Source organism: Thalassophryne amazonica, chromosome 3 (assembly GCF_902500255.1).
Source record: "Thalassophryne amazonica chromosome 3, fThaAma1.1, whole genome shotgun sequence".
Lineage (NCBI taxonomy): Eukaryota > Metazoa > Chordata > Actinopteri > Batrachoidiformes > Batrachoididae > Thalassophryne > Thalassophryne amazonica.
Window position 1 is genome coordinate 113,736,215 of NC_047105.1, and position 144,179 is coordinate 113,880,393.

The window sequence follows — 144,179 nt, forward strand, 5'->3', positions numbered from 1 at the left end:
AAGAGCTTCGCTCATCATGTCCGCGACATATACATACACCCTGCTCAGAGTGCCGCTCTCACTGGACCGACATCTCTGCTATTTTGGCATTGTGGGATAGCTCGCCCACAGATTTTAGGGAGGTGGTGGCGTAACAGCTTGCACGTTGGACTGGGATCGCCAGCGATTCCGGTTCGCTTCCCGATCGCAGCCATGCTCCCGACTGGCACTCTTAACATCGGTGCTGGGGAGGAGGGAGAGACACGTGCCACGGGCCCTTCTGGAAACAAGTTTCGTGCTTTTGTTGGTTACCCACGTTAAATATGATCCTCTTTCTTCTACTTTATGCACAGGAATTCATCAAGCACGTCAGCCTCAGGCGTGTACTAACACAGAATACCCAGAAACTGGACAGATGTTTGGCCATAACGAGAGCGTCCACTTTTAGCATGCCATAAGCTAAGGTAGTGGCGCTAGTGAGAGTGCGGGAAAGATGCTGAAGAGCTTCGCTCATCATGTCCGCGACATATACATACACCCTGCTCAGAGTGCCGCTCTCACTGGACCGACATCTCTGCTATTTCAGTATTGTAGGATAGCTCACGCACAGATTTATGGAGCTAAATCCAAGCCAAAAGTTTTGTAATCTGAAAATAAAAAAGATTGAAAAAATAAATTTTGAAATTGAAAATTCAATGTGTGTTCTTGAATTTTATAATAATTTAAAAAGTATTATTAAAATAAAAATGTGTAAGATATATATTTTTCAGTTTAAATAAATTTTTGATTCAGCTCTGTAATCATTTTGATCAAATAATTTATTTTCATTCATATTTCTTTTTTTCGCCTTCAGATCTTTTTTCACTTTCAGATCTTATTTTTTCAGTTTCAAACGTTTGGCCCCGTTCTGGCATGGGAGGGCGTGGCTTCGATTGAGAGGGGCGTGGAATTGTGAGTGACAGCAGAGCAATCAGTCCTCACATGATGTTGCTTTCAGGAAACTAGCTAGTTGCGCTCGTGAGAGTGTGATATATATATTAATAGGGGGCGGTGGCTGTGACGTAGAGTGTCAGCTTCCTGTTTACTTTACTGTTTGCTGTTTCTTAGGTGTTCGTACAGTGACACGTATAGTTAGAGTGCTGATCCGGATTTATTGTTTAAATCACGGGTCTGGTTACTGTGTAATTTTAATCAGTTTGCAGTCGTAGTCACACTTACCGTGGAGACCTGGAGACGTGACATGAGGAAACGTGAGCAGGCCGGGAAGGATCCCGGGACTTTCCTGACTGCAGCTGGCCGGAGCTCTGCGGGCTGCTGACGGACTCACGGCGCTCCGTCGTTTGGAACAAACGCACAAAACAAAACGGCGGTAATGCGGAGAAGGACGGCCGAAGTGTGAAATCGTTTCCAGTGTTTTCATTTCGCGAAAACCAAAGGTTTGGTTGTATAGCAGCTAGCCTGCTAGCCGCGGTGTGACTGGCTGGTCCTACCGGCTGGTTCACGGCTTGTGTCGGGAGAGTGGAGCATCTCGCCGGTGCCCTGAATTCAAGAAGGCTCCCCGGCTCCGGCCCCCTCAAGCGGGCAGTCAGGAAGAAATTGGTCGGGAAGGGATGGCCTGGTCGCTCTTCCCGTTCCAAAGGACAAAGCGCTGCGGTGTTTGAAGGAAGTCGGGTCTGGATAGAACCCACCGCCCCGGCTCCTGGCGGGATGATGGCCGCGGCGCACTCCGCCACCGGCGGCTTCTCGGCCTCCGGACTGCCGCTCAGAAAGAGTGAGGAGATAGCGGATTTGATAGATCTGTTTTCCAAGACGCAGTACAGAGCAAAAGAAGTTACTCCTCGGGTAAGACTCAGGGCATCCTTTGGAATGTTTGAGCTTCTTCACTGACGTTTGTGTGGTAATATGACGAACTGTCTTTTGGAAAGTGCCGATTTAATTTGAACTCGCAATTCTATAGCGACACGGAGAATTTCGCTGTTATTTAAACATTTTAATAGCAATTAAAATCGATTCTTCACTTCGGCTGCTAAGCCTAATTTATTTTCTATCCATTTAAGATTTTAAACTGCGCACCCTTTCTTCATTTCGTTTGCATCAAGATTGCGGATAACACCTAGTTTATACCAAGACCGTATATTAAGTTCTGGTTGAAGTTTAATCGTGTTGGCTTTTTTTTTTTTTTTACTATTTGAATTTTTGAAATTGAAGGTAGAGTTAAAGGCTTCCGAGTCTTAATGTATATCCCGCGTGCTGTGCACACCACGATTTAAATAAACATGTCTGTAATTATTATATTGACTGTATAACTTCATCACATGAATTCTGTGTGACTTCATGATGAAGTCACACTCTATTCATTCCTTCACTTTCTCCACTGAAATCCCAGAGGTCAGTGGGCAAGAGGTGGGGTACAACCTGGACAGGATGTTGCAGTGACATATAGACAAACATTTACACTCACACCTGTCATTATACTAATCAGTCACAAATACTTTTCTGATCAGTGTATATGATTCAGATCATCCTTCTAGGCTTCCTGGTTGTTGAGATATACAGGAAAAAGTTTTTTTTTTTTTTTTTTTTTTTTTTCAGGCAATGGTTTCCTTGACCATGATCATCTTTTGACAACTAAACACTTCTAATTGCCTCTAAATATCTATCCAAGTAATTTTACCACAACATTTGATCCATCTAGGCTTCTTGATTGTTAAAAAGTAGAAGTCCTATATCTATATATTCCCTGAGGCCTGTTGGTGCCAGTGTTTATTTCTGGATTCCACAGCATCAAGCTATGAAAGTCTACGACCCCCATGGGACTGGATGCCAGTCTGTTGGGGTTACTTCCCCAACCGAGGCCGGTACTCATTTACAGATGGGTGGACTGAGACTTACGTAGATTCTGTGTCTTGTTCACCTTTCAAGGACACAGACAGGAAGCATCAGCAGAAATCAACCCAGGGCCCCATTGCATGAAAGGAGGATAAGAGATTAAGATGAGATTTTGTGGTTATCCTGGCTCAATTTATCCGTGATCTGGTTGCACAAAAGCAGGAGAGTGAAAACTGTGATATGTTATGGCATAAAACACCATGGAAATTTATTCTGTAGAGTTAGCCTGCTCAAGACCAGACTAAGTGCCAGGATCTATTTAATCTTGTTAATCCTCAAAATGTTCAGACGCAAATTGTGAATAATCCACAAACCATGAATAGCAGAACATGAATACTGAAAAATATCTCCTGAAACGTGAATGCACATTTCGCAAAATGTGAATTTTTATTGCGCCACCGGCCTTCGCGCCACCCCTCAACTCACGCGCATTACCGTTTGACAGGTGTTCCGCCCCAGTCAAACTCCCCACCTCTCACTGTTCCTGGAGCGGGTCACGCCCAGTGGGGCTGGGCATTTGACTCCAGAAGCGTGAGCCGCTTGGCGCTCCTCTCCCCACCTCACCCGGTGTAGTGACCCCCCCCCCCCCCCCCCCCCCCCAAAAAGGTTAAATATTGTTTCGGAAATAGGTTTTGCGGTCAAGATTTCATGAAGTAAGTTTCAAAGTATACGGCATTCACAACAAACAGCTACGGAGATGTCCGAAAACAAAGTACTTGTGATTCCTCGGGTGTTTACAACAAGTGACATCACCACTAGAAGCGTCCCAGCATGCGCTTCAATGGAATTTAGCTGCTGACATTAAGAACTGAGGCACAGATTAATTCCATAGTTGTCATAAGTGTGATTTCGTGTTATGATGACTCATTTTTAAGTGATAACTGTTAATTTTGATGTAGTCACAGTAAAAGCTGCGTCTCCAAGAAGACTGATATGCACCTGCATGGCCACAAGTCATCAACACAGCCTGTCAGTAACAGTCTCTACTGCAGAATCAGTTTTGTGCACGATTAATTATGAGTGTTGTTATCAATAAAATCTAAAAAAAAAATACATGTGCTGTCGGGGGAAAACAAGCTTCCCGTCAGCTGCACAGCTCGCGCATGTGTGCACACACACAAACACACAGCGAGCTTCGCAGCACACACACATTCCAGCTCCAAATTCACTCTCTCAAAGTAAAAAGAAATAGAAATCTAGCCACAAAACACAAAAGGGGTAAAATCTTGAACATGCCAGACACACTGCCATGTTATGGATCAAAGGTGCGTGCGCGTGAGATTGCCGGCTGCAGGTCTGCCTCAATTGTGGCACATACATCCATTAATTCCTGGAAATAATGTATTCTGACTTTTTCCAGTGTAACAAATCCATCTCTGCGTCCAGGCAGTCTGTTTAAAAACAGTGTCAGATGTCCCAATGTCCACGTCCACATCAGCTTCAGTAACCAGCATCCACACACACAGCGCGTCACCACACTTTAGGCTCCAAAATCCGACACTCTGAAAAAGCTAAGAGTTTCGGGGTGAAGTGTGTCGTATCCTCTCTGTAAATCTGAGCCATCGCCAGCTCAGAAGCTTCATTTTTGGATGGAGCATGTTCATTTCCCTTTGTCTGTCAGTCATTGGGGTGTTTCTGTTTTGCTAATAAGTACGTCACACACTGAAGAATGCAGAGAATTACAGAGCGAGGCGTTTTCCGGAAATGCACCTGCTAATGCTCAGAGTGAGAGGAATAAAACACATCAGTGATCACTAATTATTAGCATGTGTGCAGAAACACTTACAATCATTAGTACTTTTATGTTGTCTTACTAACTGGGATGTAAAAAAACGCTAGACGTCCTTTAAGTCAGTGAGCTTCTCTATTCAAAGATTTATACAATTTGATGGAGTTACATTTACACAATTTCATTTACAGTTTCAACTGATTCATATTCAGGGTACAACTATGTTTTCGGTGATGTTAATGAACTATTTTGATTGTAATTGCTATACTTTCAGCGGAGCAGTGAGTGTGTGTATTTGTGCACTACTTATGCATTCAGGCGGTCTGCAATATTTTGCCACGCTTTCTGCCATTTTATAACTGTGGCGGTGTTACCTTTCTTTTTTATTTGGTCGTTTACACCCTCCTCAGCCTCTATGAGGACTTCCGCCTCCTGCTGGGGAGAGGTACGCAGCTCTGGTTGCCATGGTTCATCGGTGAATCTGTGATCAATGGCGGGGTGTGTTTGAGGAATCTGTGGGCGTACATTTATCTAGTATTGTGTCACCTGGCTTGTAGTATCCCTGTCTGCTCATCCTGGCCTGGTCTCCGTGCACCCGATTGAACCTGAATGCTCCTGTTTTGGATACGATGAACCCAACTCAGTCATTTATCCTGGATGTCTGAATCCTACGTTTCGTGCAATGGCCCAGGTCTGTATCTTGGCAGATGAGCTCCTTATGCCTAGGTCCCACCGAATAATGAAGGCTGAAGAAGGAGCCACGCATGGGTGTGCGGTGATTATTTGAAGAATGACCCACATTTTCATCATCACGTATCCACTATGAAGGTGCCACTATGTGCCTCTCTGTACCCCGCATGTGCCGCGTAGCAGCCTCTAGTGAGCCACAACCGACCTGTGATTACAGCCTCGAATGGCTTGCATCAGCCACACTAAGCCACGTAGTGCCATGATAGCGCCATGATAACGCCATGTTGGCGCACGTTTAGGCATGAGTTTGGTCCAAACCTCCAGCCCTCCCACACCTGGTCCCTTTAAAGTGTGGGTTTTCAATTCACAGATTCACAGCAGCATTTAAAGATGTCCCTTCTTTTTTTTTTTTTTTTTTTTTTATAAAACGCAGTCCAAAAATAGACACTTCATCACAGTTCCGCAGTTGTGCACTGTGCGCCAGGCTGCAGTCCACCTGTAATGCACCAGACCAGCTAGACCCGAACCACGGGTTCCTGGAGAGCCGCATCTGTGCTCCTCGCTGGCTCCACGGCTCTCTGGCTTTTTTTTTTTTGTGGCTTTAAACATACAAAACTTTATGTTTGTCCGTTTATTTCTGCAAAATCGCTCTTTTGCGCACGCGCTGCTGTTGTCCTTTCATGGACAGCCGCCTCTCTGCTCTTTCTGGCTTCCGTTCCATCCGTGGTTTGCTGGCTTTATTTTTTCCCTGGCTTTAAGCACAATAATTTTTACAACGTGATTCCACTTTTGACTTTGTGTTCGTCTGTTTATTTCTGCAAAAGCGCTCTTTTGCGCACTGTGCCGTTCTGCATACAGAATGAGGTGGCCGTTTTATTATATACACCTGTGGATCATTTTCAATATGTATATATATTTCTTTATTTCTTCCGCAGCTTACAAGTCACCATGATACAACTTTTAACTTTGTGTTATGTCTTCAAAATCGGTCTTTTGCGCGCTCTCCACCTGTGTTGCCGCACAGCTCCTGCTCTTAGCTGCTCCACTGGAGTTATTATCTTCCATGGCTTTAAACACACATCCACTTTCCCGCAGTCACCCAAATTTTAACTTTGTGTTCGTCCAATATTGACTGAAATATCACTCTTTTGTGAGCTGGCGTTCTGCCTAAATGCGTGATGATGAGTCGCTGCCTCAGTGCGCACACACAGCGGAGCTCATGTGATACATTAATTCCAGAAGTGATTACAGGTATTTTCGGCATCCAAGGTTTGACAGAAAATGATTAATCCGCTACAAAATAATTATTTTATATAGAGTCCAGTGCACAGAGCAGGTGGAATTTGGTGTGCAAAGGAGCAGAGCCGCTCCAAAAATAGCCTCTCAGGTCCTGCCTCAGTGCGCACACACAATGATCCATTAACAAGATATTAGATCAACATACTTTGACATACAACAGACATCAACATACAGACATACTTTTACAGCAAGGAACTGTTTTATCGAGCTATAAAAAACATTAAAAATAATTACCTTAAGCTGTTCAAAATACATCCCACATGGAGCAGGAAAGAGAGGGGAAAAAAATGTCCAGATGAAACAGTCCTCTGTGATGCCAGAAGTGATTAGAAGTGTTTTCAACATCCAAGGTTTGGCAGAAAATGATTAATCCACTACACAGCGCACAGAGCAGGTGCAATTGTGTGCGCAAGAGGAGGAGCCGCTCCAAAAATAGCCTCTCAGGTCCTGTGAAGGTGCCAGGCGCACGGATAATGGACTTTTTGCAGACTCGTAAGCACCACGCAAATGCCTCTAAGCCGTCGAAGTAACTCGAACACAAACTGCGCCACGCTGTTGTTGCTAAATTTTGAACATCTTGAAATTAGCGCCACGCTCAGAGAGGAGCTTCGTTAACTGAAGATAATGCCTCTAAGAGCCACTCTGAGCCACTATAATGCCACGATAGCTCACGAAACAAAAAAAAAAAACAGGGTGCGTGGCTCCTTCTTCACTCCTTCACTCGGTGGAACTGAGGCTTTAGCTACATGCTGTACATTAAGATGTGCACAAATGGTGTTTTTGGACCATGCTTTACTTGACCTTTTGACCAAACTACTCCAAAATCTTATCACCTCGAGATACATGATAAATGGTATTCACACCGAGTTTGAAGAAATCTTGTCCAGTTTTCGTTTCTTTTTTTTTTTTTTTTTTTTTTTTTTTTTGGTGAGTTATCTTGTCCTCAAACACAAACCAGTGAAAGCAGTACCTTGCTATTTCCACTTCACTGATGCGCAGAGCAATTCTGCATATTCAGAGTAACTCTCAACACATATTATCATCAATTAAAAACAATCACTGATTTTGAATTTGTTCACTGGAAGGTATAGTAAATGGTTGTGCACTTTTATAACACTTTGTCAGACATTTATGGAATCAGGCTTTATTACACACCAGTTATACAGCACAAATAGAAAATATGTCCAAATTGCTGAACAGCAACAAGAAAAAAAGATTTCATGTAGCACAGGGAAAAAAAAAATCCAGGCATAAAATGTACATGTGACGCTTATCCTGAAAGACTCTTCTCGGTTCTTGTGTTACTCTGAAGTCACATGGTGTTATTGTACCATTTCCCATTTTTGTGTAAGCAGTTCCTTTTTTTGTTTATTTTGAAAAAGGAATGAGTTTCAGAGTGACTATTTCATGCACTCTTTCATTCAGGATGTACATTTATTTCGTTTTATTTATTTATATATATACATATACGCTAGGGTTATGACAAATCTCAAATTTATTAGCCTGGGATTATAAATGATGAACTTTTAACTAAAACTCACAAAAATGACTTTGGTTTTGCCAGACCTTGAAAAAAACCTCCCGCACCTAAGACAGTTTCATATTTCACATTAAAACACCTAGCGGCTCAAACACTCTTTATTATAACATGTCACTTTTACATACAATACACAAGGAATACATGAAAATGAGTACATATAGCATTTGTAGTATTTTTAATAGTGTTTCAGATTTGTGTATTAGTGTTAATAAATTTGCTGTTAAGATATTTATCTGTTTTGCAATTAGAACAAACTTCCTCCATCAACTTTACAGCCGTCTCAGCTACTATGTTGGAGCGAGGCACATCAAGCACTGATAGTTCCTTTTTCCAGTGAGTAGAGAAGCATTTCACATCTTTAGGACACTTAAGTTTGGATATTGCTAACAGCAGGTCTTCATAATCTATCTCTTAATGGTGTTGGTTAGAAAACCAGGCCTGCGACCATGTAGTTGCAATGAAATCACAAGTTACCCTCAGCTGTTCTCACCAATTTGGAAGAAGGAAAAATGCAATAAGTGCAAAAATTCCTCATGATTTCAACCTGGCACTGTGAAGTGTTGGCAGCTTGTGCCATTTGATGCAAGGCCATTTTTCCTCCGTTTTGTAAAACTTGTATGCTTCACAAAGCTCAAAAGGAAATTTAAAATCATCTCTCCAGCCAAGGTTCTCATACTCTGGTATCACTTCTATGCCCATGTATGCATTTTGCAAATCATCATACTGTTCCAAAATCTCATCAATAAACTCATAACTAATGTTAGTTGACTGTGACCGTATAGGAAAAAAGAAGTCCAACACATGTCGCAGAACAAGATCAAGAATGTGGTGTTGGCAGCCGATGTATTGAGGTTCATCGAATCCCTTGTCTCGAAATGTTCTCTGAAGCCTGGCTACAACACCATTTTTGCAACCAGTATTGACTGCTGTTGTGTCAGAGATGATCATCTGAATACTGTTATATTTTATCTATCAATTTAATCTATTTTACCTTTATTTTTTATTTCTTTTAATTATTGTTTATTAATATATTTTAGCAATATTTATTTGTATATATTTTCTTGTTATTTCTTGATACTTGCTAATTCTTTTCTTGTTACATTATTTTTAAATAGTATTGTGTAAACTCATGTATTTTTAAAAGTGATGCGGTGCTAGGTGTGGGAGGTTTTTTCATGATCCAATGAAATAAACTTCAAAAAAGTGATCTATGGGTAAAAGTTCATCAAATGCAACATCAGGAAAATAAAAGTTTTGAAAAAGGTTTTGTAGTCATAACTCTAATATACGCATACGGTGCATCTGGAAAGTATTCACAGCACTTCACTTTTTCCACAATTTGTCATGTTACAACCTAGGGATGCACCGATCTACATTTTTTTCACTTCTGATCCTGATATCTGAAGTTGGATATCTGCCAGTACCGATACTATTCCGATACCCAGGTATACAGCTTCATGATGAAGTGGTATAGAGGAGGATTTTCTTAAAAAGAAGACCTGAAAGTTCAGCTACAGTTTGCTAGAAGTACATCTAAGATGCAAGCCTAGATCTGATGTTTTAGTGAAAGAATTAAGTACCTTTATTTATTTTTTGGTGGTTTCTTGTGGAATTTTGGAAATGCAGAAATGCACTCCTTAATCAAAACGGTACATGTTCTACACAATTTTTTGGGGCAACCCTGTGGAAAAAAAAATCAAATCAATCAAACCTTGATTGATGAGAAATGGCAGGTCTTGGGGGGGAAAAAAAGCAGAGAATTTATAAAGAAAAGAAAGTTCCCTTTCTCCAGGAAATTAGCTCTGTAGAATGCTGAAATGTGCAAATATAAAAGAACAAAATAAATATGATTAATGGTATACATGTTTATGTAAACATGTAAAACGGGGCCATTGTTGGGTCAGTGGCTGAAGTTTCATCTCTTGAACACTAGATGGCAGACCCGCCCAGACTACATTAGAGTTTTTTTGTTTTTAAAGAGTTTTTAGGATGAAGCACATTTCCGCATTTTCAAAATGCCACAACAAACCAAAACAAATAAATAAAAGTAGCCTACTTACCTTAAAGGAAGGGAGGGCTTCCCTCTGAAATTCTAAAGCCACCAATGATGATAATAGTGTGTATATGACAACATGAACCTAAACAATTTATAAATGCATTAAGACAGTAAATTAGCATTAAGACAGTAAATTAGCATTAAAAAAATATGCATTTAACAGAAAATAAAAGTAGAGTTTTTCTAAAAACTGTTGAGGCCTAAGGTTGAAGGTTCTTAAAATATTCTAGACTCACACCATTCCAACTCATTGTACAAGTTTTGCATAATTTATTACCACCCTTAAAAAATAGTAGGAAGTAGAGGGAAAAATGGTTCGATACAGCACAAGTATGTTAGTCATATGGAAGGGAAAACAAATGAGTCTTTAATTTGGACTTGAATGACTCCAGAGAATCTGTTTTATTTCAGCAGGCTGATTATTCCACAGAACATGTACACATTAAGAGAAAACTCTGTGGCCTGCCAACTTTTTAATCATAGGGACACAGTAATCCTGCCTTTTGAGAACACAGCACAGGCCTGTACATAAGGTTTAATTAGGTCTGCTAGATAGGGAGGTGCTAGCCCATGAAGGATTTTGTATGTTAATAGCAAAACCTTAAAATCTGACCTTGCAGGGACTGGAAGACAGTGAAGGGAGGCCAAAATTGGGGTAATATGATTGAAATTTCTGCTCCTAGTCAATGTTCCAGCAGTGTTTTGAACCAAATGGAGATGCCTAATGTTGGGCTGCGGTAAACCAGAGAATGCTAGGAAATTGTCATAATCCAATCTAGAAGAGACAATGGCCTGGGTCAGAGTCTCTGCATCAGCCATAGACAGGATAGGATGAGTCTTCACAATATTACTGAGGTGGTAAAAAGCAGTCCCAGTGATTTCTCTAATGTGTAGGTCAAAGGACAGTGTGAGATCGAAGATCACCCCTAGGTTTTCTCACTTTATCACTGTGACGTATACCGCATCAGTCTAAGGCAGGGGTGGGCAACTTGTTCCAGAAAAGGCCAAGAGGGCGCAGGTTTTCCTTGCAACCCCTGACTCCACCAGGTGATTTCACTGATTAATATCACTTTGAGCAGATGGAATCAGTTAATCAGTGAAATCACCTGGTGGAGTCAGTGGCTGCAAAGAAAACCTGCACCCTCTTGGCCTTTTCTGGAACAAGTTGCCCACCCCTGGTCTGAGGTCATGAAATTATTGCATAGGAATCAGAATCTTTCCACCGACTCTCATCCTAACAGACAAATCTGGCTCTACAGTACAGACGGTGATCAGTTTAATTCACACATTTCATCACAAAAGATTTACTACCACTGACTCACAATGCATGTAAGCAATTAGTACAGTAGAGCAGGGGTGTTATTTAGTAGTCTTGCTCACAAATCTCTAAGGTTTTAAAAAAAACTTTTAATGTACAATTACAGATAAATTGATGGATATTTGTGACTCTACACACTATGCCACAAAGCTGCAAAGTGTTTGGAGGGTTTTTGTGTCAAAGATTCTATTCATTTTGCAATGATCATCAGAATACTTTGTTTTTGTGCCTTCAGGTGGAGGCAATTGAGAATCGATGTCTGGAGTTGTTTGCCAGAGATTACAAGTACAGTGTCATCCAAAACTCCAATGGAGAAGTATGTGGACATTACCCCCGACAGATCGTTTACCTGGAGTATGAATGTAGAGATTTTGAAAGAGACAGGTACTTTTCCGCCACTCAACCAATCCATCATTTTCCAAATCCAAAGTTCAGACCACTGAGTTACCAATTACCCCTTTGTTTGTTTGTGTCACTCCACTCATCATGGATACCATACTGTGGTGCAGAGATCAAAGGTTGGTGTTTGTCTCAGCATTTGCGGTCACATTGAAGCCACAGAATGGTAACGTAAATGCAGTGTCATGAGCATAAGTGTAGCAGAAAATGGGAAGTGATTTACAGTGATTCAAGAAATCCTTGTTTCTCACTGCTCGTTGATACAGTGTCTGTGCATGTGACTATTACAGAAATAGAAGTTGTGCTTTAGTATTGGAGCAGAGCCAACATTTACTTGAATCTACATTTTAAGTGACACCCTTGTCTATGATTTGTTTGATGTGCCAACAAAACCTCACTCCCAGAAAAGTTCTCAATTGAGGGGTTTCTAAAGTCTGTCCACGCTTACAGCATTGGAGTTAATCAGCATACAGTCAAGGTTAGAATTACAAGTACCCCTGAATATGTAGTACACTGTTTATGATGATGAGTTGCCTTGGCATTCACCAGACCTAGGCTTTAGAAAATGTAAGAAACAGGAAAAGCAACCCAATTTCAAGCTAATAATTTCTATCATGTAGGCTATGTTGCTTTATTTTTCCTGCAAGAAGCCCAGACATGAAGAGGCAGTATTAAGGTCTATAGTATGTATTAGGCATGTGGAGATTAATCAATACAAATTGGTAACTAGATGCAAACATGCGCAGTGCGAGTGCATTGATTCAGTTGACGGGTGAAATCATGTTGCATCGCTTGCTGCCTGCTTGCATCAAATTTTTATTTATTTATTTATTTTTTCCAAGGCATATTGAATTGCACCGTGGGCGGTTCGGGACACCGGAGAGGCCGTTGTTTTTGAGGGTGTTTATCGGGAAAATGATTATTCCTCTATGTTGATTGCAGACTGCAGCGGGTCTGCTTGAAGCAGCAGTTTGACCCACTGTTTGCTGGTTCTCTGCTTCACTGGTTTTCAGAAGCGGCAAGTCCGCAATTTCTTCATTAACCCCTCTCAAAGCCATTTAAAGATGTCAATCGTGAGTCACCTTTTTATGAATTAAAGTCACTAACTGCGACTGTTGTCATGTTGCGGGGAAGAAACGGAAATGAGAATCGTCCTCCTTTCCACCCCAGAGTTTTACAGGATCGTTCTGACGTGAGCACCAGCCGGTGCATAAACTGAAGTTGTCCATCAGGTAAAGGAAATAATAATAATAATGATAATAATAATAGTAATAATATCCTCTCTGTTGTGGACTAAGTGCGCAGCTCCAAAAACCCGCGCAGATTTCGGTCAGAATTAAAGTAGACCTGCATTGAAATAAATGTGGTCAGATCTCAGAAAGAAATAGCTGATATGTATTTATAAGACCCTTATGAATGCAGTAAAGTAAATCTTTAAGCCCACATTTGTAATTCAGCGGAGTAATTTTCATTTAAAAATGACAACAGCTTGCAGCTAAAATTTAGCCCTCCGTGAAAACAGTTTGTACATCCGGGTCATTTCCATGACGTCGGGGAGAAGACGGAGCGCTTGCACCTTCAGTCCGGTCCCGCCCCCTCGTTGGATTTTCATTGTCTGGAAATGGCGGAATGAAAAGGACTTTTATTCCAACAGAATTTTTTCAGAAGCTGTTAGAGACTGGCACCTGGAAACCATTCGAAAAATTTATCTGGCTTTCGGTGAAAATTTTACAGGCTTCACAGAGAATAAGGTCTGTTCACACTTGTTCCTCCTCTCTCTCCTCTCCTCTCCTCCCTCGCTCCTCCTCTCTCTGTGAGGGAACGAGAGACTCGTCACTCTCGCACCGTATTTCAGCAAACTTTGGAAACATGAAGGCTTTCAACTGTAAAATAAAGCCTATAAATGAATTTCTGGAGCTATGCAGGCAGAAGGAGCTCTTTTTATTGGAAGACTTTGACAGAGTTTTTTTTTTTTCCACTGTGACACTCTGTGCTCTCTCTTTGAGCTGCAGTGCTGTTCTGCTTGGCTCTGCTGGCGGGGGAGGGGAGAGCAGGCAGTTCAGCACAAACAGCTTGACTGGATTTTGGAAAACTACCTGAGAGCGGAGAACAGTAGTATAACGGCGCTGTGATCACACTATAATGGCGTAACGGCGTTGTTCCATTGTCTGGGGAGAACCCTGATACATATAAGCATTTTATGCAAGTGTGCGAAACACACATACTCCACATGTGTTTGGGGGGGTGCAACATACACGCACTCGTGTGATACACGTGCACCACATGTGTTGCTTTTTACAACACCACACTCGTGGGGGCACTTAGACAAATTTCACATCCAGCTTGAAAGTGATTGTCTGCTCACTATTTTCGTGCTGACAGCGCGAATCACCACACATTTTCTAAGTGTCAGGCGAGTGGTGTTACATTTTCATGTGTGTTACCAGCGGTTTAATAGCTGCTGTTCACATCCACTGTACATGATAATAATTCATAATTATTATTATGATGAAGTGTGCCACATACATTTCAACAGTTCCTTTGCGCTCCGGGGTGGGGGTGGGGTGTTACATTATTATACGTGGCACGGGTCATACCCGCAGGCTTTGCGGTGCCAGATCTATCTTGAGGTTCCCTCGTATGCGCTCAAATCATTTTGGATCCTGTTTCCCGCCATCAGAATATGTAAATTGCAGTCAGATGGTCTTCAGTCTGTGCATGGATTGCCGTCGGATAGGTGTCCCATCTCAACGGCGCCTGGAGAGTTTTGAACATGTGCATCACACTGGGGTGGCCGGCCGATTTTGACCAAATGTGTCGACTTCCGCAGATGGCTGTCAGAATGTTTTGGAACTGAAATCCGACACCTTTCGGATGTGCGGCAATTCATAAGTTTGATGCCACTCTGCGTATTTCTGGCTATGTACGACGGGGGTATTAATTTTTGCTGTGATATTCAGATGTGGGGTGGTGTGGAAGGGGTCAAAATGTGCCCTAAACATCAGCAAATAAAAGCAGTTATATAGAGACAATGAGTTCTAACATGTCATGTATCATGACATTGCTAGTGATTATATGCAAGTACTTGATTGTAGTTTCACTGCACACGTCAAATCACAACCTTGAGACCTTTTGGAATAAGGAGTAGCGTATCCCACTTCAGATACCAAACTGGGCACCAAAACAAGAAGTGTGTGGAGAACTTTGTGAAGTCATAAGATGGGTCTTAAAAAAAGTGAGTCAGATCTGGATCACCACCAAAATTTTATCTACCCTTCTCTTTTCCAAGGCATATCTCTCCACATATTTTCAACAAAATGTATCTGTTGCTCTAGGTCAAATACAAAAACTGAGAAGTGGTAAGCTTGGATGAGGACGTTAAAATGATTAACACCATGTGATGGGTTTGTATGTGTGCTGTAGGTTTGAGAGCACCGTGCAGATCAGTAAGCTGCAGGATCTGGTGAACCGGAGTAAGCTGGCTCGTTGCCGAGGGAGGTTCGTCTGTCCTGTCATCCTCTACAAAGGCAAGGTACTGCTGTTTGACCTGGAAACTCAACACCAGTGGTCTCAAACCATGAAGTAGAAACATTTTGCAGGTTTTCTTTCTGCCTACAACCTCCACCAGCTGATTTCACTGATCATTGGGACTTTGAGTAAAGTTCATCATTAAAACTATCTTTTGATTTGATTACAAGGAATTAAATATATAGCACTGTTGGCTCTTTATGGAATCAGACTCAGATCACTGATTTAACGCCTGTTCTCAGGGTTTTGATATCAATTTATCGTCTGTCTGTTCTTCAGTGTTGTTTGTACTGTACAGTTTTAAACCCCTCTGCATGTCACGTTATTTTGATTATTCAAAAATCATGTTGTTACGGTTTGTTTTGTTTTTGAAATTAAAGTGTTTAATTCTAAAATGTTTTAATAAAACGTTTTGTTTTAAAAAAATGTTTTTTGTTAACTTTATGAAATGAAATATAAAATCCTACTAATTTGCCTGTAGATGTACGTGTACAAAGTTGTACACGTACGTACTATGTACCTACAACTGTACATAGTGTTAAAACAATATGCCAAGTTGCTATCATTGCCTGTTTCTGTTAATGTGTCTAAACCAAAGCACAGAATATGACAAGTGTGAATCCAGTTTAACTTTGTAATAATTTCGGTCATTCACGCAGTGAGAAATTGAAATAACTATGTTGGACTCCTTACGTAAGAAACTGACATAGTGCAGATGTAAATATTTAATATAAAGCTGTGCAGAGATGTGCTAAAAACATCTACAAACAATGAAAAGATGGTAAACTAATACTTTTAAAAATAAGTAAAATGTGACTATGAATGTGTATGAATGTTTCACCTTTTATATATTTATTCTGTTACATTTTCAAAAAGAATTTTGAACCTTGACAACATTAATTTCTTAACTGAATAAAAAAAATCTCCAGATTGATGTTTATCTATATTATAATAGCCAAGTGGCCTCTGTGTGCGTGGGTATGGCTTCGCTCATGGACATATTGGGGAGCAATGACATTTGCCTTTTGACATGCTTATGCATTTTGGGTCAAGGATGAACACTGTGAAAATGGAAAGTTGATAGGACTAATATTTTTGGAGAAATTAGCAAACAACACTGAACATTGAACGTTGTGCTGCAGTGCACCATGACACTTCAGGGTTTTGGGGTTGTAAATGTTGTTTTTGTGTTTCATGTTAGATTAAGAGTGTTGTTAGTGTTAATGATTTATTGTGTTGTAGTTCAAATAATTAGTCAGTTTAGTTAAGTGTCATGTTGCTGTTACCATAAGTGTGGAGTGTAGTGTAGTGTGTTTGATGTCTTCCACCACCGTCTCTCTTTGTGGTGTGTAAAAATGGAAGCACCTGCTTGCAGCAGAATGCAGAAAAGACAGAAAAGCTCTGCATGTTTTCATGTTTGTGTGTGCATAACTTCGATCATGGACAAACTGGAGAGAGCTGGCATTTACTGTTTAGTATGCTTGTGTAATAACAGTATGTATATGATAACAAGAACCTAAACAATTTTAAATACATTAAGACCATAAATTAACATAATGTAATTAACAGGAAATAAAAAGATTGATTTCTTCTAAAAAGTGTTGCGGTCGAAGGTTATAAAAACATTTTGAACTTGCATAACATTCCAGCTCATTAGGCCCCATTTACAAAAAAAAAAAAAAAAACACACATTATTTTGTTATCCTTGACATCATAAAAAAGTGATACCGGAGAGATGATTTTTATTTTTCGTCAAAACGGGTACATACAACGTCATTTCAAACCTGAATAACAACACATACAGCACCTGCATACCAAGTGAGGAACTGAAAATGTCAGCTATTTTTTAAATAACTTTTGTTTCCATGTTCAATACAGTCAGTGTACTGCATGCTAGTGGCATGATAAGCATGCATACTGTGTGAGTATGTGATAATTGAATATGTGGACATTTCAAATTTTTAAAATTTTGATTATTTCAAATCTGTAGACACACTGATCAAAAACAGTGGGATTTCTAATACCTTTGCACAGTACTAAAAAGAAACTAAAAACATTGGACCATGTGACACAATATGCTGAATTGGGGACAAACATTCAGCTTGTGATGGGGATAAAATAAGAAAATGTGCCACTGCATCACAGACTGGAAAGTGCTGGTTTGCTTTGGCCACAACTACTTGTTTCCGGTATTGCTAAATGAGTCAGGTAACTAGTGAGTTTTAATTATTGAACAGCTTGCTGATAATGACACTGACTAATCATTAGGGTCTGTTTATTTTTCAGCATATTTGCAGGTCGTCCACTCTGGCTGGCTGGGGGGAGCTCTATGGACGCACAGGGTACAACTACATCTTCTCTGGTACAACAAATGCACACGCAGAAATCAAACGCTCGCTTATACAGGGAAGTTATTTGACACTTTTTCCATCAGTGCTTTCAGCTCTGTGTGTACATGCTGATGTGATGAAGCGTGGCAGGCGCTCTTGGAGTCTCTTAACGACCATTAAAACCTTCTTTATTCTGATGTGATGCTTCATTAAAGGAAGGGGAGGGCTTCCTTCTGAAATTCTATGGTCACCAAGTGCAATAACTGCAACGCTTTGTACCTAAATTATCAGAAAAATAGCACTTGTATTGGGTCATGAATTTTATGCTGTACTGAAATACATTGAAACAAGGTAGAAAGACACTAGTTTGCCTTAATGCTGGGTGCATTGACATGAACACATTTTTTTGGTAAAGAAAGCAATATATACCAATACAATACCTTTAGCTTTCATTTGTGTTTATACATTTTGAAACACATTTCTTGGTGAAGGGGAAGTTCCAGTTAAATGTTGCTTGAATGTAGTTCTGTCAAACAGTCCAATAGTTGCACCTGTTTTTCGGTGTCCAGATGACTCTGTCGGTAAGGCGCCTTACACACAGGTGTGGTGTTTGTTGCTCTGCGAAAAGTAAGTCAACAACCTGACGCATTATTGCCTGTACTCTTGATGCCCTGTGCGTCCAGTAAATGTTGCTGTAGCGGCTCATGATCAAAAAGCAGCAAATGTACATAGCGATACGTTTCTACTATGATTGTACAATAGATGTAGTTTAACCCTCTGGGGTCCGAGGGGATTTTTTGAACAGTTCACTCACCTGGCATAAATGTTTTATTATTGCTGTTAACAGCTCTCCCTGCATCCCACAATCAAGTTTTATGTCTCTTTATGTCTCTTTTTTTTTTCAGGACAACCTGTACTTTCAGAATATATATGCTATAGTGATGTTTTGTAAGTGTAATAAAGGTTTACAATCAGAAATACGAATCGGAAAATAATTTTCCACACACATTTATTCAAAACACACAGCAAACTATAACAACTAAAACAACTGTTTTGACACTTTATAAAGGTAATTTGAGGTCTTGTGTGAAAGACTGTACAACAAAAAGGTTCAAACAATAAACACAAATGCACATTTTGAACAATATATACAAAATGGTCTTTGTGTTTTGTTTGTCTTCACCTCAAAGCAATTTCTGTCTACTATTACACAAAGGTCACATCACAAACTTATACTTCTATGAAGCTGACTGTGTGTTCTCTCCTGCATTGAAAAGCTTTCACACTTCGAGGCCCATTTACACTCTCAGGAGCGGCTCCTCCCCCTCGCTCCATTGATATGGTAAACAGTACGCTGGAGCGAGAGAACTTGCCACAGGCTTTTCCAAGAAAATTCACAGGCAAACTAGTGGAGCAATCCTGATACTCACAAACTCTGTTTGAGCACATGAAATTGTATGAGAGGCCCTCCGTCTGCTCACTTTCACTGATCGCTGTGCGTAATGGCGCAGGACGCATTGGAGCCAGCAACCAGGGGGCTACTCAGACGGGCCAACTAGTAACACATCATTCCTAAAAACAATCTTTGGTTTATCACGTGAGGTAAATCTGCACTACGATTGGATTTTCGAAAACCATGTGACGGTGAACCAATTCCGATTGGACACTTGCATTGCGCACGTCATCACACAGCTTCTGTCAGGAGTACAAAGATGGTGGATGGCTGGCTCGTAAGTTCGTGGAGTTAACTTTTCAGCAAAAAAAAAAATTAAGTTTCTATTATCATTAAAAAGTTATTTATAATTTAGTAAAACTTGGTCTTAGCCGTCATATACGACGGCGCCGGCCCCAGAGGGTTAAAACCTGGTATTGCTGGCTGGCTGGTTGACTTTTTATCTCGCTTTACTGCTCAGTTTTGGCTTCATTACACAAGTTCTGTTTTAAAAGTTGACCACTGGAATGACCAACAAACTGTACTTGAAGCCCCAGTCACACAGTAAAAATAGGACAGCAACCGCCTGTGATGAAGACACAGTGGTGGTCACTCAGTGATTGCAGTGAATTATGTTGCCACTGACCAAATGCCAGGAGTTGCAACAACCAGCTGGTCATGTGAAGGTTGAGTTTGTAGCACCCTCAGACTCCTGAACCATCTCTGGCAGCAGGGATAGAGTAGGTCGTACAAATTGGGTTGTCCATTCGGCTGCTCCCGTTTTTGTGTTTGTGGACGCCACAGCGGATACAACCAGATCCGCATTGATATTTGGCACAGGTTTTACGCCAGATGCCCTTCCTGACACAACTCCGGTGTTACCAGGAGAAACACACACAGCCGCTGGTGTTCCAAATAGGTCTCCCATCCAAGTACTAACCAGGTCCTGCACTGCTTAGCTTCTGAGATCTGACGGGATCAGGCTGACACAGAGCAGATCGGCTGCAGAGTACTTCAATACAAATCAGTGAATGGAAATCAGTGAAAGTAACAGCCCCTTCACACATAACATGAAAGACACAGAAACTGGATGAAAATCCGCAAACCAAGCACAAAATGGGGAACCAGGAAACATTCCACCTGTTGTCGTGAGGAACGCACGTTCACACAGGCGTGCATGACACACCGGTGATGGTTTCGTGCACGCTCGTCCGCATGCAAGAACACAGTGCACGCAGCTGGAATGTGTTGCCCCACAGCACGCTTCTGCTGTGGATAAAAAAAAAAAAAAATTAAAACCCACACACCATAAAAAACACCGCATTTTATTGAATCCCTCTTATCAAGCGGACGATACAAGTATGAACCGTCTGTTTCTCTGTATATGACCCATGGTCACAGACGTACAGTCATGAAATGACATGAATCGAGCAGTGCACTCTCATTATGTCCAGCCGGGTATATAAATAATTAATACAATCACCAGACACTGATAGATGAGATATGGTATATAATATAATATACCTACTTTCAATCTTAATATTGAACACTGAGAAGTTTTAGCACTTTTTGTTTGGACTCCACCTATGTTAAGTTCAATTGATTGGATAATATTTATTTAGTATAATGTTCTGAAAATTTGTGTTGACCGAAAAACCAAGTCATGAAGTCAAATAATTTAACTGTAGATCGACTGGATTATGTGTAAATACATCTGGGGAATGCCAGAAAAATTTTTTTTGCAGCACTGAAGGTTCCCAAGAGCACAGTGATGTCCATACCTCTAAACTAGAGTTGGGTTGGAACAACTGTTCCTTGAGCTAAAAGTGAGCAGTCAGGAAGAAGGGCTTTGAGAGAAGATACTAAGAACTTGATTGTCACTGTGGCAAAATGGAGCTTCAGAAAACCTGTGTGGAGATGGATTAAGGTTCAGAAGGACAGTCATCACTGTAACATTCACTTGAATTCAGCTTTATGGCAAAATGATCAGACATACGAGTACATACATTATTTTACCTCCTTGTGATTGTGAATTGATAGTACACTGGGAATAAATTCAAAATCTCTCTTTGTTTTTTTGTTTTTGTTTTTTTTTTTAGGGGGCAGTGATGACACATGGACGGAGACGGAGGAGGTTCCAGAGGATGAAAATGCTGTCAGGTAAAGAGTCATGTTTTCAGTGGGTTGAATCAGAATGTGATTCTAAACATTTGCAACAACAGCAGAGTCACTAAATTTCAGCAGTGGCTGACCTCAGTCAAGCATTTCAAATATTTTTCTTCTTAGGAACGGGGACTCTCAGCTCTTTGACAAGGTTCGAGGCCATGACATTAAGTTGCTACGTTACCTCTCGGTTCGGTACATCTGTGACCTGATGGTGGAGAACAAGAAGGTCAAGTTTGGCTTGAAGTAAGGAACAGTACACACATGTTCCTACACATGCCTGCTCTTCCTGCGGTCACTGATCTGTAGGGGTAAACCTCCGGACTGTTTATTTTAGTTAGATTTTTTTGCAGATGCTACAGTGAACTGAGTCAGGGAAGTGAGTACATGCAGTGTTTGGACTTTTTCATATTTGGCTTTATAGCCTTTTCTGTTGAAAGACTTGGCATTTTGTTCTTTTTTGCAATGGTGTATGAAATATTTTGTGAAACAAGACTCATTTTTATCACCAACATTGAATTTCAGAAAAGCAACTTTTACAAAGTATGCAAAGCACCATAAAACACTGAAGTTTTTAGGGTAATGCTGATGTAAGCATTTGAGACTTTATATCGCCTAAAAATTATTTTCTTTCTTTTTTCACACTTTGAATGATCCTGAAAGTCCATTTAACTCTTTTCCCCCTAGTTACAGGAAGTCGCTTGATATCCTAATACTGTATATACTAAAATATGAGTGCAGCAAAAAAGAAGAAATAAAAAAAAAAGAGCAGATGTACATTATTGTCCAAAGGTCATAAACACACTTCCCCTTTGCTGTGTTTCAATTTAAATTGGGCTTTTGACTGCACCCCCCCCCCCCCCCCCCCCAAAAAAAGTTGGTGTTTTCATAAAAGACCACACACGAAAAATTAAAAATGTGTGCCACCCAAATACATGTTATGGATAGTTATTGACACAACTTTATTTTCCATCTCTGAATTGCTCCTGTCGCTGCCTTAACAGTGTGACGTCTTCTGAGAAGGTGGACAAAGCCCAACGCTATGCAGACTTCACCTTGCTCTCTGTGCCTTATCCAGGTAAACTGCTGTATTTATGTTGTCACTATCACTAGCTGTTTTTTTTAAATGACTTTTCCAGTCTTCAGATTTCTAGCTTTTAAGTTCTGATCTTAGAAACCACCAAGACCCATAATAAAAAGATAAATTAGTGTTTTGTGTTTTGTTTATATGAGCGGGGCGCCAAGTAGCGGCGCGATACTCGCTGTATGGTAGACGGAGGCACAAACCGGAAATGGCACACAAAATCTCTGCAGTGGGGGGGTGGGGCCACTAACTGTTGTCGTAAAAAGCCATTAAAAGCCGCAAACCGATTGTTAGACGAAGGCACAAACCGGAAATGGCACAAAACATCTCCGAAGTGGGGAAAAAGCCACAAACCATTGTCATAAAATGCCACAAACCGACGGTAGACGAACATAGACATTATTAAGAAGAGTAGACGCTGCATTGGTTGCTGAGGCGCAAGAGATGCGGCCGCCATCTTGGAGCGGTTATCGTAGTGATTCTATCACAAGGCACAGTGAAGGTTTGATTTTATAATCTTACTTTCTTTTTATTCTTTCTAACATAATATGTGTGAAATACCAAGTGTTCCAATACTTTTTGAGGGCACTGTATCCTAAGCTTATGATGAGTGCCAAATGAGTGTGGTATGGGTTGCTGCGGACTTTACCCAAGCGCCCTCTGGTGGCCGTTTTTCGCTGGAAGTGACGTGGCTCTGCGGCAACCCATTATTACTGTTTTAAGAATGTTTTAATTTTCACTGTTTCTGCACTTTGTGTGAAATCATAGTCATATCTTATATTGATATGACAGTATTGCAATATGATAATTTGGCCATATTGTAGGCAAAAAAAGAAAAATGCTTGAAATAGTGGGGGGTCTGGAGGGTCGAGCTTCCCCAGAAGTTGAAAGGCAAAAAAAATAAAAAATAAAATAAAAGGCAGGGAAGCTGGAAGGTTTTAGCCATGCTCATGCTCCACTGAAGCATTTACTCCAAAAGTCTGAAGGACCTAAATGACATGGTGAGATGATGAAGAGCTTTGCTCGTCACGTCCGCGACCTATACATAGTTAGACCCATATGTCAGGGATATGTGGGAACTCAGTACTTTCTAGTATGTGGCAAAGTATAATGTGACAAAATAGAATTGTGGAAATGTTTATTAACTTGCCCAAAAGTCTATGTTTCTCGTACCTATTTCAATAGAGGTAGCAAAATCTCATCTCTCTTTGATTGTGTCCAGGGAGGATTCTTCAAGAGGTGTGGAAAATTAAATTGGTCTTCGATTTTGACTCTGACGCCTACTTTAAAAGAGGTGTGATCCTTTGATCTAGGTATAAACATGGGCTAATTTAACAACAACAATCAGTTGCACTTGGTTATGCAGTGCACACACATCTGCTGTCATACACTTTGAGTACATTTTATTTATTTTTTTTAGCTGTACAGCACTTTGGCCAACTGGTATTTTTAAATGTGCTTATGAATAAACTTAAGTTGACTTGACTGTATAGTGCTGTTATCATGTGATTACAATTTTTCAATTCGTGAGTATTTAAAAATCATACTGATAGTAAATGAGATTGGAATTTTAGTAACTGTTGCGATTGCTTTACTTCTATAAAAAAAAGTTGAATAAAACATTCTAAAACAAGTATTTAATTTTGCATGTTATTAATATTGTGCCAATTTGCTCCCTCCCTATAACCCAGTTTCTCTGTACTTTGCCACCAACCTAATATTGGAATATTATCTAAGGTTTTGCCACATTATAGACTGCCTGTAAACCATTCTGCAATTATCAAACATCAGGTATAGATGGTAGTACATCAAATAAGGTGAACACGGTGAGTATATGACATTTAAATGTAAGGTTATACCAGAACTTCATAGGTTTTAACTAAAGGTTTAATAGGTTTTTGTCAATTTTAGATGCTCTAAACTGTAGACACTGGTTTTTGGACAGGTTTTTGCCTGCATCCTGGCGAAAACAGGTTTTAGACATTCTATAACTCAACCCTGTTTGAGGGTATTGAAACACATTCTGATTTGAAACAAAACACCAATCTGGTGAGGAGTTTTGACTGAGTTTATGAGAGAAGCTCACGTTGCTTGTGGTTTTTCTTTCGAAAGGATGCGAGTTTTTTAAGGATTACAAAGACAGAGACTACACAGCTGAGGGACTGGTCTTCAACTGGAAACAGGTACAGTTTGTCAGACTGTTGTACTAACGTGGCTCTGCTGGTTGGTTATAATGCAGTGCTTATGTGTGTGTGTTGGCAGGACTATGTGGATGCTCCTTTGACAATCCCTGTTTGTTTTACCCAGAACTTGAACATTGACTGGAGTCAGTACCAGGTTGGCTCCTCGCTTCTCCAGTTTTCTTGTGATACTCCATTTAAGCATATGTCTTGAGTGCACTGTCCTGTCTTCAGTTCTATCATGTATTATTTGTAGTGTGGCAGTGCCATCTGTTGTTCAGCCTGTAAAATGCTTCAGTGTAGAATCATACACTTAAAGTGGTGTTGAAAACCAACACAGGGGAGTTGGTTGTTATTTTGCATCTACTGACTGTGTCTGTTCTTCTGTGTTGGTCAGTCATGGGACCTGGTGGAGCAGACCCAGAACTACCTGAAGCTGCTGCTGCACATCATCAACAGTGATGGTAGGTGATAATGATTGTTTGTTGGATGTTTTAGTTTTAGGGCTAAGTCTTCCTATGATGAGATCTTCTTCCCTCTGGTGGGCAGGAAGAAGTTGTTGTGTAAAGTCCAGTTGGTCTGTCTGTTGTCTGATTGCACAGCCAAAAAATACTTGCTTTAAATGAATTGGGAAATTGTTCCACAAACTAAGGTGTCGGTCTTCATCTAGTCTGGATTTGAACACAGTCTGCACAGTATTTACTCCAATAAATGCCCCGGAGGCCTGCAATTTTCGTGAAGGGGGAGCCTTCATTGACTATACACAGTACAGCTTTACAGTACATATGGACATGTGTACCGCATGCAAGAGAAGCTGAGCAAACTTGAAACGAAAAAATAAAATGCCTCTGTGCAAATGTTGTTACTTGGCAGCAATCAAGCTAAAAGTTGTGGAAGAGAAGGGGAGACACCATGCTGCTCAGATTATCCTAGTTGACAGGTAACATCATTTCTCCTAATGCTGCCGCTCTCTGCCAAGTAAAGTTGGAAAGATATTCAAAGATTTGACCTACCAGAATCAATAACCTCAAAGCGAATCACCGTTTTAAATTGATTGACAGCTCTTTCCAAAAATTGTAATAAAGACGGTAAACTATAAATTTTCTATTGCGTTCAGGTCTGGAGACTGGCACTTGAAATGCTTCTTATGAAACCACTCCTTAGTTGCCCTGGCTGTGTGTTCAGGTCATTGTCATGCTGGAAGACCCAGCCACGACCCATCTTCAGTGCTCTTACTGAGGTGAGCAGGTTGTTTACCAAAATCTCACGATACATTACCCCAGCCATCCTCCCTTCAATACGTTGCAGTCGTCCTGTCCCCTTTGCAGAAAAGCACCCCCAAAAATTATGTTTCTACCCCCCATGCTTCATGGTTAGGATGGTGTTCTTGGGGTTATTCTCATCCTTCAAACACGGCGAGTAGAGTTGATACCAAAAAGCTCTATTTTGGTCTCATCTGACCACATGACCTTCTCCCATGCCTCCTTTGGATCATCCAGATGGTCACTGGTGAACTTCAAACAGACCTGGACATGTGCTGGCTTGAGCAGGGGGACCTCGCTGCCCTGCAGGATTTTAAACCATGACGGCATGATGAGTTAGTAATGTAATCTTTGTGACTGTGGTCCCAGCTCTCTTCAGGTTATTGACCAGGTCCTCCTGTGTAGTTCTGGGCTTTCTCAGAATCATTCTTACCCCACAAGATGAGATCTTGCATGGAGCCCCAGACTGAGGAAGATTGACAGTCATCTTGTGTTTCTTCGATTTTCTAAGAATTACTCCAACAGTTGTTGTCTTCTCACCAAGATGCTTGCCTGTTGTCCTGTAGCCCATCGAGCCTTGTGCAGGTCTACAGTTTTGTCCCTGGTGTCCTTAGACAGCTCTTTGGTCTTAGCTATGGTGGACAGGTTGGAGTGTGATTGATTGAGTGTGTGAACAGGTGTCTTTTATACAGATAATGAGTTAAACAGGTGCAATTAATACAGGTAAAGAGCGCAGAATATGAGGGTTTCTTAAAGGAAAAACTAACAGGTCTGTGAGAGCCAGAATTTCTGCTGGTTGTTAGGTGATCAAATACTTATTTCATGCAATAAAATGCAAATTAATTATTTAAAAATCATACAATGTGATTTTTGGATTATTATTATTTTTTTTTTTTTAAGATTCTCTCACAGTTGAAGTGTACCTTCGATAAAACTTACAGACCTCTCCATTCTTTGTAGGTGGGAAAACTTGCAAAATCGACAGTGGATCAAATACTTATTTGCCTCACTGTATACAGCTTCATGATGAAGTGGTATAAAGGAGGATTTTCTTTCACCAAAACATCAAATCTAGGCTTGCATCTCAGATGTACCTTCTGGCAAACTGTAGCTGAACTTTCAGGTCTTTTTTAAAGCCTGTAACGTCTTCTGGGTTGTCTGGGTGTCTTGGTGGCTTTCCACACTCTTCTCTTTCTTGCAGACTCACTCAGGTTTTCAGAACTGTCTATGCAAATTTTCCATAGATTACAACCCCAATTCCAATGAAGTTGGTATGTTGTGTAAAATGTAAATTAAAACAGAATACAATGATTTACAAATCCTCTTCAGCCTATTCAGTTAAATACACCACAAAGACAAAATATTTAATGTTCAAATGTTCAAACTCATTTTGAAATGGATGCCTGCAACACGTTTAAAAAAAGTTTGGATGGGACAACACAAGACTGGGAAAGCTGATGAATGCTCAAAGAACACCTAATTGGAAACAGGTGAGTGTTATGATTGGGGTTAAAAGGAGCATCCCCAAAAGGCTCAGCCATTCACAAGCAAAGATGAGGCGAGGATCACCACTTTGTGAACAACTGCGTGAAAAAATAGTCTAACAGTTTAAGAACGTTTCTCAGTGTTCAATTGCAAGGAATTTAGGGATTCCATCATGTGCAGTCCATAATATAATCAGAAGATTCAAAGAATCTGGAGAACTTTCTACACATAAATCAAATCAATTTTATTTATATAGCGCCAAATCACAACAAACAGTTGCCCCAAGGCGCTTTATATTGTAAGGCAAGGCCATACAATAATTACGGAAAAACCCCAACGGTCAAAACGACCCCCTGTGAGCAAGCACTTGGCGATAGTGGGAAGGAAAAACTCCCTTTTAACAGGAAGAAACCTCCAGCAGAACCAGGCTCAGGGAGGGGCAGTCTTCTGCTGGGACTGGTTGGGGCTGAGGGAGAGAACCAGGAAAAAGACATGCTGTGGAGGGGAGCAGAGATCAATCACTAATGATTAAATGCAGAGTGGTGCATACAGAGCAAAAAGAGAAAGAAACACTCAGTGCATCATGGGAACCCCCCAGCAGTCAAAGTCTATAGCAGCATAACTAAGGGATGGTTCAGGGTCACCTGATCCAGACCTAACTATAAGCTTTAGCAAAAAGGAAAGTTTTAAGCCTAATCTTAAAAGTAGAGAGGGTGTCTGTCTCCCTGATCTGAATTGGGAGCTGGTTCCACAGGAGAGGAGCCTGAAAGCAGAAGGCTCTGCCTCCCATTCTACTCTTACAAACCCTAGGAACTACAAGTAAGCCTGCAGTCTGAGAGCGACGCGCTCTATTGGGGTGATATGGTACTATGAGGTCCCTAAGATAAGATGGGACCTGATTATTCAAAACCTTATAAGTAAGAAGAAGAATTTTAAATTCTATTCTAGAATTAACAGGAAGCCAATGAAGAGAGGCCAATATGGGTGAAATATGCTCTCTCCTTCTAGTCCCTGTCAGTACTCTAGCTGCAGCATTTTGAATTAACTGAAGGCTTTTCAGGGAACTTTTAGGACAACCTGATAATAATGAATTACAATAGTCCAGCCTAGAGGAAATAAATGCATGAATTAGTTTTTCAGCATCACTCTGAGACAAGACCTTTCTAATTTTAGAGATATTGCGCAAATACAAAAAAGCAGTCCTACATATTTGTTTAATATGTGCATTGAATGACATATCCTGATCAAAAATGACTCCAAGATTTCTCACAGTATTACTAGAGGTCAGGGTAATGCTATCCAGAGTAAGGATCTGGTTAGACACCATGTTTCTAAGATTTGTGGGGCCGAGTACAATAACTTCAGTTTTATCTGAGTTTAAAAGCAGGAAATTAGAGGTCATCCATGTCTTTGTGTCTGTAAGACAATCCTGCAGTTTAGCTAATTGGTGTGTGTCCTCTGGCTTCATGGATAGATAAAGCTGGGTATCATCTGCGTAATAATGAAAATTTAAGCAATGCTGTCTAATAATACTGCCTAAGGGAAACATGTATAAAGTGAATAAAATTTGTCCTAGCACAGAACCTTGTGGAACTCCATAATTAACCTTAGTCTGTGAAGAAGATTCCCCATTTACATGAACAAATTGTAATCTATTAGATAAATATGATTCAAACCAGCGCAGTGCCTTTAATACCTATGGCATGCTCTAATCTCTGTAATAAAATTTTCTAGTCAACAGTATCAAAAGCAGCACTGAGGTCTAACAGAACAAGCACAGAGATGAGTCCACTGTCTGAGGCCATAAGAAGATCATTTGTAACCTTCACTAATGCTGTTTCTGTACTATGATGAATTCTAAACCCTGACTGAAACTCTTCAAATAGACCATTCCTCTGCAGATGATCAGTTAGCTGTTTTACAACTACCCTTTCAAGAATTTTTGAGAGAAAAGGAAGGTTGGAGATTGGCCTATAATTAGCTAAGATAGCTGGGTCAAGTGATGGCTTTTTAAGTAATGGTTTAATTACTGCCACCTTAAAAGCCTGTGGTACATAGCCAACTAATAAAGATAGATTGATCATATTTAAGATTGAAACATTAATTAATGGTAGGGCTTCCTTGAGCAGCCTGGTAGGAATGGGGTCTAACAGACATGTTGATGGTTTGGAGGAAGTAACTAAATAAATTCACAGAGAAACTCACAGTAACGACCAGGTGGACGATAGATAATAACAAATAAAACTGGTTTTTGGGACTTCCAATTTGGATGGACAAGACTAAGAGTCAAGCTTTCAAATGAATTTAAGCTCTGTCTGGGTTTTGGATTAATTAATAAGCTGGAATGGAAGATTGCTGCTAATCCTCCGCCTCGGCCCGTGCTACGAGCGTTCTGGCAGTTAGTGTGACTTGGGGGTGTTGACTCATTTAAACTAACATATTCATCCTGCTGTAACCAGGTTTCTGTAAGTCAGAATAAATCAATATGTTGATCAATTATTATATCATTTACTAACAGGGACTTAGAAGAGAGAGACCTAATGTTTAATAGACCACATTTAACTGTTTTAGTCTGTGGTGCAGTTGAAGGTGCTATATTATTTTTTTCTTTTTGAATTTTTATGCTTAAATAGATTTTTACTGGTTATTGGTGGTCTGGGAGCAGGCACCGTCTCAACGGGGATGGGGTAATGAGGGGATGGCAGGGGGAGAGAAGCTGCAGAGAGGTGTGTAAGACTACAACTCTGCTTCCTAGTACCAACCCTGGATAGTCACGGTTTGGAGGATTTAAGAAAATTGGCCAGATTTCTAGAAATGAGAGCTGCTCCATCCAAAGTGGGATGGATGCCGTCTCTCCTAACAAGACCAGGTTTTCCCCAGAAGCTTTGCCAATTATCTATGAAGCCCACCTAATTTTTTGGACACCACTCAGACAGACAGCAATTCAAGGAGAACATGCGGCTAAACATGTCAGTCCGATTGGGGAGGGTCCCAGAGAAAACTACAGAGTCCGACATTGTTTTTGCAAAGTTACACATCGATTCAATGTTAATTTTAGTGACCTCCGATTGGCGTAACCGGGTGTCATTACTGCCGACGTGAATTACAATCTAACCAAATTTACGCTTAGCCTTAGCCAGCAGTTTCAAATTTCCTTCAGTGTTGCCTGCTCTGGCCCCCGGAAGACATTTGACTATGGTTGCTGGTGTCGCTAACTTCACATTTCTCAAAACAGAGTCACCAATAACCAGAGTTTGATCCTCGGCGGGTGTGTCGCCGAGTGGGGAAAAACGGTTAGAAATGTGAACGGGTTGGTTGTGTACACGGGGCTGAAGTCAAACATCAAGCAAGATTGGGAAAGAATTCTACTTACAAAGCTTCAACTATTAGTGTCCTCAGTTCCCAAATGCTTATTGAGTGTTGTTAGAAGGAAAGGTGATGTAACACAGTGGTAAACATACCACTGTCCCAGCTTTTTTGAAATGTGTTGCAGGCATCCATCTCAAAATGAGCAGATATTTGCTCAAAAACAAAGTTTTCAGTTTGAACATTAAATATGTTGTCTTTGTGGTGTATTCAATTGAATATAGGTTGAATAGGATTTGCCAATCGTTGTATTCTGTTTTTAATCTACATTTTACACAACGTCCCACAACTTCATTGGAATTGGGTTTGTACATATTCCATATTTCAACAATTTTTTGTGGTGTATAAGATGTCTTGTTTTTTTATGGCGTACAGTAGCTCTGCGGGAGCACCTCTAATTTCATTGTACCCCGCCCCCCCGTACAATGACAATAAAGACTATTCTGTTCAATTTGATATAATTAATCTTTAAAAGATGCCTAAAGATTTAGCTACTAATATTTCAGGTTTATTTAGTTATTTTTAAAACCAGTTCGCACTGTGGTTTAGTTGGATTTTTATTTTACTACTGCAGCACTGAATGTCTTGTCGCTGTCCTGTTTCATCAGAATTATTTTCTTTAGTTTTATTTTATTTGTCACAGTAAATTAAATGAAGAATTCTGTTGAAATATATTTGTTTATTAGGATTACAGTGTAATTAGTATGTGTTTATAGCACCTTAAAGATAACTGTAAAGTGTTGAGTCTTTTCTGCTGTTGCAGATGAGAGCGGCCTCCTTGTGCACTGCATATCCGGTTGGGATCGAACTCCCTTGTTTGTGTCCTTACTCAGACTCTCACTGTGGGCAGTAAGTTCAGAGTCTTTTCATATTTTTTTCCCCTTGGTCTTGCTTTTTAAGATTTCATTGTCTTTCCCACTGACTCCTCGCATGACATGGGCTCATCTTTCATTAGTGATTTTGATAAAACTACACTGAATCCCTTTGCCTTGGCTGTTTTTCCACAGAAATCAAACATACTATTTCAAACGTTCTTGTTAATTTACCTCTTCTGTCTTCACTGGCTTTATTCAGTTTATAGCCCACATGTGTATGACACATAAATCTGGTCTCTCATTACCATTATTTGAAAGGTGATTGGCTATGTTTGCGGTACAAAAACAAACTGGATACCCAAATCAGATATCTGTAGTACAACCCCTGAGCCAGATTGATCAAGAGTACTGTTTGTCACTCATTAAGTCCATGCCTCAGAGACTGCAAGCTGTTATAAAAGCCAGAGGTGGTGCAACAAAATACTAGTGATGTGTTGGAGCATTCTTTTGTTTTTCATGATTCCATAATTTTTTCCTCAGAATTGAGTGATTCCATATTTTTTTCCCTCTGCTTGGTCTAAAAAAGTAACCGTTACTAACTGCCACAATTTTTTTTCCTGATTTCTTATAGTGTTTCTTAAAGCCAGAAAATTGCCATTTGAAATGACTTTAGTTTAGTGTCATGTCTGTGATCTGCTTTTTTTCTACAAAATTAAACAACTGAATGAACATCCTCCGAGGCCGGTGATTCCATAATTTCTGCCAGGGGTTGTATTATCAGTATTTTTTAAATTTTATTATTACTTCTATACTGTAATTTGATTATTAAATGGACCACAGTGGAAATAAGTGTTTCTTGTATCATCCATGTATTTTTAACATATTTACAATTATATTATGTACTTACAATGAACTTACTAAATAAAATCATGCAGGCACGCTTTTAATATATAGATGATTTACCGCCCCCTGCTGGAATGGTGTATGAGTCCAGAATGTAGTTATCACATTGTTCAGTGTTGTTACCTAATAGGGATATGAATCGTACAGCAACTCACGATTCAATTTGATTCAGATTCTTGGGGTGACGATTTGATTCAGAATCGATTTTTGATTCAAAGAGCTCTGAGAAAAAGTTATATTACTTAAAAAATGTTTATGTTTAAGAAAAGACATCTTTACAAGGTTAATCAAGTGATTCTAGATGTAAATTTACTTATCTGCTTTGCTGGTTCAGAGTTGACTGGCAGTTTAGCGAAGCGCTGGTTGGTAGTCAGCAGATACCGCTGCTCCCCTCTTTTAGCTCCGGGTGATGGCGTAGCATGTGGGCTTGCGGATTTGATGTGTTTCTGAAGTACTTGACTTTCATTGCAGATTTTGCACACTGCATAAGTCATGTCAAGCTCCTTCTTACGCAGCAAATAATAAAATCCAAAATGCGCCCAAACATTTGCCTTCAGCAAAGACGGTGCTGGCTGAATTAGCTCTTCGTCTGCCATGTTAAGCTGCAGCTCACGAATGTTTGAAGCACGCTGGACAGCAGCCCCCCCCCTCGCAGGGACACTGTAGTACGGAAGCTGTTGCCTGACAAACAGTATACGCAGCATTAAGCAATAAAATGTAAAAAAAAATGCTTTTAAAAAATTGATTCTTGGACATTTTGGATCAATTCAGAATCGTAATAAATAAGAATCGCGATTCGGATGTGAATCGATTTTTTTCCGACACCCCTATTACCTAATATCCATAATTTCTCCAAAAATATTAGTCCTATCAACTTTCTGTTGTTGCAGCGTTCATCCTTGACCCAAAGTACATAAGCATACCAAACGGCAACAGTCAGCTCACCCCAGTTTCTTCATGATCGAAGCCATACATACGCATACACACACACAGAGGCCACTTGGCTATTATAATGTGGATCGTAGGACATGCTGTGATGTGTGCAGATAGGGTGCGGTATTTAGCTTAAATCAGAGTGACCACAGAGCAGAGAGTATGGATTTTGGCTCATGCATAGGGTGGCATATTTGAAGAAATTGGAGCATCAAGCCTGGATCATCTCTTGTTTCACTTTTGCATACCAGAGAATTACCTGACCCTCACACACCATACACCTTACTTTAATTTTACAGTTGGCTTTTTCCCCCTCTTATTTTGTTATCGCATCTTGAAATAAATCATTTTGCTTGAAGATAGGTTTGGTTGCAAAGTTAAAAATACCTTGCAGTTTATTTTCTATTTTGGAGCAAGCTGTGAGCGATTTCATTGGAACAGGGTTATGATCATGAGTGCAGTGGTTGTGCGCAGGGTGAGGAGAGGAGGGATACAGCTCCATGAGTGTGATCACATCACTTTGCTCATCCCTCTGGCAAAAATAGATGATGGCGAACATACGGGTAAAACATGCAGTGATACGGACCTACTGTTCTCTGGACAGAAGCCTGCTTCTGATTCTCCTCTGCAACATAAATCCAATGAAAAGGATGTCTCACTCTGCAATAGAAGACAGCCTTGAGATGTTAACAGATACATTTTAGCTTTGTGGAAAAGTGTTGTAATACCTGCGGGATACAGTATAGGCTTATGGAGTAGCTTTGTGCAGCGCATGCACACAATCACTCATGTTGTGGGACTCATTCACACTCGGGTGTAGTCAGCAATTATGTTAGGAAACTATTTTAATAAATCAGTGCTGATTTCCTCATTTTTGGAATCGAGACGCAAATTGGGGCCAAAAATCTTTAATAGGAGCCTGGTCAGAGAAGACATACCGGTAGGTTCTTGTTCCAGTCGAAGCAGCGCTTTTATAAATTAATCACAGTTTTGGTTTTTGATGTTGATCATGTGTGTGGTGCTACATGACGTCTTGGGGTGTTTTTTTTTATTTATTTTTTTATTGTGGAATATTTTGAGATGGTTGCCATGTATATTTCACAGGATGGAGCTGCACACGGGAGCCTGGAGCCAGCTGAGATCCTGTATCTGACCATCACTTATGACTGGTTCCTCTTCGGGTAAAAATAATCATTTTATATCATCCCAATCATTATTTTATGAGTTTATGCTGAGCCAATACTCGCAGCGCTTTAGTTGACATAAATAGTTTAGAGCTACATTTGCAACTTCCTCTGTACCATCTGGTTTAAGCTGCATTGTGTTTGTCTGAAATGCATAATTGAAAAGTGACTTGTTAATGAAGCAGTGGGAGCACTGGGAGAAAGAGGCCGGGACAACACAAGTAGTACCACTGTGACTTTGCTCTTCAACAGCTCGCTCTCTCTCTCTCTGTCTGTCTGTCTCTCTCTCTCTCTCTCTCTCTCTCTCTCTGTGTGTCACTCACACATTCCTGGGATTGTCCTTTCATAATTGCCATCACGATCTTTCCAATTTAAGCTCATCAGAGGCAGTCTAGCAGAAAGCCTTTTCACTGCCAACTCACTCGTGTAATTATACGGCCGCAGTCCAAGCCTTTGGAACACTGGCCAAGCAGAATATGTGGGCGTGTGAGTCTGTCTTACTGTGTGTGTGTGTGTGTGTGTGTGTGTGTGTGTGTGTGTGTGTGTGTGTGTGTGTGTGTGTGTGTGGGAAGAAGTTGTGGTGATAGATGACATCACGGCAGAATCATATTGGACTACAGGAGATTTGTGGCCTAATGAATTGATGTCTGCACTCGTACATGCCCACACGTACAGCAGTTGAAGTCGTTCAACAGATTTTTGCATCGTAGCTTGCAGATCTTCTGGAAAAAGGAATTCATCAAAAACAGCCCCGATGTGTTTTTGCAAACTTTTGACGTCATTTTCATGTGTTAAAAGGTGATGCCTGATCCAAATATACCATAAACGAGGCATCCACGTGATTGTAGTTCCTCACCAACATCATTGATGTTTGAGGTGTGATCTTTTTTTTTTTTTTTTTTTTTTTTGCATTGGGAGAGCAGATGTCTATGCAAAAATCAGTGTTTCCATATCTGAGCTAATTTTTGAGATATGGTCATTGACAATGACCAATGACTTATGAGCTTGACGTGACCTGTGTTGTGAGAGGATAGTCTATTGTTTTTGTGTAGGCTCTCAGTTGTCCAGGCGGTTTCCATAGTAGAGAAGCTTGAATCTTCGACTGGACTGCATTGCTTGACATGAGCAAGCAACCCAGTCCAGTCGAAGGATAGTCTATTGAGTTAATCGACCAAGTTTGATTGAAATTACTCTTTGTGTTTTGAAGATACCGTTGCGGACAAACAGACATAGCTGCCATCGCAACACTCAAGTACCGAGTACAAGTTCGGAATTTATCACTTTGATGTTGATTGGGACGGCTGTAAATAAAGGGTTGAATGTAGAGCAATCATTAAAACTACCTTATATTTAAAGCTGATTGTTTATTTACATCTGTAACATTTGTTAACAAAACTTTAAAAGGCCCATATTATTATTATTATTATTATTATTATCTGATTTTTGTTTATTTATTTTTGCTTGGCCTAACCCCTGAGTAATAGTGCACTTTTACCAGTTTAGGTCTTAGAGCATGCAGAAATGCCATATATTGCTACATCTACCACACTATGGATCTGTTTAAGGTCCCAGACCATCTGCTGTAGGCAGATAACTGCTCCATCAACACTTCTTTAAATTAACTGTCTACGGTTCATCCAGAAAGTAGTCACAGCGCTGCATGTTTTCCACATTTTCTTATGTTATGGCCTTATTCCAAAATGGATGAAATTAAATTTTTCCCTCAAAATTTTACACACAATACTCCACAATGACGATGTGAAAAACATTTTTTTATTAACACAACAAACAAACTAAGAAATCACATGTACATAAGTATTCACAGCCTTTGCCATGAAACTCAAAATTGAGCTCAGGTGCATCCTATTTCCACTCATTATCCAATTCAGTTTCAACTTATTTTTGTTGTATTGCACCAAATCACAACAAAGCTGCCAAAAGGCAGTTTACATGAGTAAGGTCTAACCTTTCCAACCTCCTGAGCAAGCACACGGGTGAGGAAGGAAAAAAAAACCTCTTCTGGTGATAATGAGAAAGAAACCTCAAGCAGACCAGACCCAGAGGGGTAACCCAATGCTTAGGCCAGTCTAACAGTTACAAGGTTTTTACAGATTGTACAAAAAAATGTTTACCAATAGACAAGCAACAAAAATAGAATCCTTAATTGAAAATAGAGTCCATCTTGGGTCTCTAATATATAATGTCCAGCACCTGTAGGCTGCATGCCAGGACCTCCGGTCAGTCGTGTAACAGGTGTGGCATCCCAAGGCCATACCTCGGCCAGGATCTGTCCATGGTGTTGTCAGTGCCTCGGACAGAGAGGAAAAAGAGCAGAATCAGTCGGCCCAAAAAACTTCACCAACAGTAAATTGACAGGGAAACAGAGAGAATATTAAAGTGATCAAGGTCAGAGGGAGTTTTTCCCTTACCACTGTCACCTGTGTGCTTGCTGTCAGGGTTGGTAAAGTTAGACCTTACTTGTGTGAAGTGCCTTCAGGCAACTTTGTTGTGATTTGGTGTTATATAAATGAAAAAAAAAATAAAAAAAATTGAGTGATCACCAGCAGCTAGACCTAAGCTTCACGAACATCCTTGAGATGTTTCTACAGTATAATTTGAGTCTACCTGGGGTAAATTCAGTTGATTGGACATGATTTGGAAAGGCAAGCACCTATCTGCGTATAAGGTCCCACAGTTGACAGTGCATGTTGGAGCACAAATCAGTCAAAAGAATTGTCTGTAGACCTCTGAGACAGGATTGTCACGAGGCACAAATCTAGGGAAGGGTACAGAAACATTTCTGATGCTTTGAAGGTCCCAATGAGCACAGTGACCTCCATCATCTGTAAATGGAAGGAGTTTGGCTCTACCAGGACTCTTCCGAGAGCTGGACGCATGTCTAAACTGAGTGATCAGGGGAGAGGGGCCTTAGACAGGGAGGTGACCAAGAACCTGATAGTCACTCTGTCAGAGCTCCAGCATTCCACTGTGGAGAGAGGAGAACCTTCCAAAAGGACAACCATCTCTGCAGCAATCCACCAATCAGGCTTGTATGGTAAAGTGCCCAGATGGAAGCCACTCCTTATTAAAAGGCACTTGAAAGACTCTTAGACCATGAGAAACAAAATTCTCTGATCTGATGAGACAAAGATTCGACTCTCTGGCGTGAATGCCATGCGTCATGTTTGGAGGAAATCAGGCACCATCCCTACAGTGAAGCATGGTGGTGGCAGCATCATGCTCTGGGGATGTTTTTCTGCAGCAGGAACTGGGAGACTAGTCAGGATTGAGGGAAAGATGGTTGTAGCAATGTACAGAGACATCCTGGATGAAAACCTGCTCCAGAGCACTCTTGACCTCAGACTAGGGTGACGGTTCATGTTTCAGCAGGACAATGACCCTAAGCACACAGCCAAGACAACTCTGTAAATGTTCTTAAGTGGCCCAGCCAGAGCCCATACCTAAATCCAATTGAACATTTCTGATAGATATGAAAATGGTTGTGGCCATTTTCAGATCTTCCCTGATGGAAAGAGGAATGTGCAAAACTGCCCAAAGATAGGTGTGCCAAGCTTGTGGTATCATATTCAAGAAAACATGAGGCTGTAATTGCTGCCAAAGGTGTATCAACAAAGTACTTAGCAAAGGGTGTGAATACTTATGTACGTATGATTTCTTAGCTTTTTTAATTTTTAATAAATTTGCAAAAATATGTAAAACTTTCTTCATGTTGTCATTATGGTGTGTTGTGAGTAGAATTTTGAGGGAAAAATGAATTTACTCAACTTTGAAATCAACCTGTAACATAACAAAATGTGGAAAAAGTGAAGCGCTGTGAATACTTTCCAGATGCACTGTACTCGTATTTAATGCAGTCAAGTAAAAGTTATGTGTCTCTTTGGTGCTGGAGTCCTCAACACTAAGGTACCTTCATGTTGGATCCTACCCAAGGAAAAACACCACATAGTTGAAATGTTGCAGTTGATGTTACCTCTGTCAAAGTGCTTTACAATGATTCCTCACCTTCAGTCCCCCACCCCCACCACACACACACTGATGTTAGCATGCTGCAATGTACAGCTCTCAACTGCATACTGTGAGCAGTTTTTGGGATTAAGTTCTTTGCCCATGGGACCAGTGATCCCCCCCCCAAATTTTGTTGGGGAATCATTCTGAGGATCCTCTGGTCTTGACGTTCCTCAGCAGAGTTTCCCGAAGTAACCATTATTTTGCCAAAAAGTCATTCCAGCAGGACCCAAGGACACTCTTAAGAAACCTTCTGCCAAAGGCATCCAGTCATCACCTTAGTTCGCTGGTTAGCATCAAAGTATTACAACCATACAGTAAGACACAAGGTACCTGGACCCTGAAGACTTGGACCTTCATTCTCCTGTAAAGATATTGCTGTTATCACCAGTGACCTCATAATTTCAATGACACCTTCCTGGGTGTCTTTCAGTGTCAGAAACATGAATGTCACGGCCGTATTAAGTGAATGTCTGTACAAATTCAACACTTTCACTGCATAAAGATAAACTTTTGATGGCCAAGCCCAGAAAGTCATTGAAAGTCTGGACATTAGTAGTCTTGATGCAGGACAACTAAAAACACAGAAACTCTGATTCCACCATCAGCTTCTTCTGTAATCACAGATCAATGGAATCTATGATTTTAAAACTGCCATACTGAGTGTTGGAAATTATTTGAATTTTTTTTTTGTTTTTTTTTTGCCAGAGTTTGGGTCTGTAAAGTGCAGGGGTGGTTGCCAAGTGGTTTGTGCGCTTGGTTGCAGTGCGGAAGGTTCCTGGTTCAAACCCCACCCCTGCCACATTTCTCCATATAATGTAGAGTTGCGTCAGGAAGGGCATCCGGTGTAAAACGTGTGTCAAATCAACATGCAGATCCTCACTGGATTTGCTGTGGTGACCCGGAGTGAAAAAACAAGGGAGCAGCTGAAGGGACTTACTACATTTTCGTTTGGGTCTAAAAATGCTCAACAATGAACACTGCATCTGTCTGTCTGTTTGGTTTTGTTGTGGTGTTATTAAATCCAAGTAGCCTAATGTGGTGAATTTGTCTCTTTTTTTGCAGTCACATGCTGCCAGATAGACTCTCCAAAGGGGAGGAGGTAAGGCTCTTTATGTGGTTGTATTTTTAAAAAACTCAATGAAGCAGATGTTTTGAATGGAGAAGATATCTTAAGTCTACAAACCAGTTTAACATTTCTTAGAGGGTAATGTTCTTAGAGGGTGATGTTCCATGGTCCCTTATTTATTGGTGTACTTCTTTTTATTATTCCTTCGCTTTCTATACCCGCTAATTCAAATTAAGGTTCATGGTGGAGCTGGAGCCTGTCCCAGCAGTCATTGGGCGAGAGGCGGGATACACACCCTGAACAGGCTGCCAGTCTATCACAGGGCCACATATAGATAGACAAACAAAAGCTATGTGCAACTTGGAGTCACCAGTTCACCTGACCTACATGTCTTTGGAAGTGGGAGGAAGCCAAGCACCCGGAGGGAACCCACACAAACACGGAGAGAACACGTAAAGTCCACACAGAGAGGACCGGCAGGAAGCAATCCCAGGACTTTCTTACTGTGAGGCTACAGTGCTAACCACTAAACCACCGTGCTGCCGCATAATGATACTACTACTAATAATGATAATGATGAGAATTAAAAAAAAATGTAGATTTTTAAAAATGGCTTTCTTCTGAATTTTGCTGTCATGGGATGTTTTCAGTGGAGCGCAGTAGAACCTGAGGAGTGAAGGAGACATTTGTAGTGAAGCAAATTTTCATATCATCAGGTATTCTTGTTCATCTTTTACTTCGAGTTGAGCTCATCAGACAACAGCACTAAATACCAGTTCCTGCACACACTCAGCAGAGTCAATCAAAATGCAGTTGCAAGATGTATTGTTACTGCCATAGTAACTGATTAATGATCGGTATTAATATGGATCTAATCTCAACTCTTTTGTAAATACTTACTTTATAAACTGCTAAATGAGGCCTGAAAGTGCTTCATCTTCTACCCCATCATTAGAAAACAAAACAAAGCAAAATGCAGGTGTAAATGAACCAGGATTCAAGTGCCACCTATCTCTGCTGTGATTGGCCTGCTCAAATTTGTGATGCAGTATTTGGAGATCAGCTATGTTCATAAGTAAGCCTGCCCACTTCAGGACAGTGTTATTTTACGTTGTTTAAAAAAGTACGGAGAAGGGTCACATCGTGGAGTCAAAAGCAAACATCCTGAGAGATAATCCTTTTTTTTTCTTAAATACTACATTATTGGACATATGGACATTGGCATCTTGATATCTTTGCATGCAAATACCTTTGTGGGACAATGATGGTCCACGTCTTCAGGTCCTGGTGCTTCATGCCTTACTTTATGGCTGTGAGACTTGGACACTGGAAGTCTTTTGTAGTCTGTGTCGTTGGAGGATCCTTGGGTCCTGCTGGAATTACTTTGTGTCAAATAAGCAGTTACTTGGGGTAAACTCAGATGATGAGCCTCACTCGCATGGTGAGGGAGCGTATAATGTGCTGTATTTCCACACACATTATACAGTACATAAGTTTCCTCAGTGTTGAGGATCCCATGTTTTATTTGACTGACAGATAGATGGTTACTTTTGAGAGGTGGTGATGGTGAGGATGTCTGTCTGCCTGTATGGTTGCCATCCAGGCCTCGTGGTTCCCTGGTGTGATGGATGTGGCAGCGCGGCACCAGCACATGCCCCCGTGCTTGACATGATTTGATTTGGACACATATGTACACAATCAGAAATTTCTAAAATAACTCGGCATCATTTCGCCTCCTAGTTCCATTGACTTGCCTGATGGAGGCGCTGTTCATAGGTTACTGTGGAAGCAGCCACTGTGGAGTAATGGAGACAGCCTGGCTTTTAGCAAATCCTCTAAGCTGTACTCTGGAGGGAAAAAGGTGACTTTCTTCTCATAGGTGTTATTTAGAATGGGTCTCTCTCTCTCTCTCTCTCTCTCCCCACAGATTTTCTTTTTTTGCTTCAATTTTTTGAAGCACATTGTATCAGATAAATTCTCTGCTGTCAGGAAACAGAGGTGAGTGTGTTCCTTTGTTAACCTGTCATAAGGTCCATGTCTGTCTGTGATCCCTGACATGAATCACCTGCTGTGTCACTTCATTTGATCATTTTCAACTTTTGCGTAATGGCTGTCTGGCTAAAGTTACCTGTTGGCACTTGTAAATAACTGCATTTTCTTCAACACTATAAAAATTCATTAACCTCTTTCAACTTGCTGTCTCTGACACACACACTGCATTTTGAGTTACTTTTTGTTTTTGTTTCAGAAGGAAAAACTCCCACATTAAAGATGGTGATTTCACTGTGGAAGACCTCTGCCAGTTAAGTACGTCTGTCGCTCTTATTCTCCATTCAGACTGTAGTGCACTGTCAGTTTTCTGATGACTGCAGGTCATTAAAAGCTTAACCATATTTATTTAATTTTTGTTAGTTTATTTTATTCATTTTTCCATGCCCTCTTATCCCAACTAAGTGGTGGTGGGGGGGTGGCACTATCCCAGCTGTTGTTGGGTGAGAGGGCGGGTACACCTTGGACTGGACAGGCCGCCGGTCTATCACAGGTCTTCCCATAAACCCACATCTTAAAATGTCTACTTTGGAGGAGAAATAAACATCTACAACCCCAATTCCAGTGAAGTTGGGACGTTGTGTGAAATGTAAATAAAAACAGAATACAATGATTTGGAAATACTTTTCAACCTACATTCAATTGAATACACCACAAAGACAAGATGTTTAATGTTCAAACTGATAAACTTTATTGTTTTTGTGCAAATATTTTCTCATTTTGAAATGGATGCCTGCAACACTTTTCAAAAAAGCTGGGACAGTGGTATGTTTATCACTGTGTTACATCACCTTTCCTTCTAACAACACTCAATAAGCATTTGGGAACTGAGGACACTAATTGTAAGTGTCATGATTGGGTATAAAAGGAGCATCCCCAAAAGTCTCAGCCATTCACAAGCAAAGATGAGGCAAGGATCATCCCTTTGTGAACAGCTGTGTGAAAAAAATAGTCCAACAGTTTAAGAACAATGTTTCCTCAATGTTCAATTGCAAGGAATTTAGGGATTCCATCATCTACAGTCCATAATATAATCAGAAGATTCAGAGAATCTGTAGAACGTTCTACACATAAGTGGCAAGGCCGAAAACCAACATTGAATGCCCGTGACCTTCGATCCCTCAGGCGGCACCGCATTAAAAACCAACATCACTGTGTAAAGGGTCGCACTGCATGGACTCAGGAACACTTCAGAAAACCATTGTCAGTTAACACAGTTCATCGCTACGTCTACAAGTGCAAGTTAAAACTCTACCATGCAAAGTGAAAGCCATACAGTAGTGTTCAGAATAATAGTAGTGCTATGTGACTAAAAAGATTAATCCAGGTTTTGAGTATATTTGTTATTGTTACATGGGAAACAAGGTACCAGTAGATTCTCACAAATCCACCAAGACCAAGCATTCATGATATGCACAATCTTAAGGCTATGAAATTGGGCTAATAGTAAAAAAAAAGTAGAAAAGGGGGTGTTCACAATAATAGTAGCATCTGCTGTTGACGCTACAAACTCAAAACTATTATGTTCAAACTGCTTTTTTAGCAATCCTGTGACTCACTAAACTAGTATTTAGTTGTATAACCACAGTTTTTCATGATTTCTTCACATCTGCGAGGCATTAATTTTGTTGGTTTGGAACCATGATTTTGCTCGGTTACTAGTGTGCTTGGGTCATTGTCTTGTTGAAACACCCATTTCAAGGGCATGTCCTCTTCAGCATAAGGCAACATGACCTCTTCAAGTATTTTGACATATCCATACTGATCCATGATACCTGGTATGCGATATATAGGCCCAACACCATAGTAGGAGAAACATGCCCATATCATGATGCTTGCACCACCATGCTTCACTGTCTTCACTGTGAACTGTGGCTTGAACTGCGGCTTGAGTTTGGGGGTCATCTCACAAACTGCCTGCGGCCCTTGGACCCAAAAAGAACAATTTTACTCTCATCAGTCCACAAAATATTCCTCCATTTGTCTTTAGGCCAGTTGATGTGTTCTTTGGCAAATTGTAACCTCTTCTGCACGTCTTTTATTTAACAGAGGGACTTTGTGGGGGATTCTTGCACATAAATTAGCTTCACACAGGCGTCTTCTAACTGTCACAGCACTTACAGGTAACTCCAGACTGTCTTTGATAATCCTGGAGCTGATCAATGGGTGAGCCTTTGCCATTCTGGTTATTCCTCTATCCATTTTGATGGTTGTTTTCCATTTTGTTCCACGTGTCTCTGGTTTTTTTTGTCCATTTTAAAGCATTAGAGATCATTATAGATGAACAGCCTATAATGTTTTGCACCTGCGTATAAGTTTTCCCCTCTCCAATCAACTTTTTAATCAAACTACGCTGTTCTTCTGAACAATGTCTTGAACGTCCCATTTTCCTCAGGCTTTCAAAGAGAACAGCATGTTCAACAGGTGCTGGCTTCATCCTTAAATAGGGGACACCTGATTCACACCTGTTTGTTCCACAAAATTGATGAACTCACTGACTGAATGCCACACTACTATTATTGTGAACACCCCCTTTTCTACTTTTTTTTTTTTTACTAATAGCCCAGTTACCAGTAACCCCTTAACGCCTATTGTCGCATATATGCTACAATATTTGACTCAAATATGCAGCATACCAAATTGACCAGTATGCCTGTTGTCGCATATTTGCAACATACCAGTATTATTATTATAACATAAATTATTACCAAAATATCAATTACTATTTATTTTTTGTGCAAAAGTGAAATTAATAATCTCAACATTATTTACCATCTACTTAAAGGCAAAAACACACACAAAACATTTTTTTATATATAGCTATATAAATTCAGGCATTAAGGGGTTAAGAGTTTGCATATCATGAATGCTTGGTCTTGTTGGGTTTGTGAGAATCTACTGTATCAACTGGTACCTTGTTTCCCATGTAACAATAAGAAATATACTCAAAACCTGGATTAATCTTTTTAGTCACATAGCACTACTATTAATCTGAACACTACTGTATTTCAGCAAGACAATGCCAAGCCACATTCTGCATGTGTTACAACAGTGTGGCTTTGTAGTAAAAGAGTGCGGGTACTAGACTGGCCTGCCTGCAGTCCAGACCTGTCGCCCATTGAAATGTGTGGCGCATTATAAAGTGCAAAATACTACAATGGAGACCCCGGACTATTGAACAACTGAAGTTGTACATTAAGCAAGAATGTGAAAGAATTCCACCTACAAAGCTTAAACAATTAGTGTCCTCAGTTCCCAAACACTTATTGAGTGTTGTTAGATGGAAAGGTGATGTAACACAGTGGTAAACATACCACTGTCCCAGCTTTTTTGAAACGTGTTGCAGGCATCCATTTCAAAATGAGCAAATATTTGCACAAAAACAATAAAGTTTCTCAGTTTGAACATTAAATATCTTGTGTTTGTGGTGTATTCAACTGAATATAGGTTGAAAAGGATTTGCAAATCGTATTCTGTTTTTATTTACATTTTACACAATGTCCCAACTTCATTTGAATTGGGGTTGTATACACCCTGGTACAAAATATTATTACAGATATCTAAAATGATGTGGCTCGCTGTGTGGGTGATTATATGAATGGTTCACTGAATTTTATTTGTATGTTAGCACCGTTAGCAGCAGGTAGGGTGTAATAAGATTAAAATTTGAAAATATTTCTTGTGAAGGTAAAAAGCTTTCTGCTGAATAGAACAGTATCTTCTTCTTTTTTATTTTAATTATTTTATTTTATTTTTCTGTCTGTTTTACTTATCAGAAACCACTGTGTTGTCACTCACTGCAGTGGCCTTGAGGCAGAGCAGAGCGTGCACACTCTGATGGACTAGTGACAAATCTGGCAACTTTTATTTTACATAAACCAGTCAGTTATGTGCATGTGCGTGCGCGAGAAAGAAAGATTTACTTGTGACAGTGAATACATCAGGGAGGGTGAGGATGAGGTACAACAGAAAAGAGGCAGATCATTTTGAGTGAGCAGAAAGAAAGTGTGGATTTTATTTATTTATTTATTTTTTAAGCAGTAAATACTGTGTGACATACGTTATTGGTCAGTAAAGGTTGCGGGTCCTTGTGCTGCTTTATGACTGCTCGAGTCAGCCTAAAACAGCCATTCAGTGAACTGCAAGATTTTCCAGACAGCTGGAGGTTGGAGTTTTACAAATAACTAACCACTATTTGTGCCTCTTGCGGCACCAGTTACTCAATCAATCAATCAACAACTTTATTAATCCCACAAGGGGCAATTTCATTTGAGCAGTCTTTTTAAAAAACAAAACACAATAACAAAACAATAATAAAAACAAATCAAAACAGACTTAAGGAGTTAAAATGAATAGCAAGAATAAATAAATAAAAAAAACATGGCAGACCTACGGAGCATTTAAAAGTCAAATCGCCGAAGGGATAAACGACTTTAAAAACCGGTTGGTTCAACACACCAGGGAAGCATAACGGCGTCCTGAAGGAAGTAGAAAAAAACTCTCCTATAAGAACATGACCTGACAAGGACAAGATGATTTCAGCCTTCCGGAGGATCTGTTGATTACAAAAAGAGTGTAAGTCTCTTTGTTTCACTCTGATAATCTTTGAACAGATTTTAACAATGTTGTTCAGGCTGTTTCTGTCTTTTACTGAGAGGCTGTGAAACTAGCAGATGAATGAAAAACACAAAAGACTCTCAATATAACACTGATAAAAACGACAAAGGATGGCAGGCCTGACTGAAAAAGAATTCAGTTTACAGAGAAGGTAAAGTCTCTGCTGTCCTCGCTTCACAATGGTGTCCGTGTTCACATTAAACTTCACCTTGTCATCAAAAATAGTCCCCAAATACTTATATGATGTGACAAGTTCCATTTTTTCTTTATGTATAATACATTCCTTGGCCCTGTTATGTCTGAAGTCAATGATCATTTCTTTAGTTTTGTACATTTTTAAATCCAAAAAGTTATCACACCAGCAAATGAAATCTGATAAAGCAGCTCCGTGGTCTGAGTCTGAACCATGGAGAAGAGATAACAGTACAGTGTCATCAGAAAGTTTGACCAAATAGCTGCCATCTTGAGAACTCCTACAGCTGTCTGTATACATAATAAAAAGGAGGGGTGAGAGAACACACCCTTGTGGTGAGCCTGCAGACAACACGACAGAGTCCGAGAAGCAGCCATTTACTAAGACCCTCTGCTCTCGGTCAGATAAAAAATTAAAAATCCATAAAACAAGCTGGTGAACGTACGCCATTAAAATGTACTCAGCTTCATGATGAAGTGGTACAAAGGAGATTTTTCTTAAAAAGAACAAGTGAGATTTCAGTTGCAGTTTGCCAGAAAGCACTTGGGAAACCTGAGTCTAGATTTGATCTGTTTCACTGTTTTACAGTCCTCTACTCCAACATGAGGCTGTGACCGGGACGCAACAAGCAAATATTGCCCGATTCCCAGTTTCTCCACTCACTTCCACAGAAGTCTGTAATTGTTTTTTGTTGTGGTTATTTGAATGGGAAAGGGTGTCCAAAACCCTAACTTTTGACTGCCACTGTGTATTAACAAGTGAAATGAAGTTGACCACCAAAAACATGAAATATCTTTGGTTCATACTGTCTGTAAAGAAATAGAAGTCAAAGTACATGAATCACTGCATGCTGCCCCAGTTTCCATATCATTCCATCTGTTTCTGATTTGGGGTTGTAGGTGGATCTGACGAACAATTTTATTTCAAAAACAACATGAAATTTCAGCTGAAGTTTGCCAGACTGCACATGGGAACTAAGATTCAATCTGTTCCCTTGTATGAAAATCCTTCTCAGTGCCACTCCACCTGAAGCTGTCACTGATGGGGCAATGGACAAAAGTTGAACTGCGCACAGTTTGTCCAATCACAGCCGCAGAGGCCTATAACTGCTTTAGGGTTGTCATGACAACAATGACAATAATTCTTAAGTGGTAAATGCTATATATTGAATAAACCCTTTGAATTAAAACCAGCAGTCTGCACTCCAATTACATCTTGGCTGTTTCATTTGAATTCAGTTGTGGTTATGTGCTGTAGCAAAGTTAAAAAACGGGTCCTTGTCCAATAATTTACAGTGTATCCCTTGGTCCCATTTTAAGATAAGATTTAACTTCACGTGGAACACAAGGAAACTACTGAAACATGTTCTTTTCAGGATGGACACATTGAGGCACAGAGATAAAGACATGAAGTAAAAGGCCATCAAGTATCTGTCTAAAATCGCTTCAGTTATGTGTTTATATAGCATGTCTCTCATATATTATGTAAAAGCTAGTGAGAAATAAACACTTCTAAAACTGAAAACGTTGTTTTTGGAACCTAATAACACCTCTGAAGTGATTTTGAAGCCATTTCATGAACATTAGCGTGATGATGTCACAGGCTGGTTTAGCTAGCTGCAAAACTCAGTTTTGTTTGTGTTAATATAACCTCTTTGTCATTTATTATGTAAAAGCTAGAGAGAAGTAAACACTTCTAAAACTGAAAATGCTGTTTTTGGAACCACCTCTGGAGCAAAATCGCGGATGTTAGCGTGCACACTAACTTTTGCTAACTCAGAGCTAATTTCCTATGGAGTTAAAATTGTCTCATTAATACCAGCAAATGCACAGAGGGTGATCTACACATATTCCTTGATTTGCCCAACTTCCACCCTTGTCAAAAGCTCATGCACACACACACGCAAGGCCTCCCGCATACGCCGTTAAAACGGAAATATTGTTTTTGATTAATTGATAGAGCGCCTTTATTGAACATGTACAAATTGTATGTAAGACAATACGATCTTAATAATTAATTAAACAACTCCAAATTATAAAGAACTCAATGCTCATATGTCTGAGGATATTTTAGCTTTGCATTATATTTTTACTTTTATTCCCCCCTAGAATCAAAGGATCGCGGCAGTGTGACCAGTCTGAGCAGTGATTTCTCCCTTATCACAGAGGAGGTGTGCAGCGCCTCCAGCCTCGCCAGCGACACCACGGACCCTCTCTCCATCCAGCCCCAGGCCTCCAGCTGGTCAGAACAGCACATGTGCACACATGGGGAGTCACTGAGTCATGTCACAGGTGTATCATCTGGTGGTGTGTTGTCTGTCTTCAGGAAAAAAGGGCGCACCTCCTCTCCACAGATGGTGGCTTGGATTAAGCCAAGCAATGTGGATGAGCATGTCTTCCACCCACTGACTGAGGGCAAGTCTTCCAGCTCCTCCTCTTCCAACCAATCAGACCAGGGTGTCACACGCATTGGCAGCAGCCCATTGGCTGTCCCTGCCAGAAGGTGAGTCAGACGGTAAAATCTCTCAGGCCAAAAAGTCCTAAATGATCTGCTCAGTCAGGTTCTGATGATTTTGGGGGAGTGTTTAGTCACAATGCAAATTGGTAACATGACTTTCATGATCAGGTAGTACCTGGGTAATTAGGTAGCACTAGTTTAAGGGAAGTTATTACAGTATTCACATGTCTGAGTGCCCTGGGTGCGCTGCACGAAATTCTGCTTGATGCCGGGGTGGACGTTTGCACAAACTCGGCCAAATATTATGTATGTCGGGTCGCCCATTTCAATAAAATATCTGATTTCCTCAGAAATAAAGAATAAATCATCTGTCTGTGTCTCTCGTTTTCAAGGGCATTTCCTCTTCGGCATAATGCAACATGATCTCTTCATGTATTTTAATGTATTCACACTGATCCGTGATCCCTGGTATGCGATACATATGTAGTCTTGACACCATAGTATGAGGAACAGCCACATATCATGATGCTTGCTCCACCATGCTTCACTGTCTTCACAGTGTACTGTGGCTTGAATTCAGTTTTTTGGGGGTCATCTGACAAACGGTCTGTGGCCCCCAGACCCAAAAAGCACAATCTTGCTTTCATCAGTTCACAAAATGTTGTGCCATTTCTCTTTAGGCCAGTCAGTGTGGTGTTTGGCAAATTATAACCTCTTCAGCACGTCATTTTTTTTTCTCAACAATGGGACTTTGCGAGGGCTTATTATCCATAGTTTGGCTTCACGTAGGGGCCTCCTAATTGTTCCAGTACTCAGGTAACTTTGCACCTTCTTTGATCACCCTGGAGCTGATCATTGGTTGAGTCTTTCCTATTCTGACTATTCTTCGATCCAATTGAATGATGGTTTTCTGTTTTCTTCCACATCTTTCTGGCTTTAATTGACATTTTAAAGCATTTGAGATCATTTTAACTAAGCAGCCTATCATTTTTTGCAGTTTGTTACATGTTTCTCCCTTTTTAATCAAAGTACGCTGTTCTTCTGAACAGTATCTGGAATGACCCATTTTTTTAAACACACTGCTATTATTTTGAACACTTCTGTTGGTGCGCTGATGCTGTTGTCTTGTTTCTCACATTGCATGTGGGATTCCACTGCCTAACACACAAGCTGCAATCTCAGTCTCAGGTTTATAGTGAGATTATCATCTTTAAGATTATTCTCTTTCCGTTCTGTTCCAGATTAGCCGCAGACTGCAGTCGTTCAGGTTCCTCCCTCTCTACAGACTACGGCAGTTGGCAGATTGTTTCTGGTTGTGGCAGCATCCATGATCATACACACTTCCCTCCATCCATCCTGCCAGCCTCTTCCGCGTCGTCTGCTGCCGCTGCCCACGACTTGCCACTACCCTTCAGCTTTCAAGACGAAGGACCCAACGGGCGACTGTAAGTAACAGCACCAACTGTCCTTTAATTGTTGCCTCTCGACCTCATCTTAACTATTTGAAGGTGGGACTCAAACCACTGTTTTTGTGTACATGTGATGAGTTTACTTTGTGTTGTTGAAGTAGATTGACAACAATTACAGTTGGAATTGCTTCCATGCAGGCATTCTTCAGTTGCAGTAGTTGTGTTGTTGCACGGTGGCGTGAAATCGTTTGAGCATCTTTTGGCGTTTACACGTCTTCATTTTCAAAACAGTGTTCAGCCTTCTTTACGTTAAATTCTAAAAAAAAAATTTTTAAGCTCGCTACAACATAACACAGTAGCACCAGCTGTCTTGTTAAGTTTAAAAAAACTTTTGTTAATGACTTGAAGATTAATTTGTGAAGACTGAAAGCAGACAGTGAGTTGTGTTCGGCAGCCAGTCTGTCAGTGATGTTTTGGAAGATCTGTGTTTGACTAAAAACGAGCTGGAGGATTTTTTTTTTTTTTTTATTTTTTTTTTTGACACTGATCCTTTAAGAAAACTATTTTTTTTTCTGTGAGACACAATGCAAGTTTGATGCCAGTCCTTTGTTACACCTGCACATCAGTTTAGCATTGTGAGCAGCTTCAGTGTGAAAGTACAAAACCAGAACAAAAGTGAATGTAAGACATTTTCCATCGTATAAGTCACACTGTTTTTACTAGTTTGGGAGGTCCTGCAACTTGTACTTGTGTGTGACTTGTATACGGAAAAATCTCACACTAATTTTTCCAAACAATTTAGGGCTTTTCCAGAAATCAAAGCAAAGTGAAGCAAAATAAACTCCAATAATAAAAGAGCAAATGTCAATAATAAAAGCACACTACAACAATGCACAAAAATCCCCAAATAAAGAGCAGACAAAGAATCAAATACAACCCCAGTTCCAAAGAAGTTGGGATGTTGTGTGAAATGTAAATAAAAACAGAATACATTGATTTGCAAATCCTCTTCAACCTATATTCAATTGAATACAGCACAAAGACAAGAGATTTAATGTTCAAACTGATAGACTTTTTTGTTTTTGTGCAAATATTTGCTCATTTTGAAATGGATGCCTGCAACACATTTCAAAAAAAGCTGGGACAGGTGACAACAAAAGACTGGGAAAGTTGATGAATGCTCAAAGAACACCTGTTTGGAACATTTCACAGGTGAACAGGTTAATTGGAAACAGGTGAGTGTTATGATTGGATAAAAGGAGCATCCCCAAAAGACTCAGCCATTCACAAGCAAAGATGGGGCGAGGATCACCACTTTGTGAATAACTGCATGAAAAAAATAGTCGAACAGTTTAAGAACAGTGTTTCTCAACGTTCAGTTGCAAGGAATTTAAGGATTCTATCATCTACAGTCCATAATATAATCACAAAATTCAGAGAATCTGGAGAACTTTCTACACGTAAGCGGCAAGGCCGAAAACCAGCAGTGAATGCCCGTGACCTTCAGTCCCTCAGGCGGCACTGCATTAAAAAGCGCCATCATTGTGTAAAGGATCTTACCGTGTGGGCTGAGGAACACTTCAGAAAACTATTGTCAGTTAACATATACAACATATATTAGCTGTACATGTAACAATCCATAAGTGTTTTGAATGTACCTAATCATAATAATTAAAGTTACTTGGTGAAATTTTTTCATAACATACGCGGTGCATTTGACAAGACAGAGCTGAAAACGGCTTGTGTCACATCGGTCACTGCCTCCACTCCGGTGGTTGTTGTTTTTTTTTTTTGTTGTTTTTTTAAACCATATACTTACTCTTAATTTGGCTGGATGACATAAAGTTAGTTGGAAAACTTGTACTGAATGCGGTGCTTTTGAGAAGAATACAGTGAACAAGACTGACATATTATTTCCCTGTTTGCCATCACTGGATGTTTGCATGAATCACCAAGTTCACACAGATCATCAAAAAATAAACAGTCTTACAGACCACTTACACACATACACACATATAGCTGAACACACAAAATAGCCAATATTAATATTTTTATTGTATATGGCTGCATGCAGTATCTGACACTTTCTCGCTGCAGTTCATAAAAATTTCTGGTAAAACCACTGCCACTTTCGGTTTAGGCCCGCCCACTCCGAGTACAGCTACGGATACAGATAATTTGCCAAACATATGGTGCTTTGCATTTCCTTCATTTGTTTGTGTTTATCCCCCTGGTATGAAATATGGGGGTTATAGTGATCATCATGTCTGTCGTACATTTTTGCTTATCTCAAGAACCAGTTCACCAATTTCAGTCATAATAATTAGTATAAAAGGGTGCCCCCTGACACTTTGTGTTACTGATTTGTGGGTACCGGGGGGAATATGTATCTCCTAATAACTCTTCTGTTCATTATTTAACTGGATTTTCTTTTCCACTCATCCTTTTTTCTCCTCATTTTGCTCCTTCTCTCCTCACCTCTCTGAAAGGTTTGAAGTGGCCTCCCACCCTGTAACTCCCTTTTCCCTGCTCTCTCCTCACCAGGTGTCCCTCCCCGTCAGAGCGTCAGGTCCGTCTGGAGGCAGTGCGGGAAGTCTTCCTGGCTGCTTACAGCTCCACTGTAGGCCTCAAGTCCTCAGCGCCCAGTCCCTCTGGGGCCATCTCTGGCTTATTGGAACAGTTTGCTCGTGGGGTTGGCCTGCGGAGCGCCAACGCCATTGTGTGAACCCGTCTCAGTGTAAGCTGGACCTCTTCCATCCACCCACAGTCCCCCAGGGGTGTCTTGAGGAGGCAGAACCGTCCGCTCAGCCTTCAGCTCCAACAGAGAAGATTCAGCATGTCTGGACTCAGTACAATAAAGTGCCAAAAATCTTAGTTCACACCAGGAGTGAAGCATTAATTTAAACTTATTTCTCTTTGGTTTTCTAACCAGCTTTTAATTATTTTGCCTCTTGCTTCACCTGCACCAGGTTCAGAGAGAAACAGATTCAAACTCTAAAAGGGATCCTGTGTCATTTTTTGGTTTGATTAAAAGGAAACTGCTGAGAATGTGCACTTTGTACCTGTTACAGGCAGAACATGAACAGTTCTTCCTTTACATTTTAATTTACACCTCGTGGTTTTGCTACGTGTGAGTGATGTGGGTCTCATTCTGCTGATTTCTTGTTCTTATTAGTCCAAGCAGAAGATTAATTCTGTAGTTCAAGGGGGTGAAATCAACACTGAAAGACGACTGATCTTCAGTTAGGCCCGGTACAAGTACACTTTAGTGTTACTCAAATCATATTTGATCTTCATCTCTATCAATTATTTTTCATCATGAGAAACCGTCTTCCATCCCCTGAAAGGCCTCATGCGGCTCAGCTTCGGTTATTTCCTATCAGAAGCTCTGACGTCAGTAAGTCCACATCTTCTCTTCACCAGAGCAGCAGCTGTTCTGTGATCACACTCAGCTGTTCTCCTTAAACCCCTTAAGGCGTCTGGGCCCATGCTTCCTGCTATTGCGGTGCTATCTGCACTGCTATGGTGACATGTACATTCTTTAATGTTTTTTTCCTTTGTTCAGATCAAATCCATGTGAACATTTATGTCTGAGTTACCCTCAGATTGATCTGTAAGTTATTTTGTGTTGAATTTTGCAAGCGGTATTGACAGCTGTTGTACCTCAGGACCTTTTGTTGTGCCTTTTCTCCTTCTTCAAAAACGGTGTGGCAGACCTTTCTGGTTATCTGATGAAAGATCTGCAGAACTTCAGTGTTAGCTTTGCGATCAGGATGACCACCAAGCCACCGTCCACCTCACGTACTGTCTCATCTTACATCCTTAAGATTATGCTGCTGAGTTTGGAGATTCATGTAAGAAATTTTCAATGAAATTCACGCGATTGGCAAAGGTAGCCGAAGACTGTCACAGATATCAGTTTTCCAACTGTTAAGTCATGGTAAACGTGGCTGTTGATGTCCACAACTTGGTGTTTGCAGATAGCAGCAGTCTCCTGTAGGAATAGAACATTTCTTAGTCCCAGTCTGCTGTGTTAAGGGTCCTATTATTAACTTTAGTGAGGTGAAAATATGATGAAAAGCAAAACAGTGCTGCTGTTATTAACTAATTAATTTAGATTTCCAATTCCCTGAGAAACATGAGGTCCATTGCTAGTTTCTAACCAACAGTTTAATTTTCATGCTAGTGAGAAGATAACGTCAAATGCAGGTTTTTTTTCTTCTACTCAGATACTCCACAGAAGCGGGTTCATGACGCATGCACTCTACTCATACACACAAGGATGACCATCAAATAGTACAATGAATTGAAAACCATTAAAAAAAAAAATAAAAATGGAAAATGCATACAAACCGCCACTTACTGCTTCAGCTCAGGGAGCTTTGGTGGCTACTCCCGTACATGGTCTGCTCCTGTGCTTTGAGGTTTATACACACAACTGTATCCTTGCCAGAAAACCTCTCACTTCTGTCCATCAACTAAACAGCAGTGCACCAGGTTCCAGTGCATCCAGCTTTTTAATATAAATAGGTGATTTTTTTTTTTTTTCTTTTCAGATTGTTGAGTTTGAGAGACTAAATCAATCTTCTTTGCAGCTTGCACCTTGCTTGGTGCTCACATTACACACTGTGTAAGTGGAAACACCCTAAATGCACGTGTGCTGTATGCATTAGATCTGCTATAGCTGGTCAAGATAGAACCCATGATGTTCAAGTGCACTTCTGTCAAATGTTCTGCTGTGTTGACCAATGTACATATTCATGCCACACACACACACCCCTCAGTTTTTTTTTTTTGTTTGTTTTTTTTTTACTTCAGTGTTTCACTGAGGCAGCACGGTGCCTAGTAGTTAACGCTGTTGCCTCGCAGCAAGGAGGTCATGGGGTGGCCTGTGGCCTTTCTGTGTGGAGTTTGCATGTTCTCCCGTGTTTGTGTGGGTTCCGTCTGGGCACTTTGGCTTCCTCCCACATCCAAAGACATGCAGGTTAGGTGGAGTGGAAACTTTAAATTGCTTGTAGGGGTGCGTACAGGTTTGAATGTGTTTGTTTGTCTACGTGTGACCGTCTTGTCCAGGATGTACCCTGACTCACACCCTGTGACTGCTGGGATAGGCTGCAGCCCCCTGTGACCCTTAATTGGAGTAAGGTTGAAGATGAGTGAGTAGGTGTTTCATGGATTCTGCTCGTCTGACTTGTTTCCTTTTGAAAGTTATCCGTCCTGTTGTGAAGTTGACAGTCCTGATGTCTGTGTTGGCCTTCGGTGCTTTGATAAGCTGATATCGATTTAGTCAGATGATGTGTGTGTCATCCTGTGCATCCTGATGAGTGACGTTCGGGACAAAAGGCCCAATGTGGTGACTGTTGTTTTTGGAGGCTTTGTGTAAATGAACTCTGACCTTTTACATTGTCAGTCTTTAAGAGGAGTTTTGTTGTTTGACAGAATTCAGTGGTCTGTCAGATTCTAAACCAAATTCAGCTTTCTTTACAATGTAAAATAAGTGCTACTTCCATCCATCCATCCATCCATCCATTTTCTTCCGCTTTATCCGGAGTCGGGTCGTGGGGGCAGCAGCTCAAGCAAAGCCGCCCAGACCTCCCGATCCACACAGACCTCCTCCAGCTCCTCCGGGGGAACCCCAAGGTGTTCCCAAGCCAGCCGAGAGATGTAGTCCCTCCAGCGTGTCCTGGGTCTTCCCCGGGGCCTCCTCCCAGTGGGACGTGCCCGGAACACCTCTCCAGCGAGGCGTCCAGAGGGCATCCGGAAAAGATGCCCAAAAATTTTTTTTTTTTTTTGATGCAGTAATAAATTGTGTATTTGATTAATAACAAGCATCAGCCCTTTCTACGGGCATTCGTGGATACCAAATTATTTAGCTTAAGGCAAAGTCTTACCTACTTTTACATTTTACAGTGCTGATCAGTGTTCTTGGCACCACCGAATTTTAAAGACAATTTCAAATATGTTCAGAAGTCGATGCAAATGAAACAATGTTGTGCAATTAGAATATTTAATAAAATATCCTAAATTATTAAACGCCATTATGTTTGTGTCGTAAAATAAAAGAAATACAGGCTTAAAATGTATGCATGGCAACAGTTTGACTGATTTTACAGTAAATCGCTTTTACATCCAGTTTTGTTTAGACAAGTCAGGATGGACACACTAACACTTGTAAAATGACTCCTTTGGGTTTCTCAGCATCATGGCTACTGTATTTCCAGATGACACCTGCTGGCTGTTTATATTTATTTTCTCTACCTGGTAATAAACCACATGGTGGAACCTTTGCATGTGGTGATTTTTATCTCTGAACTTGCAGTCATCCACCAGACCGTGGAACTGGTCAAAATACTTTCCATGGACCAAACTTTTACTTAGGCCATGATATACTGTAGGAAAACATTGAGTCAAGTTACATGTCTATCGTTGAACAAGACACTTCAGCTACATTGTCCCAGCCTTGGTTGGGGAAGTAACCTGTATCAGACTGATGTCCCATCCATTATCTGATTCACCATAGGGAATCTGGGGAAACACCAGCTGCAATGTCTCTCAGGGCCTATACATGACTTAGTTCTTCTACATGGTACACAGAGACTGGGTTCTAACCAGGCTTCACTTAAAAATCAAGCATGCCAATAATGCTGACCAGGACTCGAAGATCCTTTATAACATCCGGGACTGTATTATAAATAATCCAAGAGCTTCTAACTTAGCCTAAAATATTATATCTAGGAGTCCTAATTGAGTCCTAAGTGATTTAAAAAAGTCTGATTAAGGAAGATACACAAACATCTATCTACCTTGGTAACCAATCTTTGAAAAGGTATGTTTCCTTCATCATAAAGAAGTTAAAAATACACTCGGTGATAACTAGTGCGTTGCCCAGTTGGATCCACCTCAACAGTTTTTAGAGGAATAACTCAACCCTTTATTTCCTGTTAATTACGTAATTTTGTTTTAATGTTAATTTACTGTCTTAATGTATTTATAAATTGTTTAGGTTCTTATTATTATCATCAGTGTTATTATTACTCGAGGCCATCAAAACATGGACATCGGGTATAAGCTATCTCACAGTTACAAGTGAGCACGGTCCCTCTAAGAAACTGGTGCTGACCACACAGGACCACGTAACTAGTTAGTATGCTGAAGTCTCGTCTTTATTGGAAGGAACCAGACAAATCACTCCACCAACAAAGAGCCTGCAATTTAATTTGACTCAACACAGGAAACCTCACGGAAAGAATGAACAGATGGAACACTCTTTTGCTCCCATCGGCTCCTGTCGGCACCTTTCTATCTCTACCTGTCCTCCCGGTACACTGGAGGCTGCCTGGCGGGTCATGAGAATAACGCTGCCGGATCGCTAGTTGGCATCGCTTATGGTCCGAACTACGATGGTATCTGATAGTCTTCCAAAGTCTGACTTTTGTTCCTGATTAATGAAAACATTCTTGATCCAATAATTTCACCTCTAGCCCCTGACTGTCCCTCTTAATCATGGCACCAAGTTAAGAGAAGAAAAACCACAAAATAGAACTACAGTCCTATTCCATTATTCCTGGCTGGGATATCCAGGTGTCCCGCTTTAAGCACTGTAATTTTCAAAGTAAACACCTCAGATCACATTATAATTGATACAATCCACCCAACTCATTGAGGAAATGCTGTAATGTAGAATGTATTCTCTTTGGAGGTTCATAATTGCTTTGTTACTATATCCGATTCTTTGTTGTAGATACTGAGAGTTGTCACTGTATTCCTTTGTTCTGTTTTGTGCTAATAAAGATCTAAAAAAAAAAAAAGCCTTGGGACCCCGCTGGACACTCAGACAAGAGCATCCAGATCCATCTATGGGCTTTTTAACTGCAGCAACTTTATTACCGCGCCTGCTGGCAACAGACAGACACAAAATACTGCTAAAAAGAAATTACTTGGATTTAAATAGCGCCGCTCACATGCGCCGGCTGAGTTTGGGTCAGATGACCTCTCACCTCTCCCACAATGCAGTGCGTCACCTAAGAGTGTGAGATGGATTATTGCGAAGGCTTTCCGTCCATCTGCTCAGCACAAGTCCAGTCCTAGTACTGCCAGGGTCTTCAAATTTACAGGGAGCATTCTTGGGACACAGACCTTGGACAAGTTAAAAGATGGCTAACCTTGACCTATTTTAAGAGACATTCTGTTTCCTGTTTTTATGCTATGAATCATGCAAATCTGCTTTATGTGGTGGGGGTGATAGCCAATCAGAGTAGAGAGGCACCGTGACGTCACTGGCTGGTCTCCCTATGGCTGCCGAAACCACTGCATTTCTGTGTAAATCTAACATGTTTCGCATATATTCTGTAAAAGCTAGTGTGGCAAGATGGATCTTAATGATTTTCAGCAGGTGGGTTGAGTTCAGCCAATTGGTGCAGGAGAATGTTTGTATAAAAGAAGGCAGAGTGCGCTCTTTTCTCTCTCGTTCACTGGAGATCAGCTGCAGGTGTTTGTTGGGCGTGTTCACTTCTGTGTTCCCGTGAGAAGTGTTTATGTGAATGGTTTTGTTGTTTAGAGACCTCTGTGGGAGCTGTCGTTGGCTGTGCGCTGCTGGGTGCTTGTGGCACCGTTTGACGCTCTGGTGTAGTGTTGATTCACAACTGATCGCTGTGACACATGGTTTGGTATGTACTGCGGGAAGTGAGGCTCCTTCTTCAGATAATTATTTATGCTTGTCTGTTTAATGGCCCGGTCACACGGCATACGATGATTCCTGAACGAAGGGAAAAAAGTAAAAAAGTCACAAATCATTGAGAAAAGGTGGACGAATGAGCTTTTGACTTTTCCCATCACCGAATAGCCTGCGAATCAAGAGCACAAAAAGAACGAAAGAGGAACAAAGCGAAACCGAAACTAACAATCTCGGCGCTTTAAGTCAGGAGTGTCAAACTCAGTTGCACAGGGGGCCAAAATCCAAAACACACTTTAGGTCACGGACCGAACAGGATAAACATTTACTGAACACACTAAAACTTTAAAACTTTTAAAACGTAACTTTTTTGAACATGAATATGAATAAAAACAGACAGGACTATTATTCTGGAATAAATCAACTTAAACCTTAAATAACTTACAATAGTTTGCTCTCCATAAAAATATATCCTGTCTAAATTATACAAGTTAGGAAAAAAGTAAATGTTAAAAGAACTAACATTCAAATGTCTTTACTCTTACGTCATTTTATATAAAAAATAAATTTTAACTTACTAAAATATCCCAAAAGATTTTGCTCTCCATAAAAATAAATCCTGTCAAAATTATACAAATTCAAAATATGAACATGCTGCATAACAAAACCTGGAAATATAAATAAAATTTCAGCAATATAAAATCAAATCATTCAGTTTTCTTTGCTCTTGTGTCGTTTTATCAGAGCTGGACGCCTGGCATCTTTTTTTTGGCAACAAGTTTGTTTATGTTTGGTGTGAGTTTCTGTGTTCTGGAGATTCTCAAGATGGACTGCAGGTGCTCATCAGTGAGACGACTCCTGTGTGCTGTTTTGTTAGTCTTCATCACTGAGAAGAGCTTCTCACACAGATATGTGCTACCAAACATGCACAAAGTTCAAGCCACATGTAGACGGAGCTGGGGCATTTCTGCAGGAATGGCGTGAATAAACTGTGCAGGCCCTGCAGTGTCGTACTTTGCCTTCATTGTGCCATTTCAGTGCAGCTCAGTCAGCTCCATCTGAATCTGCACAGGTGCAGTTTCCATATCGATGGCAAATGGGTTGCGAAGCAACTCAAAATTCTTTTTTTGTTCTTCAAAGTCACCAAAGCGCTGTGCAAACTCAGTGCGCAGTGCCCTCAGTTTATCAGCAAAGTGCGTATTTGGGAACACCGTTGTGCCCACTTGGTTCAACATTACTGTTGGGAAAGTGTAGGAACACGGACCCACAACAGGAGGTGGTGCCGGACCGGGAGTACAGAGGGGTGAGGTGTGATGGGGTTTGATCCGGGACACGTGAAAAACGGGATGGATCCGCAGTGAGGCCGGAAGCTGAAGCCTCACCGCGGCTGGACTGATGACCTTGACGATTTTGAACGGACCGATATACCGGTCCTGCAGTTTGGGGGAGTCCACTTGAAGGGGTATGTCCTTGGTGGACAACCACACTGCCTGCCCTGGCCGGTACGTAGGGGCCGGGGTCCGCCGACGGTCTGCATGGGCCTTCGTCCTCATCCGGGCCCTCAGCAAGGCAGAACGGGCGGCACGCCACACCCGACGGCACTTCCGTAGGTGGGCCTGGACCGAGGGCACACCGACCTCTCCCTCAACCACCGGAAACAAAGGAGGTTGGTACCCCAGACATACCTCGAAAGGGGAGAGGCCGGTGGCTGACGACACTTGGCTGTTATGGGCATACTCGATCCAGGCCAGATGGGTACTCCAGGCCGCCGGGTGCGCGGCTGTCACGCAACGTAGGGCCTGCTCCATCTCCTGATTGGCCCGTTCTGCTTGCCCGTTGGTCTGGGGATGATACCCGGATGAGAGACTCACCGTGGCCCCCAGTTCCCGGCAGAAGCTCCTCCAGACGTGCAAGGAGAACTGGGGACCACGATCGGAGACGATGTCTGTTTGGATCCCATGCAGCCGGACGACGTGGTGAACCAGGAGGTCCGCAGTCTCCTGGGCCGTCGGGAGCTTCGGGAGGGCCACGAAGTGGGCCGCCTTGGAGAACCGGTCCACTATCGTGAGAATGGTGGTGTTGCCCTGGGACGGCGGGAGGCCCGTGACAAAATCCAGGCCGATGTGGGACCAGGGGCGATGGGGCACGGGCAGCGGCTGGAGCAGTCCCGAAGCCCTGCGATGGTCAGCCTTGCCCCTGGCGCAGGTGGTGCAGGCCTGGATATAATCCCGGACGTCGGCCTCTAGGGACGCCCACCAGAAGCGCTGCCGGACAACTGCCACGGTTCTTCGCACCCCTGGATGACAGGAGAGCTTAGAGCCGTGACAGAAGTCCAGGACTGCAGCCCTAGCCTCTGGTGGGACGTAGAGTTTGTTCTTCGGCCCAGTTCCGGGGTCCGGGCTTCGTGCCAGGGCCTCCCGGACGGTTCTCTCTACGTCCCAGGTGAGGGTGGCCACGATAGTGGACTCCGGGATGATGGGTTCCGGTGGATCCGACAACTCCGTTTTGACTTCATCTTCATGTACCCGGGACAAGGCATCCGATCTCTGGTTTTTGGTCCCGGGACGGTAGGTGATCCGGAAGTCAAAACGGCCGAAGAACAGTGACCAGCGGGCTTGCCTGGGGTTCAGCCGCTTGGCGGTCCTGATATACTCCAGGTTCCGGTGGTCAGTGAAAACCATGAATGGCACGGACGTTCCCTCCAACAGATGTCTCCACTCTTCAAGAGCCTCTTTCACCGCAAGGAGTTCTCAATTGCCGACGTCATAATTCCGTTCGGCCGGGGTCAACCTGCGGGAAAAATAGGCACACGGGTGAAGGACCTTATCAGTCTTCCCGCTCTGGGACAGCACAGCTCCTATCCCTGAGTCCGAGGCGTCCACTTCAACCACTAAGTGGCGACTAGGATCGGGCTGCACCAGAACGGGTGCAGATGAGAAGCGCCGTTTCAACTCCTTGAACGCGGCGTCGCAACGATCCGACCAGGTGTCAGGGGGCTAACTACCTGACTGTAGCCCTTAATGAACCTCCTGTAGAAATTAGCAAAGCCGAGGAACTGTTGCAGCTTCCTACGGCTAGTGGGTTGGGGCCAGTCTCTCACCGCCGCAACCTTGGCCGGATCAGGAGCGACGGAGTTGGGGGAGATGATAAACCCCAGGAAGGACAAAGAAGTGCGGTGAAACTCACACTTCTCGCCCTTCACAAACAGCCGGTTCTCCAACAACCGCTGCAGGACCTGACGTACATGCCGGACATGGGTCTCAGGATCCGGAGAAAAGATGAGTATATCGTCTAGATATACGAAGACGAATCGGTGCAGGAAATCCCGCAAGACATCATTAACCAAAGCTTGGAACGTTGCGGGGGCGTTTGTGAGGCCGAACGGCATGACCAGGTACTCAAAGTGACCTAAGGGGGTGTTAAATGCCGTCTTCCACTCGTCTCCCTTCCGGATCCGAACCAGGTGATACGCATTCCTAAGATCTAGCTTAGTGAATATTCGGGCTCCATGCAGGGCGTGAACACTGAATCCAACAGGGGCAACGGGTATCGATTACGAACCGTGATTTCGTTCAGTCCCCTATAATCAATGCATGGACGAAGTCCGCCGTCTTTTTTACCCACAAAAAAGAAACCTGCACCCATCGGGGAGGTGGAATTCCGGATCAACCCGGCGGCTAAAGAGTCCCGGATGTAGGTCTCCATTGATTCGCGCTCAGGTCGTGAGAGGTTGTACAGCCTGCTGGACGGGAACTCAACGCCTGGAACCAAATCAATGGCACAATCGTATGGACGGTGGGGGGGGAAGGGTGAGCGCCAGATCCTTACTGAACACATCCACAAGGTCGTGGTACTCCACCGGCACCGTCCCTAGATTGGGTGGGACTCTGACCTCCTCCTTAGCCTGGGAACCGGGAGGAACCGAGGAACCTAAACATACCCGATGGCAGGTCTCGCTCCACTGAACCACTACCCCGGACGGCCAGTCGATCCGGGGATTGGGTTTTAACATCCAGGGGAACCCTAAAATCACACGGGAGGTAGCAGGAGTCACAAAAAACTCGATCTCCTCCCGGTGATTTCCTGACACCACCAGAGTTACAGGTGGTGTCTTATGCGTGATTGGAGGGAGTAGGGAGCCATCTAGTGCTCGCACCTGCACAGGCGAGGTCAGCGCCACCAGAGGGAGCCCTATCTCCCTGGCCCATCTGCTGTCTAACAGATTCCCTTCAGAGCCCGTGTCCACCAGTGCTGGGGCCTTCAGGGTTGAATCCTCATAAAGGATCGTAACTGGGAGTCGTGTGGCAATGTGGGTGTGTCCCACGTGAATGTCTCGGCCCACCCCTAGCCCAGTTTCTAGGGGCGGGCGTTGGTGTTTAACCGCTCGGGGCAGTCTCTTACCTGATGCTCCATCGAGCCACAAACAAAACACGCTCCGCGGGCCAGCCTCCTCTGTGTATCTGGTGCCCTAAATGTAGCCCTGCTCGTGTCCATAGCTTCATCAGCAGGGGGAGCTGTGACCACACGGAGCGCAGGGGCCGTGGAGCGTGGGGAGGGCGGAACACGGTCGGAACCGGAAGGGAGAGGGACGGCGCGTGCCCGGCCACGCCCTTCGCCTCGTTCCCGACAGCGTTCTTCTAACCGATTGTCTAATCGTATGACGAGATCAATAAGCCCATCTAAATCCCGCAGTTCGTCCTTAGCCACCAGGTGCTCCTTTAGAACCAATGACAGTCCGTTTACAAAGGCGGCGCGGAGGGCAGTGCTATTCCAGCCGGACCTCGCAGCCGCGATGCGGAAGTCGACTGCATAGGCAGCTGCGCTCCAGCGCCCCTGTCTCATTGACAGCAGCACGGCTGAAGCGGTCTCTCCTCTATTAGGGTGATCGAACACTGTTCTGAACTCCCTCACAAACCCATCATATGTCTGAAGGAGCCGTGAATTCTGCTCCCAGAGCGCTGTAGCCCAAGCGCGTGCCTCACGGCGAAGCAGGTTTATTACATAAGCTATCTTGCTAGCATCAGTCGCGTACATGACAGGACGTTGTGCGAAGACGAGCGAACACTGCATAAGGAAGTCCGCGCACGTCTCCACACAACCTCCGTACGGCTCTGGAGGGCTTATGTATGCTTCCGGGGAAGGTGGGAGGGGTCGTTGAACGACCTGTGGAACGTCACTGTTACGCACAGGGTCGACAGGAGGGAGAGCCGCAGCAGCGCCCTGAGGGCGCGCCTCCACCTGCGCGGCGAGAGCCTCCACCCTGCGGTTAAGGAGGACGTTCTGCTCGGTTATTAAATCCAACCGAGCCGTGAAAGCGGTGAGGATCCGCTGCAACTCACCGATCATTCCTCCTGCGGACGCCTGTGCGCCCTGTTCTTCCATTGGCCGTTCAACAGCCGGTTGACGCCCCTCGGGATCCACGACGTTGGCCGAGATATCCTGTTGGGAAAGTGTAGGAACACGGACCCACAACAGGGGGCGCAAATGAACGGACAATGGAGGAAGTCAAATAACAATGCTTTACTGTTGTGAAACACGCACAACAAACACAACTGATTACAATGTCCAAGTATAAGCCGAATTCCAACGGTGTCGTGTGGGCAGGCTCGAAGATAGGAGACGTCTGTCCAAGTCGAACCGGAACCACCCGATTTCCTCCGCCACCGAACCCCGGGAATACTGGAGCCGCCAAGTCCCGAACTCCCAGGTGGCCACTGCCTCCGCTCGTCGGATCCGGTACTGCTGGCGAGGAACAGAGACAGTCAAATGTGGGTGGGTCTGCACCCAGCAGCACGTAGGGTGGAAACACCACCTCCACCTCTCGTCAGGAAAAACACTGTAGTGCAGGAATGTGAGTACTTATCCAAAATACAGTCTCCTGCTGTTCTTCTCTCTGTCTGTGTAAAGGCAAAAAGTATTTAATGGTCAAAAGATAATCCGTTAGGCTGGATACGTTACCTCCTTGGTAGAGCGATATCTCGGCAAAGAGGTGGAGATGACGTCTTGCTGATATACTGATGTTGATCAGATGAGTGGTGACAGCTGTCATAGGTGATGAGCGTCAGCTGTCACCCCGGCTACTCCTGTTAGGCGGCAGCGCCCTCTGGTGCCTGGAGCCCGCACTCCAGGCAGGGTGCCCTCTGGTGGTGGTGGGCCAGCAGTACCTCCTCTTCTGGTGGCCCACACAACAATTACTTGGCAACAGGGAAAGTGGGACAAGTTGCACTGGTGTATTTGTGTCTCCCATAAAAGCAGCTCCACTTGAAATGCCTTCACTGCGTCATACATGTCAGTGATCATGCGGTCACATCCCTGGAGCTGGAGGTTTAAGGCATTGAGATGAGCTGTTATGTCAGCCAGAAATGCCAACTTGCATTTCCACTTTTCATCCCTAAAATTGGTGGAGTCTTTCCTTTACTGTCCATGAACTGACAGATTTCTTTCTGAGCTCAAAAACTCTGTTGAGAACTTTTCCCCGACTTAGCCAACACACCTCTGTATGATAAGGAATGTCAGCAAACTCTGAATCTATCTCCCGCATAAAGGACTGAAATTGCCGGTGATTTAAACCTTTAGCTCGGATAAAGTTTATGGTTTGTGTTACAGTGCTCATTACATGGTCCATCTTCAGGACTTTGCCACATAGTGCATCCTGGTGTATAATGCAGTGATATGGAGTTAACTCACCAGTACAGTTCTCCTCCTGCATCTTTACTCGCATCCTTCCCACTAGTCCTCTTTTTTCACTACACATAGATGGCGCTCCATCAGTAGTAAGTGCAATACGTTTGTCCCAGGGCAGTTTCATGTCGGTTATACTTTGACATACATTTTCAAAAATGTCTTTTCCAGTCGTTGTCCCGTGCATCGATTTAATGTCCATTATTTCCTCTGTAACGCGCAAATTGGAGTCCACTCCACGGATGAAGATGGCCAGCTGTGCAGTATCAGTCATGTCAGTACTTTCATCCACAGCAAGAGAGTATGCAATAAAGTCTTTGCTTCTTTCACTCAACTGTGTTCTTAAATCAGTGGCCATCTCACAAACTCGATCAGCAATCCTATTTCTACTCAGGCTTACATTTGCCAGCATCTGCTTTTTGTCTGGACATGAGATGTGAAACACCTTGATCATGCAGCTCTTCAGAAATTCTCCCTCTGTAAATGGCCTGGCTGATTTGGCGATCTCCTCTGCTACGATAAAACTTGTTTTCACAGCAGCTTCACTTTGTGATTTTGCACGGGTAAAAAACATCTGCTGAAGTGTCAAATTCTTCTTTAACTCTTCTGCTTTCTGTATCTTCTGCTCTTCATTCAGGTCTTTCAGGTTATCCTGATGTTTTGTCTCATAGTGCCATCTTAGATTAAATTCTTTAATTACAGCCACATTAGCTCCACAAATGAGACACACGGGTTTACCGGCAATGTCACTGAACATATACTCAGCCTCCCATCGGCTTTTAAAGGCTCTGTTTTCAGAATCTACTTTTCTCTATGGCATCGTGAGGGCTCAAAGGGCGCAATAACTTGCAGCATCATAAGCTAGGCTAAATGAACGCGAAGCGTTTGGCAAGGCAGCTGAAGCGCTGCATTATGGGATCTGTAGTTGATTGCGCTGCATTATGGGATCTGTAGTTATTGTGTTACCAGCGCTTCATATTGCCGGGCCATTAATAACAATAATATAAAATGATCTCGCGGGCCGGATAAAATTACACGCCGGGCCGGATGTGGCCCGCGGGCCTTGAGTTTGACACATATGCTTTAAGTGAACTGTGCCTGGAGCCACTGCTGGATCATTGTGTGTCTGCATTCTGCTCTGCGTTCCAGGACTTGTTGCTGGGATGGAGCTCTGTAGCCCCTGAGTCCTGGAGAAGCTGCAAAGAGAAGTGTGCAATCCGACCCACTGTGGAGATCTGTCCACAGGTCAGTGGATCCACTTGCTCTGGTTGCTCATCCAGAACAAAAGACGGATCATCAACTTCATCATCAGACTCCTCACTGTCTGGTTCAGACTGATGACGCGCTGCATGCGCCATCTTGCTTCAATTTTTAAAAAAGCTGAAGCGCTTGCTCAACATTCATAAGACGCCTCATTTTTACAAAACAAAAACAACAAAAACAAAACCCACCACCATACTAACCACACACGCTAAATACTCCACCAAAATAATACACTCTTCAAACACTCCAAATATTTCTCAAATCTCTCAAATACCAAAACTCTAATCGCTGTCCGTACACCCGAAATGCACGCATACTCAGCATTTTTTTGTGTGTCATTGCATTCATAGATTTGTTTGCAGCTGTGTATGTTTGCTTTTAATGTATGTGTACGGTCGTGTGTAGCTCTTACAGCACTCTTGCCTTTTGGGTTTTTTTCTGCATTGTAGAAATGCGCTCCATTCTGGAAACGGTAAAGCAAAAGGCACTCAGGTTTACAGATGTACAGCGAGATGCACTGCTTCCTTGTTAGGGGTGGGAACATCAGATCGCAAAGTTTAGAGTCCTTCTGTGACCCCCAAAAAAGTAGAAAATATTGCCATTTAACATCACAAGCAAACTTAAAACTTCCCGCCTCTTGATTCAGCATTGAGAGAGATATGCCGTCTCTCTCTCTCTCTCTCTCTCTCTGCCTTTTCTTTCAAAACCCTGATGTTACAGATCATCGGGCTACAGTTGTGTGATCAAACTGTCAGTCACGCAAATGTGCGGGTTCAATTGACTGTTCTGATCAGGCACGCACAGGCACTGCGTATGTGGATCAGACACACGCACGTGCTTCACCTTCTCTCCAGCTGATTCACTCTGGATGAATGCATTCAGTGTTTGGATGTGGTGTAGTGCATGTACATGGGCGCACAAAAGGACTGTCTCATGCATGATTCAGTGACTCAAACGTTCAGAAATGAATGCAACCATTTGCATTCACACTGGGTTTTCTGTTTTCATATGTCATACCTCTGTGGATCAAAGCTGTTCATATGCAAATGTCAGCTGCTACTGGAACTTTTTCTATGATTGATGCTCAAAGTCACGCTTCTGTAAACTGCTGCCTGGCTTGTACAAACTGAAGTGCAGTTCGTTCTGAGAGATCACCGCAGATGACACAAAATATTATTATGTCATGTCGGCCCTCAGCAGCTCCATGGCAATGAGCTGAAACTTTTTCCATACTTGATGCTCAAAATCACACTTCTGTAAACTGCTACTTGGTTTGCACAAACAGAGGAGCAGTTCGCTCTGAGAGATCACTGCAAATTACATGAAATATTATTACACCGTGATGGCCCTCGGCATGTCCACAGCAATGAGGCTGATCATGCCGCTGCGAAAAAACAAAAAAAAAAAACATTTGAACTGTCAGACTGAAAGGGCCAGCAGGCTCTTCTCTCTGCACAGGCTGGAGGACAGCAAGCCCTTCAGAGTTCATTGACAGAATGCTGCAGCTCCTGCAAGGACACCGGCCAGACTTTTTGTGCAGCAAGCCTGTCCTCAGGTGCGCACAGTGCTGGCCAACACCATGATCACAAGTAAAATTAACTCGTCTGCTTCACCACATTTTGGTGTCAGAAGTGTGATGCACATTGAGAGCAGAGAGGTGTGTTCGTTTTTTTTTTTTTTTTTTGTTGTTGTTGTTGTTTTTTGGTAAGAAGCAACATTTTTTGTGTAATTTGTGTTCTTTTTTCAGGGTAAAGCACCAGTTGGCTTCTGTGGGAGTGAGTTGCCCTCTTATTTTGGTCTCACCTTTAATCATGGTAAAGTCTCAGGTGGTGTGATGGTGGAAGAAATGCAGGAGCTGAAAGAGTTAGACACTCAGCTTAGGATGGAGAATGAGAGACTGAAACACGAGACGAGTTACTTTATGTTGTGAGGCAATTACCAATCATGAATAAACATGATAAATCGGACTTCTGACACCACCCTGGGACTTCTACCCAGGGAATTCTGAAATTAAAATAACTTCAACTCAAGACACAGGTTCGTTGCAATTGAGACAGAGAAGTGGTTCCAAAATACAAAATAATTTATTAACAATTAAACCATTTAAAATGACAAATTATAAATGCTATTTTAAGACACTACAAAACATAGCCACATGAGGGGGCCCTTGTACCATGCAGCTGTCAGTCTGAGACTGACAGAACTTTGCCAGTCAAGGCGGTACAGTGGCAAGGCACATCCAAAAGGCCTCCCAGGGCAAAACTTCCCAGCAGACAGTCAGACCAAAGCAGCAGCACTTCCTTCCGCAGCTCAGTCCACAATCCTACATTTTAAACAGACAAGCATGAATAACGAATATATGAAAGAGGAGGAGCCTCACTTCCCGCAGTACATATCGAACCATCTGCCACAGCGATCAGCTGTTACTCAACACCTCTCCAGAGCGTCAAACTGCACCACAAGCACCCAGCAGCGCACAGCCAAAGCCAGCTCCCACAGAGGTCTCTAAACAACAAAACCATTCCCATAAACACTCAGCAACACACACATTAATGAGTCTGCAGCTGTGGCTGGTGCCTACCTGTCCTCATGGAAACACGGAAGTGAACACAGCCAACAAACACCTGCAGCTGATCTCCAGCAAGTGAGAGAGAATCGAGCGCACTCTGCCTTCTTTTATACAAACATTCTCCTGCACCAATTGGCTGAACTCAACCCACCAGCTGAAAGTCATTAAGATCATCCATCTTGCTACACTATCAAGAAATAAACACTTCTAAAACTGAAAACACTATTTTTATAACCTGACAACACCTCTGGAGTAATTTACAAGACATCTCGTGGATGTCAGAGTGCAGGTGCATCACACGTGGTCAAAGGTAACTTCTGATCTTTTCAGAAGCTCATGTATGGTCACACTCACTCCCTCCTGCAGTTCCCATTTTGACAATGGAATGGTGCATCATTTATTTGTTTTCTGGTTCACACGACACACAGACTTTATAGAACAGCTCGGCCCCACCCATTAACCACACAGGGGTGCAAAACAGGGAACACACTCTCACCACAGGTGACGACACTTGGTATGGTGAATTATGTCCACAATGCCCATTACATGTTGAATGTCTGTCACAGCACAATGGAAATAAATGTTTTCACTTTCTTGTGTCATCCATGTATTTTTATTAATGTATTTACAGTTATATTATGTACTTACATTGAACCTAGCAAATAAAATCATGCATGCTTTTAATATATAGATGATTTACCACCTCCTGTTGGAATGGCGTGTGAGTCCAGAATGTCATGATCAATGTCCCTTGTTTAGTGTTGTTGGCTAATATCCATAGTTTCTCCAAAAATATTGGTCCTATCAATGTTCCATTTTGGTGCCGTTCATCCTTCACCCAAAATACATAAGCATACCAAACAGCAAATGCCAGCTCTCCCGGGTTTGTTATTTATACACACACACACACACACACACATGCAGATACACAGAGCTTTTTGTCTTTTCTGCATTATTCTGCAAGCAAGTGCTTTTATTTTTGCACACCCACAAACAGAGATGATGGCACCAGACATCAAACCAATCAAATTTCCATTTTTGCAACATTCATTCTTGAAGCTAAATACATAAGCATACCAAATGGAAAATGTCAGCTCTCCCCAGTTTCTCTGTGATCGAAGCCACACACACACACACACACACACACACACACACACACACACACACACACACACACACACACACACACACACACACACACACACACACACACACACACACACACACACACAGGCCGCTTGGCTATTATAATATAGAAGATGAACACAGAATGGACAGTGAAATCAGCAGCCCTAATCATAGAAGATAATCTCTATGACGCGGTGTAATTCTACTGCTTAATGTAATGAATTCAGAATTCATTACATTATTCATTATTCACATTTATTCATTAGGGAATAAATTATAAGCTATACTTCAAAGGTATAGTAACCAAAATAAGGATGTGACCCATTGATGCTGTGATATCACTTTCTGTTGACCAAAAATAAATAAATAAATAAATTTTCTGTTATCGGTAATACCCAGGATGCTGCTGTGTCCATCGGTGCCGTTATGTGAGCCTGCAGGTCCAGGGCGTTCAATGGAAATGAATGCTACAGTGATATGTATGATGCAGGTCATCACTGCCACACTGCTTGATTTTTTTATAGCTGCTAAACTTTAAGTGTTGTTTAATTTCTTGAATTATCAAACTGAGTGTGGAATTTTAGCTTGTGAACAAAATCTTTTTTTCAATGCACAATCTAATCTGTAACTTTGATTAATGATGTTCAACATTTGGAGAATATTTCTCCTACCTGCCTCTCCATTGTTGGTACTCTGAACAGCTTTTCACCATCTTATTTGTGCGCTCCTCTCCTCTGACTAACACAGTGCACCCCTAGTGGATGATTTACCATTTGCCTTTATTAGTAATTTGGAATTCAAGTCATTTATGAATTTTTTTAACTTTCAAAATTCATCCAGTGGGCTGGGTGGAACCCTCTAGCCGGCAGGTTTTGGCCCGTGGGCCGTATGTTTGACAGCCCTGCTCTAAGTTGTTGTATCTTGCTCATTCTGTGCAAGCAAATCATGGCCTTAGTGTAGCAGCAGAAAAGCATGGCATGTACCATCCTCTGATCATATCACATCAAGTCAACTTCATGTGTCAGTTCTGCCATGCTGTGTCAGAGTTGAGCCTGAAAAGGAGAACAACTCAATTAACACAGAAAATAATCACGCAGGAGACACTGAGTTGACTGAGACATGACCCTGGTCACTGACCGTCCCGTCAGCTCTGAAGGGTCCCACCCACTTGCCTCCTGTATTTATTGAAATAAAGTTGCATACAGACATATGGAAGAGACAATATACAAAAACACAGTGGCGACTCGAAGTCTGTTCTCACATCGATATGAAAATTGTTATGGCTTTATGCCTCCAGTCTCATGAACTTCTCATAACATGAAGAAAACAGCGTCAACCCTGAGCTGGTGTTCAGGTCACACCGCTCTCTGCTCAAGGCTGGACTGTTAATTAAAATGTACATCTGTGTTTAGTGAAAAACAAGGCTACACTACTGCTCACACTTTCCATGTGAGCAAAAGTTCATCTTCCTGTGTGAGCAGTTTAATGATTATTCTAGCAGTTCAGTGATTAACTAGAAAAGTAATATTAAATGAGATCACACACATGTATATATATGTGTATAAGAAGAACAGGATCAAAGACATAATCAAAGACATAATCAAAGACATTAATAATTGATAAGTACCTTGAAAATTCCCCATCAACTGAGAACTGACGTTCTGTTACTCTCGGTCTCCCAGACAATACAGAGTTAAAAAAAAAACCCCACAACAGTAGAATATAAAATGAATATATAAATATAGTAGACAGCAGATTGTGGTCATTGAGGTAGCTGGTGGTAGCAGTATGTTTTAATTTAGCAGTGATTCAACATTGAAACTACTTTAAAGTGCATTTAATGCATAAGCAGTCCTTGGAGATATGTTCAGTGTTTTTGAGGTGGGTGTCAGGAATAAGAAGTCAGTGACTGGCGGGGTCAGGATCCAGAGTTTGTGTGTGAGGGGGGCAGCAGAGGATAAGGGGAAGAGCAGGGAGGAAGTTGAGAGCTCTGACAGCCTGGTGAATGAAACTGTCCCTCAGTCGGCTGGTCCTGGCCCGGAGACCCTGCAGTCTCCTCCCTGATGATAGCAGGATGAGGAGGCTGCGATATGTATGGCCTTGCAGGTGGTGCGGGTGCTATATATGTCTTGTGTCTGTGTGTGTATGGGGGGGAGGGAGGGAAGAGGTGCCTGTGATCTTCTCAGCTGCTCTCACAATACGTTGAAGGGTCCTGCAGCAGGATGTGGTGCAGGTGCCGTACCACACTGTGATGCAGTTTGATAGGATGCTCTCCATTGTGCCTCTGTAGAAGGTGTACATGATGGGGGGGAGCTCTTCATATAGCATCTATACAGTTTAATTCATTGTCTTGGAATGAGAATCCTACTTAACCTGGAAGCTTGAGATATTAAAAAAGAGTTTTAGTCATCCACACTCAAAAATCCAAGATGGCCACTCATAAATGATTCCTCTGCCCTGAAATTTAGTATTTAGCCTCTGGAATTAAGGACCCGGAAGCACAGCAACTTAGTGGTTAGCACTTCTGCCTCATAGCAAGAAGGTCCTGGGATCGCTTCCCACCTGGTCCTTTCTGTGTGGAGTTTGCGCGTTGTCCCCGTGGACATGCAGATTAGGTGAACTGGAGACTCTACGTTGACTGTCAGTGACTGTATCTGGCTGTGTGATAGACCGGAGGCCTGTCCAGGGTGTACTCTGCCTCTCGCCCAGTGAGAGTGATTGCTGGGCTCCAGCCCCCTGTGACCCTTAATTGGAATAAGTGAGTATAGAAAATGAATGACTCATGATCCCAGTTTATGGAGAAGCTGAGCTGTTGAAAAACTCTTAAGCCGTCAGTTTTACAAATCCAAGATGGCCACCACTGTGGTTTACGGGAAACTTTAATTATTTCTTTTCTGATTGGCTAAAGCATGCACTTTTCAAAATGTATAGTTTTGCAAATCTCCACAAAACTCCAGCGACAGCGATATTCTTACCGGAATATCGTGAACCTGATTAAAGCTACAATATCCATATCACTCCTAATCCAGTCTTCATTTCATCTGTTTTTGCCTGATAAGTGCCGTAGAACACCTCAGTATACCTTCCCACTCACTGGTCACTCTGCATGATTTTCAACTAGGTTATTTATATTGTGGCACGTCAGGGTTGTGTTTTGCAAAACAGCCTTTATTTCATAATATTTTATGAAGCTGGTGAAGTGCACACACCCTCATGGTTTGTGTCAAGGGATTTCTTTGTACAGTAAAAGCATTTTTTAGTGACTTGAACATTTTGTTGTAAATTGCTCCTCATTGTTGGAAAGCTACATTAAACGTGGAACAGCAGTAGGTGGTGGATGTGAAATAAAAGGAAACTGAGATGACATTTGCTTCTTTATTTCTGTTTGTGTGGATGATCTTTAACAGTCCATCACAGTAGTTTTATTGTTTTACATATTAATTATCACCTGTGATGCACTTACACTTCTTACAGCTTCATCTTACACCTGGTGCAAGTGTTCGCTCATTTGCAAAGACACAATTGTCCCTTTCATGTCCAGTGCTTGTTGTTTAAGCAGCAAATGTACTAAAAAGGCATGATTAGACACGGTGTCGGCGCATGAGGCAAGTGACTGAACCACTGACCATCAAAAACTTAAAGTTGAGTGCAGTTTTTCCTGCTATACAAACCCAATTCCAATGAAGTTGGGACGTTGTGTAAAAACAGAAAACAATTATTTGCAAATCCTCTTCAACCTATATTCAGTTGAATACACCACAAAGACAAGATGTTTAATGTTCAAACTTTATTGTTTTTGTGCAAATATTTGCTAATTTTGAAATGGATGCCTGCAACACATTTCAAAAAAGCTGGGACAATGGTATGTTTACCACTGTGTTACATCACCTTTCCTTCTAACAACACTCAATAAGCATTTGGGAACTGAGGACACTAATTGTTTAAGCTTTGTAGGTGGAATTCTTTCCCATTTTTGCTTGATGTACGACTTCAATGGATCAACAGTCCGGGGTCTCTGTCGTCGTATTTTGCGCTTCATAATGCGCCAAACATTTTCAATTGGCGACAGGTCTGGACTGCAGGCAGGCCAGTCTTGTACCCGCACTCTTTTACTACAAAGCCACACTGTTGTAACACATGCAGAATGTGGCTTGGCATTGTCTTGTTGAAATAAACAGGAATGTCCCTGAAAAAGATGTTGCTTGGATGGCAGCATGTGTTGCTCTAAAACCTGGATGTACCTTTCAACATTGATGGTGCCATCACAGATGTGTAAGTTGCCCATGCCATGGGCACTAACACACCCCCATACCATCACAGATGCTGGCTTTTGAACTTTGCGCTGGTAACAATCTGGATGGTCTTTTTCCTCTTTTGTCCGGAGGACACAACATCCATGATTTCCAAAAACAATTTGAAATGTGGAGTCATCAGACCACAGCACACTTTTCCACTTTGCGTCTGTCCATTTCAAATGAGCTCGGGCCCAGAGAAGGCGGCGGCATTTCTGGATGTTGATGTATGGCTTTCTCTTTGCATGGTAGAGTTTTAAATAGCACTTGTAGATATAGCAACGAACTATGTTAACTAACAATGGTTTTCTGAAGTGTTCCTGAGCGTACGCGGTAAGATCCTTTACACAATGATGTTGGTTTTTATTGCAGTGCCACCTGAGGGATCGAAAGTCAGAGGCATTCAATGTTGATTTTCGGCCTTGCCCCTTACATGTAGAAAGTTCTCCAGATTCTCTGAATCTTCTGATTATATCATGGACTGTAGATGATAGAATCCCTAAATTCCTTGCAATTGAAATAATTTCTCAATTGAATGCAGCTGAGAAACATTGTTCTTAAACTGTTGGACTGTTCATGCAGTTGTTCACAAAGTGATGCTCCTTGCCCCATCTTTGATGTGAACGGCTGAGCCTTTTGGGGATGCTCCTTTTATACCCAATAATGACACTCACAATTAGTGTCCTCAGTTCCCAAATGCTTATTGAGTGTTGTTAGAAGGAAAGGTGATGTAACACAGTGGTAAACATACTACTGTCCCAGCTTTTTTGAAATGTGTTACAGGCATCCATTTCAAAATGAGCAAATATTTGCACAAAAACAATTAAATTTATCAGTTTGAACATTAAATATCCTGTCTTTGTGGTGTATTCAATTGAATATTAGTTGAAGAGGATGTGCAAATCATTGTATTGTGTTTTTATTTACATTTCACACAACATCCCAACTTCATTGGAATTGGGGTTGTAAGATGCAAGATTCAGATGCATCTTCACAGGCAAGTTCAACATGTGCGCAAACACAGAAATGTACATTTAGTTAATCAAACTCCAACAAAACTGAATTGCAAACAAAAATGACATGCAAAAATACAAAACAGTAACTCTGGTTTGTACCATATCTTTATGCTGGCTGTCTTTGGATGAGGATGAGGAGGTGTTACAAGAAGCACTCTAATGCTTCACCTCAGGGAGCTGTGATGGACGACTGCTGAACCTGTACTCATGCTTTGACACATCTGAGTTTGCCATCAAAGCAACACTGCACCACTTGCAGGCAATTGATTTAGTTCTTATTACACCCAAAACACACCCATGACTAAATAATACCACACCTTTGTCTCCGGCCTTTACCTCACAGTCAAACTGAGTTGAGGGGAGGAGTTTGCCCCCTCCCGCCTTCCCCCATCCTGAGCTGCTGACCAAAGGTGTGATAAAACGGGAACAGTCATGCATAAACAAAGGATGATTACTGAATGCTGCTGGATGCAGGATTGGAAGATTTCTAGTGTTTAAAATAAACATCGTTCATTAAAACAGCGACTAGTGTCAGTATTTAGCTTCCCAGGCTGTCTTATAATGCAGGAAAAAGCCTGTAGATTTTTAAAATGTTCTCTGGAACATGCCCCCACACCATCCCACAGTTGTGCATAGTGCAAGTTTTGGATTTTGCATCACTACATCACAATGCGGGATCCGTCCTGTTCGTGGAACAACCAACCAGCTCTTCACTCTCACAAGGATCTTGGAGGGTGTCTGGGAGTATGTCCATCCAGTCTGCATGTGTTTGGTGGACTTGGAGAAGGCATATGATCGTGTACCCCGGGGTAAATACTGTGGGAGCTACTGCGGGTATATGGAGTGAGGGGGTCCCTTCTCAGGGTCATCCAATCTCACAAAGTGAGAGCTGTGTTCGGGTGCTTGGCAGTAAGTCGGACTATTTTCCGGTGGGGGTTGGCCTCCGACAGGGCTGTGCCTTGTCACCCATCCTGTTTGTGATATTCATGGACAAGATATCGAGACGTAGTCGGTGGGAGGAGGGTTTCCAGTTTGTGGCCTCAGGGTCTCATCACTGCTTTTTGCAGATGATGTGGTCCTGTTGGCTTCATTGGCCACTGACCTCTGACACTCACTGGATCGGTTCGTAGCCGAGTGTGAAGTGGCTGGGATGAGGATCAGCACCTCTAAATCTGAGGTCATGGCTCTCAGCAGGAAATTGATGGATTGCCTACTCCGGTTAGGGAATGAGGTCTTGCCCTAAATGAAGTAGTTCAGATACCTCTGGGTTCTTATTCATGAGTGAGGGGACAATGGAGCGTGAGATCGGTTGGAGAATCGGAGCAGCAGGGGCGGTATTGCATTCACTCTACCGTACTGTTGTGACGAAATGGGAGCTGAGCCAAAAGGCGAAGCTTTCGATCTACTGGTCTATCTTCATTCCTACTCTCACCTTTGGGCATGAGGGTTGGGTCATGACCAAAAGAACTAGATCCTGGGTACAAGCGGCCACAATAGACTTCCTTAGGAGAATGGCTGGTGTCTCCCTTAGACATAGGGTGAGAAGTCATCCGTGGGGGGCTCGGAGTAGAGCCGCTGCTCCTTGGCTTTGAAAGGAGCCAGCTGAGGTGGTTCGGGCATCTGGTAAGGATGCCCCCTGGACACCTCCCTAGGGAGGTGTTCCAGGCACATCCAGCTGGGAGGAGACCTTGGGGAAGACCCAGGACTAGGTGGAGAGATTATATCGCGACACTAGCCTGGGAACGCCTCGGGATCCCCCAGTCAGAGGTGGTCAGTGTGTCCCGGGAAAGGGAAGTTTGGGGCCCCCTGCTGGAGCTGTTGCCCCTGTGACCCGATCCCGGATAAGCGCTTGAAGATGAGCGATGAGTGAGTGATCACTGCTCGCAGCTTCATAGTGGAGTTGAGCAGTGAATGATTTTCTTTCAACAAAACAAATCAAATCTAGGCTTGTATCTCCAATGCCTTCTGCCAAATTATAGCTAAAGGTATATCTTCTATTATACATTCCAAATCTAAGGTGGAACTCTACTAGTGTATACTAAGGTACACCTAAGTATCTTAAAAAAAGAGAGAGAGTAGAGCCACTTAGGTGCCTGGTCTTGAGAACCAGGGATGGTAGGTTGAAAAGCTTTTTATCCCATGGGAACTCTCCCTACACACCTAAGCGGCTCAGGAATATGGACAGCATGTATATAAGTGACATTTACATGACAATTTATATGACAATATTGAGATACGATAATTTCGCCATTTTGTACAGCCCTACTGTCAACTAGCTGAAAACTTTGAATATTAATTTACATCTACATTAAAAAAAATGCTTAAAGTGGCAGGGGGTTAAGAGGGCTGTAATGGGGGGGGGGGGGGGGGTGTCAGCTGAAAAGCAAAAAAAGAAAAATGCTTTAAAAGGTGGGGGGTATAGGGGGCAGAGCCCTTCCAGAAGCTGAAAGGCAAAATGAGGAAAATGCTTAAAAAGGTGGGGGGTCTGTGCGGGCAGAGCCTCCCACAAGCTGAAAAGTTTCACTCATGCTCATGCTCCCAAAAACCATTTTACTGAAAAAAGTCTGAAGGACCTAAAAGACATGGTTAGATGGTGAGGAGCTTTTCCAGGCATGTGAGGGGCAAATAAAGAAAAATGCTTAAAAAGGTGGGTGGTCTGGGGGAGCTCCGCCCCCAGAAGCTGAAAGGTTTTTGCCATGCTAATGCTCCTCTGAACCATTTACTCAAAATAAAGTCTGAAGGACCTAAATGACATGGTGAGATGCTGACGAGCTTTGCTCATTCATGTCCACCACATATGCATATTATAGAGAAGTCTGAATTACTTTTTGTGTTCAAAATGGCATAAACTACTTAAAGCACAAGGGGTTGTAAACTTTTATTGTCAATGGAACTGTTGCACTTTAGTCTCTATGGTACAGAACACTTCCATCAATGATTTGCTTTGTACACGCAACAAAAATATGAACACAACACTTTTGGTTTTGCTCCCATTTTGTATGAGATGAACTCAAAGATCTAAAACTTTTTCCACATACACAGTATCACCATTTCCCTCAAATAAATCTGTGATAGTGAGCACTTCTCCTTTGCTGAGATAATCCATCCCACCTCACAGGTGTGCCATATCAAGATGCTGATTAGACACCATGATTAGTGCACAGGTGTGCCTTAGACTGCCCACAATAAAAGGCCACTCTGAAAGGTGCAGTTTTATCACACAGCACAATGCCACAGATGTCGCAAGATTTGAGGGAGCGTGCAATTGGCATGCTGACAGCAGGAATGTCAACCAGAGCTGTTGCTCGTGTATTGAATGTTCATTTCTCTACCATAAGCCGTCTCCAAAGGCGTTTCAGAGAATTTGGCAGTACATCCAACCAGCCTCACAACCGCAGACCACGTGTAACCACACCAGTCCAGGACCTCCACATCCAGCATGTTCACCTCCAAGATCGTCTGAGACCAGCCACTTGGACAGCTGCTGAAACAATCGGTTTGCATAACCAAAGAATTTCTGCACAAACTGTCAGAAACCGTCTCAGGGAAGCTCATCTGCATGCTCGTCGTCCTCATCGGGGTCTTGACCTGACTCCAGTTTGTCGTCGTAACCAACTTGAGTGGGCAAATGCTCACATTCGCTGGCATTTGGCACGTTGGAGAGGTGTTCTCTTCACGGATGAATCCCGGTTCACACTGTTCAGGGCAGATGGCAGACAGCGTGTGTGGCGTCGTGTGGGTGAGCGGTTTTCTGATGTCAATGTTGTGGATCGAGTGGCCCATGGTGGCGGTGGGGTTATGGTATGGGCAGGCGTCTGTTATGGACGAAGAACACAGGTGCATTTTATTGATGGCATTTTCAATACACAGAGATACCGTGACGAGATCCTGAGGCCCATTGTTGTGCCATACATCCAAGAACATCACCTCATGTTGCAGCAGGATAATGCACGGCCCCATGTTGCAAGGATCTGTACACAATTCTTGGAAGCTGAAAATGTCCCAGTTCTTGCATGGCCGGCATACTCACCAGACATGTCACCCATTGAGCATGTTTGGGACGCTCTGGACCGGCGTATACGACAGCGTGTACCAGTTCCTGCCAATATCCAGCAACTTCGCACAGCCATTGAAGAGGAGTGGACCAACATTCCACAGGCCACAATTGACAACCTGATCAACTCTATGCGAAGGAGATGTGTTGCACTGCATGAGGCAAATGGTGGTCACACCAGATACTGACTGGTATCCCCCCCCAATAAAACAAAACTGCACCTTTCAGAGTGGCTTTTTATTGTGGACAGTCTAAGGCACACCTGTGCACTAATCATGGTGTCTAATCAGCATCTTGATATGGCACACCTGTGAGGTGGGATGGATTATCTCAGCAAAGGAGAAGTGCTCACTATCACAGATTTAGACTGGTTTGTGAACAGTATTTGAGGGAAATGGTGATATTGTGTATGTGGAAAAAGTTTTAGATCTTTGAGTTCATCTCATACAAAATGGGAGCAAAATCAAAAGTGTTGCGTTTATATTTTTGTTGAGTGTAGTTTCAACGCCACATGGTTCTTTTCAGAACGTCAGATTTCACTGTAAAATTTGTTATGGCTTCTCTCATTGGCTGCTGCTTGTATGGTCAGCAGCTCTCCATAAATGGGATTGCGTGATACATTTTTCTTTACATTTTTTTAACATTTATTCAGGTGTTTGGAATGAAGATGTGAAAATCTGAGACTTCATATCCACTATGGCGTCTCATTGGAGACGTTTCCAATCAATTTTACAAACAATGTTCCGTGCCTGAAATCCAACCACAACTCTCCAGGAAACAAAAATACGAGGGCTGTCAATAAAGTAACGGTCCTTTTTTTTTTTTTCAAAAACTATATGGATTTCATTCATATGTTTTTACGTCAGACATGCTTGAACCCTCGTGCGCATGCGTGAGTTTTTCCACGCCTGTCGGTGACGTCAATCGCCTGTGAGCACTCCTTGTGGGAGGAGTCGTCCAGCCCCTCGTCGGAATTCCTTTGTCTGAGAAGTTGCTGAGAGACTGGCGCTTTGTTTGATCAAAATTTTTTTCTAAACCTGTGAGACACATCGAAGTGGACACGGTTCAAAAAATTAAGCTGGTTTTCAGTGAAAATTTTAATGGCTGATGAGAGATTTTGAGGTGATTCTGTCGCTTTAAGGACTTCCCACGGTGCGAGACGTCGCTCAGCGCTCTCAGGCGCCGTCGTCAGCCTGTTCAAGCTGAAAACCTCCACATTTCAGGCTCTATTGATCCAGGACGTCGTGAGAGAACAGAGAAGTTTCAGAAGAAGTCGGTTTCAGCATTTTATCCGGATATTCCACTGTTAAAGGAGATTTTTTTAATGAAAGACGTGCGGACGGATCCGCGCGTCGGGACGCAGCCGACGCAGTGCGGCGGCACAGGAAAAACACCTCCATGTTGATAACCATTTGTAAAATCCAGGCGGCTTTTGATGGCTTTCAGTGGAGTGAGTATATAAGAAATTGTTTAACAGGCAGGACATGTTCCAACTTGTCCTTAAGGCTTTCAACAGAGGTGTTTTTCCTGTGGTGGAGCGTCGCGGCGGCTGCGTCCCGACGCGCGGACCCGTCCGCACGTCTTTCATTAAAAAAATCTCCTTTAACAGTGGAATATCCGGATAAAATGCTGAAACCGACTTCTTCTGAAACTTCTCTGTTCTCTCACGACGTCCTGGATCAATAGAACCTGAAATGTGGAGGTTTTCAGCTTGAACAGGCTGACGACGGCGGCTGAGAGCGCTGAGCGACGTCTCGCACCGTGGGAAGTCCTTAAAGCGACAGAATCACCTCAAAATCTCTCATCAGCCGTTAAAATTTTCACTGAAAACCAGCTTAATTTTTCGAACCGTGTCCACTTCGATGTGTCTCACAGGTTTAGAAAAAATTTTGATCAAACAACGCGCCAGTCTCTCAGCAACTTCTCAGACTAAGGAATTCCGACGAGGGGCTGGACGACTCCTTCCACAAGGAGTGCTCACAGGCGAATGACGTCACCGACAGGCGTGAAAAAACTCACGCATGCGCACAAGGGTTCAAGCATGTCTGACGTAAAAACATATGAATGAAATCCATATAGTTTTTGAAAAAAATAAAAAGGACCGTTACTTTATTGACAGCCCTCGTAAACTAGAAAATGTTGCCAGGGATGCAAAAAAGGACTTCCGGAAATTCCCGGAAGTCCATGACATCACTGCAAGTGCCAAAGATTATCAATAGTGCCCTGACAGATGCCCCCATGCTGAAGCAAGAAGGCGTGGCATCCACACGGTCCTTTTACATTTAAGGCAACAGGCACAGAAACAAACTGTTACTTTGTGACCTTAAAATTGGCCTTTTATTTATTTCCAGGCAACATGATTCAGTGCCTGTGAGCACTTTTGGCTGCAAACTTTAATCTGTTCCTGAGATACCTGGCTGGAAATGTGCCCTTTAACAGAGGAACACTGCTGCTTTAGGAAGCTACTCCAAACTTTCAAAGGTCACAGCTCAGCTGCATCACAATCCCTGCAGCTGGTGGGATTCACCATGTTGCTCAAAGGTTCCTCAAAAAGAAAAAAAAAAGACAATTGAAAAAAGAAAACTGCTGTTCCAACTGTGTACAACAAAATGTTACAACTATGGATGAAACCACGTAAATATTGAAGCATTGCCAGAGCGCTGTTGGTGGCACTGATCACCCCCCATACACAGTCTGTAAGTTGGCTCCGCGCGCACGGAGGAACTCACGAAGGTCTTTGTCTCCGCCTGGCGATGGACGGAGAGAAATAAAAAGTGGGGAAGCCCTGGGAGCCGGCTTCTCTCTCTCTTTCTCTCACTCTCTCCCCCACCTCTCTCCATGAATGAAGCTCGTCCTCAGGTATGCCTCCAACCCGCAGCTGCGCTCCAGCCACCGTCAGCAACCACAACTGCAGCCGCGTGCGTGTGCGTGTGCCAGCCGGGCGTGGATGGAAGTAAAATTACTCCGAGCAGAGAGTCAGTGCTGTAGTGTAAGAGCCAACTTAAAGGACTGAGAAGAAGTGAGTGAAAACCTGCAGACATGGCAACAATCGGGGAATTCGACCCGCTGAACTCCATCGTCCCCGCCACCAAGATCGAGGTGACCGTCTCCTGCAGGTAAGCGGCTCTACTTCACCAACATCTCACTCATGATGCTCCAAGCTCCCAGCCTTCAGATGTTTAGCTTTCACTGCTGGATAAAGTCTGAGTTGTGGTCAGAAACATTCACGTGCGTGATTTTCTGATGTTTTCCGCCACCATGTGAGAGTGTGTTTTTAGCAGCATGTAGGAACTCTTTTCTTAAAGTGGCTGCGAACCTTGTGGGTGGAAAATCAGGAGGGGGCGCAGCGAGCAGCAGCACCACAGACAGCTCCACGTCTCACTGCACAGACAGAACCAGAGACAGCTCCACAGAGTAGCTCCACAGACAGCTCCAAGTCTTACTGCACAGGCAGAACCACAGACAGCTCCACAGACAGCTCCAGAGACAGGACCACAGACAGCTCCAATTCTCACTGCACAGACAGAACCACAGACAGTTCCAAATCTCACTACACAGACAGGACCACAGAACAACAGACATAATGACAGACAGTTAGTTCCACAGACAGGACCACAGACGGCTCCACAGACAGGACCACCGGCAGCTCCAAGTCTCACTGCACAGACAGGACCACAGACAGTTCCAAGTCTCACTGCACAGACAGGACCACAGACAGCTCCACAGACAGAAGTCTCACTGCACAGACAGGACCAGAGACAGCTCCACAGACAGCTCCACAGACAGGACCACAGACAGCTCCAAGTCTTACTGCACAGACAGAACCACAGACAACTCCACAGACAGGACCACAGACAGCTCCAATTCTCACTGCACAGACAGAACCACAGAACAACAGACATAATGACAGACAGTTAGTTCCACAGACAGGACCACAGACAGCTCCAATTCTCACTGCACAGACAGAACCACAGAACAACAGACATAATGACAGACAGTTAGTTCCACAGACAGGACCACAGACGGCTCCACAGACAGGACCACAGACAGCTCCAAGTCTCACTGCACAGACAGGACCACAGACAGCTCCACAGACAGAAGTCTCACTGCACAGACAGGACCAGAGACAGCTCCACAGACAGAAGTCTCACTGCACAGACAGGACCACAGACAGTTCCACAGACAGAAGTCTCACTGCACAGACAGGACCACAGAACAACAGACATAATGACAGACAGTTCCACAGATAGTTCCACAGACAGCTCCACAGACAGGACCACAGACTGCTCCACAGAAAACTTCACAGATAGTTGCACATACAGAACAACGGACATTTCTACAGACAGACAAAATTACAGACAGTTCCACAGATAGTTCCACTGACAGGACCACAGACTGCTCCTGTCTCTGGTGTTCTGTCTGACATTTCGACAGACAAGACCACAGACTGCTCCACAGACAGGACAACAAACAGGACCACAGGCAGTTCCAAGTCTCACAGCAGCAAAATAAATGGCTCTCCACAACCTTTTTTTCCTTCCAAATAACAGATTTAATCACTCAGGTTCCAGTGGGGTCCATAAGTAATTGGGCAGGGACAGTTTTTGAAGTTTTGTATCTGTACACCACCACAGCGGAGCTGAATTAAAGCAACCAATATGTGAATGTAGTGTGGAATTTTAGTAGTAATCCAAAAGGTTTAACAAAAATATATTAAGGAAATACAGCTTTAAAAAAAATTGTTAACCCCTCTATTTGCAGAGCCTGTTGTCAGGGTGCTAATCAAGGACCATAGTGCAGTGAATGACAGTGAAGGAGGGTAGGACAGGTTTTATTAGTCTAATAAATAATAAGCTTGCTACAGGAGCTCGTGGCAGGCAGGAATAGACAAAAGATGAAATATGTCTAAGTTATCTCAGCTAGTCTGAGAGGTACTACACAAGACAATAAACCAAAAGCCTGGAAAAGTTCAATAACTAGAGTTCTTACTGGAAACTGATGAAGACCACAGAGTTAACAAAACATATAATGGACCCAGTAACCTGAGGCTTCACAAAAAAACAGAATAACCAGAACATAGAAAGTAGAAAGTATTCAGTAATTCAAAGTTTCATTAATGACAGGATACTCAAAAATAAAATGTAACTGACCTCTGCAACTGTCAGTAACTATCATCAACACAGACTTAACCAGAGCACAAAATGAATGTACTAAATCAGGTTTTCATTAACAGAGACTTAATAAACTGCCGTCCTGTCCAGGGTGCACCCTGCCTCACGCCCTATGATGGCTGGGATAGGCTCCAACCTCCTTAAACCCCCTGACCCCACCCATATGACCCTTAACTGGAATAAGCACATATAAAAAAAATAGATGGATTAACAGAGACTTATCCAGGAAACTGTTTTGAGTTCAGTAACCAAGGTTTTCACTAGCAGCAGTCTTAGGCTGTAGAGTTAACCAAAAAGACAGATATGTCCACGGACAGGGAAATCTCACGAACAACAGTCAAAACAACAAACAAAATTAAAGAACAGAATTGTCTAGAACACAGAATGAGATCAAAACCAAGGGCCTCATTTATCATCCGCCTGTATGGGCAGATTTGTGCTTAAATCATGCGTTGAAACATTTCTACGCAAAGCATGGAATTTACCAATTTGTACTTAGAAATGTATGTAAATATACACACAGCTATGACCACTCGATGCTATGACAGCATCTAGTGATAGAACACAGAAATTGCAACTGGAAAGCATTACAGTCAGAACATGCAACCTCATCCGCATAAGTTCAATTTCAATTTAATTTATTTAATTTATATAGTGCCAAATCACAACAAAGTTGCCTTAAGGCGCTTCACAAAGTAAGGTCTAACCTTACCAACCCCCAGAGCAAGCACACAGGTGACAGTGGTAAGGAAAAACTAACTCTGTGGAAGAAACCTCAAGCAGACCATACTCAAAGGGGTGACCCTCTGCTTGGGCCATGCTACTGACACAAATTACAAAACAATTCACAAAACGAATATACAGGAAATGTTGCCAGTGCACAGGACAGGAGACAGACACCACACCAATCTCTGGATGGAGCTGCACCTCAAACAGAGAGAAAAAAACATCAGGGAGAATCAAGCATCAGAAAAACAACAGATACAGTATAACTGTCAGCATTAAGTAACAAGAACAAAATAAATATTAAGGTGATCGCCAGCCACTAGCCCTGAAAATTTGAACACCCTGCGATTTTGGTAGTTCTCCCACTTAGAAATCATGGAGAGGTGCATGTCCACTGTGAGAGACATAATCCAAAAAAAAAAAAAAAAAATCCGTAAATCACAATGTATGATTTTTTTAATCATTTATTTTTATGTTACTGCTGCAAATAAATATTTCAACACCTGCCAATCAGCAGAAATTCTGGCCCTCAAAGACCTGTTAGACCGCCTCTAAAAAGTCCACCTCCACTCCACTTATTATTCCAAATTAGAAGCTCGTATTTGAGGTTGTTTGCTGCATAAAGACACCTGTCCACCCCACACAATCAGTAAGACTCCAACTACTAACATGGCTAAGACCAAAGAGCTGTCCAAAGACACCAGAGACAAAATTGTAGACCTCCACAAGGCTGGAAAGGGCTATGGGGCAATTGCCAAGCAGCTTGGTGAAAAAAGATCAACTGTTGGAGCAATTATTAGAAAATGGAAGAAGCTAAACATGACTGTCAGTCTCCCTCAGACTGGGACTCCATGCAAGATACCACCTTGTGGCGTATCAATGATCCTAAGAAAGGTGAGGAATCAGCCCAGAACTGCACTGGAGGAGCTGATCAATGACCTGAAGAGAGCTGGCACACTGTTTCCAAGGTTACTGTGGGTAATACACTAAGATGTCATGGGTTAAAATCATGCATGGCACGGAAGGTTCCCCTGCTTAAATCAGCACACATCCAGGCCCGTCTTAAGTTTGCCCATGACCATTTGGATGATCCAGAGGAGTCATGGGAGAAAGTTATGTGGTCAGATGAGACCAAAATAGAACTTTTTGGTCTTAATTCCACTCGCCGTGTTTGGAGGAAGAAGAATGCTGAGTACCATCCCCAAAACACCGTCCCTACTGTGAAGCATGGGGGTGGAAGCATCATGCTTTGGGGGTGTTTTTCTGCACATGGGACAGGACGACTGCACTGTATTAAAGAGAGGATGATCGGGGCCACGTATTGCGAGATTTTGGGGAACAACCTCCTTCCCCCAGTTAGAGCATTGAAGATGGGTCGTGGATGGGTCTTCCAACATGACAATGACCCGAAGCACACAGCCACGATAACCAAGGAGTGGCTCCATAAGAAGCATATCAAGGTTCTGGAGTGGCCTAGCCAGTCTCCAGACCTAAACCCAATACAAAATCTTTTGAGGGAGCTCAAACTCTATGTTTCTCAGCAACAGCCCAGTAACCTGGCTGATCTAGAGAAGATCTGTGTGGAGGAATGGACCAAAATCCCTGCTGCAGTGTGTGCAAACCTGATGAAAAACTACAGGAAACATTTGACCTCTGTAATTGCAAACAAATGCTACTGTACCAAATATTAACATTGATTTTCACAGGTGTTGAAATACGAGGTCTATTAGAAAAGTATCAGACCTTATTACTTTTTTCAAAAACCATATGGATTTGAATCACGTGTGATTGCGTCAGACAAGCTTGAACCCTCGTGCGCATGCGTGAGTTTTTCCACGCCTGTCGGTTGCGTCATTCGCCTGTGAGCACGCTTTGAGTGAGGAATGGTCCAGCCCCCTGGGCGGATTTTCATTGTCAGGAAATGGCGGAATGATTTGGGCTTTTTTTCCATCAGAATTTTTTTCAGAAACTGTTAGAGACTGGCGGCTGGAAACCATTCAGAAAATTTATCTGGCTTTTGGTGAAAATTTTACGGGCTTCACAGAGAATAAGGACTGTTACTACAGCTTTAAGGACGGCTTTAAGGACGCTCGGCGCGCCGCGCTCCGTGCCGCCATCGAGAGCCACAAACCACAGGATCATTTCTAAACGGATGGCTCTGTGGAGCCGGGACCGTCGTGTGTACTTTCTCTGGTTATCACAAGAGCTGGACATCAATGATTTTCTGGCAGATTTCACTTTTAACAAGAGATTTTGTCATGGAAAGCCGAGCGGAAGCTTCGCGCATCACGACCGATTTGCTGATGGAGCGAGACAAAGGAACACCTCTGTTTTGGTCTCACAGGACGGCTTTGAGATGGCGTTCAGACAGCTGTCGGTAGTTTTTCCATCGAGTGATTATCCGAGAAATTGTGGATGTGCCTGGGCATGCCAGAACATGTCCCGTGAGGCTTCATCACGGCGTTGCTTTGCGCCATGCGGCACCGCCGCAACATGCGGAATTCCTCCGCACGTCTGTCTCAATGTGCCGAAAAAGTGCTGATGTCCACGTCTTTTCACAATTCCTGTGCTAGTCAGACAATGTCCCGAATAAAACATAGCGTCCAGTTTGGAAATGAACGGCACATTCCACTGTTACAGGAGTTTTTGTCATGGAAAGAGGAGTGGAGGCTTTGCGCGTCGCGGCGGTGCCGCATCACACGTGATTCAGATCCATATGGTTTTTGAAAAAATAATAAGGTCGGATACTTTTCTAATAGACCTCGTACTTATTTGCAGCAGTAACATACAAATAAATCATTTAAAAAAATCATACATTGTGATTTTCGGATTTTTTGTTTTTTTTTACACAGTGGACATGCACCTAAGATGAAAATTTCAGACCCCTCCATGATTTCTAAGTGGGAGAACTTGCAAAATCGCAGGGTGTTCAATATATATATATATATATATATATATATATATATATATATATATATATATATATATATATATATATATATATATATATATATATACAGTGTTGGGCATGTTACTTTAAAAAGTAATTAGTTATAGTTAGTAGTTACCTTTCCCAAAACATAACTGAGTTAATAACTGAGTTACAGCATTATAAATGTAATTTGTTACTCGAGAAAGTAACTATTGCGTTACTTTTTAAAAATGTTCAAATATGTCAATGCATTTGGATCCCTCTCCCCTTTTTAATGGAACTGTAAATTCAACTGTATTTTCACTTATTTATAATAAACCTGAATATAAAATGTGTTTAACGAATGAAATGGACACTTGATAGAATAAATTATTAACCAAAAACACTATACACTAATATACACTATTTTAATATTGCTGTGGGATTACTTAAAAACCAAAAACGACAAAAAAGTTCAAATTATATAAATGAATTTCGATCTCCCCTACTTCTGAAAATGGAAGACGTTTGGATCCACCAAGACTCTTCCTAGAGCAGACCGCCCATTTAAGCTGAGCGATCGGGAGAGAAGGGCCTTAGTCAGGGAGGTGACCAAGAACTCGATGGGCACTCTTTCAGAGCTCCAGAGTTCCTTTGTGGACAGAGGAGAACCTTCCAGAAGGACAACCATCTCTACAGCAATCCACCAATCAGGCCTGTATGGTAGAGTGGTCAGTCGGAAGCCACTCCTTAGTAAAAGGCACATGGCAGCCCACCTGGAGCAAAAAGGTACCTGAAGGACTCACAGAGCATGAGAAACAAAATTCTCTGGTCCGATGAAACAAAGATTGAACTTTTTGGAGGAAATAGGCATCATCCCTACAGTGAAGCATGGTGGTGGCAGCATCATGCTGTGGAGATGTTTTTCAGCAGCACAAACTGGGAGACTAGTCAGGTTTGAGGGAAAGATGAATGCAGCAATGTACAGAGACATCATGAATGAAAACCTACTCCATAGCGCTCTTGACCTCAGACTGGGACGACAGTTCATCTTTCAGCAGAACAATGACCCTGAGCACACAGCCAAGATATCAAAACACTGCCATCTAGTGGATTCTGTTTGTTAAGTGATTCAGCACTTATAGTGAATGTGTGGCAATTGGTATTCACACTACCATGAACACTGCCATCTACCGGATGGGAGTGTGAATACCATTTGCCACACATTCACTATAAGTGCTGATTCACTTAACAAACAGAATTTTCCGTTTTCAAATTGCCCTTTTTACAAATGAGAAACATATGACATATTTACAAATATGATAATTTTCCCATGTATATCTGTAAACAATCAAATCTTCAAAATTAGGGCATTACTTTCAAACTAAAACATATCGCTAATATTTTCACTTTGTAAAAATGACAGAGGTGATGTTAATTTCGATAACCTGTCCGGAATTAGTTTGTTTAAAATTTTAACCATGAGTCAAAACTGCCTTGCTGTGCATATATCTTGTGACATGTCTGCAAGACTCTATGACTGTGAAAATAAATGATCTTTTTTTTCACTCCTCTTTTTTCATCTCTGGTCAACAGGTCTCTTTTGCTGAGAGAAGGCTGATCTTAGACAGAAGCGCTGGCTTGTTGTTGTTGGTGATTGCCTTTGAATTTACTCAGAAGTATCAGTAGCTGCCAGTGTACTGGAGTTAATGCTAAAAGTTATCAGTTTAGCTTTTAGCTGTAACTTCCACGTTTTAGGGGTTTAACGGTTTACCTTTATAAAAGTTAACTTTTCAGTTAGCGGATTAACGGTTATCAAAGCTAACCTTTTGGTTAGCTGTGCCCACCACTGAGTGTGTATATACACACACACACACACACACACACACACACACATATATATATATATATATATATATATATATATATATATATATATATATATATATATATATATATATACACACACACACACACACAAAGATAAAATAAAATAAAATCAGCCAGGCAAAATCTCTCGATTTACATTCACGAATGTGTCTCTTTATTGGCAATCTTCACAGTCTGAGCCATCTACCTCCATCAGAGTGTTCTTGACTTGGCCTCATATTGTGAAGGGGATTTTCTTCACCATTTAAGTCATTCTACCATTATCCACTTTAGTTGTCTTCTATGGTCTTGGTGTTGCTTTGCTCACCAGTGCTCTCTGTCTTTTTACCAATGGACCAAATCACATTTTTGGCCACTCCTGAAGTTGTTGCTATCTGTCTGATAGGTTTATTGTCTTTCCCAAAAGCCTTGTTATGGCTTCCTTCACTTGCATCAGCACCTCTCTAGACCTCATAATGAGAGTTGCAGTGAACAGCTACTAAATATAAATTCAACACTTGGGATCAACTTCAGGTCTTTTATGTGCTTAATTTCTCTTTCATTCCTCAGTGAGTTGGTAAAACACCTGTAACTTCCCAATTGTCCATTGGACATTGTTCCAGCTAAGGTGCTGAAAGAGGTTTTTAATACCTTCGGGTCAGGTCTCCTCACTTTTATCAACCCTCCTCTTAATTCAGGGTGTGTTCCATTTGCTTTTAAAAATGCTGTGGTTTGGCCCCTTCTTAAAAACCCTACCTCGGCTCTTCAGCCTTGTGCAGTTTTAGGCGTGTCTCTCATCTGTCATTTATTTCCAAGGTTTTAGAAAAGGTTGTTTTTATCCAGTTACAGTCTTTTTTAAATATAACAATTCCATTCTGAATTTTGACCATGACACAGCACTGAGACAATACTTTTCAAAGTACACAGTGACATCACCTTGTCGTTTATGTAGGGAGTATGTGTGCTGGTACTGTTGGGTCTCACAGCAGCCTTTAATACTGTGGACCATGTAGGACTTGTTTCTCATTTTAATGATTTTGGTGGCATTTGCGGCACCATAGTGATATGGTTTAAACTCGATTTGGGCAATGGGAACATTTCTGTTATGAGTGGTGGCATTTCTTCTTCACAAGCTGTTCTTTCCCGTGTAGTGCCACATGGCTCTGTTGTGGACCCTATTCTCTTTTAATTTGTAAAATACTGTCTGTAGGGTCAATTATAGCAAAGGACAAGCTGTCCTTTTCAATGTTATCCGGATGATCTGCAAATCTTTCTGCCTTTGGGGACTAATGGAAGCAGTGCATTGAGTTTATTATGTAATGGTATTCCTGATTAAGCAGTGGCTGTCACAAAATGTCCTTTATTTGAATGACAATAAAACAGAGACTATCAATGTCAAATGTTGTAGCCTCAAACGTTGGTGGTCTGGCTAATTATTTAAAAACAGCTGTTAAGAATTTGGGAGTGATATTTGACAGGTGTTTGAGGTTTGATCAACAGATAAGCTCCCTTACAACATGGTTTTTCCAGCTTCATCCTCTGGCTAAAATCAAGCCCTTTCTGAATAAAAATGATGTTGAGAGGCCATTCATGCTTTCATCAGCTCCAGACATGATTACTGTAATGCACTTTATGCCAGCGGTGTCAAAAGTACACACATTTGTTACTTAAGTAGAAGTATAGATACTGCAGTTTAAAAACACTCTGGTAAAAGTTGAAGTATCAACTTGACCTCTTTACTCAAGTAAAAGTGAAAAAGTATGTGCTCCAAAACCTACTTAAAGTATAAAAGTATAAAGTAACCTTAAAAAAAAGGTAGATGCCACTATATGAATTGAAAGCTTAATTTAAAAACTGATTCGTTCTACATGTGGCCCAAGACCCAAAACCCAAAATTACCCCCCAACACCACCTGCATGAAAATGTTTCAATTCTAGAAGCTCTGAAATGCAATCTGGGACTATTCCAGACAATAAACTGCAGTGAGTGCAGCATCCATTTAGTGAGAAAAAAAAAAAAAAACTTTCCTTATTCAGATTCATTCCAGTAGTATTCTGCTCTTACTAGGATGCAGCAGTTTTCTAGTTTGGCAGATAGTTCTGGAGGAAATCACTGAAGAAATTAACACATTGACAATATGGTTTGACCGAAACAAACTGTCATTAAACTTAAATAAAACAGGGATGAAATGGAGGTGGAAGAGTCACTAGGTGTTCACAGGAAACACTTATTTATTTCTGTATGTATGTATGTATGTTCATTGTTAGTTGCTTTTATATTTTATTTTCTGTTGTGTTTCTATTCAGGTTCTTTTTGTCTCTTTCTCTGAAATTGTATATAATAATTATCATTAGATTATTCGTATAAACAAAAATAAATTTAAGAAATATTACAATTTGAAAACAAATGCACCCGAATGTGAAGACAGCTGGAACTGCTTCATGCTAACTTTTAACATTGAAAATGCCATAGACATGCTAACGCGTTAGCGTCGCTCCCATTTTTAAGTTATAAAATACATCTATCAACTGTTTCAGAAGACCATAACAGGTCGGTTTAACATAGAAAAGGTAAATAATACTCACAGAAGTATGCTCTTTAGGGTTTTAGCGGGGGAAAATTAAGCGAAAGAAAGAAAGAATAAACGAAACAATAGGTTGAAGCATTGCTTCAATCTGCAAACCACTGCTTCGACTGGTTCAAAATCCATTCCTTTATCTTCATTGATCCATGTTTCTGATATAGCAATTATGTTAATTTTTTTTAAATTGACTTAAATATTCTTTAATGTTGTTAAAGTTTGCATACAGACTTCTGCTGTTGAAATGGATTATTGATAATTTGTTATCCGTTTTAATGATCCGATTAAACTGTTCATCTGTATAATAGCAACAACTGTCATTGATATTTGAGAAGAAATTATTGTCCGGGTCTATATCGTGCTCCAAGTCCAGTACATTGTGGTCTGTGTATTTAAATGTTCTCAATTCTAGTTTTCCATGATCAGCAATCCTGTGAGTTATATCCTTCTTGTCTCCAGATGTAGATGATGTAGTAGATGAATAGGTTCCTCTGGTCTGTGTCATGGTGTTGTGATGTGTTTGTGTCCTCATACCTTATTGGTTGTATTTGTCCAGTTCCTTGATGTTCCTGATTACCATAACCTTCGCTTGTTCTGGTGTTCCGTTCAGTTTGATGAATGTTTTGCAGTTGGATGTCCATGTCTGTTGAATTTTTCCCTGCTTTTTTAAGAGACGAGCTTTCCTGGCAATGTCTGCGTTTCTTTTGGTCAGATGTTCATTGATGAATACGTTTGTTCCTTTGAGTTTCCATCCCTGTTTTAACAATGCCATTTTATGTTTTCTGTTGACAAACCTCATTATAACTGCTTGCTTGTCTCCATCCTCTCTCCTGGGCAGGGGGTGGCACGCTTCAATGTTATTACAGTCCATTTGAATACCTTTAGATTGCAGGAAGTCTGCCACCTGTTGTTCCACTGAGCTGGCCTCCTGCTCACTGGCCTCCCCTCCGCTGTCTTCTGACACCGCCCGTGCGTAGGATCGAGGTTTAATATGAATTCCTGTAATAATAACGTCGTTCATCCTTGTGTACTGTTCCAACTCTGCAACACGGTTCTCCAGGTACACCAGACGCCGGTCTTTCTCAGCATTCTGGATCTGGCGAGCCTTCACTTCTTCCACCAGCTCCATAATGGATTTCTGCTGCATTTTAACAACAGAGATTTCCTCAGACAAAAAGTCCAGGGACTTCTTGATATCGTCTCCCTCCTCCGCCGTCAGTGCCTTCTTCGGACCCATGGTCAGATCAATCCGCGCTGGCACCTCGGTAAAGCTGCGCCGGTGGATGTGCGCTGAGGCGTCAGCGCACATCCACTGGCACTGAAGCCAAGAGTAACGAGGCTGTTTGTTTTAAAAATGTAAGGAATAGAAAGTACAGATACTTGTGTGAAAATGTAATAAGTAGAAGTCGGAAGTAGGCAGAAAAATAAGTAATGGAGTAAAGTATAGATACCTAAAAAGTGTACTTAAGTACAGTAATGAAGTATTTGTACTTCGTTACTTGACACCTCTGCTTTATGCTGGTGTTAACCAATTATCCCTTGTGCACCTCCAGCTTGTGTAAAACGCTGCTGCTCATCTTTTTATAGGACTATACAAACACTTCCAGATGTGAGCATACATACCACTGTACTTTACTCATGCCAGTGGTTTCCAGTTTGTTTTAGAACTGATTTTAAGATTTTAATGTTTGTTTTCAAAGCCACTAATGGCCTGGTCCTGTCTTATCTGTTCAAAATTTTAACTCTCAGCAATTACAACAGGGCACTGCAGTCATCTGGTGAACTTTATGTAGAAGTCCTGAGGTCAAAATACAAGCTTTGGTGATGATCATGGTTTTGTAGTAGCTGGCCCCAAACTATGGAACAAGTTACCCTTTGATTTATGCACGATTACTGCCCTAGCACCTTTTAAATCAAAGCTCAAAACCTGACTCATAATAAGTTTTTTATACCTAGTAGCACTGTGACATTTTTGCTTTCATATGCCTTTTTTATTTTATTGTATGATTTTTTTTTTACTCCCCTCTAGCTGCCACCTTATCGTGGTGGGGGAGTTTGCATACCCGGATGATCCTAGGAGCTATGTTGTTGTTGTATGTTGGGTACTAGATAGCGCTCCGACTGGGGACTCCATTGTTCTCCTGGGGGATTTCAACGCCCACGTGGGCAGCGACAGTGAGACCTGGAGGGGGGTGATCGGGAAGCACGCCCTCCCTGATCTGAACCCGAGTGGTGTTCAGTTGTTGGACTTCTGTGCTAGTCACAGTTTGTCCATCACGATCACCATGTTCGAGCACAAGGGTGTCCATAAGTGCACGTGGCACCAGGACACCCTGAGCCGGAGGTCGATGATCGACTTTGTAGTCATATCATCTGACCTTCGGCCACGTGTCTCGGACACTTGAGTGAAGAGAGGGGCAGAGCTGTCGACCGATTTCCACCTGGTGGTGAGTTGGATCCGCTGGGAGTGGAGGAAGCCGGTCAGACCTGGCAGGCCCAAATGTATCGTGAGGGTCTGCTGGGAATGACTGGTGGAACCCTCTGTCAGCGAGGTTTTCAACTCCCACCTCCGGGAGAGCTTCTCCCAGATCGCGGGGGAAGTTGGAGACATGGAGTCCGAGTGGACCATGTTCTCCACCTCCATTGTTGATGCGGCTGCTCGTAGCTGTGGTCACAAGGTCTCTGGTGCCTGTCACGGTGGCAATCCCTGAACCCGGTGGTGGACGCCGGAAGTAAGGGATGCCGTCCTTATCTTTGTTGGTAGGTGGGACCCCGGAGGCAGCTGACAGGTACCAGCAGGCCAAGCGTGCCGCAGCCCGTGCGGTCGCAGAGGCAAAAACTCGGGTCTGGGAGGAGTTCGGGGAGGCCATGGAGGAGGACTATCGGTCAGCCTCAAAGAGATTCTGGCAAACCATCCGGCGCCTCGGGAGGCGGAAGCAGCTCTCCACCAGCATTGTTTATGGTGGGGGTGGGGAGCTGTTGACCCTGACTGGGGATGTTGTCGGGCGGTGGAAGGAATACTTCGAGGATCTCCTCAATCCCATCGTCACGTCTTCCGAAGAGGTAGCAAAGACTGGAGACTCAGAGGCAGACTCATCCATTACCCAGGTCGAAGTCAGTGAGGTGGTTAGAAAGCTCCTCGGTGGCAAGGCTCCTGGGGTGGATGAAATCCGTCCTGAGTACCTTAAGTCTCTGGATGTTGTGGGACTGTCTTGGCTGACACAACTCTGCAACATCGCGTGGCGATCGGGGACAGTGCCTCTGGATTGGCAGACCGGGGTGGTGGTCCCTCTGTTTAAGAAGGGGGACCGGAGGGTGTGTTTCAACTATAGGGGGATCACATTCGTCAGCCTCCCCGGTAAGGTCTATTCCAGAGTACTGGAGAGGAGAATTCAACCGATGGTCGAACCTCGGATTCAGGAGGAGCAGTGTGGTTTTCGTCCTGGTCGCGGCACACTGGACCATCTCTACACACTCCATCGGGTGCTCGAGGGTTCATGGGAGTTCGCCCAACCAGTCCACATGTGTTTTGTGGATCTGGAGAAGGCGTTCGACCGTGTCCCTTGGGGCACCCTGTGGGGGGTGCTCCGGGAGTATGGGGTCCGGGGTCCTTTGCTAAGGGCTATCCGGTCCCTGTACGACCACAGCAGGAGCTTGGTTCGCATTGCTGGAAAGAACGAGATCATGAGTACAAGCGGCCGAGATGAGTTTCCTCTGTAGGGTGGCTGGGCGCTCCCTTTGAGATAGGGTGAGGAGCTCGGTCACTCGGGAGGAGCTCGGAGTCGAGCCGCTGCTCCTCCACATCGAAAGGAGTCAGTTGAGGTGGCTCGGGCATCTCTTCTGGATGCCCCCTGGACGCCTCGCTGGAGAGGTGTTCCGGGCACGTCCCATTGGGAGGAGGCCCCGGGGAAGACCCAGGACACGCTGGAGGGACTACATCTCTTGGCTGACTTGGGAACGCCTTGGGGTTCCCCCGGAGGAGCTGGGGGAGGTGTGTGTGGATCGGGAGGTCTGGGTGGCTTTGCTTGAGCTGCTGCCCCCGCGACCCGACTCCAGATAAAGCGGAAGAAAATAGATGGATGGATGGATGGATGGATGGATGGATGGATGGATGATTTTATTTTAATGTATGTTTGCTTTTATTCCCATGGATTTTATTTCTTAACTTCACTGTAACGTACTTTGGTCGCCTTTAGGGTTGCTGTAAAGAGCTATATAAATAAATGGTGATTTATTTATTTATTGAATGATTAGTTTGCTATTATTTTCCTATGAATGATGAATACGCCACAAATGGCCATTAAACTGTTTGTCTTTAATTGTCCAATTACCCATGGCTTCGAAAAATGCAGGAACTGTGTATGGAAATGTCTGTAATTCCTAGACAGATAATGTGATATTTTGTTAAACCCCTTGAATTAAAGTTAAACAACTACTCTATAACTCCGTCTTCATTATTTAATTTCAAATCCATTTTGTGGCATAACAGATTGTGTCACTGTCAAAGGGCTAGGGCTGATTTTGAGCAAATGAGTATCAGTGACTACGTTTACATGCAGCCAATAACCCTTTCATAACCCTTTCATAACCGGAATATTAGCAATAACTCAGTTGTGCACGGCCAAGTAAACACCCGCAAAAACCCGAATATGCTCATATTCCGGTTTTTAAAAACCTGAATAAGAGCCCTGGGTTACTCCTTTTCTAACCAGAATATCAGGTCATGTAAACACGCATCGGAATATCTGCATAGAAAGGAACATTATTTTGTTTTGAACATTATTTGTGTTCTGCGCATGTCCTATCTGCAAGGAATCTTGTTTTTTTGAGTACAGCAACTACTTGTATGCGGCGCGCGCAACCCACCGGACACCACAGAAGCAGAGATAAACAGCGCATTGTGTTCTGCGGCCTTATCAGGCGGGCCGGTCGCGGCACAGGTCGGCATCACCGCGATTGCTCTCACTGCCTCCGATGCGCTTACTGAGTCTGCGGGCTCGGTAAACACCGCAGTGGGCCACTCACACCGCCCCCCTCTCTGCTGTGCGGAGCTGCACCAACTCTGGCAAAAGGTCCAGAGACTACGCTCGCTGTTTCGATGCAGAGCGCTCCGGCATTTACGGAAAAATCCACAGCGCCGCAGGGTCTCGGTATACTGCAGCTGCTGAGCTCCGTTGCCATGACTTGGATTCTTTGCGGGTCCCGCATCCGTACCCCCAGAGGCAGTGAGTGAAGGGAGAGCACACTCATTGTGTTCTGCATGTGTCTGTTTATAATCTTCTCGCCCAGAAGAAAAAAGAGAGTGTTTACACAGGACAGAAAAGTGAGAAAATGTTAATGCCTGTTTGAGAAAAGTGTATAAAGTGAGTAGTGAGGGGTTTTACAGCCTTAAAACATCTATAATAATTGTAAAAACTAACGCTGACTACTTTGCGGATTTCGCCTATTGCGGGTTATTTTTAGAATGTAACTCCCGCAATAAACGAGGGACCACTGTACTTCATTAGTATCGTGAAAGACATGAATATTATGTCTTTTATTTATGGTAGAAAGTACTGAGATAGCGACATTTACAAGAAGGTGGCCGAAAAGTTACGAGAAGCAGGATTTGCCAGACTAAATCAAGCACCAGTGGAAGATGTGCGTCACTGTTTAGCTGGGGATATTCCAAATGATACCAATGACCATGTATACAGGAGTAACTCTGTCTGCTTAAGCATGTAAACTGGTTATTCCTAATGATTCAGAAACCAGAATATTGACCTTATCCCGAATATTAACGGCATGTAAACATAGCCAGTGTTTCTCAGTATTCTTGGCAGCATCGGTAGAGGTCCATTAAATTTGTTGCTTTCCTGGCAGGGACCTGAGTATTAAGCACAATCCAGTTTTTGTTGGGACTGAGGTCAGGACTTTTGGTAGGCTATTCCAAAAGCTTAATGTTAACCTGATTTATCCATTCCATTACCAGCTTAGGGCCCTGTCCCACTGGCGTTTAGAAGGATTTGCGCATGAAATGAGGAGACAAAAGCTGAGCGTCCGCAACAAAGGTGGGCGGAAATGACAAATGTCCTGGGGTGGATCAGCGAATACATGAGGAAGAAAAGCGGATATAACAGGGAACAAAAGCGAAGGCGACCGCGGAGGCGCCCCCATGAGGGGCACAGCAGCCGTGATGCACTCGCTTTATGCCCACTCTGTCTGCATGCGCGACATACCATTTACGACCGTGATGTGGCCGTGCTGGGCACGCGTCATATCTGTTTTGCACGTTGTCCCGGTCCGCCGCCAAGCCGCGCGAACCTGTTGGTTGCAGATATCAGTGGATGACAGGGGATATGCAGCACGTTGGTTGTGTATGTCCTGCGTATGTCTTCAGTATGTGTTCAGGCAGTGATGCGGATCTCATCTGCAGCAGGATTTTTGAGCCGCTCAAAAATCCTGGCTGCGGACATGCGTGCCTCTGCGGATGATCACGGACGTGTTCGGATGGCGGCCGACTCATACAGGAATGTTACACGGTTATTGTGGTTGTTTGGCGGATGTGGGCCACTTTTGTGCGCATTCCATCCGCAAATCCTCCTAAACGCCAGTGGGACAGGGCCCTTAGACTGTTTGTGTTTGGATCCATTGTCCTGTTGGAAAAACCAGTTGTATCTAGGTTTCAGCTGTGTCGCGAGCACTTGTAGGTTTTGCTGAAAAATTCTGAAACAGTCTTTCTTAATGATTGTATTCACATTGTAAGCAACTGGCAAAATTTTAAATTGTTAAAAAAAATCATGAAGTCTAGATAAATCATGATCCACACAAGGTAAATAATATACAAATAATGAATGTGTATGAGTTCAATGGTATGAATATTTCATGAGGTGAAAGCTGGAATGTACCATTCAATGAGGCTTCTTTATAAACAACAGAAAAGGGGCTTACATTTTGGTGTGCATCACTGGTGCCTAACAGTCCAACATGAACTTTAAATAGGAGTCCAAAATTGTTCTCCGTAGTCCATGATGCCATCCACTGACTTCATGTACAGGCTGCTGTCTACTTTCCTCACTCCAGCGAAAAATCGCATCAGAAATTTGTCCAGCTTTTCACCATAACCTCATCCTCTTCATTCTAACTGCTCTTCATGCCTCCAGACGGCTTATGACATAGTGGATTTGTTTTTTGTGTTAGAAGAATTAGCAGCGTCAATTAGCTCCTTCAGATCGTTGTCTCCCAGCAAAACAAACTCCGCCATGTTTAGCTAAACGCCGCCCCCGGTAGTGTCAGCATGCATGGTGGTCAGGGCGTGGAATAGCACATTTCATATAGCACCAAAATCGTATGCTAAAAACAACTATTGCACTGTCAATGTAACACAATGGCAAATGGTACGAATAATCCATGTCACATGACATACAAACCACCAATCAAATGATAAAGAGCCACTCACCTATTATATAATCATATTTAACTGGTGGAGAGCAGGAGTACTCGTGTAAAAGTAGGTGAAATTGGGCAAGCGAGTACCATATGCAGTGACTGGCACTTGCCGTTTTCTGAGCAGAATCCTCCAACAGCACAATGTGCCATCCAGCCAGACGGTGGGACATCCCACTGCGCGTCAGAGCTCGTGACACATGATCGCAAAGTCCAGACAATACGCAGTGTTGTATAAAGTACCGGAAAATCACACTTAAGTAAAAGTACAGATACCCATTAAAAAAATGACTTTGGTAGAAGTTCAAGTCACTGATTGAAATGCTACTCAAGTAAAAGTCTTAAAGTATCTAGTATTTATTGTACTTAAGTATGACAAGTAATGTACAACTAAATGTACTCAAGTATTGAAAGTAAAAGTACAATACAGTAAATGTTAATAATAAAAACGGGCTGATTTTTTTTTATAAAAGTTTATCTAGGCTTGTAAATGACTGGTAGTGTTGGTCAAAATACTGAAAATTGTGCACATCACACAAAAACACTTCAGAAATAAGGTTTCAAAACCTAAACGTGTTCTGCCTTTCAGGCATCTTAGTTCAGTTTGTTAAAGGGAGTTTTATTTTGACAGGCATGCTTTTATTTTGACACTACAAACTGCAATAGAGCAGGAAGGGCTGGGTATGTGCGTCTTGTGATATCTAGCTTACAGCCTAAAACATGAAAAGGGCTAAACCTTTGGGTATTTCTTGGAGAAGCAAAGCCTGTAAGTGTTATCTGTTTTTTTACTGTAGAATTTGTGCAGAAAAAAGGTTTGTGAAGCTAGCTAGAGTCAATGGGAAATATTACCCACGTTGTTTAAGCTAAATATTTCTATCACTAGTCGGAGCTGTTTCACTGCTCATTCTTGGAGACTCTTGTTGAGTGATAATTCATTCATTTGCTGTTTACCTGTTGATATATGCAGTCATTTGTGGGTGATCTGTTATTATTTTATAGTGATTTTATATTAGCAACAACAAGCTCTAAGTTACTGTTTATATTTGTTATGAAGTTATAAATCAATCAATCAATCAATTTTTTTATATAGCGCCAAATCACAACAAACAGTTGCCCCAAGGCGCTTTATATTGTAAGGCAAGGCCATACAATAATTATGTAAAACCCCAACGGTCAAAACGACCCCCTGTGAGCAAGCACTTGGCTACAGTGGGAAGAAAAAACTCCCTTTTAACAGGAAGAAACCTCCAGCAGAACCAGGCTCAGGGAGGGGCAGTCTTCTGCTGGGACTGGGAGGGGCAGTCTTCTGCTGGGACTGGTTGGGGCTGAGGGAGAGAACCAGGAAAAAGACATGCTGTGGAGGGGAGCAGAGATCGATCACTAATGATTAAATGCAGAGTGGTGCATACAGAGCAAAAAGAGAAAGAAACAGTGCATCATGGGAACCCCCCAGCAGTCTACGTCTATAGCAGCATAACTAAGGGATGGTTCAGGGTCACCTGATCCAGCCCTAACTATAAGCTTTAGCAAAAAGGAAAGTTTTAAGCCTAATCTTAAAAGTAGAGAGGGTGTCTGTCTCCCTGATCTGAATTAATGAAAAGAGATAGCTAATTGCAGATTTTCTCTTTATTCCTTTTCAGTTTCACTCTGTATTCAAAACGATGAGGAGACTGTGTAATAAATTTGCAAACTACAACAAGGACACGTCCTTCATCATTGAGTCAGAGTTTAGCTCACTGTATAGTCGAAGCTTCCACGCCTCGGCGAGGACAGTACAGTGAAAAGGCTAAATTAACCAGAGTTCTACACCAAAGGTATCAAGCAGAAGGGATACAAAATGGAACCAGCACAGTCGGACAAAGCATCAGTACGTTCAAGAACCACAGAACTTTCCTCTACGTCTGCTGCAATGGTACAAGCACGAGCCAACGCAGAAGCAGCAAAAGCACGGGCTGCATACGCAGAAAAGGAAGCAAAGCTAAAAGTGGAAAAGGCTGCAAGAGAAGCAGAGCTACAGTTAGAAAAATCAAGGCTGGAAGCTGAACTGAGTGCATTGGCATTTCAAAGAGAAGCAGCTGCTGCCATTGCACAAGCTGAAGCATGGGAGGCAGTGGAAGAATTAGACTCAGTAAAGTCAGAATCACCCGCTCGTGAAATCCTCCAAGAGGACATTGCTACACGGACTCAAGAATATGTCCAAAGACAAGTAGAACTTAAATCATGACAAAGTCAGAAAGCTGTGCATCCCACAGTACCCGATCCAGTATTGCCAGAAAAGAGCTTTGTCGCATGGGATGTCCTGTCACAGAAGGACTTAAAGGGACAGGACAAAGACGGCAATGAGTGTAACAAACCGCAAACCAAAACGTTTGTTGACAGCCAAGACAATTATGGAAACAATGATCAAACAAGCATTCGTTATGGACAAAACAGACGCCAACCAAAGCCCAAGTCAACTCTCTACCACTATAGCCCTTCACCAAATCCGACAGCGGCATCATACATTCCCAGAGACTTTACAACTCCCATCAGTGTAACGCCCGAAACGGAACACCTAGCACGATACCTGGCTCGCCGTGACCTAGTGAGTACAAGCCTCTACCAATTCGACGACAAGCCAGAGAGTTATTGCGCATGGCAGTCGTCATTCAGCGGTGCCACTTCAGATTTAGGACTCACAGCTAACGAAATTCTGGATTTACTGGTTAAATGGCTTGGGACGGAGTCCGGAAAACATGTCAAAAGAATCCGCTCTGTATATCCCGGAAATCCAAACATAGCTCTCCAAAAGGCCTGGGCCCGTCTCCAAGAATGCTACGCTGCACCAGAAGTGATAGAGAAGTCTCTATTTAAAAGACTTGATGAATTCCCTAAAATATCTACCAAAGATTATGCGAAGCTAAGAGACCTAGGCGATCTCCTCATGGAGCTACAATGTGCTAAGGAAGAGGGTTACCTGGCGGCGCTAACATACCTAGACACTGCCAGGGGCATAGGACCTATCATAGAAAAACTTCCTTACGGGCTGCAGGAAAAATGGGTCTCAGTCGGCTCAAAGTACAAAGAGGAAAACAATGGTCTATTTCCCCCGTTTGATTACTTTGCCAGTTTCATCTGTCATGAGGCACGTAGGAGAAATGATCCAAGTTTTATTTTTTCACGTACAAACGAGAGATCAAATCAAGCTCCCTCTAGGAGTTATGGCAGTAAAATATCTGTTCATAAAACTGACATCTCTGCAGGGCAAAGACAGCCAGCAAACCTGCCTACAAAGAAAACTGAAGGACTAGAGAAAAACTGTCCCATCCACAACAAACTACATCCGATAAAGAAATGCAGAGCATTCAGAGCAAAAAATATTGAAGAAAGAAAAACTATTCTCAAACAGAATGGTATCTGTTTCAAGTGCTGCACCTCGACTAGTCACTTAGCGAAGGATTGTAAGGCGCCCGTGAAGTGTACGGAGTGCGACAGCAATCGTCATGACACTGCCATGCACCTAGGTCAACTACCTCAAGTCTCCCCTCGATCCTTACCCGCAACAAGCGATGGCGGGGAGGAAAAAAGCACTGCCGACAGTACAGCAGTGAGCTCACAATGTACTCAGGTGTGTGGCACCGGACAAACGAGTAGATCCTGCTCTAAGATCTGTCTGGTTCGAGTGTATTACCATGGTCAGCGTGAAAAAGCAGCCAACATGTATGCTATTCTAGATGACCAAAGTAATCGTTCACTAGTCCGCTCAGACTTCTTCGAACTGTTTGATATAAAGAGCAATCTGTTCCCCTACAGACTTAAAACTTGTGCTGGGCCAACTGAGACAGCAGGTCGCAAAGCAGAAGGTTTCCAGATAGAATCTCATGATGGAAAAACAGTACTCTCACTCCCGCCATTAATCGAGTGTAATGAAATACTAAATGACAGGACTGAAATCCCCACACCCGATGCAGCTCGCAATCAACCCCATCTGAAGAAAATAGCTCAATACATTCCGGAGCTTGACCCCAACGCAGAAATCCTCATTCTGCTGGGGAGAGACATTTTGAGGGTCCACAAGGTCCGTCAGCAGGTGAATGGACCTCACAATGCCCCGTTCGCACAGAAACTGGACTTAGGATGGGTCCTAGTCGGTGATGTGTGTCTTGGAAATTCACACAAACCAACTGTAAACTCATACAAGACAAATGTATTAGAAAACGGCCGTCCTTCTATCTGCACTCCCTGCAACAGCACCATCAGGCTAACTGAGAGCGTCTGCCAAAACGGAGACCAAAGGACTAAATCTGGTAAAGCATCTCTAGAGGCCCTAGGACGGAATGTCTTCAATGAGACGGGTTCTGACAATAAACCAGGCCCGTCCATCGAAGATTCAATCTTCTTGGAAATAATGGACAGAGAAATGTTCAAGGACAAGTCAAATCATTGGGTCGCTCCCTTACCCTTCAGGGCCCAGCGACAACGGCTGTTGAACAACCGTGAATACACCATGTCTCGCTTCAACTCACTGCAAAAGACTTTACAAAGAAAACCAGGCATGAGAGACCAGTTTCTTGACTTCATGAATAAAATCTTTCAGAACAAACATGCAGAGGTGGCTCCGCCCTTGAATGAAAATGAGGAGTGCTGGTTTTTGCCAACCTTCGGAGTCTTTCACCCACAGAAACCAGAAAACATACGCGTGGTTTTTGACTCCAGTGCAAAGTACTCTGGCATGTCCCTAAATGATGTTCTCTTAAAGGGCCCCGACCTCAATAACTCTCTCATAGGGGTTTTGATCCGCTTCAGGAAAGAGCAGGTCGCTGTGGTTGCCGATATACAGCAGATGTTCCACTGCTTCCTTGTTCACAAAGACCACAGGAACTACCTGAGATTTTTGTGGTACAGAGATAACGACATGTCCAAAGATGTCATCGACCACAGAATGCGGGTGCACGTGTTCGGAAACAGCCCGTCCCCATCTGTGGCCATGTATGGACTAAGGAGAGCTATTCAGGAGGGAGCACACAAACATGGGACAGACACAGTCCAGTTCGTCGAACGCCACTTTTACGTAGACGACGGTCTCATTAGTGTGCCCACAGATGCTGAAGCCATCGGTCTCCTGCAAAGGACACAAGCCTCCCTCAGTGAATCAAATTTGAGACTGCACAAGTTTGCCTCAAACAGTGACACTGTCCTCCAAGCATTTGCACCAGAAGATTGTGCTGTTCGGAAAGACCTGGATCTGAGTGGTGAGGCCACGCTAGTGCAGCGCAGTTTAGGCCTACTATGGGTAACCACAACAGACACCTTCACGTTCAAAGTGTCAGAAGAGAACAAGCAGTTCACTCGCAGGGGTGTTCTGTCTACAGTGAACAGCATTTTTGACCCCTTGGGCATACTCGCACCTGTGACCATTGAAGGTAAAAGTCTTTTGAGAGAGTTCAGTGTAGACAAGTGTGATTGGGACGCACCTCTTCCCGAAGGAAGGCTTAAAGAATGGGAAGCATGGAGAGAGTCTTTGCCACGATCTGAACAAGCTGCACATTCCTCGGGCATACAGTGTAACCTCACTCTCCAAAGGGAAGCGCATAGAGCTATGCGTATTTTCCGACGCATCCACCAAGGCCATTGGCGTGGTAGCCTACCTCAGAACTGTCCAAACTGAAGGACGAGTGGATGTAGGATTTGTTTTAGGAAAGGCTAAGCTAGCCCCACTCTCCCAACCCACCATTCCTTGGCTGGAATTGTGTGCGGCAGTACTTGCTGTGGAAGTCGCTGATCTCATCCAGGACGAACTTGACCTGAACCTGGACTCAGTTAGGTTCTACTGTGACAGCAAAGTCATGCTTGGATACATCTACAATCAAACTAAACGTTTCCACATCTACGTTCACAATCGAGTTCGTCGCATTCATCAGTCAACAACACCAGGTCAGTGGGTCTGCGTCTGTTCTGAAGAGAATCCTGCAGACTACGCCACTAGGTCAGTCCCCGCAGCCTCACTGACACACACAACATGTTTTACAGGACCGGCTTTTTTGTACAAGCCAAGCAGTAGTGAAGAGGACACAGAACAGACATATGAGCTTGTGAACCCAGAATCAGACACAGAAATACGGTCTGAGGTGAGCAGTTACCTGACACAAAGTTGTAAAAAGGGACTTACCGCTGCAAGATTCAAACGCTTTTCAACCATGCATTCACTCACCAGAGCAATGGCTACGCTCATTCACATCGTGAAAACGTACACATGGAAAATGCCAAGCACGTGTAAAGGATGGCACCATTGTACTCTCCCACAAACTCCTGATGAGTTGTCTCAAGCAAGATTTATCATCACCAAAGCAGCACAAGATGAGTTTTTCTCGAGTGAAATTGCAGATCTCTCTCGCACACAGTCTGTGTCCAGAAACAGTACACTTAATAAGCTCAACCCAGTCCTTAAAGGACATCTGATTTGTGTTGGCGGAAGGCTAAAACACACGGACGTAAGTGCAGCAGAGAGGAACCCTATCATCTTGCCTAAGGACAGTCACATCTCCCTGCTTTTAGTAAGACAGTGCCATGAGCGGGTAAAACATCAAGGCCGCCACTTTACTGAAGGGGCCCTCAGAGCAGCAGGTTACTGGGTCATAGGCGGACAGCGGCTCATCGCTTCAGTCTTGCATAAATGTGTTGTATGTCGTCAGTTGCGCCGCAAAGTCGAAGGACAGCTGATGGCTGACTTACCCCCAGAGCGCTTACACATATCTCCACCTTTTACTTATGTTGGAGTTGACGTGTTCGGACCTTGGCCAGTTGTTTCCAGACGCACAAGAGGAGGCCAGGCCCAAAGCAAACGATGGGCTATGCTATTCTGCTGCATGAGTTCACGGGCCGTGCACATTGAGATCATTGCATCTTTGGATACATCCAGCTGCATTAATGCACTGAGGCGGTTCTTTGCCATACGTGGACCGGCAAAGCAAATAAGATCAGACTGTGGAACAAACGTTGTGGCAGCTGCGAAGGAATTGGGATTGAGTCACAAAGATCCAGATGTCACAGTGCAAAGGTTCTTGAATGAACAGAACTGTTCATGGGTTTTCAACCCCCCACATGCGTCCCATATGGGAGGGTCTTGGGAACGGCTTATAGGTCTGTCAAGACGTATCCTAGATGGTATCCTGCTCAAACAAAACGTTCAGCTTACCCACGACGTCTTATGCACTCTAATGATGGAAGTGGTGGCAGTTATCAATGCTAGACCTCTTCTCCCAGTCTCTGCTGACCCAGAGTCACCTTCCATATTGTCACCAGTGATGATTCTTACTCAGAAAGTAGGAGTTTCCCCACCTCGAGGAGAGTTTACAAAGAAGGATCTCTACAGCATACAGTGGAGACAGGTGCAAGCCCTCGACCGACGAGTTCTGGCGCCGCTGGCGTCAGGAGTACCTTCCCACCCAACAGACCCGAAGGAAGTGGACAGACACAAAAAGGGATATGAAAGTAGGAGACATCGTGCTCCTCAAGGACTGCCGAGCTGCATGCAACAAGTGGCCTATGGCGAAGATCACTGCCGTTTTTCCAGGAAGAGATGGCAGAGTCAGAGAAGTCCAGATAAAGATGTCAGATCAAGGCTCTTTAAAGTCTTTTCAGAGACCGATTACAGAAGTAGTACTTCTTTTGCCAATAGATTAAATAGAAAGGTTAGAGATGGTTATGGTGACCTAATAAGGTCAGGCGGGGAGTGTTCTGCCTTTCAGGCATCTTAGTTCAGTTTGTTAAAGGGAGTTTTATTTTGACAGGCATGCTTTTATTTTGACACTACAAACTGCAATAGAGCAGGAAGGGCTGGGTATGTGCGTCTTGTGATATCTACGCACGCTGTTGCAGACAGATGAGAGCTTACAGCCTAAAACATGAAAAGGGCTAAACCTTTGGGTATTTCTTGGAGAAGCAAAGCCTGTAAGTGTTATCTGTTTTTTACTGTAGAATTTGTGCAGAAAAAAGGTTTGTGAAGCTAGCTAGAGTCAATGGGAAATATTACCCACGTTGTTTAAGCTAAATATTTCTATCACTAGTCGGAGCTGTTTCACTGCTCATTCTTGGAGACTCTGGTTGAGTGATAATTCATTCATTTGCTGTTTACCTGTTGATATATGCAGTCATTTGTGGGTGATCTGTTATTATTTTATAGTGATTTTATATTAGCAACAACAAGCTCTAAGTTACTGTTTATATTTGTTATGAAGTTATATATTAATGAAAAGAGATAGCTAATTGCAGATTTTCTCTTTATTCCTTTTCAGTTTCACTCTGTATTCAAAACGATGAGGAGACTGTGTAATAAATTTGCAAACTACAACAAGGACACGTCCTTCATCATTGAGTCAGAGTTTAGCTCACTGTCTAGTCGAAGCTTCCACGCCTCGGCGAGGACAGTATAAAACGAGAGTAGACTACTCACTAGGTGTTCACAGGAAACATTTATTTCTATATGTATTTATTTATTTTCATTGTTACATGGTTTTATCTTTTCTGTTGTGTTTTGTTTCATTTGGTTCTTTTTGTCTCTTTCTCTAAAATTGTATTGTAACATTAGTCTATTATTATTGACTATTATGTAGACTATTATTGTTGTTGCTATAATATATGAATAAATTAAAAAAAATACAATTTGACTCTTTTACGACAACGAACGCTGAGCCATTAATTAATACAGAAAACAAATCAACACAAACATACTGATGCGAACAGCTTAATGCTAATTTTAACATTGAGAACGCCATAGACATGCTAACGCGTTAGCACCGGTCCTGTTTTTAAGTTAGAAAATACATCTATCAACTGTTTCAGAAGACCATAACAGGTCGGTTTAACATAAAAATGTTAAATATTACTCACAGACATATGCTCTTCAGGGTTTTAGCGTGGAAAAATTCGGATAAAGCGAAATAAAATCCACAAATCGTAGATGGAAGCACTGCTTCAACCTGTGAATGTACTGCTTCGATTGGTTCAAGGTTCAAAGCAAAGCCGCACTGCAGAAAAGTTGATTACAGACCCTCTGCAGGTCTGTAATCATTGTAGAGAAATGATCATTTTCCTGACAAACACCTGTCAAGTGCGCAACTGCAAAAAAGCGTATTGGACATGCCTCATGACAAATCGGCCTGACTTTGTTGCAGTCACTAGTAATCAGTGGTGTCTCTAGGTGAAAACACGACTTTTTTCGTGTGTGTGTGTGTGTGTTTTTTTGTAACGGGTAACGGCATGGTGCATAGAAAATGTATCAGAGTAGAAGTATGCAATTAAGGTTGGAAATGTAGTGAAGTAAAAGTGAAAGTAAGCTGAATTAAAAAAACTCAAGTAAAGTACAAAGTCTCCCAAAACATACTTAAGTACAGTAGTGAAGTATTTTTACTTCGTTACTATACAACACTGACAATACGTCATGTGAGGCATTAACTGATTGGCAGGACAAATGCATGAACCACGGCGTGGTCATCTCATGGACCTAATCCTGGAGAGGGGAAAGGCGTGAGGCTGAATCATCTGATCGCCCCGCTGAGCATGTGTGAGGCTGGAAGATCTGATCACTGCACCCCACTGTCTGCTACAGAGCTGATTTCCTGGAGAGAATAAGAGAGAGACCATGTGTGATGGGGGGATGGGCGACTGCTGTGTGATGCTTTACTGTCAGGACCTGCCTTACCTCCCCTCTGGATCATGTATGTCATCCAGTATTTGTACTGATATATGTTGTCCAGGGTCCCCTCATTATGGGTTTACTGTGATACATCGTGCACTGGTGGCTATTACCCTTGGCTACAGTGGTAATAACGGTTGTGGGTGTGCATGTTGGTGTTCTGATGGCTGTAATACTCTGAACACACATGGTTACATGCACTACAGTTTTGTGATGATCAGATGACCCTGGTTTACATGGCTCACAGTTCATAGGTTGGATATCATCTGACATCCAGCAGGAAGACACGACAGGTATTCAAAAAAAATACAGACCATCAGCGCTCCCTCTGCCATACTCCTCCCCTTGCTTGCCTTCCACCCAGACTTCAGGTGGCAGTTAGACAGTACCCGCATTGTGCTTGAGTTGATTCTTGTTATTCTTACTGCATTCTGACAGAATTCTGGGTATTCGCACTGCATTCCAACTACAGTTGAACTGCATTTGTAAGCATATGCATGGTATGTGCACAAATCAGTTGAGGAAGGATCTGCCGATATTCTAAGTAGTCAGCATTCATACATGGCTGTCCGTATGTCTGTCCCTCGAAGTTTGGCTAGTTTTCTCCCATTCGGGATGATTCGGCTTGATTTATGCTGTGTGACAGGCCCTTAGAGATACCTGCAGTATCAGATACAGTTTTTTATTTCAGCTACCCCTGGCTGCTAGGGGCCACTGAAATGGATCCAGTGCAGATCCGCATTGAGTTTTCTTTTTTTTTAACACCAGATCCCCTTCCTGTCACCACTCCAGTTCTACATGGAAAGACATGCTCACAGCTCCTGGTGTTCTCACACTGTCTCCTAGCCAAATACTAATCAGTAACCTACCTTACTTGACTTTTGTGATCTGATGCAATCAAGTGTGCACAGAGTGACATGGCTGCATCATTTTAAATGATTACATTATATAATTAATTAATTAATTCATTCATTTTCTATACCTGCTTGCTTCACATAAGTGTCACAGGAGCCTATCCCAACAGTCATAAGGCGAAACACTGGATACACCCTGGATAGGACGCTAGCCTGTCACAGAGACACATATTGACAGACAAACACATTCACACCAATTATTAACTTAGAGTCACTACTTCACCTAACATGTATGTTGGAGCACCCGGAGGGAACCTGCGCAAACACTGGGAGAACAGCCAAACTTCACACAGAAAGGACCAAGTGGGAAGTTATCGAAGAACCTTCTTGCTGCAAGGCAACAGTGCTAACCACTAAGCCACCATGGTGCCCGTCTTCATGTAATTCTTCTGAAAAATATCTTTTCAACATGTTTCTAGGGGTGTTAATCTGTTCCTTATAAAATATAAAATAATATAAATAAATAAATAAAAATATAAATATTATATATATATATATATATATATATATATATATATATATATATATATATATATATATATATATATATATATATATATATATATATATATATATATATATATATAGTTTTTCGTGCTCCCAAGACGAAATAAGTCAAATTTTCATGACAGGGTGTTTTTTAACTCACTATTCCTAACCCTACTCCTACCCCCAACCCTAACCTTAACTGTTGGGTATTTTCTCCTCCAAACATTCTTAAAACCTTTAACAAGACAAACAGAGTCAAGAAACACCAGTGAGACAGAAAGTCAAATATTACGCGCGGAGTGCGGCCAGGCTGTACACCAAGGCTACACTAAAGTCTGGCCTGCTTTTCCGCTCTTTTTATTAAGAGACGTCCTCATCACATAAACAAGAAACTTGTCCTAAGGGTGGGGGTAATGACGCAAGACAAGTTTCTTCCCATAACATAAACGCATACGTCAATAAGTGCAGCTGTAAGGAAGAACACTTCAGGTCAGCACATCTCGTTCGTCTGTTGCAGGTATCAGCTGTTCTGCATCTGCCTGAAGTGTCCTGTCTTCCACACTCCTTCACACTAAACACCACATCACAAACGTCAAAACAAAAATTGAATTCTCAGGATTGCATTAAGACAGGTGCAAAACAGCACATCTCCGTTCTCATGAGAAAGAAGACAAAGCTAAACAAGGTAGAATAACACGTACGTTCTCAGGGTGAAGTGCAAAACAGCACAACACCGTTCTCATGAGAAAGAAGACAAAGCTAAACAAGATTGAATAACACGTACGTTCTCAGGGTGAAGTGCAAAACAGCACAACACCGTTCTCATGAGAAAGAAGGCAAATGTACAAACGTTTAACAGTGATAACATATATACAAAATCTTTAACATTCCCCTCCTGTTTATCGCCTGTTAAAACATACAGTAGGCATCACTCAGCTTAGCACTTCTTGTTGAGATTTTCACTAAGAGGTTCATCATGGTATGTTTTCTCTAGGCTTACACCCCAGAGGTGATGTCATCATTGTCACCATCATCGGTGTCTGGGTCATCATACTTCCATTGGTCTGGGTACAGGTCAGGAGAGCCATCGTCCTCCTTGTCGTCATCTGTCCCCAGAAGTGGATATGATGCTGGACCCCCTCCTGGTCCTGGACTTATTGCTGTGGTTATCATTCTATTTACAAGGCCTCGGAGACATGGAATACAACAACATCCACACAATGTTAGAATTGCAGCAAATACTGCTATAGACACTAATAGTGAAGAAATCAAAGACCTCCATTTTCCCATCCCTTCCAGCCACCAATCCCAGCCTTCGGTGTTTACTCCACTGTGCTCTTTCATCTTCCTGTTCAACGTCCTCAGCCCGTCAATGGCTTGAGTGAGACTGCCGTCTGCAGCTGTGTTGTTGGGAATGAATGTGCAGCGTTGTTCTCCGAACATGGCACAAACACCTCCTTTCTCTGCCAACAACATATCCAGAGCAATGCGATTCTGGAAGGCCATAAGGGACGTGGCTTCTAACTGTGAATGGACAGCCTTAAATCCTTCCTCAGTCCAATTTCCTAATTTCTGTACATTGTAGTGGATGTAGTTTATTCTGTCCACGTTTTTATTAATTGAGCACCACCAACAGATGGAAGATTCGAATCCAGCTGCTATTTGATTAACCAGTTTATACTCGTCAGGCACTCCCCTGAGGACTCCTATTGCGTCAATATATGTTGGATTTCCCACTCCTTTCCAATCTCTTTTCACTCTATGTCTGGCTACGCCTTTCTGCCAATCTTCAGGAATAAGAGAGGCTGCATATGTCGTAACGTCTTCAGGGGTCATGGGTATGGCTTCAACTGGTAACAATAATGATATTAATGCACAATAACCTGACACATTTCGTGGCAGTCTGCCAAAGATTCTGTTATCCCCACACCACCACCATACGTCACTCCTCCCGACAGGTTTGAATGTGGGAGTACTATGGACCACATTCTTACACCAGGCGGTGTGGTTTAAGCTACCCAAAGTCTTACTTGTCCCTGTCAAGTGTACACATGTATGGTTAGCATGCCCAACTTTGCTTGAGAATAAAGGTTTGATCTTAGTTAATTTGGTCACTGGATAGATCTTGTCCCACTTAAAACATTTGTTGTTTACCGCAATGTATGTCTGTGTCATAGCAGTCAGTAGACAGTCTTTGGGTAATGCTGCCGGTATTACCTGTAATACAGGTCTGGGTCCCATACACACAACACAGTCCTTCTTTGCTGCTAGTCCTGCTTGTTCTGCCATTAAAAGCCAATTGTTATTTTGTCCACTAATTCCTGTAGTTACTAGGAACCAGTCATCTGCCTTCATGTCTTTTGTGCCTTGTACAGACACCCCCTTTGCTTGTATGGACACCCCCTTTGACGTACTTAATTCGGTCAATATTGGTTGCTGTACTCTATCTGTCTCACAGAGGAAGAAATGGAAATACGGGTCTTTTCCTTGTTTGTATACCCAAAGGAGGAACAACCAACAGTCTCCCTCTATATCAGGTGGGAATATGGTTCCTTTTTCTGTGGTATTCACCACTATAGACAGCTTATCATCTGTTTGATACATTTTGAGACTTTGACTCTGGTACTTAGCCCACTCGGTTTGTGCCCATCTTGGTGTCCATCTACTCCATTCATCGGCTACCAACGTTTCCCATCTCCTATCTTGTTGATCGTTGGTCATATACCATGAGAAACTATTTCCGTAATTAGCCCCTCTGTCACCATCCGGCATTCCATGGGTAAGAGCACTATATGGTGATAAAGGCAAAAGGCAGTTAAATTTGGCAGGGACGGCGGAGTCCCCTAAGGCAGGACATTAGTTAAATTTCACGGGAGGGCGAGCTCCCCTGGCATAAGAATACGCGTACGATTATTAGGAGTGTTTCTATGTGTAAATAGTGTTTTGCGCAAGTGTAAATAACTGTGTGAAAGTGTAATACTTTGGACAACGTTAGTGACAACCGTGCGTGTGGAAGCAGCAGGCAAGTGATTCCGCTTCCTACGGGGAGGTGAAAGGAATCAACCACACGACGGTAAATTAATTGTCACGTCCAAAGAAAGTGTGAAACTTCAGATTTAGAACACCCTAGGTGTGCCCCCGTCTGAAGTCCAAATTATAACAAGGGATAAAAAAAATATAATAAAAATGGGGGGTAAGACGTCTAAAAATAAGGAAAATTTATCAACTGACGACTGGAAAGTTATGGAGGCAAAAAATCCAAAAGCAACAAAGAAATTGGAGACCTGGATAAATAAACATGACTTTGACGGACGACTGAACCTGATCAGCATACAAAAGCTGAAGAAGGAGTTAGAACGGGAACATAAAGGTGATGAGAAAAAGATGCAGAAAGTAGGGGCAGATTTAGTGGCATTTTGGGAGGAAGAAGCAGAGAACAGACAGAAAGGAGCAGAGAAGCGACGATTAGAGAAAGCAAGGAAAAAGAAAGCTGTAGGTAAGGCAGAAGAAGATGTGATAATTCAGCACAGAGAGCCAGAACAGCCTCAACAATCACCGCCGGCTGGATCGTCGGTGACAAAGAGACCTTTATCTCCTCTACCAGAGGATGACGATGTACCGCCACCACAGTATGATTTGGCAGTAAAACCTAAGGTAAAAAGAGAAAAACCAGAAAAACCACAAACACGCAGTCAAGCGAAAGTGCCTACAGCCCCTCCCATGGTGGAACATAGTGATCAGGGAGGTGCCTATCCTATGATAGAAGTACCAAATCCTCGTGCAGGAACAGCAGGACAGCTACCAACCATGCTCGTTTATCGGACATGGAATGCTGATGATATCAAAGCAGCAGTCGACATGATACCATCGCCACATGTCGATATTGAGGGATTTATGCAGGATATAGAAAACATTAGAACATCTTACCACCTTAATGGACCTGAAGTCCAACAGGTGTGGATGAAAGCATGTGGCCCTAAATGGAGTCAGGTACGCGGAGACTGGAATCCTGCAGATCAACAAGGCGTACCACTGACACATGATGATCTAGTCTTGAAAACAAGAGTGGAAGCTATGATTACACGTGCAAAAGGAGTGTTAGGACCAAAGATAAATTATACTGAAATTACCAGGACAACTCAGAAAGAAGGAGAGCCATGGACAGAGTTTAGGTGCAGATTTGAGAATGTGTTTAGGGTCCATAGTGGCATATTGCCAGAAACACCTGTGTATGAACAACAATTGAAAAACGCTCTGATCCAACATTCCAATAAGGATATAAAAGCTTGGATACAGAAACATTGGATTGGATTGCCTACAGGCACATTGGAAGACACACATACACACTGCTGTCATGCAGAAGAAGTCTTAAAACAGAAAAAGACAAGAAACAGCGACAAAGGAGTGTATGTAGCACATGGAGATGATGAAATATATTACCAGCAGGGCAACTTAAGACAGCAGAAGCAGTGCAAACGCCCCAAAAAGCCATGGCAAAATAGACAAGGTGGACAGCCACAACGTCAAGGACCATGGCAACCACAACAGCAGGGAGGGCCACCACGTGGTCCCCTGATTTGTTGGAACTGTGGAAGAGAGGGACATATGTATAGAAATTGTCCAAATCCACCTACTGAGGGAGCAGCAGGGAGAATTCCACAACGGAATAATCCTCCGCAGCCACAGTATCCACAATGACTAGAATCCATAATCCATGATTCCATATCAGATAGGCAGTCTGAATCTGTATGTATGGATCTGTGTGCCTTGCTGGGAAATCCGGTACCAAAACCAGAAGTGACTTTGTTGGTAAATGGACGACCAGTGACATTCCTTTGTGATACAGGAGCATGTAGAACCACATGTAATGACAACATACCTGTCCATCAATTAAGCAACGAACTCTTTAGGGTTCGCTCTGCAAATGGACAAACATCAGACGTCCCTATCACCAAACCCATAACGTTGACAGATCCATTTGGCCTGACGTGTACTATGTCAGTGTTGAGCATGCCACAATGTCCAGTTAACCTCCTAGGACGAGACGGATTGACTGCATTGGGCTTGTCCATAATTGTGGAACAAGGGAAATTAGTTGTTGAACGCACAGGAGGCGTTAACATGGTAAGAGAAGAAAGCGCTGACCCCACATTCCACTATTACTATACATTTGACATCTCAGAAGAAGATGCTGCAGGATGGGGTAAAGATGTCGTCTTGCAAGCGACAGCCCTACTAAAAATCCTGAACAACAGATGTCACCACCTGACCTGCATGTCACAATGTGGCATAAAGATCCTCCAGGTCCGGATGGTGACTATGAAACTAAATTGAAAAATGTTTCACCTGTGAAACTGACAATGACCGATTTGATTCATGATGGCAACTCAATAGCCGTCATAACAGTAACAGGCGCCACTGAAGATGTATCAAAATTGAAATTCACAGGTATGCCATTACATATGTCACTTTGTAAGCCATATTTGACAGAATGGCAAGAATTGGGACTGACAGTCATAACAGCTTTGTCAGCCTCTGATTGGAGTAGAGTTGGCCCACGAACGGAGTTCAGTCCATCAACCAAGTTGTATAAAGTGCCAGTTAATGTCTCATTGGTGCTGACAGCTGGAACACACATTGATGCGTCCACTTCACAATCCTGAGTGTTTCAGTTGAGTCCTGAAGAGGATGCTCTTCTCTCTTCAGTACCGTCAGGATTGTGGACAACAGGTCCTTCAGACGTAGGACTGATTAAAAATGCACAACCTGTAGTTATAAGGCCAAAAACAGAATACAGACCATGTGTAAGACAGTATCCATTGAAACCTGATGCAATTGATGGAATCAGGCCAGTAATAGAGGATTTATTAACAGCAGGAGTAATAGTGCCATGTCCAGATTCACCATGTAACACACCCATATTTCCTGTGAAAAAGGCTCCGCCCTCAGTGGGGTGGAGAATGATTCAAGATCTGCAGGCAGTAAATGCTGCTGTGATTAAAAGAGCACCATGTGTCCCAGATCCACATACCTTGTTAAATTCGCTGAGACCAAATTCTAATAGTTTCTCAGTAATTGACATAAGTAATGCATTTTTCTCTGTGCCAGTGCATCCAGATAGTCAATTCTGGTTTGCTTTTACCTTTAAAGGACAACGATATACATTCACCAGATTACCGCAGGGTTACGCAGAGAGCCCAACTATTTATTCTCAAGTCATGTCAGCATGTTTAGCCAATTTCTGCCTTCTGTGCACATATTTCTACCCGGGATTTCCTGTACGTATTAAAACAGAGGAGTCCGTATCCTCCTTCCGGAATTTAACGACTCGCGTCCCTCGCAACCGTAGAGGAGTCCGCCCTCCTTACAGAGTTTAACTGTGTTTCATTAACAGACGATTCTGTATCATCGCTTACGGAGTTTAACTGTTTTATGTGATCACTTTTATCCCCTACCGGTACGCGTATATAAACAGAGGAGTCCGCACCCTCCTTACAGAGTTTAACTGCTTTGCATTAACAGGCGATTCTGTATCATCGCTTGCGGAATTTAACTGTTTTATGTGATCTGATCACCACTCACTCAGTACTGTTTACAAAGAAATTTTACTCACTGACTCGACTTCCTGTCTGTCTTCTTCGGGAAAATCTCGTCAACCAGACGATGCCAGCGGTGGTCGACAATTGCAGACACGATCAATCGATCGATCAGACCTTGGCCAAGGATTTACGTCTGGACTTGACGACCTCCGCCGGACACCTTCCGGTGTTGTTGAGATCCCGGACGAGCCCCCAGTCAATGTTGGGTATTTTCTCCTCCAAACATTCTTAAAACCTTTAACAAGACAAACAGAGTCAAGAAACACCAGTGAGACAGAAAGTCAAATATTACGCGCGGAGTGCAGCCAGGCTGTACACCAAGGCTACACTAAAGTCTGGCCTGCTTTTCCGCTCTTTTTATTAAGAGACGCCCTCATCACATAAACAAGAAACTTGTCCTAAGGGTGGGGGTAATGACGCAAGACAAGTTTCTTCCCATAACATAAACGCATACGTCAATAAGTGCAGCTGTAAGGAAGAACACTTCAGGTCAGCACATCTCGTTCGTCTGTTGCAGGTATCAGCTGTTCTGCATCTGCCTGAAGTGTCCTGTCTTCCACACTCCTTCACACTAAACACCACATCACAAACGTCAAAACAAAAATTGAATTCTCAGGATTGCATTAAGACAGGTGCAAAACAGCACATCTCCGTTCTCATGAGAAAGAAGACAAAGCTAAACAAGGTAGAATAACACGTACGTTCTCAGGGTGAAGTGCAAAACAGCACAACACCGTTCTCATGAGAAAGAAGACAAAGCTAAACAAGATTGAATAACACGTACGTTCTCAGGGTGAAGTGCAAAACAGCACAACACCGTTCTCATGAGAAAGAAGGCAAATGTACAAACGTTTAACAGTGATAACATATATACAAAATCTTTAACATTAACCATAACCTAATTTTACTCTTTCCCCTCACCCTAACCATAACCACCCCGACTCCCCCGCTTCGCTTTTAATTTCGTGCAGCCATCACAGAATGAATTAGAATGAATTCGTGCTGATGTGATGAAAATGAGGCACTTTTCATCACAATATCACGAAACAATAGATTAATGTATATTTTGTGCTGCTGAATCACAACTTGACATGAGACCAGGTTGAGATATATATATATATATATGTATATATATATATATATATATATATATATATATATATATATATATATATACATACAAGGTCTGTTAGAAAAGTATCGGACCTTTTTATTTTTTTCAAAAACCTGATGGATTTGAATCACGTGTGTTTGCATGAGCAGACCTTGAGCCTTCGTGCGCATGCGTGAACTTTTTCACGCCTGTTGATTGCGTCATTTCCTGGTAAGCAGCCTTTGTGTGGGACGTGTGCAGCGCGCCCGGCGGATTTTCATTTCAAGGAAAAAGATGGAACGACTGGAGCAGCGCCGCATCAAATTTTGCCAGAAACTGGGCAATAGCCAGGTGGAAACCATTTGGGTGATTCAGACGGCTTTCGGTGACTTTTCAGTCGTGTGACTATCACAACATGTCCTGTGAGACTTCAACACAACGGCGCTTTTGCTCCGCCATCGGCAGCTTCGTGCCAAAGCCGTCGGCATGATTTTCACCGCCATTCTTTTCATGGCCAAATCGTCTGTCACAGTGGAATGCGCCGAAAAAGTGCTGATGTCCACCTCTTCTGCAATTTCTCGGACAGTCACACGACGGTCCCGCATCACCACAGCGTTCACTTTGGAAATGATCTGGCTGACCGGAGCGTGGCTCACTCTCCACCGTTGTGCGGACGTCTTTAAACCTGTTGTACCGCTCCTTAATCTATGTGATGCCCATAGGATCGTCACCGAATATGATTTGAGCTTTTTTTCCATCAGAATTTTTTCAGGAACTGTTAGAGACAGGCAGCTGGAAACCATTCGAAAAATTTATCTGGCTTTCGGTGAAAATTTTATGGGCTTCACAGAGAATAAGGAGTGTTACTACAGTTTTAAGGACGGCCCACAATGGCGCACGGCGCGCTGCGCTCCGAGCTGCCATCGAGAGGCAGAAACCACCACATCATTTCTAAACGGATGGCTGTGTGGAGCCAGGACCATCGTGTGCAATTTCTCTGGTTATCACAAGAGCTGGACATCAGCCATTTTCCGGCAGATTTCACTTTTAACAAGAGATTTTGTCATGGAAAGCCGCGTGGAGGCTTCGCACGTCACGACCGATTCACTGAGGAAGCGAGACAAAGGAACACCTCCGTTTCGGAGTGTCAGAGGACAAGTTGGGACCTGCTCAGCTCTCCACAATTTCTCTTATACTCACTCGACTGGTAAGCACTGAAAGCCGAGATAGGCATCGTCACCGAAAGCCGTCTGAATCATCCGAATGGTTTCCACCTGGCTGTCTCCCAGTTTCTGGCAAAATTTGATGCTGCGCTGCTCCAGTCGTTCCGTCTTTTTCCTTTCGAATGAAAAAATGCCGAGCGCACAACACACAAAGGCTGCTTACCAGAAAATGATGCAATCGACAGGCATGAAAAAACTCACACATGCGCACGAAGGTTCAAGCTTGGCTGACGTAAAAACATCTGAATCAAATCCATATAGTTTTTGAAAAAAATAAAAAGGTCCGTTACTTTTCTAACAGATCTCGTATATATAAACTAATTATTCATTTGTTGTTATTTACGTTAATTACTAAGATGGATATGTTCAATAAAGCCCCTCAATCAATCAATCAACCAGTATTTATGTTTTAACAGCATCTGCAGGAGGGCGTGTGTGCGCGCATACACGAGCTTTTGACATGAGTGGAAGTTAGCTTTGAGTTAGCCTGTATGCTGACATCTGCAAACTGTCTTGTAAATCACTCCAGAGGTGCTATCAGGTTACAAAACTGCGTTTTCAGTTTTAGAAGTGTTTATTCCTTGGTAGTTTTTACATAATTTATGACAAAGGGGTTATATTTACACACGAACGAAATGGAGTTTGGAGTGAGCCAATGATGTCACTATGCTAACATCCGCAAAATGTCTTGTAAATCACTTCAGAGATGTTATCAATTCAATTCAGTGTATTTAGTTTATATAGCAGCAAATCACAACAAAGCCAATCCTAACCCAAACATAGTAAGGTCTAACCTCACCAACCCCTAGAGCAAGCACAGATGTGACAGTGGTAAGGAAAAACTCCCTCTGATGATAATGATGAAGAAACCTCAAGCAGACCAGACTCAAAGGGGTGACCCGCTGCTTAGGCATTCTAACAGTTACAAGATTTTGCAATTTTTTTCCAAAAACAGAACACAAACCACATAGGGTGAATTTGATCAGAAGTCCATGCAGTCGTCCATTCCACAGGCAGGGGTCATCTATCATTTCATTCAGTGTGCTTGTTCCCATGGCAGAGTCCGTTCCACGTTCTACATCCATTTCAGAAATTATGCTATCGTTGAACCCAGCAGGTGACATCATTTGCACCTCGGACAGAGAGAACAAAAGCAGAATCATTCGGCCAGAAAAACAATGTCTTTGCAATATCTAGCAATATCTATAAATTCTACAAGTATATCATAATAAACCTATATTAAATCTGGAGTGCTATGAAGTAAAATGTGTTCCTCATATCTTGAGAGGAGCCTATCTGATTTTCACTGAATGGTTCATCTAAAAGACAAAACTAAATTGATCTATAAAATGCTGTGTATGGGTGTCTTTTTGGGAGTCAGCCTCTGTCTTTGTTCCTGCCTTTCTCCTGCTTCTGTGTTTTGGTGTCCCACATGGGTCCCTCTGGTATTGTTCATCTGGTTCAGTTCTCTCGTGTTAGATTTATGATTGTTTCGTCTCATGTGTTAGTTTTGCCTCCATGGCCTTTAATGAACCTTCTGAGTTCCACATTGCTTGCCTGTTTAAGTTCATTGGTTTTTGTTCTGTTATTGTTTTTGAATGCCTTTTTTATTTGTTGGTTTAGTTAAGAGGTTAATATTGTGAGTATTCTCTTATGTTACTCCATTTGCACTTTAGAGTTCCATAATTGTTTTTTTTTTCTTTTGTATGCTTGGGTTTATATTTTTGTTTTTAACTTTTTCATGATGTTACTTACAGGTGCTGGTCATATAATCAGAATATCATGAAAACATTGATTTATTTCAGTAATTCCATTCAAAAAGTGAAACTTGTATATTATATTCATTCATTACACACAGACTGATATATTTCAAAAGTTTATTTCTTTTAATTTTAATGATTATAACTGACAACTAATGAAAATCCCAAATTCAGTATCTCAGAAAATTTTAATATTGTGAAAAGGTTCAATATTGAAGACACCTGCTGGCGCACTCTAATCAGCTAATTAACTCAAAACACCTGAAAAGACCTTTAATTGGTCTCTCAGTGTAGTTCTGCACTCTAAGAAATAAAACATTGAATTTAATTGACAAAGTTAAGGTAACTTTTTCCACATAACATTGTCAGTTAAGTGCAAAACAATATTGTAGTTGAAATTAATTAAATCAAATGAAACATTATTACTTAAATCCCGAAAATTAACAATTGCAAGTATATTGAAAATAGTAGTATTAATTACATTTAAAATCCCTGTGTTTCAGTTCTTATAGTGTGTAGGCTACACAATCATTGGGAAGTCTTGCCTGGACTAAAGACAACAAGGACTGGACTGCTGCTGAGTGGTCCAAAATTATGTTCTCTGATGAAAGTAAATTTTGCATTTCCTCTGGAAATCAAGGTCCCAGAGTCTGGAGGAAAAGAGGAGAGGCACAGAATCCATGTTGCTTGAGGTCCAGTGTAAAGTTTCCACAGTCAGTGAAGGTTTGGGGTGCTATGTCATCTGCTGGTGTTGGTCCACTGTGTTTTCTGAGGTCCAAGGTCAACGCAGTCGTCTACCAGGAAGTTGTAGAACACTTCATGCTCCCTGCTGCTGACCAACTTTATGGAGATTCAGATTTCATTTTCCAACTGGACTTGGCACCTGCACACCGTGCCATAGCTACCATTAGCTGGTTGAAGGACCATGGTATCCCTGTTCTTAATTGGCCAGCAAACTCGCCTGACCTTTACCCCATAGAGAATCTATGGGGCATTGTGAAGAGGAAGATGCGACATGCCAGACCCAGCAATGCAGAAGAGCTGAAGGCCACTATCAGAGCAACCTGGGCTCTCATACCACCTGAGCAGTGCCACAGACTGATCGACTCCATGCCACACCGCATTGCTGTAGTAATTCAGACAAAAGGAGCCCCAACTACGTATTGAGTGCTGTACATGCTCATACTTTTCATGTTCATACTTTTCAGTTTGCCAACTTTTCTAAAAATCCTTTTTTGTATTGGTCTTAGGGATGTCCCGATCAGGTTTTTTTTTTAGCCCCGATCCGATTCAGAGTCATCTGATTTTGAGTATCTGCCGATAACGAGTCCCGATCCGATACTTTAAAAAACTGAATGAACAATGAACAAATGCTAAATATATAATATTTTCATTTTAATCACCTTATTTTATTATTTATCACTTAAACACTGCACTTCTCCTTGAGGTAGCTTGAACAATCAAGTAATAATCTACCAGACTTAAAAAATGTACAAATTTCCATGTTATTTTATTTATCTAAAAATAAATATCCAAGGTTCCTTATGATAACAAGAAATTATCTAATCTGAAATAACAGGTGGTTTTAATTTACAGATGAAAGGTTTCTAAAGAACCATTTATTGATTTAGCTATTTTAATTACAAGTGTTCTAAACTTTTTTTAAACAGTAATCAGAAATTTTGAGGTAACAAACAACAACAACAAAAAACATTTCCAAGGATTTGTCCTGTGACACGTTTCTGTTTTGTATAGATCAGTGGTTTCTGCACCGATTTGTTTTGTACAGATCAGTGGTTTCTGCCACTAGTCTTCCGTGTTTTGGCCCGATGCATCGTTCCTATTGGACAGCACGAAGCTCGTCACAGGTCAGTGTGTCGGAAGTTGGATTGGGTTGAACTTATGTTTTTTCTTTTGTTCAATTAAAAAAAAAGATTGGGTTGAACTTTGACCACGTCAGCCTGCCGACAAGCAGCAATGCGCGCTCCCGTCAGAAGCGTCGCTTTAGCTCAGCTTTTGACACAACGCTTCTGACGCCTTTAAAAAGCAACGCGTCTCAAAATAATGCGTTTTAGACCGATTATTGATGCCTCTGACGCTTCCGACACGTGAAAAGCCCATTAATCTACAATAATGAGCATGAAATAGCGCTGATCAAATTAATGAGGATAAAATCTATATCGGATTACTGATCGGGATGCAACGTCCGATTTCGATCAAGTCTGAAACCACATGATCGGGCCTGATTTCTGATCACGTGATCAGATTGGGACATCCCTAGTCTTAAGTAATATTCTAATTGTCTCAGATACTGAATTTGGGATTTTCATTAGTTGTCAGTTATAATCATCAAAATTAAAAGAGATAAACATTTAAAATATATCAGTCTGTATGTAATGAATGAATATAAAATTTCACTTTTTGAATGGAATTACTGAAATAAATCAAGTTTTTCACAATATTCTAATTATATGACCAACACCTGTATGTTTTATGTTGTGGTTCCACCCAGCGGCCCGCCTGACCGATGTTTTTGGGTTTGTCACATCATGGGTTTTCATTGTCTCATGGTTCTATGATGCTTTTTGTTTTTTATGGATTTGGTTGTTGGTGAATTCTTTAAGCATTATTATTTTGTGTACATGTTCATTTAGTCTTATTTTCCGTATAGGGTCTCTGTCCTGGTGGGCTGGTCCCTCATGTTCCACCCCTGTACCCCACCTGAGTTGTGTTGTGTCTTCCATTTGCACTCCCTTCACGTTTGAGTTTTCACATTGCTTTTCTGTGTTCGTTAACATTATTCTTTGTGTTCTGTTCACTTTCTTATCTTATGTTGTTCCTTCACTCTTGCAATTGATCTCCTGAATTCTATGTTGGTTTGTGGTTTTATGATTTCTCTTCTTCAGTTATTGTATTTTATTTCCTTCTCTCATGTTGTTGTTTTTTTATTGTCATGATTATTCTTACACCAGTTTTTGTCTGTTCAGTTAGGGCCCTGTCCCACTGGGGAGAGGATTAATTGCGCATGAATTGAGTACACAAATTACAGGTGTTCGTTGTCGTCTGCAACAAAAATGGCCAAAAATGACAAATGTATGAATTGTGGATATATTAATAATATATAGCGAATATATGATGAACAATCACGGTTATATAACGCATGTAGTGAGGAAACTGATCTGACACATTGAGATTATCATGGCAGTATTACGAGTGTATTATGAATGCGTCACGCGCGTGTTGCGCGTGCACGGCATCTGCATTGCAGTCATAAAATAAGTGCACTCGGGCTGTCGGCATCACTATTCACACCAACAATACAGCCTCTGGAGCATTTGCTGGACTTGGACAAGTTGATCACAGAGTGTTGTCATGCGAGGGTTAACTGTTCATGAGTTTGGGGAGTGGGAGGGGGGAAGCCGCTCAGGGTGTGAGACAGTGTTTTTTTTTTTTTTTTTTTGAGAGTGTCACAGAAAACAGACTTCAGCTTGAGTTGTGGCTAAACAGCAACTCTTCCTTTTGTTGGTGTTAAATAAAAGTCCTGGATTGCAGCAGCTACGTCTTTGTGGATCTACACAGCCGGTCCGACACTGACTGGCAGGTATGTCACTTTCTGCCACATATAGTACTTTGGGTTTACGTGACGTGTCTGTTATGCATTCACAGATTGTCCACAAATCAGCTGCAAAGCAGATGTAATAAAAATGCTTTATTCATGGCCAATTTGTATGCATTCACTACAACATATTTTAGTTTGTGATGTGGACATGATGGGCACGATATATATCTGTTTTACACACTGTCCCGGTCCGCTGCCAAGCCAAAAATCCCCATCAGTTGCGGATATCAGTGGTTAACGGCAGATATACAGCGCACTGAGTATGTATTGTGTATGAATTGAGTATATATGGAGTATGTAAGGCGGATGTCATCCGCATCCAGATTTTTGAGCAGCTCAAAAATCCTGGCTGCGGACATGCGTACCTCTGCTTTTGATCACGGACGTGTTCGGATTACGGCCAACTCATACAGGCATGTTACACGGATATTGCGGATGTTTGGCGAATATAGGCCAATTTTGTGCGCAGTCCATACCAAATCCTACTAAACGCCAGTGGGACAGGGCCCTTAGTTTGTATCCCTGCACTCTGAGCCATAAGGTCCGCCCCCTTGTTTGTCATCCACCTGTTGTTAACTCCACCTGTGTAAGCACTTTCTTGTTTGTCAGTCAGTGACAGTTCATTGTTTATGCCAACCTGTGTTTTCTCTGTGTGTAAGTACCTGCTCCCTGTGTTAACCCCTCGTAGTATATTGGTTCTGCTTTTTGTTCATTTTCTCTGCAGCCTTCTTGGTTGATGAGCTTCACTGTGTTTTTGGGATTGTGTTTTCTGTTGCCCTGTGGATTTTTGGTCTAACTTGGTCACGTTCACATTAGAGACTGTCTTGGATTTTTGGGAAAGTAAATAAATCACCTTGTTTTTTGCACCCTATCATCTTGCATATGAGGTTTCAACTCTGCTAAAGCCTGGTTCACATGGCAGGATTTTAAAATTGTCTGTAGGATGCCAAAACCTGAGAGACCACACACATGTGGAGATAAAAAAAAAAATCATAGATCTAACAGTGTTGGTTGTCCAGTGTGTGGTGTTCAGCCACACAGTAAGGACAACACCACACACAAACAGATTTCACACATAAACATTCCCAGGTCAGAAAGGAAATCTCGCAAAATCTCTCAAGATTAAATGTGGCTTCTGTGTAAACAAATTTAGATACTTTGTGGACTATTTACAGCAGAGGAAATAAAAATACAAAAAAGTGTTCTGTAAAAGAAGTGGAGACAGCACAACCACCGGACTTGTGGTAAGTCAGAACAACTGTTTTGATTTTATTTTCTGCTCCATGTGTCTGTCACCTCACTTTCTGATTGGCTGCACATCACAATTAGCAGGCTGCGTGCTTGTTTGTGGTCGGAAGACACCACACACACTGCGGTATCGGGCCAAGACAATCCAACATGTTGAATATGTTGTGTGGGCCGCTGAAGAGGAGGTACTGCTGGCCCACCACCAACAGAGGGCGCCCTGCCTGGAGTGCGGGCTCCAGGCACCAGAGGGCGCTGCCGCATCATGGGAGTAGCCTGGGTGACAGCTGTCACCCATCACCAGACACAGCTGTTCTACTCAGCACCGAGGTATATCAGGAGGACGGCGTCTCCACCTCAGTGCCGAGATATCGCCTTGAGATAGAGGTAAACTACTCTGCAGCATATTCTGTATATTTGATAATACGTGTTAAACCTTTCAGGACAGCTGACTACCGAAAGCCAATTGCTTGGATAAGTACTCACCTTCCTGTTTTAACGTGACGAGAGGTGGAGGCGGCTTCTTCCCTCTCCGTGTTACTGGGTGCAGCCGCATCCACACCTGTGTGTTTGTTGCTCTCTCTTGCCAGCAGTACCGGATCCGACGAGCGGAGGCAGTGGCCACCTGGGACTTCGGGACTTGGCGGTTCCAGTATTTCCAGGGTTCGGTGGCAGAGGAGATCTGGGTGGTTCCGGTTCGACTCGGACGGACGTCTCCTACCTTCGAGCCTGCCCACACGACACCAGCAGAATTCGGCTTAATCCCAAATTGTTGATTGTTGTATTGGTTGTGCTCGTTTCACAACAGTAAAACTTGTTATTTACCTTCTCCATTGTCCGTTCATTTGCGCCCCCTGTTGTGGGTCCGTGTTCCTACACTTTCACAACAGAATATCCCCAATTTGCGTTTGGAGTGCCCCTGACAGATCAGAGCGCTCTTAACACACCACACACAACAGGAATATCTGATAAGATTAGCTTAAGGACGCCCCAACAATCAAGACTGTCGGGGCATCCTTAAGATTGTTGGAAGGGGAAGATCAGGTCCGATATCGGCCTAATTATCTTGCCGTGTGAACCAGGCTTAACAAACCTTAACATTTTCTTCTTTAACTCAAGTTCTATGCTGTTGGTTTTTTGCCACTTTTTTGTCATCACTTGCCTTTGTTTTATCCTGTTTTCACCTTCATAGGCTGTTTATTTTTGCCACCTTCCTGTTGTCTGTTGACCTCTACACACACCCGTCTTCTATTCATTCATCAGTTCATTTAACACCTCTGTTCCTGATAATTTGCCAGATGTTTCACAGTGCTCCTTTGTCAGTATTTTCCATTTACTTATATTTTTGTGCTAGTTCAATTTTTTTTCAGTGACTGAATCTAACTTGTTTTTTTGTTTTTTTTTACCTTTTTTTACCTTTGTTGGGAAGTTTGGTCATAATTTGGGCAATACATCACCTGTATGTTTCCTACTGATTGCCTCATCACTGCCTGCACTGGGGGTTCAACCACTTGTTAGTTAAAACCTAACAATTTAAAAAAAAAAATCTCCTTCAGACATACTACATCTTATATGGGGAAAAATATGAATTCATTCACAAGTAGAGATGATCATTGTTAGCTGCTTTGTACTAATATCCGATGGTACAACTTTTGATACACATTAATTTATCAATGCTTGAACTTACCTTTGCAACCACAAAGACTGTCATCATCAATACTTTGGTGGTGCCATCGACCACTCATCCATTTGTGAAATATTTGCTTGCAGGTGTAGAAATGCGTTTCCAGAACAAGGAAATAAAAAAACATCTCCAAATTCTATCTTTGGCAAATTTACACCATCAAAATCTATTGCTGACAAAGAACAAGGGTTAGTAGTGCCACCAATCAACTCAACCTTCTGTTTATAACACTCTCTGCTTTCATAAGCTATGAATTTAGATCATGATCTTGTCTGTGTCCAGCAACATTGCTTGTAAATAAGTGTGTGTTGGAGGTCACAGAATGCCAAATGACTTGAATAGTAGGTCATGCAACCTCTCTATAGTATAGCACAAGTTTCCTGTTCTGAACTGGTATGATGGCATTAACAAACTGTGAATTAAATGTAATGTTCATATAGGTACAATGATCTACTCTACCATCTACTACCAATGGACACGCTAATTTTGTTCTTACCTTGCTGGCAAGCAGTGTTAATATGATACAATATTTACTCAAAGGCTTGAGAAAAATACCAATGACCATTCTGGTTTTAGTCAGAATTTAGTCATCTGAATTGCTTTAGTTAAGTAAATCTCCGTCAGATTTCTTATGATTGTTTTCAGTTGTATGTGATTTATTTACCACACAAGAAAAAAAACAAAAAAACAATTTGGAGCAGCTATTAGAGACCCCTGAACGTTAAATTGAACTTGGTAAAACAGTTTTAAGGCTGGCTAACCTGGGAACATGTGCTATTAACAGACTTTAATGAAGTTAAATTGCCCGCCACATTAGCTTCAAAAGACCGATAGCCCAACACATGCTGACATGGCAGAAACAAACACAACAGGAGTTTGTTCATCTAAGCAAACTCTGTTTTAAATGTCCTTAAGTATATTAGAAATACACGAGCAGTGACGCTGAAGTGTCACGTAACTAATAAAATATAACTCAATGCTAAAATACCCTTGGCCGTATGAGCATTCTTCTTTCTTATTTGCAGTTGTCTCACTGATATCCCTGTGTGTGTGTGTGTGTGTGTGTGTGTGTATATATATGTATGTGTATGTGTGTATATATAATTTATTATTTACATTAATTATTAAGATCTCATTGTCTTACTTACAATTTGTACATGTTCAATAAAGCCCCTCAATAAATCAATACATGAGGTCTGTGGAATGTCTTCTAAATCACCCCAGGTTTCAAAAATGGCATTTTCAGTTTTCGAAGGGTTTATTTCTCACTAGCCTTTACATAATATGACAGAGTTTATATTTACACACAAACGAAACAGTTTACAGCTAGCTAGACCAGCTACTGATGTCACGGTGCTGCTCTACTCTGATTGTCTGTTGCCCCCACCACCCCAAAAAAGGAACAATGTGACTTTTTAACCTCTAAACATACGTCAAGGTTAGCCATCTTTGACCTTGTCCAAGGTCTGTGTCCCAAGAATGTGTTCCTGTGAATTTGAAGACTGCCAGTAATAGGACTGGACTTGCGCTGAGCACAGATGGACAGTCTTCGCAATACCCGATGCTCACATTTGATGGCCTTGGGTAAAAACGGCACTCTGTGCCATATTTAGTTGCACAAAGAAGCCATAAAATTCCAGAGTTATCAGGATGATCAAGCTACTGAGTGTATGTGCTGGATCAAACTCTGTAATGATTCTGGTGGAAAAATTAGCATTTTGGGGGAAGAACAAACCTAAAATCACTGTACTTTCTGCCCCCCCCCCCTTTATTTGCTCATTTTCAGATCAGTTTTACAGTTTGATTAATTATATTATTTAAAAAAAAAACTGGAACAGAAACACAATCAGCCAGGTAACGTCAATTTACCCAGACTGACTTTAGGTATGAGTATAAAAATGTTTTGGTGGTTTTGTAAATGAGGAAGTGACCATCCTGAAAGTGCTTCTTGTATTCGGAGCGGGTGTGCCATCTAGTGTTCAAGAGATGAATCTTCAGCCGCTGATCACAAATTTAATTCTTTCACCAAAACATTAAATCTAGGCTTGCATCTTAGATGTACCTTGAGTCACGTTTTCTGCCTTTTATAGACAACTTCCGAGCAAAGATTTTCAGATTAAGAGCAAATTTGCAAAAAAAAAAAAAAAATTATGTAACTTTACAGCTCTCATTCAGCTGTGAACTTTTTCCGAATTTTTAGAGACTAATTTAGTCTTCTAAAAGTTTTTGGAAGCCATCAGTAACTTTTGAAAACAAACACCTAAACTTTCATACAAAGTAGTTGGAATTTCCTTACTATATTCACTCTAGAGCAGAGGTCTCAAACTGATTCCAGAACGGGCCTCGAGGTGTGCTGGTTTTCTTTGCAACCACCCACAACCAGGTGACTTCACTGATTTAACATTACTTTGAGCAGATGGAATCAGTGAAATCACCTGGCGGAGTGGATGGTTGCAAAGAAAACCCATGCCCGTATATAGAGGGGGTTCAACCGAGAATTCTGCTGATTTGTTTCTGCTCATTTTTTTCTGATTTGGATATCAACGTTATGCATTTTCTTTTCATTGATAATAAGCAACAAGCACTAACTGTTACACAGCTATTATCACACACCCTCAAGTTTCAATTTCCTCTGCCAGAGTAATCCCTTAAGTGATGAAAGGGGAAACTGCTAGATAAACTTTTCCCATTGGGGTTGAGAATTTTTGCTCCCTGGTCCCTATCCTCCTCTGATATCAAACAGATTAGTAGGCTTGTAAATACCCATGTAGACACACAATTACACTTGTCTGGTTTGTAAAAACATGTTTGTATGTATAAGCTGAGAAATAAAGGGAGCTTCTCCTTCCTGTTGCAAATACTATAAAGGTGCAAATATTCGCGTGGGATTTATTATGAGAATTTCGCGAGTTAAACAAGGTCGCCAAATTAAATACCACTATTTTAATACATATCGTACATATATGTACATATTCATAATGTAAACGCGAATATTAATACCGCTAAATACGAGGTCTGTTAGAAAACTATCCAACCTTTTTATTTTTTGCAAAAACTATATGGATTTGAATCATGTGCGCTTGCATCAGCCAAGCTTGAACCTTCGTGCGCATGCGTGAGTTTTTTCACACCTGTCGGTTGCGTCATTCACAACCGACAGGCAGGTATAAAGTTTGCATTAATGTTATCTTGGTTCTTCCTGGGTGGTTCTTATGGCAACTGATCCAATCCCAAGCAAGGACTACAAGTATTTGTATATAAAAATGTATTTCCTAAAATGATACATTTTGGGTTTCAAATGAAATTTATGTAGCTTTTTACCCGTCAAAATCCTCAAAAAGCTTCTGCTTCGGGGGGCTTTGCCCCCCTGAGCCCCCCACGAGGGCATTGCCCCTCAACCTCACCGGGGGCCCTGCGGCCCACTGGACCCCCATCTCAAGGATTTGAACCCCCCTTTCACATTCCTATATATGGCACTGAAACCTGTAGTCTTGCCTCTTTCTGGAAGAGTGTCAGATTTCTAGCAGACATTTTCCTCAAGCTAACATGCATGGCAGCCCATATATCTTGCAGCTGCAGCATGGTGTTGCACAGGCACATTTGCAGTTGCAGTGGACCACCTGTGGTAGACTGTCTGGAGCTGCATTCATGCCAGACATAATCTGTATGAAGTGTTTTTTGTGTCCCCTCCCATTTCCAACCAAAGTTAAACACATATGGCACTGCCAGACCATTAATCTGACAGTAGGCTCAATGTTAGTGGAATCTAGTGGAGGATTTGTTCTGGGTTAAGTGTTCAGGTTTTACAAATGTTGATGATGCAATTTTCTTTAAGGTCTTGTGGCACAAAAAAATGCCAGTGACTCAGTACCCTTCTTGCCAAATACAACAGCCATTGCCTTGATGCCATGCTCTTCAATCACTCTTCATTTCTGTATGGGAAGGAATTGATCAGCACAGCATTGCTTTTCACGAGCTTTTGAAACACTGGTTTCTTCCCCATACCAAAGATTCAAGATGTACTGTCATATCCTGGAAAAGCAGATGGAAACAGAACTTTTGTCCTAGTGCAGAGGAAAGATTATCGATGTGGTACATTGGTGCTGCAGTGACTTGTCTGATCAGAAACGGAGGTCCTTGCTGTTGGCTTCAACATAGTAAAGGTGGAGAATGAGGAGGTTGGTATTTTCTCCTTTCAGAGTTGTGGAATGGAAACGGGATGCCTCAACTTCTACCTTCGCAATAGGGTGAACCACCTTCTGTCCTGCGTGCTTTTAATGTGCGTTGTCTTGAATGGATGGACCACCATTGTACCCATCAAAGAATACGATTGCCAGACCATAATGCTTACTTGTGAAATCTGCATATGATTCTGCTATTGCACCGTATGTCTCTCCCTTTCTTTAACGTACACGGTGCAGTACCGATCTTCCATCAAGGATTTAATGTTTAGTTCCAGTGACAGATTCAGTCCAGACTTCATGTTCATTTGATCCATCATTCACATGATCAGTGACAGTATGAGCGAGTTGGGGCTTGTCTGGCTTTTTGAATACATCTCTTATCTCAATGAGCATGGGCTAAGCTCATTCTATAATGTCTTTGGGGAAAGTTCACCCGTTTTTGACACAATCAGAAATCGCTGGAACAACAAGGCAGGATCTGGAGAAACTCTGATGGAAGATGCATCACATAGTGTTGTGGCTTTATCTTTGTTTATATGATAACATGAAGCCAGGCTGTCCAGTCATGTTTTTGATGATTTTCTTTAACTGTGTGGAATTCATGAACATTCTTGTTCACAAGTACACCATTAACTACATTCAGCAATGAAGGGTCTTCAGCAAAGGGTGAGCATGATGTAAGCTCGGCACTGATCTTTTCCAGGTCTGACGCATCTCTATTCATCCTGGCTTCAGCCAGCTCTATGCTGACTGGTTGATATGAGAGGCTGACAAGTTCCTGCCCTGTTGTACTCTGCCATGGTGGGAGTTGACATGGTCCATAGTGATCTATGCTCCTCTGTCATTCCATTGTCATGTGTCAGTTTACTCAAAGGGAGGAGGAGTAACAGGAACACAGAGGACAGGAACGAGAGGAACAACAGTAGGGAACAGTATTTCTGGTATTGTTACATCTTTAGCAAAAGTCTGATTGAACCCAAAATGCAGGGCAGCCACAAAAGAGAAGGTAGATGCAAACTACAATGATTTATTTAATAGTAGTAAAAAAACAGTAACAATCCCAGAGTAGGTGATGAGGAGAAACTTGAGAGTTAATTTGACACAGGAACAAAAACCACATGAGGTAAAGGAAAACTTAAAACTATTTAGTTAGAGGAGACATAAATCTTCATGATACTCACAAATCCTGGAAGTAACTGACAAAAACTCAAATTACCAACATCACAGACCCAGCAAACAAGCATGGAAGACGCAGGCTTAAATACATGAAGGAACCAATGAACAAACGACAAACAGGTGTGGGAAATTACAGCTGGGGAGTGACACATGAAGAAATTTAACTCAAACAAGAACAGTCCGATACCAAAATAAAACAGGAAGACAACCTACAGACAAAAAAGAAATACAACCATGATAAAAATAAACACAGGAATGAAATGATAAACCCTGACTACAGGGACCAGACAATGGATAGAAAAATAATCAGACAGGTGAGGGTGAAACAATCAGACATGATGTCTCACAGACACTTGAACATGGACTATATGAGGAACTGTCACCAGGGGGAGTCAGAGGGCAAGGACCAAAACAGAAAAACCCCAGACGCAAACCAAGGATGGGCACAAGGGGAAGGCAGAGGACCATGACAAGCAGACAGAGATCAAAGAACACCACATAAGGGTACAGACAATAATGCTAAGATCACAAACAGAATATACCAGAAGACGGATCCCAACATGGGATGAACAAAACACAGGCCCAGGGCGCAAACACAGACACAACAGGTATTTAATTATATTAGCAAATTGTTTTTTACTTTCACTTTTGATACTGTGTGCTTCTTACCATATGTGCTGCTCTACCATGCTGCTGGACCCTCAATTTCCCTGAGGGAGTCTTCCCAAGGTAAAGTAAAATTCTGTTTAATCTAATTTTAACTACATAAGGGTAATCATAGCTACAATGATCCGTCATCATAAGCCTTATCTGGAGTAGGCTCTGACCATTAAGAGAAATACATCCAGGTTGTGCATTTGTAGTTTCCAGTAATGTCTTATAGAGGTCTAGAAATTATACTGATCTGGTTGTAGAATGGTTTATACTTTGGTAAAAAGAAAATATGCATAGCCACCCGCTTGTTAGCTCGTTTCATTGCTTGTCAATAATAAACAATTAAATTAAGTTTGTGTATTCGTATTATCTTACAGCTGACTAGAATTTGTTTCACTGTTGGAAAGGTTTCCATATTGGTGCTACAGAATGTAATGTAAGCTGTCATATTTTGTTAAAGCTATCTATAATAGTGACTGTCAGTGGTTATCATTGTACTGAGTAGTCCATGATAGCTTGCTGTAATATGGTTGTGATTCAGTAATAAATGAACAATTAGCTGCATATATAGAGCTCCGGGCTCTAAGATTGAAGAGTTTCAAAATTGGACAGAAGTTTTTTCACAGATGTGTAGTAAGCGAGTATTTGTCTTGATATATAAACATTGATCTCTTAAACCTATATCAGCATAAAGTGACAGAGGATTTCATTAATACCATGTACAGTACATTCAGCTACTCTCATTGATAAAATACTTACAAATGATATCGATACCAAAACATTAAGTGGCTTATTAATTAATATTAGTGACCATTTACCAATTTCTATAGTAACTGAACTGTACTGAGAAAATACAATATTGCAAGCGCCTGCAACCTGAAGAAGCTATCACTACATTAAAAAATGATATACTTTTACAGGATTGGAATCCCATTTATGAGAAGCAAGATGCGAATTTAGCATATTCTGAATTTGAAAACATATTTCACAATATATACAACAAAAATTGTCCAATTATACACTAAACATAAAGTTAACCCATGAATAACAAAAGTTCTTCAAAGCTTGTAAGAAGAAAAATATACTATACAGAGAATTCATTAAAAGTAAATCAAGAGAAGCAGAGGTTAAATATAAGGACTATAAAAATAAACTAACAACTATTATGCGGAACTATAAAAAAATCATACTTTGAAAAAATACTAAACCATAATAAAAACAACATAAAGGAAACATGGAAAATACTGAATAGTATTATAGCAAATAAACCTAAATCAAATAACTACTCAACATACTACAAAGATGAATATAACATGAGCCAAAAAGTGAATATTCAATAATTTTTTTGCTAATGTTGGCCCAGATCTGGCAGCTGAAATTTCACACAGCTCATGGGAAAATCACCAATTAATCGCCAGGAATCTGCACACAATGTTTCTTGGCCCAGTAGATGAAAGGGAAATTATTAATGTAGTTAGTAAATGTAAAAGTAAAAAGTCAACAAATCATAATGAGGTACATATGTCCTTAGTAAAGCAAATAATTACTGAAATTGCAAAACCATTATCATATTTTTAATAAATCATTTCAAACTGGAATTGTTCCTAACGGTATGAAAGTGACAAAAGTGATACCTTTATTTAAATCTGGTAGCAAGCATCTTTTTACTAACTACAGGCCTGTCTCTATTGTCACAATTTTCAAAGATACTGGAAAAACTTTACAACAGAAGACTGGATAAATTTATCGAATGACACAACTTGCTTGATGAATGTCAATATGGTTTTACAGTGAAAAGGTCCACTGCACTGGCACTGCTTGATTCAGTAGAAGAGATCAATTAACATGTGGACCAAACGGAAATAGTATGAGGTTTATTTATTAACCTAAGAAAGGCTTTTGACACAATTGATCACAATATATCATTTCAAAAGATGGAACTGTATAGGATCAGAGGGGTGGCTCTGAGTTGGATTAAAAGTTACTTACAAAACCGGAAGCCGTTTGTTAAACTCAGGCACTACTGTTCTTCATGTCTGGACATCATTTGTGGGCTTCCACAGGGTTCTGTGTTTGGACCAAAATTATTTATTTTATACATCAATTTATGTAAAGTTTCAGATCTGTTTAAAGCAGGTCACTTTGCAGATGACGCAAACCTGTTGTGCTCAGGAGAAAATCTGCAACAATTGTTATCTGATTTAGGAACTTAAATGATAAAGTTAAAGAGATGGTTTGATATTAACAAATTATTATTAAATTTGTCAAAAAACTAAATTGTTATTTGGAAATTATAAAAAAGACATACAAATACAGTTAAATATACAAGGGGTAAACATAGAATGTGTCAAAGAAAATACGTTTTTAGGTGTCATTATTAATGAAAAAATTAATTGGAAAGCTCATATTCAACATGTTCAAAAGAAGGTATCAAAGAGTATTGCAGTATTAAATAAAGCAAAGCATGTTCTTGATTGCAGAGCACTACATACTTTGTATTGTTCATTGACTGCACCCTACCTGACTTCCTGTGCTGAAGTTTGGGGCAACAATTATAAAACTGCAGTGCAACCATTATTCATTCTTCAAAAAAGAGCATTAAGAACAATTCATAATGCAGGTTATCGTGACCACACCAACCCATTGCTCATTAAATCTCAAATATTAATACCTCATGATAAAAATAAATGTTCAAACACGCAGCAACCTACAACCCTAACACTGAGGAGTACACAGACACTGTGACCTCCTACATCACAAAGTGCAATGATGATGTGACCCACACAAAAACCATCATCACCCGGGCCAACCGGAAACCATGGCTGACAGGTGATATCCACAAGCTGCTGAGAGCCAGAGACAAAGCCTTCAGAGCCGGGGATGATTCTGGTTTGAGAACAGCGAGAGCCAACCTTTCCCGTGGCATCAGGAAGGCAAAAAAGGACAACACACAAAAGATAACGTCCCACTTCAGAGACAGCAAGGACGCACACAGCCTATGGCGAGGCATTCGGGCTGTCACTGACAACAAGCCAGCACCACAGAGCTGTGAGAGCAACACCTCTCTGCTCAACAACCTGAACCGCTTCTTTGCACACTTTGAAGCACTGAACACCACACAGCCACAGAAGACCCCACCCCCTCCCCATGACCAGACCCTGTGCCTCTCTGTCGCCAGCGTGAAGAAGACACTGGTGGCCATCAACACCCACAAAGCAACAGGTCCGGACAACATCCCTGGTCGCGTGCTGAAGGACTGCGCAGAGGAGCTTAAGGATGTCTTCACAGATGTCTTTAACACTTCCCTGAAGCAAGCCATTGTTCCATCATGCTTCAAAGCTGCCACCATCATACCTGTGCCAAAAAAAATCAGCTCCATCCTGCTTCAATGACTACCATCCGGTGACACTGACACCATCATCATGAAGTGCTTCGAACGGCTAGTCATGTCACACATCAAATCCATCCCCCCCCCCCACCCTAGACCCCTCCCATATCGCATACAGAGCCAAGCGATCTACAGAGGATGCAATCTGTTCAGCCCTGCACCCAGCCCTCACCCATCTGGACAAGGAGGAGTCATATGTGAGAATGCTGTTCATAGACCATTTCAGCATTCAACACCATAATACCTCAACAGCTCATCTGCAAAATGGACACACTGGGGCTCAGCATTTCCCTTTGTAACTGGCTGTTGGACTTCCTCACCCAGAGGCCACAAGGAGGAGCCTCCGTTCCTGCACCACCAGACTCACAAAGAGCTTCATCCACCAGGCTGTGAGATTACTGAACTCGCTCCACCCAGGCTTTCAAGAAGCTAATATATATGTATGTATGATATCTATTGCCCATGACAATGTCCTGCACTGTTTCACTTTATCACCATCACACCACTTGCACAGTGTCTTAACAAAAATCTGCTGCTGCTACAAATACTGAATGGTTTGCACTACTGCACTCTCCACTTTTACTATTACCTCAGACGCTACACTGTAAATACTAAATACTTGTCCTTATTGTCGAAATGTCTTGTCCTGTCATCACAGAGGGAAGGTGAGAAATGAAATTTCGATTCCTTGTATGTCTAGTACATGTGAAGAATTGACAATAACGCCGACTTTGATAAACGAGTGCCCTTTAGAATTCAAGAATTTTTTTTTTTAACTGTGAGGGAGAAAATATAATTTAAGGGGCTTGTATCATTTTAAAATTGCTGGCACTCGGACGACCAGGAAAGGTTTCTGTGTCTCCATGTGTGACCCTAGATTATGGAATAACTTGACGGAGGAACTCAAACAATGTCCACATCTCAATCAGTTTTAAAATCAATATAAAGACATGATGTTTTCAAAATATGTATCTGCTGAAGGATGAGTTTTGTGTTGCCAGTTGTAAATGAAAATTTGTTTGGTAGCATTTGGATTGTGTCCTTTAAGCTGAAGAGTTTGAAGTGGTAAATGGGAGTGGGAATAGATGCCCCCCCCCCCTCCCAGACTAGACATTTTATTTTTGGTTAAAGGGGTAGGCGTTAATAAGCGTTGCTTCTGCCTATTCCCTTTCAGGCACACGGATGCATTGTAATCATGTTCTTTCTTTGTTGTAAGTTGGTGTTTTTTTTTTTGTTTGTTTGTTTGTTTGTTTTTGACTGTGTGCTGAATAAATTCATTCATTCAACAATTATGTACAACCCCAATTCCAATGAAGTTGGGATGTTGTGTAAAATGTAAATTAAAAACAGAATACAAAGATTTGCAAATCACAAATACACCACAAAGACAAGCTATTTAATGATAAAACTGATAAACTTTATTGTTTTTGTGCAAATATTTGCTCATTTTGAAATGGATGCCTGCAACACGTTTCAAAAAAGCTGGGACAGTGGTATGTTTACCACTGTGTTGCATCACCTTTCCTTCTAACAACACTCAATAAGCATTTGGGAACTGAGGACACTAAATGTTGAAGTTTTGTAGGTGGAATTCTTTCCCATGCTTGGTTGATGTATGACTTCAGTTGTTCAACAATTCGGGGTCTCCGTTGTCGTATTTTGCTTCATAATGCACCACACATTTTCAATGGGCGATAGGTCTGGACTGCAGGCAGGCCAGTCTAGTACCCGCACTCTTACTACGAAGCCACGCTGTTGTAACATGTGCAGAATGTGGCTTGGCATCGTTTTGCTGAAATAAGCAGGGACATCCCTGGAAAAAGACGTTGCTTGGATGGCAGCATGTGTTGCTCCAAAACCTGGATGTACCTTTCAGCATTAATGGTGTCATCATAGATGTGTAAATTGCCCATGCCATGGGCATTAACACACACATATACCATCACAGATGCTGGCTTTTGAACTTTGCACTGGTGACAGTCTGGATGGTCTTTTTCCTCTTTTTTTCAGGCCTTACAATTGATTTCCTTTAGTTTTTCCTCTTAATAGATAAACCACTCAAAAATGATGAGATATAGTTTGTAAAATAAAATATCTTGAGGTCCTCAAACTGGGTCCTGGAGAGGCGGAAGTACCGCTGAAAGCGGCCGTCATCCAGACGCAGCTCCTGCAGCAAATGACGAATTTGTGGCATCCGGTGTGAACGCGGCTCAAGCAGAGCGACACACTGGGCGATGGTGGTGCGTCCATCGCCAGGCAAGGGATGCGAATTTGTGGCGTCCGGTGTGAACGCGGCATGAGGAGCCAAAGTGTGAAAGCTGCTTTCAGAGCAGGACAGAACACTCCAAAACACACTAGAAGTAGAAGTTTCTGACGTGACCTTTGTGTAATAGCAGACAGAAATTGCTTTGAGATGAAGACAAACAAAACGCATAAACCATTTTGTATATATTGTTCAAAATGTGCATTTGTGTTTATTGTGTGAACCTTTTTGTTGTACAGTCTTTCACACAAGAGCCCAAATTACCTTTATAAAGTGTCCAAACAGTTGTTTATTATAGTTTGCTGTTTTTTTAATAAATGTGTGGAAACTTATTTCCGCTTTACTTTTTCCTTTCTTATTTGTGATTGTAAACCTTTATTACACTTATAAAACACAACTATAGCATATGCATATTCTGAAAGTACAGGTTGTCCTGAAAAAAGAGACATAAAATTCGATTGTGGGATGCAGGGAGAGCTGTGAACAGCAATAATAAAATATTTATGCCAGGCAAGTGAACTGTCCAAAAAAATGCTTTCGGACCCCAGAGGGTTAAAGCTAAACGTCTACAGTAAGAGCACATCTTAAATTCTTTTTTCATCTCCAATGTGATGTTCAGAGGCAAAACTTGGGTCACTGTCCAAATGCGTATGGACCTGGCCATATGTATCGCTGCTTAAATGGGCCACCAATGGAAACAAATTACATATTCTCCAGAATCACTCTGAGGTTCAACAGTAACAGAGCGTTTATCCTCACACACAGCTGCAGCTATTCATAGCTCACACACCATAATCAATAATTCATTCATTATACTGTATGTTTATCTGTCAACTGTTACTGTAATGCAACATTGGAAATAATGAGCTTTGAGTGTTTCAAAAGTAAAAATAAAACAAAAAATTAAGAAATAAAGTGAAAAATGGGAAATTCTAAATCTCAATTAAAGGAGATTACACTCCTTTGTTTCTACTAGGTGCTGTGCTACTAGCTGACCTGTGATCTTTATTCCTGACACACATCTTTCATGCTCATTGTTGACCTTCATGGGCTTGTCACACCTTGATGATTTAACCAGCGTGTACTGATTTATGAAAAATTTAGCCAGCATATACCGACAGACAGCCCCGTTTCCACCGAGCGCAGTAGGTTGATACAAGTCGGAACCGTTGAGTCTGGCTTGGCTTGCGTTTCCGCTGCCAAAAAAACCCTTTTGTTTGGCAGAGGGAGCATGTAGATGTGGACGTGCACGTCATTGAGAATGTGCACGCTGTTGCGTGGCCACACCCTCTCCACATGGAGACCAGAGTACTTTAACATGTTTAAAATTTAAGTTAAATTTTGTCTTGGTGGATCATGGGATTTATTGTCATCACGTGCAGAATGTTGAAGAATCGACTGTCTGTGGTAAACATTGACATTAAATTGAGGTGCTATGACTCAAATTTTAAAATAACTTAAGCCCTAGAGCAGACCTGGGCAAACTGTGGCCCGAGGGCCACATGCGGCCCTTTGCATGTCTCTGTCCGGCCCTCATGAGGTCTCTGATTATTATTACATAAAGATGTCAAGCTTCTGTGTTGCAAATCATTAGAGAAGTTTATTTAGGTATATTTACATGCAGGGGTGGTGGCCAAGTGGTTAATGCGCTTGGTTTCAGTTCAGAAGGCTCCGGGTTCAAATCCCACCCCTGCCACATTTCTCCATGTAATGTGGAGTTGCGTCAGGAAGGGCATCCGGCGTAAAACCTGTGCCAATTCAACATGCAGATCCACCTTGGATTTGCTGTGGCAACCCCGAGTGCAAACAAGGGAGCAGCCAAAGGGACTTACTATTTAGGTATATTTACATATTATTACAATAATAAAAATTACCTATAAAAGCTATTAAATAGGTAATTTTTTGTAAAATTTGTAATAGGAGACAGCCGAGTTATCGATGGTGTGGCTCTCGGACATAATTCAGGTTCCCTATGTGGCCCCTTGTAAAAATTAATTGCCCACCCCTGCCCTAGAGCGTATTTCACCAGAATCACATACCCATACATTATGATTTATTTCTCAGCTTTTACAAGGTCAAAAATGCAAAAGTTTGGATCAGCTAAAAGACGGGTTTTAGGGGATGTTGCAGATGCAAAAAAATTGAAAGTAAATAATACTTGGTAGGAGTAAATGAGTTTGTTTTTTTTCCCCAAAAAATGAATTGCGATTTATGTCTTTATTTGCTTGGCGTTTCAGCTGTGGTTAGTTGATATGTGGTTGAAGTGGATACTTTTGTAGAGGAGACTTCGCTTGACATTTTGATGTATAATAAGTGTATGTTGGTGTCAGCATTGGTTATGAGTGTTCAAATGTTCCAAAACAGGGCAAGTCCCCAAATGTGGGGACTCTAGGGTTTAAGAGGTTAATTTTCTTGATGCATGACAAAGCACTGGTGTCCTCTGGTTCAGGCTGAGAAACACACCAGGGGCAGACAAACACAGGGACGACTTTAAAAACGCTACGTTTCTTCAGCCACAACAAGGAATTATCGTATTTCCAGATGTCATTTTCCAAAATCAAGACACTTTATGGGTAGGGTTTCATCAGGCTGTGATGATTATCCAACTGAAATGACATAATGGGTAAGATTAAGACTTTATTATATTTACTCAGTGTGTGACTGGTTTTAATATTTGGAACAGTCTGAACTGTTCCATGGAGAGCAGTGGGTTAGTACCTCCCTTTTGTAACCGGACCATAATTTTTGGACCCCAGCCCGAAGAGTGCTGAAAAAGTGGTACGGGTAGGCTATTTTGGTACCTGTTCTGGATGTGGAAACACACAGTACGCCATTACACAGCACCTGATATGTTCAGTAAGTTCTGTGATCATCCGGAACACATCAACATAAGTCAGTATGCACTGGAGATAAATTACACGTGTTCAAACCAAGTTACTCAGACATTTTGAGTACACTAGACGTTATCTCCATGTATTTTGACTTATGCGTACGTTACAAGTAATGTGCATCAACAATAGCATTACTGTTGTGAAAGTGTCGTGACACGGACCCACAACAGGGGGCGTTAATGAACGGACAATGGATAAGCCAAAAGTAACAATTTAATGTTGTGAATCGCACAACGACGTACAGACAATAACAATATGGTGACTGTCAATCATACACCAGGTGACGTGTGGGCAGGCTCAACGATAGAAGACGCCTGGCGAGAGAAGAGCCGGATCCCACACAGCTTCCACCGCCAATGGAGCTGAAGAACACCGGAGCCGCCAAGCCCTGCGCCCCAGGTGGCCGCTGTCTTCAGCAGTCAGACCCGGTACTGCTGGCAGAGAACAGAGACAGTCCTGATGAGTGTGAGGTCGCACACTCAGTAATCCCACAGTCTGTACACAATTAGGAGGGAGAACCTCCACCTCCAGCAACAATTTCACCCGTGCAGCTCCTGTTGGTCTCTTTCCTGGATGGAGTGAG

The 144,179-nt window shown here is 42.2% G+C and overlaps 2 protein-coding genes and 1 long non-coding RNA gene across 3 annotated transcripts in view; 2 read left to right on the top strand and 1 right to left on the bottom strand.

Moving 5' to 3' along the window:
• The first annotated feature begins 1,073 nt into the window (after positions 1-1,073).
• mtmr14 (myotubularin related protein 14) lies at positions 1,074-54,690 on the top strand. Its single transcript, XM_034167339.1, has 19 exons — positions 1,074-1,821; positions 11,736-11,884; positions 15,323-15,431; positions 17,714-17,789; positions 21,289-21,349; positions 21,476-21,598; positions 22,357-22,430; positions 24,549-24,619; positions 24,699-24,773; positions 25,014-25,080; positions 31,493-31,578; positions 34,485-34,561; positions 39,656-39,692; positions 41,587-41,657; positions 41,908-41,966; positions 48,627-48,759; positions 48,844-49,020; positions 50,217-50,420; positions 52,929-54,690. The coding sequence occupies exons 1-19, from the start codon at positions 1,687-1,689 to the stop codon at positions 53,107-53,109; spliced, it is 1,965 nt and encodes a 654-aa protein (XP_034023230.1). The 5' UTR covers positions 1,074-1,686; the 3' UTR covers positions 53,110-54,690.
• On the bottom strand, positions 51,648-57,966 carry LOC117507462. The gene is made up of 3 exons (XR_004559715.1): positions 57,709-57,966; positions 57,313-57,322; positions 51,648-51,659 (listed from the first exon to the last, which is right to left on the bottom strand). It is a non-coding gene; the product is annotated as an uncharacterized LOC117507462 (long non-coding RNA).
• Positions 57,967-83,037: 25,071 nt separating this feature from the next.
• The window catches only part of LOC117507463 (copine-9-like), an 863,862-nt gene continuing 802,720 nt past the window's right edge, over positions 83,038-144,179 (top strand). The window contains exon 1 of the mRNA XM_034167340.1: positions 83,038-83,174. Within this exon, the coding sequence (XP_034023231.1) occupies positions 83,098-83,174 (77 nt within the window). The 5' untranslated portion in view covers positions 83,038-83,097. The remainder of the gene's footprint in view (positions 83,175-144,179) is intronic.

Excerpts from the sequence above, each read along its gene's own strand:
- mtmr14 (XM_034167339.1), top strand. The coding sequence starts at position 1,687 with ATGATGGCCGCGGCGCACTCCGCCACCGGCGGCTTCTCGGCCTCCGGA. Across the intron at positions 21,599-22,356 it reads AAGGTCAAGTTTGGCTTGAA|TGTGACGTCTTCTGAGAAGG; the intron begins GTAAGGAACAGT and ends CTGCCTTAACAG. Across the intron at positions 41,967-48,626 it reads GGAAGACCTCTGCCAGTTAA|AATCAAAGGATCGCGGCAGT; the intron begins GTACGTCTGTCG and ends ATTCCCCCCTAG.